We start from the raw sequence: 144,179 nt of genomic DNA, 5'->3' as shown, positions 1-144,179 counted from the left end.
CTACCAATCCTGCCTCCCCCCCTCCCATTCCTAAATATCCCCCCCTCCTCCCAATCCTGAATATCCCCCCTCCTCCCAATCCTGAATATCCCCCCTCCCCCGACTACAGTCCCCTCCTCCCAATCCTGCCTCCCCCCTCCCAATCCTGAATATCCCCCCCTCCTCCCAATCCTGAATGTCCCCCCCTCCTCCCAATCCTGCCTCTCCCTCCCTCCCAATCCTGCCTCTCCCCCCACTCCCAATCTGGAATATCCTGCCTCCTCCCAATCCTGAATATCCCCCCCTCCTCCCAATCCTGCCTCTTCCCCTCCTCCCAATCCTGAATATCCCCCCTCCTCCCAATCCTGCCTCCCCCCTCTCCCAATCCTGCCTCTCCCCCCCCTCCCAATCCTGTCACTCCCCCCTCCTCCCAATCCTGCCTCTCCCCCCTCCTCCCAATCCTGCCTCCCCCCTCTCCCAATCCTGCCTCTCCCCCCCCTCCCAATCCTGCCTCTCCCCCCTCCTCCCAATCCTGCCTCTCCCCCCTCCTCCCAATCCTGCCTCTCCCCCCTCCTCCCAATCCTGCCTCTCCCCCCTCCTCCCAATCCTGTCTCTCCCCCCACCTCCCATTCCTGAATATTCCCCCTCCTCCCAATCCTGAATATCCCCCCTCCACCCAATCCTGCCTCTCCCCCCTCCTCCCATTCCTGAATATACCCCCCAATCCTGAATATCCCCCCTCCCATTCCTGAATATCCCTCCCCCTCCCATTCCTGAATATCCCCCCTCCTCCCAATCCTGCCTCTCCCCCTCCCAATCCTGAATATCCCCCCTCCTCCCAATCCTGAATATCCCCCCCTCCGCCCAATCCTGAATATCCCCCCCCTCCTCCCAATCCTACCTCTCCCCCCCGCTCCTCACAATACTGCCCCCCTCCTCCCAATCCTGAATATCCCCCCTCCTCCCAATCCTGCCACCCCCCTCCTCCCAATCCTGAATATCCCGCCTCCTCCCAATCCTGAATATCCCCCTCTCCTCCCAATCCTGAATATCCCCCCTCCTCCCAAACATGTCTCTCCCCCTCCTCCCAATCCTGAATGTCCCCCCTCCCCCGACTACAGTCCCCTCCTCCCAATCCTGCCTCCCCCTCCCAATCCGGAATATCCCACCCTCCTCCCACTCCTGCCACCCCCCTCCTCCCAATCCTGAATATCCCGCCTCCTCCCAATCCTGAATATCCCCCCCTCCTCCCAATCCTGAATATCCCCCCTCCTCCCAAACATGTCTCTCCCCCTCCTCCCAATCGCGAATATCTCCCCTCCCCCGACTACAGTCCCCTCCTCCCAAACCTGCCTCCCCCCCCTCCCAATCCTGAATATCCCGCCCTCCTCCCAGTTCGGAATATGCCCACTCCTCCCAATCCTGAATATCCCCCCCCCGCTCCTCCCAATCCTGCCTCCCCCCCCTCCTCCCAATCCTGAATATCCCCCCTCCTCCCAATCCTGCCTCTCCCCCCTCTCATCCCATTCCTGAATGTCCCCCCCTCCACCCAATCCTGCCTCTCCCTCCCTCCCAATCCTGCCTCCCCCCCCCCTCCCAATCCTGAATATCCCGCCCTCCTCCCAGTCCTGAATATCCCCCCTCCTCCCAATGCTGAATATCCCCCCCACCTCCCAATCCTGAATATCCCCCCCCCCGCTCCTCCCAATCCTGCCTCCCCCCCTCCTCCCAATCCTGAATATCCCCCCTCCTCCCAATCCTGCCTCTCCCCCCCTCTCAACCCATTCCTGAATGTCCCCCCCTCCACCCAATCCTGCCTCTCCCTCCCTCCCAATCCTGCCTCTCCCCCCACTCCCAATCTGGAATATTCTGCCTCCTCCCAATCCTGAATATCCCCCCCTCCTCCCAATCCTGCCTCTTCCCCTCCTCTCAATGCTGGATATCCACCCCCCCCCCCCCGACTACAGTCCCCTCCTCCCAATCCTGCCTCCCCCACCTCCTACCAATCCTGCCTCCCCCTCCTCCCAATCCTGCCTCCCCCCTCCTCCCAATCCTGAATATCCCCCCCTCCTCCCAATCCTGCCTCCCCCACCTACCAATCCTGAATATCCCCCCTCCTCCCAATCCTGCGTCTCCCCCCTCCTCCCAATCCTGCGTCTCCCCCCTCCTCCCAATCCTGCCTCCCCCCTCCTCCCAATCCTGCCTCTCCTCCCCCCCAATCCTGCCTCTCCTCCCTCCTCCCAATCCTGTCTCTCCCCCCACCTCCCATTCCTGAATATTCCCCCCTCCTCCCAATCCTGAATATCCCCCCCTCCACCCAATCCTGAATATCCCCCCCTCCACCCAATCCTGCCTCTCCCCCCTCCTCCCATTCCTGAATATCCCCCCCAATCCTGAATATCCCCCCTCCCATTCCTGAATATCCGTCCCCCTCCCATTCTTGAATATCCCCCCTCCTCCCAATCCTGCCTCTCCCCCTCCCATTCCTGCCTCTCCCCCCCTCCCAATCCTGAATTTCCCCCCCTCCGCCCAATCCTGAATATCCCCCCCTCCTCCCAATCCTACCTCTCCCCCCCGCTCCTCCCAATACTGCCCCCTCCTCCCAATCCTGAATATCCCCCCTCCTCCCAGTCCTGCCACCCCCCTCCTCCCAATCCTGAATACCGCCCCCCCTCCTCCAAATCCTGAATATCCCCCCTCCTGCCAATCCTGCCTCTCCCCCCCTCCTCCGGTTCCTGACTCTCCCCCCCCCCTCCTCCCATTCCTGAATGTCCCCCCCTCCTCCCAATCCTGCCTCTCCCCCCCTCCCAATCCTGCCTCTCCCCCTCCCAATCCTGCCTCTCCCCCACTCCCAATCCTGAATATCCCCCCCTCCTCCCAATCCTGAATATCCCTCCTCCTCCTAATCCTGCCTCTCCCCCTCCTCCCAATCCTGAATATCCCCCCCTCCACCGACCACTGTCCCCTCCTCCCAATCCTGCCTCCCCTCCTCCCATTCCCGAATATCCCCCCTCCTCCCAATCCTGAATATCCCCCCTCCTCCCAATCCTGAATATCCCCCCTCCTCCCAATCCTGCCACCCCCCTCCTACCAATCCTGAATATCCCCCCCTCCTCCCAATCCTGAATATCCCCCCCTCCTCCCATTCCTGAATATCCCCCCCTCCCAATCCTGCCTCTCCCCCCTCCTCCCATTCCTGACTCTCCCCCCCCTCCCATTCCTGAATGTCCCCCCCTCCTCCCAATCCTGCCTCTCCCCCTCCCAATCCCCCACTCCCAATCCTGAATATCCCCCCCTCCTCCCAATCCTGAATATCCCTCGTCCTCCCAATCCTGCCTCCCCCCCTCCTCCCAATCCTGAATATCCCCCCCTCCCCCGACTACAGTCCCCTCCTCCCAATCCTGCCTCCCCTCCTCCCAATCCTGAATATCCCCCCTCCTCCCAATCCTGAATATCCCCCCTCCTCCCAATCCTGAATATCCCCCCACCTCCCAATCCTGCCTCCCCCCTCCCATTCCTAAATATCCCCCCCTCCTCCCAATCCTGAATATCCCCTCCTCCTCCCAATCCTGAATATCCCCCCATCTCCAAATCCTGAATATATGCCCCGCGCTCCTCCCAATCCTGCCTCCCCCCCTCCTCACAATCCTGAATATACCCCCTCCTCCCAATCCTGCCACCCCCCCTCCTCCCATTCCTGAATATACCCCCTCCTCCCAATCCTGCCTCTCACCCACCTCTCCTCCCATTCCTGAATGTCCCCCCCTGCTCCCAATCCTGCCTCTTCCCCCCCTCCCAATCCTGCCTCTCCCCCACTCCCAATCCTGAATATCCCCCCCTCCTCCCAATCCTGAATATCCCTCCTCCTCCTATTCCTGCCTCTCCCCCTCCTCCCAATCCTGAATATCCCCCCCTCCCCCGACTACAGTCCCCTCCTCCCAATCCTGCCTCCCCTCCTCCCATTCCCGAATATCCCCCCTCCTCCCAATCCTGAATATCCCCCCGCCGCCCAATCCTGAATATCCCCCCTCCTCCCAATCCTACCTCTCCCCCCCGCTCCTCCCAATCCTGCCTCTCACGCACCTCTCCTCCCATTCCTGAATGTCCCCCCTGCTCCCAATCCTGCCTCTTCCCCCCCTCCCAATCCTGCCTCTCCCCCACTCCCAATCCTGAATATCCCCCCCTCCTCCCAATCCTGAATATCCCTCCTCCTCCTAATCCTGCCTCTCCCCCTCCTCCCAATCCTAAATATCCCCCCCTCCCCCGACTACAGTCCCCTCCTCCCAATCCTGCCTCCCCTCCTCCCATTCCCGAATATCCCCCCTCCTCCCAATCCTGAATATCCCCCCGCCGCCCAATCCTGAATATCCCCCACTCCTCCCAATCCTACCTCTCCCCCCCGCTCCTCCCAATCCTGCCTCCCCCCCTCCTCCCAGTCCTGAATATCCCCCCTCTTCCCAATCCTGAATATCCCCCCCTCCTCCCAATCCTGAATATCCCCCCCTCCTCCCAATCCTGAATATCCCCCCCTCCTCCCAATCCTGCCTCTCCCCCCTCCTCCTCCCATTCCTGAATGTCCCCCCCTCCTCCCAATCCTGCCTCTCCCCCCTCCCAATCCTGCCTCTCCCCCCCCCTCCCAATCCTGCCTCTCCCCCCCCTCCCAATCCTGCCTCTCCCCCCCCTCCCAATCCGGAATATCCCCCCCCCCCTCCTCCCAATCCGGAATATCCCCCCCCCTCCTCCCAATCCTGCCTCTCCCCCTCCTCCCAATCCTGAATATCCCCCCTCCCACGACTACAGTCCCCTCCTCCCAATCCTGCCTCCCCTCCTCCCAATCCTGAATATCCCCCCCTCCTCCCAATCCTGAATATCCCCCCCTCCTCCCAATCCTGAATATCCCCCCCTCCTCCCAATCCTGCCTCTCCCCCTCCTCCCAATGCTGAATAACCCCCCACTCCTCAATCTCCCCCCTCACTCCTCAATCTCCCCCCTCACTCCTCAATCTCCCCCTCACTCCTCAATCTCCCCCCTCACTCCTCAATCTCCCCCCTCACTCCTCACTCTCCCCCCTCACTCCTCACTCTCCCCCCTCACTCCTCACTCTCCCCCCTCACTCCTCACTCTCCCCCCTCACTCCTCACTCTCCCCCCTCACTCCTCACTCTCCCCCCTCACTCCTCACTCTCCCCCCTCACTCCTCACTCTCCCCCCTCACTCCTCACTCTCCCCCTCACTCCTCACTCTCCCCCCTCACTCCTCACTCTCCCCCCTCACTCCTCACTCTCCCCCCTCACTCCTCACTCTCCCCCCTCACTCCTCACTCTCCCCCTCCCACACCCCCCTCACTCTACCCTAACCCCTCACCGTGACTCCTCACTCTCCCCCTCACTCTTTACCCTCACACCTCACTCTTCCCCCCTCTCCTCACTCTCCCCCTCTCTCCTCACTCTCCCCCTCTCTCCCCCCCCTCACTCTTCACTCTCCCCCTTCACTCCTCTCTCCCCCCTCACTCCTCACTCTCCCCCCTCACTCCTCACTCTCCCCCCTCACTCCTCACTCTCCCCCCTCACTCCTCACTCTCCCCCCTCACTCCTCACTCTCCCCCCTCACTCCTCACTCTCCCCCCTCACTCCTCACTCTCCCCCCTCACTCCTCACTCTCCCCCCTCACTCCTCACTCTCCCCCCTCACTCCTCACTCCTCACTGTCCCCCTCACTCCTCACTCCTCACTCTCCCCCTCTCTCCTCACTCTCCCCCTCTCTCCTCACTCTCCCCCTCACTCTCCCCCCTCACTCTCCCCCCTCACTCTCCCCCCTCACTCTCCCCCCTCACTCTCCCCCCTCACTCTCCCCCCTCACTCTCCCCCCTCACTCTCCCCCCTCACTCTCCCCCCTCACTCTCCCCCCTCACTCTCCCCCCTCACTCTCCCCCCTCACTCTTCACTCTCTCCCCCTCACTCTTCACTCTCCCCCCCTCACTCTCCTCCCCCCTCGCTCTCCTCCCTCACACACCCCCACACTCCTCACTCTCCCCCTCACTCTTCACTCTCCCCCTCACTCTTCACTCTCTCCCCCTCACTCTTCACTCTCCCCCCTCACTCTCCTCCCCCCTCGCTCTCCTCCCTCACACCCCCCCACACTCTTCACTCTCCCCCCTCACTCTCCTCCCCCTCACTCTTCACTCTCCCCCTCACTCTTCACTCTCCCCCTCCCCCCTCACTCTCCCCCCTCACTCTCCCCCCTCACTCTCCCCCCTCACTCTCCCCCCTCACTCTTCATTCTCCCCCCACTCTTCATTCTCCCCCCACTCCTCACTCTCCCCCCTCACTCCTCTCTCCCCCTCACTCCTCACTCTCCCCCTCACTCCTCACTCTCCCCCCCTACTCTTCACTCTCCCCCTCACTCTCCTCCCCCACACTCCTCACTCTCCCCCTCACTCCTCACTCTCCCCCCCCTACTCTTCACTCTCCCCCTCACTCTCCTCCCCCACACACACCCCCTCCCCCCCACCTCACTCTCCCCCCCCACTCCTCACTCTCCCCCCCCACTCCTCACTCTCCCCCCCCACTCCTCACTCTCCCCCCCCACTCCTCACTCTCCCCCCCCACTCCTCACTCTCCCCCCCCACTCCTCACTCTCCCCCCCCACTCCTCACTCTCCCCCCACTCCTCACTCTCCCCCCCCACTCCTCACTCTCCCCCCCCACTCCTCACTCTCCCCCCCCACTCCTCACTCTCCCCCCCCACTCCTCACTCTCCCCCCCCACTCCTCACTCTCCCCCCCCCCACTCCTCACTCTCCCCCCCCCACTCCTCACTCTCCCCCCCCCACTCCTCACTCTCCCCCCCCACTCCTCACTCTCTCCCCCCCCCACTCCTCACTCTCTCCCCCCCCCACTCCTCACTCTCTCCCCCCCCACTCCTCACTCTCTCCCCCCCCACTCCTCACTCTCTCCCCCCCCACTCCTCACTCTCTCCCCCCCCACTCCTCACTCTCTCCCCCCCCACTCCTCACTCTCTCCCCCCCCACTCCTCACTCTCTCCCCCCCCACTCCTCACTCTCTCCCCCCCCACTCCTCACTCTCTCCCCCCCCACTCCTCACTCTCTCCCCCCCACTCCCCACTCTCTCCCCCCCACTCCCCACTCTCTCCCCCCCACTCCCCACTCTCTCCCCCCCACTCCTCACTCTCTCCCCCACTCCTCACTCTCTCCCCCTTCCCCCTCACCCCTCCCCCTTCCCCCTCACCCTCACTCTTCCCCCTCACCCTCACTCTTCCCCCTCCCCCTCCCCCTCACTCTTCCCCCTCCCCCTCCCCTTCCCCCTCACCCTCACTCTTCCCCCTCCCCCTTCCCCCTCACTCTTCACTCTCTCCCCCTCACTCTTCACTCTCCCCCCTCACTCTTCACTCTCCCCCCTCACTCTTCACTCTCCCCCCTCACTCTTCACTCTCCCCCTCACTCTTCACTCTCCCCCCTCACTCTTCACTCTCCCCCCTCACTCTTCACTCTCCCCCCTCACTCTTCACTCTCCCCCCTCACTCTTCACTCTCCCCCCTCACTCTCCCCCCTCACTCTCCCCCCTCACTCTTCACTCTCCCCCCTCACTCTTCACTCTCCCCCCTCACTCTTCACTCTCCCCCTCACTCTTCACTCTCCCCCTCACTCTTCACTCTCCCCCCTCACTCTTCACTCTCCCCCCTCACTCTTCACTCTCCCCCCTCACTCTTCACTCTCCCCCCTCACTCTTCACTCTCCCCCCTCACTCTTCACTCTCCCCCCTCACTCTCCCCCCTCACTCTTCACTCTCCCCCCTCACTCCTCACTCTCCCCCCTCACTCCTCACTCTCCCCCCTCACTCCTCACTCCTCACTCTCCCCCTGGCGATGTCAGTGTGGAGCGGGGCTGCAGACGGTCCGTTTCCTTACCGTAGGCGTGCGGGCTGCAGCTTCCCTGTGCCAGCAGCAGCAGCAGGAGGAGATGGAGAGGCAGCGGGGACCGGGGCTGAGTGACCGGCTTCATCCTGGGAGGGAGCCCGGGAGAGAGGGTGGGAGCTGGGTCACCTTGAGCCGCTTACATTGCCAGCCCTGGGCGGCACCGGGCACAGCTGCGCCGCTCACTGCGCCAGCACCTCGCCGGCTCTCAGCTGATCCATCAAAAGGAATTGATACATCGGCGCGCGTGCCCGCCTGGGGCTGACGTCAAGCGGGAGCGCGCATTACATCAAGTCCAACCTGAAGCCTCCCTTGCAAAGATGTCCTCAAACTCATTCATTGCAAACACACACTGGTCCCCAGACACTCCATCTCCTAGTGAATTTCCTATTGAACTGGTATGCTTAGAGATGTTTATATATGTTTAGAAATATTTATATATGTTTAGAAATGTCCATTATTCCCATCCCAGACCAGACCCTAACAGTGGCCAGGAGACTGGACCAAAATCCCAATATTTTAGTTTGTTTGAAAGACTGTGCGGAAAGAATGATTCGCCCCAGGAGCGATTGCGTGAAGAAATGAGGGCTTTGGTACTTGCATAGAATTGATAGAATTTACAGTGCAGAAGGAGGCCATTCGGCCCATCGAGTCTGCACCGGCTCTTGGAATGAGCACCCTACCCAAGCCCACGCCTCTCCGCTATCCCCATAACCCAGTAACCCCACCCAACACTAAGGGCAATTTTGGACACTAAGGGCAATTTAGCATGGCCAGTGTGCCTAACTGGCACATCTTTGGACTGTGGGAGGAAACCGGAGCACCCGGAGGAAACCCACGCAGACACGGGGAGAACATGCAGACTCCGCACAGACAGTGTCCCAAGCTGGGGAATCGAACCTGGGATCTTGGAGCTGTGAAGCAATTGTGCTAACCACTGTGCTTCCGTGCTGCACAAAACAAACTTTATTATGAATACAATATTAAACATTTTTAATTTCACACCCGAGATTTCTTTGTTCCCCATTATAAATTCACCTGTTTCCAATTGTAAGGGACCTACATTTGTTTTCACCAATCTTCTTCCCTTCACAAAAGCTTTTACAGTCAGTCTTTATGGTCCCTGCAAGCTTACTCTCGTACTCTAATTTCCCTTTCTTGATCAATCCCTTTGTCCTCCTTTGCTGAATTGTAAACTGGCCCCAATCGTCAGAGCTGCCGTTTTTCTGGCCAATTTGTATGCCTCTTTCTTGCATCTAGTATTATCTCTAATTTCCCTGTAAGCCATGGTTTGGCCACCTTATTTTTGTGCCAGACAGGAATGAACAATTTTTCACCCATGCCCTCTTTGAGTGTTTGCCATTGACTCTCCACTGTCGTCCCTTTAAGTAACATTCCCCAATCCATCATAGCCAATTCATGCCTCATATCGTCGTAGTTTCCTTTATTAAGATGCAGGTCCCTAGTCTCAGAATCAACTACATCATTCTCCATATGATGAAGAATTCTAACATATATGTCTGTTCATTCCCAAGGGGCCTCACACAACTAAATTTCCAATTATTTATTTCTCATTACACAATACCCAGTCTACGATGGCCTGTTCTCTAGTTGTATTGATTCCGAAAACATAGAACATAGAACATAGAACAATACAGCGCAGTACAGGCCCTTCGGCCCACGATGTTGCACCGAAACAAAAGCCATCTAACCTACACTATGCCATTATCATCCATATGTTTATCCAATAAACTTTTAAATGCCCTCAATGTTGGCGAGTTCACTACTGTAGCAGGTAGGGCATTCCACGGCCTCACTACTCTTTGCGTAAAGAACCTACCTCTGACCTCTGTCCTATATCTATTACCCCTCAGTTTAAAGTTATGTCCCCTCGTGCCAGCCATATCCATCCGCGGGAGAAGGCTCTCACTGTCCACCCTATCCAACCCCCTGATCATTTTGTATGCCTCTATTAAGTCTCCTCTTAACCTTCTTCTCTCCAACGAAAACAACCTCAAGTCCGTCAGCCTTTCCTCATAAGATTTTCCCTCCATACCAGGCAACATCCTGGTAAATCTCCTCTGCACCCGCTCCAAAGCCTCCACGTCCTTCCTATAATGCGGTGACCAGAACTGTACGCAATACTCCAAATGCGGCCGGACCAGAGTTCTGTACAGCTGCAACATGACCTCCCGACTCCGGAACTCAATCCCTCTACCAATAAAGGCCAACACTCCATAGGCCTTCTTCACAACCCTATCAACCTGGGTGGCAACTTTCAGGGATCTATGTACATGGACACCTAGATCCCTCTGCTCAGCCACACTTTCAAGAACTTTACCATTAGCCAAATATTCCGCATTCCTGTTATTCCTTCCAAAGTGAATCACCTCACACTTCTCTACATTAAACTCCATTTGCCACCTCTCAGCCCAGCTCTGCAGCTTATCTATATCCCTCTGTAACCTGCTACATCCTTCCACACTATCGACAACACCACCGACTTTAGTATCGTCTGCAAATTTACTCACCCACCCTTCTGCGCCTTCCTCTAGGTCATTGATAAAAATGACAAACAGCAACGGCCCCAGAACAGATCCTTGTGGTATTCCACTTGTGACTGTACTCCATTCTGAACATTTCCCATCAACCACCACCCTCTGTCTTCTTTCAGCTAGCCAATTTCTGATCCACATCTCTAAATCACCCTCAATCCCCAGCCTCCGTATTTTTTGCAATAGCCTACCGTGGGGAACCTTATCAAACGCTTTGCTGAAATCCATATACACCACATCAACTGCTCTACCCTCGTCTACCTGTTCAGTCACCTTCTCAAAGAACTCAATAAGGTTTGTGAGGCATGACCTACCCTTCACAAAGCCATGCTGACTATCCCTGATCATATTATTCCTATCTAGATGATTATAAACCTTGTCCCTTATAATCCCCTCCAAGACTTTACCCACTACAGACGTGAGGCTCACCGGTCTATAGTTGCCGGGGTTGTCTCTGCTCCCCTTTTTGAACAAAGGGACCACATTTGCTGTCCTCCAGTCCTCTGGCACTATTCCTGTAGCCAATGATGACATAAAAATCAAAGCCAAAGGTCCAGCAATCTCTTCCCTGGCCTCCCATAGAATCCTAGGATAAATCCCATCAGGTCCCGGGGACTTATCTATTTTCAGCCTGTCCAGAATTGCCAACACCTCTTCCCTACGTACCTCAATGCCATCTATTCTATTAGCCTGGGGCTCAGCATACTCCTCCACAACATTATCTTTTTCCTGAGTGAATACTGACGAAAAATATTCATTTAGTATCTCGCCTATCTCTTCAGACTCCACACACAATTTCCCATCCCTGTCCTTGACTGGTCCTACTCTTTCCCTAGTCATTCGCTTATTCCTGACATACCTATAGAAAGCTTTTGGGTTTTCCTTGATCCTTCCTGCCAAATACTTCTCATGTCCCCTCCTTGCTCGTCTTAGCTCTCTCTTTAGATCCTTCCTCGCTACCTTGTAACTATCCATCGCCCCAACCGAAACTTCACACTTCATCTTCACATAGGCCTTCTTCTTCCTCTTAACAAGAGATTCCACTTCCTTGGTAAACCACGGTTCCCTCGCTCGACGCCTTCCTCCCTGTCTGACCGGTACATACTTATCAAGAACACGCAGTAGCTGATCCTTGAACAAGCCCCACTTATCCAGTGTGCCCAACACTTGCAGCCTACTTCTCCACCTTATCCCCCCCAAGTCACGTCTAATGGCATCATAATTGCCCTTCCCCCAGCTATAACTCTTGCCCTGCGGTGTATACTTATCCCTTTCCATCATTAACGTAAACGTCACCGAATTGTGGTCACTGTCCCCAAAGTGCTCTCCTACCTCCAAATCCAACACCTGGCCTGGTTCATTACCCAAAACCAAATCCAACGTGGCCTCGCCTCTTGTTGGCCTGTCAACATATTGTTTCAGGAAACCCTCCTGCACACACTGTACAAAAAACGACCCATCTATTGTACTCGAACTATATATTTTCCAGTCAATATTTGGAAAGTTAAAGTCTCCCATAATAACTACCGTTACTTTCGCTCATATCCAGAATCATCTTCGCCATCCTTTCCTCTACATCCCTAGAACTATTAGGAGGCCTATAAAAAACTCCCAACAGGGTGACCTCTCCTTTCCTGTTTCTAACTTCAGCCAATACTACCTCGGAAGAAGAGTCCCCATCTAGCATCCTCTCCGCCACCGTAATACTGCTCTTGACTAGCAGCGCCACACCTCCCCCTCTTTTGCCTCCTTCTCTGAGCTTACTAAAACACCTAAACCCCGGAACCTGCAACATCCATTCCTGTCCCTGCTCTATCCATGTCTCCGAAATGGCCACAACATCGAAGTCCCAGGTACCAACCCACGCTGCCAGTTCCCCTACCTTGTTTCGTATACTCCTGGCATTGAAGTAGACACACTTCAAACCACCTACCTGAACGCTGGCCCCCTCCTGCGACGTCAAATCTGTGCTCCTGACCTCTATACTCTCATTCTCCCTTACCCTAAAACTACAATCCAGGTTCCCATGCCCCTGCTGCATTAGTTTAAACCCCCCCAAAGAGCACTAACAAATCTCCCCCCCAGGATATTTGTGCCCCTCAGGTTCAGATGTAGACCATCCTGTCTGTAGAGGTCCCACCTTCCCCAGAAAGAGCCCCAGTTATCCAAAAATCTGAAACCCTCCCGCCTGCACCATCCCTGTAGCCACGTATTTAAATGCTCTCTCTCCCTATTCCTCATCTCACTATCACGTGGCACGGGCAACAACCCAGAGATAACAACTCTGTTTGTTCTAGTTCTGAGCTTCCATCCTAGCTCCCTGAAAGCCTGCCTGACATCCTTGTCCCCTTTCCTACCTATGTCGTTGGTGCCAATGTGGACCACGACTTGGGGCTGCTCCCCCTCCCCCCTAAGGACCCGGAAAACACGATCCGAGACATCACGTACCCTTGCACCTGGGAGGCAACATACCAAACGTGAGTCTCTCACGCTCCCACAAAATCTCCTATCTGTGCCCCTGACTATAGAGTCCCCAATTACTAATGCTCTGCTCCTCTCCCCCCTTCCCTTCTGAGCAACAGGGACAGACTCCGTGCCAGAGGCCCGTACCCCATGGCTTACCCCTGGTAAGTCGTCCCCCCCACAAGTATCCAAAGCGGTATACTTGTTTCTCAGGGGAACGACCGCAGGGGATCCCTGCACTGACTGTTTTTTCCCAGTCCCTCTTACAGTTACCCACCTATCTCCAATCTTTGGTGTAACTAATTCCCTGAAGCTGCTATCTATGACCCCTTCTGCCTCCCGAATGATCCGAAGTTCTTCCAACTCCAGCTCCAGTTCCCTAACTCGGTCTTGGAGGAGCTGGAGATGGCAGCACTTCCTGCAGGTAAAATCAGCAGGGACACTAACTGCATCCCTCACCTCAAACATCCTGCAGGAGGAACATTGCACTCCCTTCCCTGCCATTCCTCTAACTTTCTACCAAGATCTGGCTAACAACTAAATTAAATTTTTATAAAAAATAATAATAATATAATAAAAATATGGTACTTACCTCAGACCAATGGGTTTCCTCTCCACCAGAATTTATTGGTGAGGGTCTTCCCAGACGTCCGCGGGTCGACTTCCTGATCCCGCCTAAAAAACTAATTAAAAAAAAAAAAAAAAAAAATTCTCAGCTCCTGCTGAAATTGACTAACCAGCTGCTCTCACGCCGCCGAAATCGACTGGCCTGCCCCTGCAAAGAGAAGTGCTTTTAAGGGTTGACTTACCTCCCAGCAACCTCCTTCCGCAATGCTCCCGCTGAAACTGACTAACCAGCTGCTCTCACGCCGCCGAAATCGACTGGCCTGCCCCTGCAAAGAGAAGTGCTTTTAAAGGTTGACTTACCTCCCAGCAACCTCCTTCCGCAATGCTCCCGCTGAAATTGACTAACCAGCTGCTCTCACGCCACCGAAATCGACTGGCCTGCCCCTGCAAAGAGAAGTGCTTTTAAAGGTTGACTTACCTCCCAGCAACCTCCTTCCGCAATGCTCCCGCTGAAACTGACTAACCAGCTGCTCTCACGCCGCCGAAATCGAAAACCATCCCGCATATACTCCAGGAATTGATGCATAATTACAGATGTTCCTTTATCTTGTGCATCTCTAATTTCCTGTTTAGTGCGATTCCCAAAATTACTACTGCAGTTTGAAGGTCTATATACAACCATAAGACATAGGAGCAGAATTAGGCCACTCGGCCCATCGAGTCTGCTCCGCCATTCAATCATAGCTGATATTTTCTCATCCCCATTCTCCTGCCTTCTCCCCATAACCCCTGATCCCCTTATTAATCAAGAACCTATCTATCTCTGTCTTAAAGACACTCAGTGATTTGGCCTCCACAGCCTTCTGCGGCAAAGAGTTCCACAGATTCACCACCCTCTGGCTGAAGAAATTCCTCCTCATCTCTGTTTTAACGGATCGTCCCTTTAGTCTGAGATGGTGTCCGCTGCTTCTAGTTTTTCCGACAAGTGGAAACATCCTCTCCATGTCCACTCAATCCAACTCCCACTCACGTTTTCCCCCCTGCCGTACCCATACAGATACCACTTTGTCAGAGCTAATATCTTTCCTCACTATTGTGCTAATTTCCTCTTTATCCAGCAATGCAACTCCACCATCTTTTCCTTTTTGTCTGTCCTTCCTAAATACTGAATACCTCTGGACATTCAGTTCCCATCCTTGGTCACCCTGCAGCCATGTTTCTGTAATGCCGATTATATCATACCCATTTACATTTATCTTCGCAATTCATTCATCCGCTTTATTGAGAATGCTCCGCTGGTTAAGGCACAAAGCATTTAAGCTTGTCTTTTTAACAGTCCTTGTCCCATTCCATTATTGCTCACTGTGGCCCTGTTTGATTCTGGCCCTTGATTTCTCTGCCTATCACTTTTCTTATTCCCCTTTCTGTCCTTTGTTCCTGTCTGTGTTTCCCCCTCTGCTGACTCCTCGCATAGGTTCCCAACACCTGCCATTTTAGTTTAAACCCTCCCCAGCTACTCGAGAAATTACTACCACTTGGACATTCAGTCTTGGTCCTGCCCAGCTGTACCCCATCCAGTTTGGACTGGTCCCACCTTCCCCAGAACCAGTTCCAATGACCCAGGAAACCCTCCACCTCACACCATCTCTTCAGCCACATATTCATCTGATATATCCTGCTATTTATGCTCTGACTCTGATAGTAATCCTGACATTACTACCTTGAAAGTCCTACTTTTCAACTTACTTCCTAACACCCTACATTCTTGTAGGCTTGTAGGACCTCAGACTATTTGTTACCTATGTCATGTGTACCAATGTGTAGCACGGCCACTGTCTCTTCACCTTCCCCCTCCAGAATATCCTGTCACCACTCTGAGACATCCTTTACCCTAGCACCAGGGAGGTAGCATACCATCCTGGAGTCTTGTTTGTGGCCACAGTATTGGATTGGATTGGATTTGTTTATTGTCATAGGTACCGAGGTACAGTGAAATGTATTGTCCTGCGTACAGTTCAGACAGATCATTTCATACATGAAAAGAAAATACATAATAGGGCAAACATAAAATGCACAATGTAAATACAGAGACACAGGCATCGGGTGAAGCATGCAAGAGTGTAGTACTACTCAATAGGGAAGATGGGTGATGAGATCAGATCAGTCCATAAGAGGGTCATTTAGAAGTCTGGTAACAGCGGGAAAGAAGCTATTTTTGAATCTGTAGTAACGCCTATCTATTCCTCTTACAATTAAATTCCCTGTCACTTTTGCATTCCCACACTTTGTATTCCTCCGCTGTGCAGCAGAACCAACCACAGTATCCAAAGCGGTATTGCTGTTTTGCAGGGAAATGACCACAGGTGATTCCTGCACTGGCTGCCTTGCTCTCTTGATCTGCCTGGTGGTCACCCAATCCCTTAGCGTGCGGTGTGACCAAGTTTCAATACGTGCCATCTACAACACTCTTCCCCTCGTAGATGCTCCACAATGTCCCCAATCACTGCTCCAGCTCTGAAACTCAGACTTCCAGGAGCTTCAACTGATGACACTTCCTGCATACATGTTGCACCGGGCACTGGACATTTTCCTGGATTCCCACATAGAGCAGGAGAAGCACACTGCGACTTTGAGCTCTCCTGCCATGTCTTATCCATTAAAAATATACCTTCAGGAAGATATTTAAAATAAAATAATAATATCGATAACTCTTGGGCCCATCTTCCCTGGTCCTCATTATTACAGAAAATAGCACTAACAAACAAGAGACAACAACATATTGACCGCACAAACTATAATCAATAAAAGTAGCAAATAATTACCCAACCGTACTCAACCAATCAGCTTCTTCCACTTGCCCTGCATCACTTTTGAATCTTGCATCACCTCAGGAGCTCCAAAGTCCAAGCTAGCACTCCGCCCTCGGTCTCGTCCTTTCTTGCGCTCCTTTATTCTCCTACTCAGCCTCAGTCTCCCTCACACAAGGATCTGTTTTGGGGCCACTGCTGTTTGTCATTTTTGTAAATGACCTGGACGAGGGCGTAGAAGGATGGGTGAGTAAATTTGCAGATGACACGAAAGTCGGTGGAGTTGTGGACAGTGCGGACGGATGTTACAAGTCACAGAGGGACATAGGTAAGCTGCAGCGCTGGGCTGAGAGGTGGCAAATGGAGTTTAATGCAGAAAAGTGTGAGGTGATTCATTTTGGAAGGAACAACAGGAAGACAGAGTACTGGGCTAATGGTAAGATTCTTGGCAGAGTGGATGAGCAGAGAGATCTCGGTGTCCATGTACATAGATCCCTGAAAGTTGCCACTCAGGTTGAGAGGGTTGTTAAGAAGGCGTACGGTGTGTTAGCTTTTATTGGTAGAGGGATTGAGTTTCGGAGCCATGAGGTCATGTTGCAGCTGTACAAAACTCTGGTGCGGCCGCATTTGGAGTATTGCGTGCAATTCTGGTCGCCGCATTACAGGAAGGATGTGGAAGCATTGGAAAGGGTGCAGAGGAGATTTACCAGGATGTTGCCTGGTATGGAGGGAAGATCTTATGAGGAAAGGCTGAGGGACTTGAGGCTGTTTTCGTTAGAGAGAAGAAGGTTAAGAGGTGATTTAATTGAGGCATACAAGGTGATCAGAGGATTGGATAGGGTGGACAGTGAGAGCCTTTTTCCTCGGATGGTGATGTCTCGCACGAGGGGACATAGCTTTAAATTGAGGGGAGATAGATATAAGACAGATATCAGAGGTAGGTTCTTTACTCGGAGAGTAGTAAGGGCGTGGAATGCCCTGCCTGCAGCAGTAGTGGACTCGCCAACACTAAGGGCATTCAAATGGTCATTGGATAGACATATGGACGATAAGGGAATAGTGTAGATGGGCTTTAGAGTGGTTTCGCAGGTCGGCGCAACATCGAGGGCCAAAGGGCCTGTACTACGCTGTAATGTTCTATGTTCTCGCTTTTCTATCTCCTTGGCTCCGCTCTCAGTCTCCCTCTTTCATGCGCTCCTTTGTCCTCTCGACTACGCTCTCAATATCACTGTTCCTCGCTCTTTTCTATCCTCCTGGCTCCACTCTCAGTCTCGCTCTTTCTCGATCTTTTAACCTCTCAGCCTCGCTCTTTCTTGTGCTCTTTTATCCTCATGGCTCTAGTCTCAGTCTCACGCTCTTTTGTTATGACCCCTGGGCCATTGCACGGTCAATTCCAGCCCCACTTCATCCAAAGTTGCAACACAATTGAAATAAATAAATAATTCTCAGAAAAACACTCAGAGTCTTTGGCCCTTAGTTACCGAATAACTCCAGCTTCCAGGTTTGTAAATTTAAACACAATTAAGTTTATTAATAACAGCAACTATAATTAAATATTCAGCAACAAGTACAGGTTAACTCTTATTTAATTCCTACCCCCCCTACTTAAACTCATCCCATTCTCGACACAAATGCACAAGACAGATTTGTTTCTACAAACATATAAAACCACAAAGAGTGGCTACAGTAAATATTGGTCCTTTAGAGGATGAGAAGGGAGATTTAATAATCGGAGATGAGGAAATGGCTTAGGAACTGAAAGGGTTTTTTGGGTCGGTCTTCACAGTGGAAGGCACAAATAACATGCCAGTGACTGATGGAAAGGAGGCTATGACAGGTGAGGATCTTGAGACGATTGTTATCACTGAGGAGGTAGTGATGGGCAAGCTAATGGGGCTAAAGGTAGACAAGTCTCCTGGCCCTGATGGAATGCATCCCAGGGTAATGAGGGCTAGGGGCTGTTTAGCACAGGGCTAAATCGCTGGCTTTGAAAGCAGACCAAGGCAGGCCAGCAGCACGGTTCAATTCCTGTAACAGCCTACCCGAACAGGTGCCGGAATGTGGCGAATAGGGGCTTTTCACAGTAACTTCATTGATGCCTACTCATGACAATAAGCAATTTTCATTTTTCATTTTAAAAGAGATGGCTAGGGAAATTGCAAATGCACTAGTGATAATTTACCAAAATTCACTAGACTCTGGGGTGGTCCCAGCGGATTGGAAATTGGCAAACGTGACACCACTATTTTAAAAAGGAGGTCGGCAGAAAGCGGATATGGTATATCTGGATGTCCATAAAGCTTTTGACAAGGTGCCACACAAAAGGTTGCTGCATAAGATAAAGATGCATGGCGTTAAGGGTAAAGTAGTAGCATGGACAGAGGATTGGTTAATTAATAGGAAGCAAAGAGTGGTGATTAATGGGTGTTTCTCTGGTTGGCAATCAGTAGCTAGTGGTGTCCCTCAGGGATCAGTGTTGGGCCCACAATCGTTACATAGATGATTTGGAGTTGGGGACCAAGTGCAATGTGTCCAAGTTTGCAGACGACACTAAGATGAGTGGTAAAGCAAAAAGTGCAGAGGATACTGGAAGTCTGCAGAGGGATTTGGATAGTTAAAGTGAATGGGCTAGGGACTGGCAGATGGAATACAATGTTGACAAATGTATGGTTATCCATTTTGGTATGAATAACAGCAAAAGGGATTATTATTTAAATGATAAAATATTAAAACATGCTGCTGTGCAGAGACCTGGGTGTGCTAGTGCACGAGTTGCAAAAAGTTGGTTTACAGGTGCAACTGATGATTAAGAAGGCAAATGGAATTTTGTCCTTCATTGCTAGAGGGATGGAGTTTAAGACTAGGGAGGTTATGCTGCAATTGTATAAGGTGTTAGTGAGGCCACACCTGGAGTATTGTGTTCAGTTTTGGTCTCCTTACTTGAGAAAGGACGTACTGGCGCTGGAGGGTGTGCAGAGGAGATTCACTTGGTTAATCGCAGAGTTGAGGGGGTTGGATTACGAGGAGAGGTTGAGTAGACTGGGACTGTACCCATTGGAATTTAGAAGGATATGGGAGGATCTTATAGAAACATATAAAATTATGAAGGGAATAAATAGGATAGATGCGGGCTGTATAGCACAGGGCTATATCGCTGGCTTTGAAAGCAGACCAAGGCAGGCCAGCAGCACGGTTCAATTCCCGGAACAGTCTCCCCGAACAGGTGCCGGAATGTGACGACTAGGGGCTTTTCACAGTAACTTCATTGAAGCCTACTTGTGACAATAAGCGATTTTCATTTCCTTTTTCATTTCATTTCAGGTTGTTTCCACTGGCGGGTGAAAGCAGAACTATGGGGCATAGCCTCAAAATAAGGGGAAGTAGATTTAGGACTGAGTTTAGGAGGAACTTCTTCACCCAAAGGGTTGTGAATCTATGGAATTCCTTGCCCAGTGAAGCAGTAGAGGCTCCTTCATTAAATGTTTTTAAGATAAAGATAGATAGTTTTTTGAAGAATAAAGGGATTAAGGGTCATGGTGTTTGGGCCGGAAAGTGGAGCTGAGTCCACAAAAGATCAGCCATGATCTCATTGAATGGCGGAGCAGGCTCGAAGGGCCAGATGGCCTACTCCTGCTTCTAGTTATTATGTTCTTACGGTTATGTAAACACAGAGGTGTAAAGAGGGGTGTAAAATAATAAGTAACAGAGATAAAAAATCTTTGTTTCAGATGGTTTTTCTGACACACATTCCTTCAAGTTAACCTGTCAGTTCAATATTTCTGATTTCAATCGGTAATTATTTTGACTGGATTCATTCAGGTCTCTGTACAGCTATGCAGGTCTTCTGGAGAGAGGGTCCTTCCCTCTGAGTGTCCAGGACTTCACCTCTCCTTCCTTGGTTCTCTGAACAAAATCACCCCACTTGGGCAGGATCCAATCACCGCCTGTTACTGGGCAGAATACAGCCTTTTGGCCAATTCATTGGCCGCCAGCCAACCAATCAATTCGAGTCCCACCGACCTCTTGCGTGCCACAAATTCTGAGTTCTGCTGTCCGAAGGTTGGCCCAGTTCTCTTTTGTAACTTTTGAAGTCCTTGCTTCCTCTGCTCAACTTAAAGGAATGTCAAAGAACAAAGAACAAAGAAATGTTCAGCACAGGAACAGGCCCTTCGGCCCTCCAAGCCCGTGCCGACCATGCTGCCCGTCTAAACTACAATCTTCTACCCTTCCTGGGTCCGTATCCCTCTATTCCCATCCTATTCATATATATGTCAAGATGCCCCTTAAACGTCACTATCGTCCCTGCTTCCACCACCCCCTCCGGCAGCGGGTTCCAGGCACCCACTACCCTCTGTGTAAAAAACTTGCCTCTTAGATCTCCTCTAAACCTTGCCCCTCGCACCTTTAACCTATGCCCCCGAGTAACTTACCCCTCTGCCCTGGGAAAAAGCCTCTGACTATCCACCCTGTCTATGCCCCTCATAATTTTGTAGACCTCTATCAGGTCGCCCCTCAACCTCCGGCGTTCCAGTGAGAACAAACCACGTTTATTCAACCGCTCCTCATAGCTAATGCCCTCCATACCAGACAACATTCTGGTAAATCTCTTCTGCACCCTCTCTAAAGCCTCCACATCCTTCTGGTAGTGTGGCGACCAGAATTGAACACTATACTCCAAGTGTGGCCTAACTAAGGTTCTATACAGCTGCAACATGACTGGCCAATTCTTATACTCAATGCCCCGGCCAATGAAGGCAAGCATGCCGTATGCCTTCTTGACTATCTTCTCCACCTGCGTTGCCCCTTTCAGTGACCTGTGGACCTGTACACGTAGATCTCTCTGACTGTCAATACCCTTGAGGGTTCTACCATTCACTTTGGTTTTCGAACTCCGATATCTTCAAACGGTGCCTGGCTTTCATTCTCTTCTTCAAAATCAAAGACTTTCCTTTGTCAGGTTTCTGACGACCCAAATTGGACTGGGCCCCCTGAATGAGCTTCTTTCTGAATTTCTGTCTCTTTCTGTCCCTCATGTAATGCAAACAGTAATTTCTGTTTGTCCAATTAATATTTATTCAAATTTCGAGGATCTTCTGCAGCCAAACTCCAAGCAGTACAGTCACTGCTGAGGAAAATATTTGGTTCATTTTTTTTTAATAAACATTTTATTGAGGTATTTTTTTGTATTATAACAACAACACAATGTACATGAAACTATAAACATAGTGCAAAATCCGATATATGGATATCGGGCAGGGGGGTGGGGGGGGGGGAGGCTCACCCTGCCTGCTCTGACGAGGTCGTTCACCTTCTTGTGGCACTGGGTGCCTGTCCGTGGTGTCAGGGCCGCAACGGTGACGGCCTCTGCCACCTCCCTCGACAGACGCCGGCTGTGGCGTGGGGAAACTCTGCGGCCGTGCCCGGGATACAGGGCCTCCCTCCTCTGCTCCACTGCGTCCAGGAGCGCCTCCACATCCCGTGACTCGAACCTCGGGGCTGAGCGGCGGCCGGCCATCCAGTCGGGTGTTGCGGTCGGGTGTTCCGGTCGGGTGTTCCGGTCGGGTGGGGGGGAGCAGCGCGTCGTTATGAGCCGTCACGCCGTGCGGCGTGTATGACGCTGCACGGCGTGAACCACGTGAGCAAGCGCGGATCCCGTCACGTCGCTGCTGGCCCATTTCGGGCCGGAGACTTCGCGACGATTTTTGCGGCGTGACGCAAGTCGGATTTGCGCCGATCGGCGGACTTTGCGCCGATAACGGAGAATTTCGCCCCAGGTGTTCCAGGAAGATACAGACGGGTCAAATGGGTGGATAAGTAGCAGATGGAATTTAGCCCTGAATGTGAGGTATTGCACTTTGGAAGGCGAAATTTGACAAGGAACTGTTCAATGAATGGCACCAAACTGGGTAGTCCTGAGGAACAAAGATACCTTGGGTGTATTTGTAAACAGTTCTTTGAAGGCGGGAGGGCAGGTTAATAGGTTGGTGAAAAAGGCATATGGGACACTTGTCTTTATCGATCGTGGCATAGATTACAAAAGCAGGGAGGTCATGTTGGAGTTGTATAGAACTTTGGTGAGGGCACAGCTGGAGTACGGTGTGCAATTCTGGTCACCACATTGTAGGAAGGATGTGACTGCACTGGAGGGGGTGCAGAGGCGATTCACCAGGATGGTGCCTGAGATGGAACGTTTCAGTTGGATAGGCTTGGGTTGTTTTCGTTGTTGAAGAGAAGACTGAGGGGGCGACCTGCTTGCGGTGTACAAGATTATGAGGGGCATGGACAGGGTGGATAGCTGTTCCCCTTAGTTGCAGGGTCAGTCACGAGGGGGACACAAGTTCAAGGTGTGGGGGAGGGTGTGAAGAAAAACCTTTTTACCCAGAGGGTGGTGACGAGCTGGGACGCACTGCCTGGGAGGGTGGTAGAGGCGGGTTGCCTCACATCCTTCAACGCGTACCTGAATGAGCACTTGGCACGCCTTAACATTCAAGATTCTGGGCCAAGTGCTGACAATGGGATTAGGTGGGCAGGTCAGGGGTCTTTCATGTGTCGGTGCAGACTCGGTGCTGAAGGGTCTCTTCTGTGCTGTAATATTCTGCTGCAGTTCAGGTCTAAAATATGCAAAGTCATTGTTAAGGTCAGATGCCCAAGCTTTTTGATCTCTTACTGTTGGGACAACACTTTGCGCTTATATATCAACTTTTAATTCAATAATACACCTGCCAAGGAGTTTGACAGGAGGATTGTGAAACAAAATGTATCACTGAGCCACACAGATATGTTAGAACAGGTGACCACACACTTGTTCTCAGAGGTGTGGTTTAAGGAGGTTCTCGAAGGAAGTAAGAGGGGCAGAGAGGTGGAAAGGTTTCGGGAGGGAATTCGAGTTTAAGGTTCCGGTAATTGAGGGTGCGGCCATCAATGGTGGAGCGACTGAAATCGAGAATGCACAACAACAGTCAGGATTAGAGGAGAGGAGAGCCGAGATCTGAGGATTGAACGGCGGGGGGAGGTTATAGAGATGAGAGGGCGAGAGGCAGGATTTAAAAACAAGGACCCGAGTTTTAAAACCAAGCTGTTGGTTAACTGGGAGCCAGGGAGTGAGGCGTGGATGAGGCCTGATGTACGTTAGTGTTATGGGCCAGGGTTTAGAAACTCCAAAGTGTATAATGGAGTTCACCTGCCTTGTAACTTTTTATGTTGAATTTGTCTCGGGTGAGCACAAGAGCATACCCTTCAGGTGTTATTCAAGTCTTCCCAGACACTTTAAACAAACAAGCTTTATTCTAAGAACTTAGTTAACATTTCGATAAACACACAGCAAGAATTTCTATCCATTACAAACATAAAGACACCCCACACAGCTACAGTAATCTATGTATAACCCTTAATGAATTCCCCCTTAACTGTTCCAATTCAAAAACAAAATCTCATAACCAAAACCCCTTTTCAAGGGGGTGGCCCGGCACTCTGTATTCTCAATTGAATAAGACTGGCTTTTCCTGAGATTCTGACCCCGTCTCACCAGCAGGTTTAAACCCTTCCGGAAAGCAAACTACATCTAAAGCCACCACCAAGGTGATGTTTATTGGAACAGGTATTTAAAATGAAAATAGAGAGAGAGACAGGCCAAAACACTTCTGGTTCTCTGTCCCGGGTCCACAGCAGCCACATGTGAAAGCGAAACCAAAAACAGCTCACGGCGCCACAGCCCAGCTCCACCCACACAATGACATCACTGAAGCCATGTGATAAGACAAACACCTTTCCCAAAGGGACAATCCCATCGCCAGCCCCACGTCTTCGGTGACCTTGAGTTTTCTAGAGAGTAGAACATGGAAAGCCGACTTGGAGATTGTAGTCACCCAGGCCACCACCCCCCCAAAGTTCTATGCAGTAGGTCAATAGACGCTGAGCCCACCTGCAGCTGCAGGGTCATCTTTTTTTCTACATTAGTCCTCACTGCATTGTCCTCTTCGCAAGGTCCAATACAGGTGGGAAATATGCAGTAAATGGCAGATCCCTTAAGGGTATTGACAGAGGGATCTGGGTGTACAGGTCACTGAAAGTGGCAACACAGGTGGCGAAGGTAGTCAAGAAGGCATTCAGCATGCTTGCCTTCATTGGCCGGGGCATTGAGTATAAAAATTGGCAAGTCATGTTGCAGCTGTATAGAACCTTAGTTAGGCTGCACTTGGAATATAGTGTTCAATTCTGGTCGCCACACTACCAGGATGTGGAGGCTTTGAAGAGGGTGCAGAAGAGATTTACCAGGATGTTGCCTGGTATGGAGGGCATTAGCTATGAGGAGAGGTTGGATAAATTTGGTTTGTTCTCACTGGAACGGCAGAGGTTGAGGGGCGACCTGATAGAGGTCTGCAAAATTATGAGGGGCATAGACAGAGTGGATAGTCAGATGCTTTTCCCCAGGGTAGAGGGGTCAATTACTAGAGGGCATCGGTTTAAGCTGCGATGGGCAAGGTTTAGAGGAGATGTGCGAGGGAAGTTTTTTTTACACAGAGGGTAGTGGGTGTCTGGAACTCGCTGCCGGAGGAGGTGGTGGAAGCAGGGACGATAGTGACGTTTAAGGGGCATCTTGACAAATACATGAATAGGATGGGAATAGAGGGACCCCAGAAGTATAGAAAGTTTTAGATAAGACAGGCAGCATGGTCGGCACAGGCTTGGAGGGCCGAAGGGCCTTTTACTGTGCTGTACATTTCTTTGTTCTTTGTTCAAAGTTAACGAAGCTCATTTGCAGGGTCCTGGGGAAAATGCTAGGTTTTGAGACTAAATTCAATAACTTTTAGTCAGTCAGTACAGGAACAATGGTCCAAATGGCATCTTTCCACATTGTAAAGTTCAATATGACCCGAAATAAAATAGAAGGGGTGGCACAATGGTTAGCACTGTGGCTTCACAACTCCAGGGTCCCAGGTTCGATTCCCGGCTTGGGTCACGGTCTGTGCGGAGTCTGCACGTTCTCCGTGTGTCTGCGTGGGTTTCCTCCAGTTTCCTCCCACAAGTTCTGAAAGACGTGGTGTTAGGTGAATTGGACATTCTGAATTCTCCCTCAGTGTACCCGAACAGGCTCCGGAGTGTGGCGACTAGGGAATTTTTACAGTAACGTCATTGCAGTGTTAATGTAAGCCTACTTGTGACACCAATAAAAATTATTATTCAGTATATACTGTTACTGTATAATTTATAATGGCTGTTACATAATTAGATTATAGCGTATCTAATAGTTATTTTAATGTGCGCAATATGTAGATCATGATATTTGTAGAACATGATATGTAGAACATGATATTTCATGTTCTAAAGAAAACGGTAGGATCTGGGTTTGGCTGAGAGATTAAATCCCAACACAGCAGCTGAATTCTGGATGATGGTGATCACAAAATGACCAGATTGCCATTAAAACCCATCTGGTTCTCTAATGACCTTCAGGGAAGGAAATCTGCTGTCCACACCCGATCTGGCCTACATGTGGGGGGGATCGGAACAATGTAAGATAATCCACCATGTTCAGGTACCATGCCTTAAGAGGACGCTGAGGATTGTGGACCTCCACTGGATTACGCTTGGCAGAGCACTGCTGTGGCCTGCCGTTGCCTTCTGCGGTGTAGCTGACCAGGAAATCCCCCCCCCCCCCCCCCCCCCTCCTACCACCTGTAAATAACGCGCCTCGGTGCTGGTTTAGCGCAGTGGGCTACACAGCCAGTTTGTGATGCAGAACAAGGCCAGCAGCGCGGGTTCAATTCCCGTACAAGTGCCGGAATGTGGCGACCAGGGGCTTTTCACAGTAACTTCATACTTGTGAAATAAAAAGTTATTTATTATTATATTAGGATTTACAGACGGAAGTCCCGAAAGACGTGCCTGTTAGGTGAATTGGGCATTCTGAATTCTCCCTCCGTGCACCCGAACAGGCGGCGGAATGTGGCGACTAGGGGATTGTCACAGTAAATTGTGACACTTAAAAGATTATATGATCAACCCTTTGGGCCACGTTATGAATGTACCTCCCGTGGCCACCAGGTGGGGCTTGACCATGGGAGCTTCTGGCCCAGGGGTAGGAACACAACCCACCGCGCCACAAGACCTCCCTCGTTGGATGACAGTCACTAATAAATCCAATCGGGAATTCAGCAGATACTTCTTTACCCGGAGAGTAGCGAGTTAACAGCACACACTGGAAAGGCCAAAGCAGCACCAGGCTCTGGGGAGTACGGGGATGAGGCAGAGGAGCTGATCCGTGTCACTGGAGGGATGGTTTACTCAACGTGAAAATTGAAGTGCTGCATTGAAGGGGAGGAAATGTTTTTGGCTCTTTGCTTTCTAACCTCCTCTCATCCCCAACGCCATCACTCCCCACCCCGCGCCCCCCTGCACAAGAACCACCTGCTGAATAGCTTCAGTCAGAACGGTTCCAGAACAATCCGTAGTCAGGCCGCTGGACGTAGCTCCAAGGTATCCCATCCCTCTGAATCCAACTCCCATCAGTCGCTGATAACGGGAACCAGTTCCCCAAAGGGCCTTGGCCCCAACAACAACAACCTGCATTTATATGGTGCCTTCAACTCAGTAAAACATCCCATAGTGCTTTAAGAAGGTGCATCACTGCAGGAATAAGGAAGATTGCATGTCCACAGGCAACTATCAATTGCAATGTTTATTGCTGATTTAGACAGTGATCTGTTTTAAGTGACATGCATGAGGTTTCACAATTAGTAAAAGTGATTAGTCTCCCTCCTTCTGTTCCTGGGTTTGTCTCTGCATTTGAACAGAAACAATGAGCAGGGGAGCGGGGAAAAGGCAGGGGAATGGGGAAAAGGCAGGGGAACGGGGAAAAGGCAGGGGTACGGGGAAAAGGCAGGGGAACAGGGAAAAGGCAGGGGAATGGGGAAAAGGCAGGGGAACAGGGAAAAGGCAGGGGAACGGGGAAAAGGCAGGGGAACGGGGAAAAGGCAGGGGAACGGGGAAAGGCGAAAAGGCAGGGGAACGGGGAAAAGGCAGGGGTACGGGGAAAAGGCAGGGGTACAGGGAAAAGGCAGGGGAATGTCACTAAGTCACGATGCTCATTTGGAGAGCCAGTGCAGTCACGATGGGCCGAATGGGCTGGTTTAGCACAGGGCTAAATAGCTGGCTTTGAAAGCAGACCAAGGCAGGCCAGCAGCGCGGTTCAATTCCCGTACCAGCCTCCCCGAACAGGTGCCGGAATGTGGCAACTAGGGGCTTTTTACAGTAACTTCATTTGAAGCCTATTTGTGACAATAAGCGATTTTCATTTCATTTCATGGCCTCCTTCTGCACTGTAACAAGTTGTCATTTGCACTCTCCCATGCCAATTGAGCAACGTGTAGGTGTTTGTTCCTGAGATTGAAGCCAGTGTGGGAGAAAGCCATTCGGCCCATCACTCCTGTACCAGAGATAGTTCTTCATGGGCAGCTAGTAGCCCATCCCCCCACATCCTGCAGAAAGCCCCTTGCCTTGCTCAGGATCAGAGTAACTTATTGATACGATCCTGTGCCCCTAACGGCGTCAGGATCCTGGAAATAGGACATCACAGTGGTTGGCACTGCTGCCACACAGCTCCAGGGTCCTGGGTTCAATTCCGGCTCGGGTCACTATCTGTGCGGAGTTTACACTTTCGCACCGTGTCTGCGTGGGTTTCCTCCGGGTGCTCCGGTTTCCCCTCAGTCCAAAAATGTGGTCAGGTGGATTGGTGACGCTAAATTGACCCTCAGTGTTCAAAGGTTAGGTGGGGTTGCGGGAATGGGGGCGGGGAATTGGGCCTAGGTGGGGTGCTCTTGTGGAGGTTCGGTGCAGACTCGATGGGCCGAATGGCCTCCTTCTGCACCGTAGGGATTCTATGTACCATCGCTATGCGAGATTAATGGGGTAATTTTAACCCCATTGTTTGGCCAGGAGTCCTGTGAGGATCTGGAGGAATGCGGAATATGCTCTCTGTTGACTTCACTGGAAAGAGGTACTGGTGGGTAAAAGTCCATGAACAAATGTGAGGCAACAAATTAAAAGATTATGGAGCTACAAGTATATTGCACGTTAATGACGTGACAGCTCCGACAGTGGCTGCTACCAATCGAGGAGACAACACAGGACACGTACAAAACTCGGATAAGGCTGGAACATGATTGCACTTTCCAGAATCCCAAGAACACAAATCGTCCAAATATTCCAGAATAGATGTAGAACTAGAGCCTTAAAACATCATTTATTTATTTTTGTACAGAAATACTAAGCAGCAATTTGTAAACATTTTCCAGATTTTGGTTAATCAAAAGTTGCATAATTATAAATTGTCATCCTTCAGAGGTGCCTGTGGGGATTATGCCCAGTTGAGTTGTTCAATTCAGTGGCATTGTCTGCTGCTGGGCCAGCCTCCAAACTGCTCCGAGCCCAGAGGCTGGTGGCCTCAGTCCACGGTCACATTGCTGTTCACAGACGGGAAGAGGTTGAAGAATCCCTGGGAGAAAACAAGAGATTAAACGGATCACTCGGGGAAGACAACCCACCACCACCATGAACCTGTCGCAAAGTGTTCATGGGTTGAACATTGCTGCGACGAGAGGCATGTTGCCAAAGTTTTTCATCAGGACAAACACAAGAATGCAAAATTTCAAACAAACATTTTCTACTACATGAGAAAAGGATGCTGACTGGTTGGCAAGTCGACTCTGATTGGCCAAGGCATTGCCATGGTGAAAGCAACAGGGAACTATAGACTCCTTAACCTCTTGGGTAATTCAAACAAGGCTTGAACATATTCCTTTTGTTTGCAGAGAATGGGTATGTGCCAGCCTTATTAAAATGTTTGAGATGCTTTGCCTTTCTAGGTTAACTTGCTGACCAATCAACGCCTTTTTGACCTTTAGTATAAATTGTTGCAACCATCTGAATTTTTTTTCAAGTTCCGTGTTACCAAATGACTTCACACATGGGAGGGTCCTGTTGAAATCCGAGGTGACTTATCAGATAGGCGGGGTGCAGTACTGTGGCTCATCGTTAATCTGGGGTTAGCAGTTGTTCAGTGATACCATTCGCACCGCATGGTTAGGTCAAGGGTCGAGTCCCACTCCAGGGACCCGAGCACAAAATCTAGGCCGGCACTCCCAATACAGCACTGAAGAAGCATTGCACGAGATGCTAAGCCAAGTCTCCAACTGCATTAACTGCAATGTGGTTGACTCTTAATTGCCACCCACTGAAATGGCCCAGCAAACCACTCAGTTCAAGAGCAATTAGGGATGGACAACAAATGCCGGTTCAGCCAGCGACACCCACATCCCAAGAGCGATGGGCAGGGGAGCTCTCTCCAATGTCCTGGTTAATATTTATCCTTCAGCCAACACCAGGAAAATTACAGGCGATCTGGATATTATCCCATTGCTCTTTGTGGCATCTTGCTGTGCACAAACTGGCTACCGCGTTTCCTACAATACAACAGCGACCACACTTCAATGAAGTACTTCATCGCCTGTAGATCGCTCTGCGTTGTCCTCAAGATATAAACGGAAGGTTTATGTGCCCAGTTTGTTGATTCCCCCCCTCACCAGAGGAACTATTTTCTCCATCGAACCCTCTAGTCATCAGATCGTTCCTCAGCCTCCACGGAAATGGGACGGGGCGTGAGGGACGGGGCGTGAGGGACGGGGCGTGAGGGACGGAGCGTGAGGGACGGAGTGTGAGGGACGGAGTGTGAGGGACGGAGTGTGAGGGACGTGGGAGAGGGGGATAGAGTTGCCAACTCGGATTAAATCCTGGAGGTTTCATCATATGACACGCCCCCACGCTCCACCCATTAGAATCATAGAATCATAGAAGTTTACAGCATGGAAACAGGCCCTTCGGCCCAACCAGTCCATGCCGCCCAGTTTTTACCATTAAGCTAGTCCCAGTTGCCCGCACTTGGCCCATAACCCTCTATACCCATCTTACCCATGTAACCATCTAAATGCTTTTTGAAAGACACAATTGTACCCGCCTCTACTACTACCTCTGGCAGCCCATTCCAGACACTCACTACCCTCTGAGTGAAGAAATTGCCCCTCTGGGCCCTTCTGAATTTCTCCCCTCTCACCTTAAACCTATGCCCTCTAGTTTTAGACTCCCCTACCTTTGGGAAAAGATGTTGACTATCTACCTTATCTATGCCCCTCATTATTTTATAGACCTCTATAAGATCACCCCTAAGCCTCCTACGCGCCAGGGAAAAAAGTCCCAGTCTATCCAGCCTCTCCTTATAACTCAAACCATCAAGTCCCGGCAACATCCTAGTAAATCTTTTCTGCACTCTTTCTAGTTTAATAATATCCTTTCTATAATAGGGTGACCAGAACTGCACACAGTATTCCAAGTGTGGCCGTACCAATGTCTTGTACAACTTCAACAAGACGTCCCGACTCCTATATTCAATGTTCTGACCAATGAAACCAAGCATGCCGAATGCCTTCTTCACCACCCTGTCCACCTGCGACTCCACCTTCAAGGAGCTATGAACCTGTACTCCTAGATCTCTTTGTTCTATAACTCTCCCCAACGCCATACCATTAACTGAGTAGGTCCTGGCCTGATTCGATCTGCCAAAATGCATCACCTCACATTTATCTAAATTAAACTCCATCTGCCATTCGTCGGCCCACTGGCCTAATTGATCAAGATCCCGTTGCAATCCTAGATAACCTTCTTCACTATCCACTGTGCCACCAATCTTGGTGTCATCTGCAAACTTACTAACCATGCCTCCTAAATTCTCATCCAAATCATTAATATAAATCACAAACAGTGGACCCAGCACCGATCCCTGAGGCACACCACTGGTCACAGGCCTCCAGTTTGAAAAACAACCCTCTACAACCACCCTCTGCCTTCTGTCGTCCAGCCAATTTTGAATCCAATTGGCAACCTCACCCTGGATCCCGTGAGCTTTAACCTTCTGCAACAACCTACCATGCGGTACCTTGTTAAAGGCTTTGCTAAAGTCCATGTAGACAACGTCTACTGCACTGCCCTCATCTACCTTCTTGGTCACTCCCTCAAAAAACTCAATCAAATTTGTGAGACATGATTTTCCACGCACAGGTTCGATGTGGACTGCACTCGATGCATGGAAGTTAGAAACAGAAGTCTAACACAGGAGAAGATCCAACACTGTTTTATTCAACGATACAACTGATATACATATTCAGCTATGGGTCGGCACTGTACTGATCTGACTGGAGACCTTGCAGTAGCCTGACCAGACTTACTAGCGAGCTAATTTGTGCTTGCTAGCTCGTGGACCCTGACTGTCTCACTGGCTGGGTCCCGAGAGAGCGGGAAACCTAGTGCCCTCTGTCTTTATAGTGGTAGTGTCCTGTCTGGTGATTGGCTGTGCTGTGTTGTATGCTGACTGGTCATCCTATGTGTCAATCACTGCCTGTCTGCATCTCATTATATACATGAGTGGATATTATGACAGAGTCTGCTCCACCATTCAATCATGGCTGATATTTTTCTCATCCCCATTCTCTAGCCTTCTCCCCATAACCCCTGATCCCCTTATTAATCAGGAACCTATCTACCTCTGTCTGAAAGACACTCAGTGATTTGGCCTCCACAGCCTTCTGCGGCAAAGAGTTCCACAGATTCACCACCCTCTGGCTGAAGAAATTCCTCCTCATCTCTGTTTTAAAGGATCGTCCCTTTAGTCTGAGATTGTGTCCTCTGGTTCTGGAAATGGAAATTGCTTATTGTCACAAGTAGGCTTCAAATTAAGTTACTGTGAAAAGCCCCTAGTCGCCACATTCCGGCACCTGTTCGGGGAGGCTGGTACGGGAATTGAACCATGCTGCTGGCCTGCCTTCGTCTGCTTTCAAAGCCAGCGATTTAGCCCTGTGCTAAACCAGCCCCTGGTTTTTCCTACAAGTGGAAACATCCTCTCCACGTCCACTCAATCCAGGCCTCGCAGTAACCTGTAAGTTTCAATAAGGTCCCCCCTCATCCTTCTAAACTCCAACGAGTACAGACCCAGGGTCCTCAAACGTTCCTCATACGACAAGTTCTTCATTCCAGGGATCATTCTTGTGACCGTCCTCTGGACCCTTTCCAAGGCCAGCATATCCTTCCTTGGATACGGAGCCCAGAACTGCTCACAATACTCCAAATGGGGTCTGACCAGAGCCTTATACAGCCTCAGAAAAACATCCCTGGTCTTGTATTCTAGCCCTCTTGACATGAATGCCACCATCTTCGCCCCCACCCCCAACACGTTGCCATTCAATGATATCATGGCTAATCTTTGGCCACCACTTTGGTGATAGTGACCATAATTCGATTACGTTTACTTTAGTGATGGAAAGGGATAGGTATATACCGCAGGGCAAGAGTTATATCTGGGGGAAAGGCAATTATGATGCGATGAGGCAAGGCTTAGGATGCATCGGATGGAGAGGAAAACTGCAGGGAATGGGCACAATGGAAATGTGGAGCTTGTTCAAGGAACAGCTACTGCATGTCCTTGATAAGTATGCACCTGTCAGGCAGGAAGGAAGTGGTCGAGCGAGGGAACCGTGGTTTACTAAAGCAGTCGAAACACTTGTCAAGAGGAAGAAGGAGGCTTATGTAAAGATGAGACATGAAGGTTCAGTTTGGACGCTCAAGAGTTACAAGTTAGCTAGGAAGAACCTAAAGAGAGAGCTAGGAGGGGACATGAGAAGTCTTTGGCAGGTAGGATCAAGGATAACCCTCAAGCTTTCTATAGATATGTCAGGAATAAAAGAATGACTAGGGTAAGAGTAGGGCCAGTCAAGGACAGTAGTGGGACGTTGTGCGTGGAGTCCGAGGAGATAGGAGAGGTGCTAAATGAATATTTTTTGTCAGTATTCACACAGGAAAAAGACAATGTTGTCGAGGAGAATACTGAGATTCAGGCTACTAGACTAGAAGGGCTTGAGGTTCATAAGGAGGAGCTGTTAGCAATTCTAGAAAGTGTGAAAATAGATAAGACTCCTGGGCCGGATGGGATTTATCCTAGGATTCTCTGGGAAACTACGGAGGAGATTGCTGAGCCTTTGGCTTTGATCTTTAAGTCATCTTTGTCTACAGGAATAGTGCCAGAAGACTAGAGGATAGCAAATGTTGTCCCCTTGTTCAAGAAAAGGAGTAGAGACAACCCCGGTAACTATAGACCAGTGAGCCTTACTTCTGTTGTGGGCAAAGTCTTGGAAAGGTTTATAAGAGATAGGATGTATAATCATCTGGAAAGGAATAATTTGATTAGAGATAGTCAACACAGTTTTGTGAAGGGTAGGTCGTGCCTCACAAACCTTATTGAGTTTTTTGAGAAGGTGACCAAGCAGATGGATGAGGGTAAAGCAGTTGATGTGGTGTATATGGATTTCAGTAAAGCGATGGATAAGGCTCCCCACGGTAAGCTACTGCAGAAAATACGGAGGCATGGGATTCAGGGTGATTTAGCAGTTTGGATCAGAAATTGGCTAGCTGGAAGAAGACAAAGGATGGTGGTTGATGGGAAATGTACAGACTGGAGTCCATTTACTAGTGGTGTACCACAAGGATCTGTTTTGGGACCACTGCTGTTTGTCATTTTTATAAATGACCTGGAGGAGGGCGTAGAAGGATGGGTGAGTAAATTTGCAGATGACACTAAAGTCGGTGGAGTTGTGGACAGTGCGGAAGGTTGTTACAAGTTACAGAGGGACATAGATAAGCTGCAGCGCTGGGCTGAGAGGTGGCAAATGGAGTTTAATGCAGAAAAGTGTGAGGTGATTTATTTTGGAGGGAATAACAGGAATACAGAATGCTGGGCTAATGGTAAGGTTCTTGGCAGTGTGGATGAGCAGAGAGATCTCGGTGTCCATGTACATAGATCTCTGAAAGTTGCCACCCAGGTTGAGAGGGTTGTTAAGAAGGCGTACGGTGTGTTAGCTTTTATGGGTAGAGGGATTGAGTTTCGGAGCCATGAGGTCATGTTGCAGCTGTACAAAACTCTGGTGCGGCCGCATTTGGAGTATTGCGTGCAATTCTGGTCGCCGCATTATCGGAAGGATGTGGAAGCATTGGAAAGGGTGCAGAGGAGATTTACCAGAATGTTGCCTGGTATGGAGGGAATATCTTATGAGGAAAGGCTGAGGGACTTGAGGCTGTTTTCATTAGAGAGAAGAAGGTTAAGAGGTAACTTAATTGAGGCATACAAGATGATCAGAGGATTGGATAGGGTGGACAGTGAGAGCCTTTTTCCTTGGATGGTGATGTCTAGCATGAGGGGACATAGCTTTAAATTGAGGGGAGGACAGATGTCAGAGGTAGGTTCCTTACTCAGAGAGTAGTAAGGACGTGGAATGCCCTGCCTGCAACAGTAGTGGACTCGCCAACACTTAGGGAATTCAAATGGTCATTGGATAGACATATGGACAATAAGGGAATAGTGTAGATGGGCTTTAGAGTGGTTTCACAGGTCGGCGCAACATCGAGGGCCGAAGGGCCTGTACTGCGCTGTAATGTTCTATGTTCTATGTTCTAAAGCCATGCTGACTGCCCCGAATCAGTCCTTGCCTCTCTAAATGCTTGTAGATCCTGTCTCTCAGAATACCTTCTAGCAACTTACCTACTACAGACGTTAGGCTCACCGGTCTGTAGTTCCCAGGCTTTTCCCTGCTGCCCTTCTTAAACAAGGGCACAACATTCGCCACTCTTCAATCTTCAGGCACCTCACCTGTGGCTGCCGATGATTCAAATATCTCGGTTAGGGGACCCGCAATTTCCTCCCTAGCCTCCCACAACATCCTGGGATACATTTCATCAGGTCCCGGGGATTTATCTACCTTGATGCGCTTTAAGACTTCCAGCACCTCCTCCTCTGTAATATGCACACTTCTCAAGACATCACTATTTATTTCCCTTAGTTTCCTAACATCCATGCCTTTCTCCACCGTGAATACCGATGAGAAATATTCATTCAGGATCTCACCCAACTCTTGTGGCTCTGCACATAGATGCCCTTGTTGATCCTTAAGAGGCCCTACTCTGTCCCTAGTTACTCTTTTCCCCTTTATGTATCTGTAGAATCTCTTTGGATTCTCCCTTGCATTATTTGCCAAAGCAATTTCATGTCCCCTTTTTGCCCTCCTGATTTCCCTCTTAACTCTATTTCGACAATCTCTATACTCTTCAAGGGATCTACTTGATCCCAGTTGCTTATGTACGTCATATGCCTCCTTCTTCTTTGACACATCCATCCTTTGACATACGGCCTTCCTACACCAATCAGAATGCAAAACACACTCATTACCTACCCGGCTTGACTAACAACCTATTCTCCCCCATTTTCAATATTTTTATACCTGGTGACGAAAAATGGTCAAAGCGAATGGCAAGAAGCGAACCTCGTCATCGGCCCGATGGTTTTTCTTCAGGGTCGCAGTGTCCTGGAGATTGATCGTCGACTCCTGGAGACTCCAGGCCAATCCTGGAGGGTTGGCAACGGAGGTGTGCGACCTGGAGCAAATACTTCTCAAACGCAGTGCAGCCGTCTCCGCTGGTGATCCAGAAACGGACACCATGCTTTAGTCCGGGGGGAGGGGTGGGGGGGGGGGGACGTTTGGGAGGTTCTCCCTCCCAGTTTAAGGCCGAGCTTTCCACCAGCAACAGAATAAAACAATCTTTCCCACGCTGAGCAATACCGCCACCGTCTGGTGGGTAGCATGTTAACACCTTTGAATAAAATAGAATCGAAATGCAGCACCATTGGCCCAGGCAGCTCACTCAGGCCTGAGCAGAGTTAACCGAGTTAAGGCCCTCACACTCTGAAAATCATTGCATGTGGGGTACAGAAGGAATAACTCCCCTGGGTTCTTCTTCAAAATAGTGCCTTGATCCAGCCGAGAAGGCCGGTGGGATCTCGCCCTACTGCTTCATCGGCAAGCTGCACCTCTGGCAATGCAGCACTCTCCCGGCACTCCGATGCAGGCATCAGCCTGCAAGTTTTGCTCAGGTCTCTGGGGTGGGAACTTAGATTCTGTCACAGAGGCAAGAGTGCTGCCCACGAAGACATGGCTTCAAGAGGCTCTGTAATCATAGACAACCCCGGATCTAAATTAGTACAAGAATCCCATGTACCAGATACAACAAATACCGGAGTTGTAATGGCGCAGACACCTCATGTATGATATTGGGACATGACTGTTAACAGAGGATTGGAAGGGTAAGAAATTTCCCCTCCGTGTCCAAAGATTTGGGCAGAACGATAGCGCAAGTGGATAGATAGCACTGTGGCTTCCAGCGCCAGGGTCCCAGGTTCGATTCCCCGCTGGGTCACTGTCTGTGCGGAGTCTGCACATTCTCCCCGTGACTGCGTGGGTTTCCTCCGGTTTCCTCCTACAGTCCAAAGACGTGCAGGTTAGGGGATTGGCCGTGATAAATTGCCCTTAGTGACCAAAAAGGTTAGGAGGGGTTTTGGGGATAGGGTGGAAGTGAGGGCTTAAGTGGGTCAGTGCAGACTCGATGGGCCGAATGGCCTCCTTCTGCACTGTATGTTCTATCTGCAGGTTAGGTGGGTTTGCGGGGATGGAGCAAGGTGCTCTTACGGAGGGCTGGTGCAGACCCGATGGGCCGAATGGCCTCCTGTTTACACTACGCAACAACAAACAGAAGCTCATTGAAAGCCGGCCGGGCCATATGTTGTAGGACCATCGGAACAGGAGATGACCCCTCAGTCTCTCGAGCCCATTCCGCCATTCAATGTCATTGTGGCTAACTCCCATCCACCTGCCCTCGTTCCATAGACATTCCCCAAATAAAATTTATCTCTCAGCTTTGACTGTTTCAACTGACTCCCAGTCTCAACAGCTTTTGAGGAGAGTGTCCCAGATTTCCATTACTCTTTGTGAGAAACTTTCCTGAGGTCAACCTGGCACTGCGTTTTAACATTATGTCCCCTTGTTCACGGACTCCCCCTGGAGATGGAGGCTCTACATTGATCTTATCACTGGGCCAAATAGCATCACTGTGTCAGCCAATGGGGTGGAGGAAAGGGCGGGTCATACAGCAAAGGCGGACAGCAAACAGAGTCAACTTTAACAGAAGCTCGACAAACTACAGCAAACCCAAAGTCCGCACTGCATGAATGAAAGTCCTCTGATAAAAACTCGTGATTTCTCAACCAAAATGCAGCGAGAGCAATGGTTAGGTCACAAATTGGCCAAAAAAATCAAATCAATACCTCCACAAACATCTCCACACTGACTGTGGCTTGTGTCATTATGCAGAACCTAATTGGGTGGCACGGTAGCACAGTGGTTAGCATTGTTGCTTCACAGCTCCAGGGTCCCAGGATCGATTCCCGGCTTGGGTCACGTGGGTTTCCTCCGGCTGCTCCGGTTTCTTCCCACAGTCCAAAGATGTGCAGGTTAGGTGGATTGGCCGTGCTAAATTGCCTGTAGTGTCCAAGAAAGGTTAGGTGGGGTTACTGGGATAGGGTGGAGGTGTGGACTTAAGTCGGGTGTTCTTTCCAAGTGCTGGTGTAGGCTCGACGGGCCGAATGGCCTCCTTCTGCACTGTAAATTCTACGTTCTATGATCTAATTCAACTCCCAATGCATGCCAGAGAGCAGGGTGTTACTTACCTTGAACAGTGTGACAGTCTGGAGTACACTTGAAGTACAACACATCTCACGGATAGAGTGCATGGCCAACTGGGGGGACCCAATGTCCAATACTTTAAGACCGAGGCCAGAGGCAAGGATGGGGCCGATGGTGGTACCACAGGGACTGTCGTTCCTCACCATGACATCCTGGAAGAATTTGGTTCAGAAGTGCATTAGAATTCATTGAGATCATAGCACATCGTTTTGTGCAGAAGATGGGATTGTTCCCCTTAAGATATGGAAGATTAAGGAGTAACTTAATAGAAATGTTCAAGATTACGAAGGGGTTACATGGTAGATTCAAAAGAAAAACACATTTATTTAGTCACAACCCATCCCTAATTCCCCCTTCTTTAACCGCTGCAGTCCAAGTAGTGTAGGTAGACCCACATTGCTGTTAGAAAGGGAGTTCCAGGATTTTGACCCAGTAACAGTGAAGGAACGGCGATATATTTCCTAGCCAGGATGGCAAATGGTTTGGAGGGGAACTTACAGCTTGGGGTGTTCCAATGCATGTGCTGCCCTTGACCTTCTTTGTGGTGAAGGCCAAAGATTTGGAAGGTGCTGTCAAAGGAGTCTTGGTGAGTTGCTGCAGTGCATCTTGTAGATGGTATACACTGCTGTCACTGTGTGTTGGTGGTGGAGGGGGGCGGATGTGGAAGTTGCTGGATGGGGTGCCAATAAAGCGGGGCTGCTTTGTCCTGGATGGTGTTGAGCTCCTTGAGTGTTGCTGGAGCTGCACTCCTCCAGGCAAGTGTGGAGTATTCCATCACACTCCTGACTTGTCTCTTGTCGGTGGTGGACAGGCTTTGTGGGGTCAGGAGGGGAGATAATCGCTGCAGGATTCTCAGCCTTTGACCTGCTCGTATAGCCACAGTATTCAATTGGCTGGTCCAGTCATGTTTCTGGTCAATGGCGATGCTCAGGGTGTTTGATTTGCTCCATCTCCCTTGATGTTCTTTACTGTGTGAAAAATCCACTGTTCTCAATCTGAACATTTCAATTGCACCCCAGCATCCATAGCATTTCGGAGGGCAGAGGTCCAAATTTCCACTACCCATTCGCCATCTCCAATCCGTTTGCAACACCTCGCGTTGAAAATGGCAAGCCACAATCTTACCTGGAGGGGGACGTCCACACGATTAGCAATCTCGCGGACTATGGCAGCAGTGACAGCATTTGAGGCGTATCGTTGATTACTGTTAAATTTAATCACTGGCCCCTGGATGGAAATCAGAAAGAACACAGTGAGCAAATCTTGCAGAAGCATAAGGATGCAAGATCAACCAACGCTGACCCCGAGACGCAGAAAAACGGCACGGAGTCACTCGACCACTTTCATTTAAGCGTGGTTCATGGATTTGCTTCCATTACTCGTGTCCTAACTTGTACCGAGTTCGTTCACACATTATCCTCAGTGCTCGGTGACCAACATTGACTCCCAGTCTGGCAGCACCTCCACCTGGAAATCCACATCCAGGCTCTTAAATCTCCCCATGGCCTATTGGCGGCAATGTTTTCAGCTGTCAGCAGCCTCAGCTCTGAAGGTCCCTCCCTAAACCCCAGCGGAGCTGGCGTTCTCTCGCCCTCTCTTTCAAGCGGCTCTTTCACACAGTTTTTTCTCATCTTCCCTAATATCTCTTTGTTTGACTCAGTCATATTTCTATTGATAAAACATTGCTGTGAAGCACCTAGAGAACATTTTACTTTGTTAAAGATATCACATAAATGAAAATCGTCGTTCTAGTAATGCACTGTGGAAACATTGCTGGCCGTATTTCAGCTTACATTTACCAAAGTTCTTATGTTTAATAGGCCAGGGGACAGAGTGGGGTGGGGGGGTGAATGGTTGGGCGACGGACTCTGACCCTGGGCACCTTTTCTGTTTTGGCCCGGAAGAGCTCTTCAATGCAGCTCGGAATGGAATATAGAATTCTATTCACGTTAAGCCCACGCAGACATAACAAAGCAACTGTTTAAAAACAAAACATAATTGAATTTACAGTGCAGGAGGCCATTCGGCCCATCGAGTCTGCACCAGCTCTTGGAAAGAGCACCCTACCCAAGGTCAACACCTCCACCCTATCCCTATAACCCAGTAACCCCACCCAACACGAAGGGCAATTTTGGACACTAAGGGCAATTTATCATGGCCAATCCACCTAACCTGCACATCTTTGGACTGTGGGAGGAAACCAGAGCACCCGGAGGAAACCCATGCACACACGGGGAGGATGTGCAGATTCCGCACAGACAGTGACCCAAGCCGGAATCGAACCTGGGACCCATGAGCTGTGAAGCAATTGTGCTAACCACAATGCTACTGTGCTGCCCACAACATCTTCACCCAGTTTGTAATGTGAAGCCCGGGACCGAGGTCCCATCTGTTCGGCACCACTCGGAGCAATGCAGGGAGTTCCCATGGTGTCCTGTCCAATACGGCTTCCTCGAGGGTGGTTGCAGCAGCCATGTTACTGGACTGATAACCCAGAGAAAGCCTGTTCAGATCCCACTGCGGCTGCCTGTTCGTTTCAACTGGCTTCTAAAAGGTCCAGAAGCAATAGAAAAATAAGTGGGACCCAACTCCACAAACACTGAGCCACTAAGTCCAATTCCAGGGGCTTTGGAGTAACGTTTCAGTAATGTAGGATCCGGAGAAGGGGAGTTTAAATCCCCGTCGCTGTGAATTCAATTTAAAAAGACGAATAAATGGACCTTGAAACAGCAAACTGCAGTCAGGGTGACGATGAAGTGCCGTAAAGATCCAACTGGTTCACAGTCAGTGCTGGGACTTGAGGCTGATCAGGAGAAAGCTGTAATACTGCCCCTGAAGCTACGCTTCGTCTTGAGGAACATTGAACTACCAGATCGTATGAAAGAACAAGGAGGTGATAGAAGGGAAGATAATACTACACAGTGCATTATGATCTGGAAGGGATTGTTTAAAAGGGTGACGGCCATTCCTCAGAGACATGGAGGTCTACAACACTGATAAGGCCCTTCGGCCCATTGTGGCTGCGCCGGCCAAAAGCAACCACCGAACTATTCTAATCCCATTTCCCAGCACTTGGCCCATTGCCTTCTGTGCCTTGGCATAGCAAGCGCACATCTAAATATTTCTTAAATGTTATGAGGGTCTCTGCCTCCACCACCCTTTCAGGGAGCGAGTTCCAGGCCCCCATCCCCCGCTGGATGAAAAGATTTCCTCACATTCCCTCTAAACTTCCCCCACCCCCCGTTACCGTAAATCTATACCCACTGGTCATTGATCCCTGCACCAGGGGGAAACGTTTCTTCCTGTCTACTCTTTCTACGCCCCTTAATTTTATACATCTCAATCGTGTGTCCCCCTCAGCCTCCTCTGCTCCAAGGAAAATAATCCCAGTCTATCCACTCTCTCTTCATAACTAAAACTCTGCCGCCCAGGCAACATCCCGGTAAGTCTCCTCTGCACCCTTTCCAGTGCTGTCACATCCCTCCTACAATGTGGATTCCAGAACTGCACACAATACTCTAGCTGTGGCCTAACCAACGTTTTATACAGTTCCAACATAACCTCCTTGCTCTTAAACTCTGCTCTTTAACAATCCACAATCATTTTCTGAAAGGAATTGGATAGATTTTCGCAGTGCGAGAAGGGGCCATGATTCTCAAAGGGCCGACATAGGCGCAATGGGCAGAATGGCCTCCTCATGCACTGTATCATTCTATGACTCGACACATCTGTTTTCTCGCAGCGTTGTTCGGCAGGGATAAATATTGGTCAGGGCATGGGCAGAAAGCCCTGGGTTCCAAGACTACTGGAACAGCAGAACAGGGAGGGGGGAGTCTTGTCTAACAGAATGGGAACATGCAAGTCCATCAGGCAACAAAAGTAATACATTTTATTATTTCTTTCAAATGCTCGGTTCTCCAAAACGAATTGCAGCCTCACTCTTAAAGCTTTGGAGAGAATTTAATGGATGAACCTCACCTTATGCAAAGCCGGCCTGTGATTTTCTTCATGTTTCTCTCTAAAGTAATGAAAACAGAAAGTAAATGTCACTGAGCTTTAGGCTTACGTTTCTCACGTAAAGCAGGGGGTTCAACCGTTTCTGCCCCTCAGCCTCCCACCCCTCCCTTGTTACAGACATTCCACAAATCCCGTGCGACGCAACATAATCTGCAAGAGTGGCTTCTGTCGCACGGTTAAAAACCAGCAGTACATTCACGCACCGCAATGTCCCACATCCACATGGATCACCGTAAACAACTTTCCGAAGCTCCAGTTCATTTCCCAACATAGCAATGGCCACTCTTCACCACGCCGGTTTGCACCTCGGGTGAGCGACGCCTCTGGGGAGTTGGCAAGCTCCTGGCGGCAGCGAGGGTGGAGCAGGAAGACAAGTCACTGTTACACTCCCCAGAGAATTGGCTTGTGAAACAAATTATTGGAGGAAGGAGGCCGAAGCAGGCAGAGCAAGTGGAATCAGGGGCTGATGAGATGTGTTTCGGTAGAGGGGGGGGGGGGGGGGGGGGGGCTGCGGGATTCGGTGAAATGGTGGGTATTTATTTTAATTCTTACATGGGACTTGAGGGTCACTGGCTAGTCCAGCATTTATTGTTGTTGTTAGTTCTCTTCCCCTAATGGTGCACAAGGCAGACTTTCATCTGTTCCTACTGTGAAGATTTTTGCTGGAATCAGTTGTTAGTCTGTCGCCAGAGGTTTATAGCTTGAGAGGCGCCACCCCATATCAAACATGGCTGAGCAGGAGTCTCTCCCGCTCTTACCGCCAGCCATTGGTGTTTTGGGCGGATTTTGCGGGTTGACACTCGGCTTGTTTGACCGTGTTATGAACGCACCTTCCTTGGCCATCGAGTCCTGGGGTGGGACTCGAACCCAAAGCTTCGGACTCAGGGGGAGGGACGCTGCCCACTGCGCCACAAGCATTTACTGCCCATCCCCAATTGCCCCGGGAAGGTGGTGGTGAGCTGCCTTCTTGAACCACGTCAGAACATGTGGGGTAGGTACGTCCACAGTGCTGTTAGGGAAGGAATTCCAGGGTTTTGACCCAGCGACAGTGAAGGAACGGAGATTCATTTCCAAGGCAGGGTGATGAGTGACCTGGAAGGGAGCTTCTAGGTGTTGACGTCCCCATTCATTTCCTGCCCTTGTCTTTCAAGGTGGTAGGGGGTCACACATTTGGAAGGCAAGTTCCTGCAGTGCATCTTGTGGATCATGGTTTTTCAAAGTGCGGGTCGCGACCCAGGCGGGTGACGTGAAGGTCGTGAGCGATGAGTCGCGGGGTCCCCGAGGTGGTCCCGATCGCGGGAGAAGCGCCCAACGGCCACTACTGGCATTTGGTTTGCGAATGGCAGCCGCTGCCATCTATTAAATGAGAAGGAAAGGAGGCTTTGTGCAGACCTCAGGCCATAAGCGGCAGCAGTGAGCACATCATGAGCCCTGCATGTACATTTGACGTCTAACGCCCTCTCTATACATGGTTTTGGATCCAAATCATGGAGAGCCTCTTCCATTTTCTAGCTGCTGGCAAGCAAGGCAAGGCATGTGTGTTATATACAGGGAAGTACTGGAAAATGAGGAAAAGATTTTCAGATTTTGAAAAAGAAGTGGTGGGTGGAAAGTTCCTTTTGAGGTTGAGACCCCACAGTCAGTTATTAACTTCCAGCTGACTCTAAAGGACTACACTGCTGTACCTGACCTGCGCCAGCACATTAGAAATACGGCAAAAGCCCATGAGGCTTTCAGCATTCTGGAGTAGCATCTCCGAGAAGTATGCAGTGCTGAGTAAATCAAGCTTTTTGTTGCTATTGCCCTTCACAATGACCTACATGTGCGAGGTTGGATACTCTGTTCTCACAACCATGAAGACGGCACAAAGGAACTGGCTGAAGTCTGCAGCTGATATGCTCTTCACCCTCTCCTCCTGTGAACCTGATTGGAGTGAGTGAGATAGTGAGGACCTTTCGCATTAAACGAATGTGGCATGTCGCGAAGGTCAGCGGTTGACGAAAGTGCGTCCCAGGAAAAAAAGTTTGAAAAACGTTATTGTAGATAGTACAATATAGTGGTGGAGGGAGTGAATGCTTAAGGTGGTGGATGGGGTGCCAATCAAGCAGGGCTGCTTTGCCCAGGATGGTGTCCAGCGTCTCGAGTGCCATTGGTTCTGCACTGATCCAGGCAAGTGGAGAATATTCCATCACATTCCTGACTTGTGCCTTGTAGATGGTGGACAGGCTTTGGGGAGTCAGGTAGCAAGTTACTCACCACAGAATCCTGAGTCTCCAACCTGCTCTTGCAGTCATGGTATTTATATGTCTGGTCCAGTTCAGTTTCTGGTCAATTGTAACCTCCAGGGTATTGATTGTGGGGGATTCAGCGATGGTAATGCCATTGAATATCAAGAGCGTTGGTTAGATCCTCTCCTGCAGGGGACGGTCATTATCTGACACTTGTGTTGGGCAAATGTTGCTTGCCGTTTATCAACCCAAGCCTGAATGATGGTCAGTTCTTGCTGCCCATACAATCATCAGCAAACACCTCCATTTCTGACCTTACAATGGAAGGAAGCTCATTGATGAAGCAGCTGAAGATGGTTGGGGCCTAGGACACTACCCTGAGGAACTCCTGCAGTGATGTCCTGGAACTGAGATGATTGGCCTCCAACCACCACGACCATCTTCCTTTGTGCCGGGTATGACTTCAACCAGCAGAGAGTTCTCCCCCTGATTCCCACTGACTCCAGTTTAACTAGGGCTCCTTGATGCCACACTCGGTCAAATGCTGCCTTGATGTCAAGGGCAGTCACTCTCACCTCACCCTCTGGCATTCTTTTGTTCATTGTCAATGTTGATGCATGTAAAGAAGGTTCAGCCTTTTTCGTTTTTCACAAGGTGCTTTGTACCTTTTGAATTGTTATTGGTTCTTTGATGAGGGGTTGCTGGTAAGGCCAACATTTATGGCCAATCCCTAATTGCCTTTGAGAAGGTGGTGGTGAGCTGCCTTCTTGAACTGCTGTAGTCTCTGTTGTGAAGATACTCTCACATTGCTGTTGGGAAGGTAATTCAGGTTTTTAATCCAGGGTGAGGGTAGCACAGTGATAATATTCCCAGAGTAATAATCCAGAGGCCGAGATTAATGATCTGAAGACACGGATTCAAACCTCACCACGGCAGCTGAGGAATTTAAATTTAATTAACAAAACTGAAATAAGATGCTATTCTCATTCACAAGAAACTGACGGATTGTCACAAAAGATGATCTGATCACCAATGTCCTTCAGGGAAGGAAATCTGCCATTCTTACCCAGTTTGGCCAAAGTTTATTCTTACATAGAACATACAGTGCAGGAGGAGGCCATTCGGCCCATCGAGTCTGCACCAACCCACTTAAGCCCTCACTTCCACGCTAACCCAATAACCCCTCCTAACCTTTTTAGTCACGAAGGGCAATTTATCATGGCCCATCCACCTAACCTGCAAGTCTTTGGACTGTGGGAGGAAACCGGAGCACCCGGAGGAAACCCACGCAGACGCGGGGAGAACGTGCAGACTCCGCACAGACAGTGACCCAGTGGGGAATCGAACCTGGGACCCTGGCGCTGTGAAGCCACAGTGCTATCGTGCTGATCAATTCATAAAAAATCAGAAAGTCCTGCTAAAACTATACAAGGCACTAGTTAGACCGCACCTGGAATGCTGTGAACAGTTTTGGTCCCCTTTTCTAAGGACAGAGCTACTGACAGTGGAGGCAGTACAGAGAAGGTTCACTAGGTTGATCTCGGCGATGGAGGGATTTTATTGCAGCGGTTTAAAAAAATTTTTAGAGTACACAATTCATTTTTTCCAATTAAGGGGCAATTTAGCGTGGCCAATCCACCTAACCTGCACGTCTTTGGGTTATGGAGGCAAATCCCACGCAAACACGGGGAGAATGAGCAAACTCCACACGCACAGTGACCCAGAGCCGGGATCGAACCTGGGACCACGGCGCCGTGAGGTAGCAATGCTAACCATTGTGCACCGTGCTGACCTTGGTATGGAGGGATTTTGAGTAAATTGGGTTGAGTAAATTGGGCCTGGACTCATTGGGGTTGAGAAGAATGAGAGGCGGTGTCATTGAGACACAAAGGATTCTCAAGGGGCTTGGCAGGGTCGATGCGGAGAGGATGTTTCTCCTTGTGGGAGAGTCTAGGACCAGAGGGCATAATCGCAGAGTAAGAGATCGGCCATTTAAGGCAGAGATGAGGAGGAATTTCTTCTCTTAGAGGGGAGTGAATCTGTAGAATTCTTTACCGCAGAGAGCTGCAGAAGCTGGGTCGTTAAGTATGTTCAAGGCTGAGATAGACAGATTTTTAATCAGTGAGGGAATCAAGGGCTATGGGGATAAGGTGGGAAAGTAGAGCTGAGGATTATACCATAATAAAATAATAATCTTTATTATTGTCACAAGTAGGCTTAACACTGCAATGAAGTTACTGTGAAAATCCCCTAGTCGCCACATTCCGGCACCTGTTCGGGTACACGGAGGGAGAATTTAGAATGTCCAATTCACCTAACAGCACGATTGTCGGACTTGTGCGAGGAAACTGAAGCACCCGGAGGAAACCCACGATCAGATCATTGAATGGAGTGTTATGGGCGAGGCGTTTTCAGAACCCCAAAATGTATCAAGGAGTTCAACCAACCTCTCCCTTTAACGTATTTGTTGCTTTTCTGAGCACACGGCTTTTCCCTAGGTGTGGGTTTACAATTATGGACACGTGGGTTTTTAAACACAAAACACTGTTTATTCCATGAACTCAACTTAACATCTTAAATAAACATTGGATCTCTTAACACCCCTTACTTCAAAGGTAAGTCAGAAAATATTGCAACAGTAAATAATTCCTTAAAATGTTCCTGCAAACTTCCAAGAGACTTAACACCTTTAAACAGTATTGCATCAGGTTAAAGGATATATATATTTTCTGTAGAATGGCAGAGATATATTAGCTTGGGTGACTTCAGCTCCAGCATCTTGCTTTCTTCCTGCAAACTCTCTGGACACACACAGAAACACCCAAGCTGCCGTCTCAAACTGGCTCTCTCCTTTTAATCAGATCACAGCAAACCAGCCAGACACTTGTAAACTGCTCTCAGCAAAACCAGCCAGGCACTTTTCAAAACTGCAAAATCAAACTGCAAAAATGGCTGAACTGAGCTGAGCCCCACCCACTCTCTGACATCACTGTTTTCTTAAAGGTACATTGCTTAAACATCCAGTTCTTAAAGGCACTCTCGCATGACAGGAGGAGCAGACTCAATGGGCCAAGTGGCCTAGTTCTGCTCCTACATCTTACGGTTTTATAAAGATTAATCCTCAGTAATTAATCCTCAGTGATTCAAGTCACGCAGATATGGATGCAGAACGTGAAGCATTCCAGCACACCTATCACATCATTACCTTGATCTTATGTTTTGGTGCTCCATCGCAGATCCACAGCAGTGTGGGTGACACTAAAACCCCCTTTGAAATGACCTAACAAACCACTCGATATTTTAAACTGCTATAGAAGAGTTATACTTGCTAGATAACACATTACGTTAGTTTAATTTTAAAGAGAGTAGTAACAGAGCCTAGCTAACCACTGCCATGCAATTCAGCACTGTTTTTAATTGTCAACAACATTACTATTCTAGACGACAGGCAGGAATAATCTGGGCAGCAATGATATGTCATTCTGCAAAAGTGGCATTTGGGTGACTTACGTGTAATTGGGGTGGACAGCGTGGGCCATGTCTGCGCTGATCATGAAGGATTTGGGCATGGCTTCCTCAAATGCAGTCAGGTTTTGGCTACTGGAAGACAGGCGACGTAAAATTAACTCTGTCAGGGAGGACCCTGCTCCTTGGGCACTCTCACTGCCAACCTTAACAGCGGGGGAGCAAGGAAGAGGGGAAAAGAACAAGATTAGAACTCAGGTTCAAAAAAGTACAATTGAACTGGAAGGATTCTGGCTTCTTACGAATATTGGGGCTGGGACAGGCCAGTCAGAGGCTTGAGCTCGTCCTGGGGTTCAACGAAACCCTGGCTTCAGATGCATTTCAAACGCCCCAAGGACTAGAATCCATAGAATCCCTACAGTGTAGAAGGAGGCCATTCAGCCCATCGAGTCTGCATTGACCCTCCGAAAGAGCACCCTACCGAGACCCACTGACCCACCCTATCCCCGCAACCCCCGTTAACCTGTACATCCATGGGCACCAAGGGGCAATTTAGCATGGTCAATCCACCTAACCTGCACATTTTTGAACTGTGGGAGGAAACCGGAGCACCTGGAGGAAACCTACGCAGACACGGGGAGAACGTGCAAACTCCGCACAGACAGTCACCCAAGGTCAGGAAGCGAACCAGTGTCCTTGGCGCTGTGAGGCAGCAGTGCTAACCACTGTGCCGCCTTGCCGCCCTGTTTGTTCCTGGGAAGAGCAGAGAGATTTGGGACCGACAGGACTCTGACGAAGGAAGATTTCTAATCGACCTTAAGCTCTGCCAGTCTGTAAGCTCCAGCTGGGTGGTGCAAGAGACCTGCAAATCCCGCCAGCAGTGAGAATCCCAGGATTGTCCGAAACAGCAGCGACAAGATCCTCTGAAGTGTCGGTCATGGTTCGGGTGTAGTGGCAGTGATAGCAGTCGTGGGTTCAAGCCCTAATCCAGAGACCCGAACACAAAATCTCAGTTGACACTTCACTGCAATATTGAGGGTGTGCTCAGATGAGGTGTTGAACTGCTGCCCTTCCTTCCCTCTTAGGAGGACTTAGAGGTTGACTTTTCCTGGTGTCCTGACTTAATCTTTATTCCTCAACAAACGTCACACGAAGGCACATTCTCTGGGCGTTTATTTTGTTGCTGGTTTTGGAATCCTGTTGTGTGCTGGTTGGCTGTCGCATTTGAGAAAGGCACGAGATAAATGCAAGTTGATCCTCCTGCATCAGGGCAGGCAAAGCAATAATGGCTAGATGATCGGGTGTTGGTTGAGAAAAAAATATTGGTCGGAACATCAATATTGGTCGGGCAGCACGGTAGCAGTTGCTTCACAGCTCCAGGGTCCCAGGTTCGATTCCCGGCTTGGGTCACTGTCTGTGCGGAGTCTGCACGTTCTCCCCGTGTGTGCGTGGGTTTCCTCCGGGCGCTCCGGTTTTCTCCCACAGTCCAAAGATGTGCAGGTTAGCTGGATTGGCCGTGCCAAATTGCCCTTAGTGTCCTAAAAAGGTTAGGTAGGGTTACTGGGTTAGGGTGGAGGTGTGGGCTTAAGTAGGGTGCTCTTTCCAAGGGCCGGTGCAGCCTCGATGGGCCGAATGGCCTCCTTCTGCACTGTAAATTCTATGATCTATGAACATCGGGGAGAGCTCCACTGTTTCTCTTCAAAAATAGTGCCATGGGGACCTTTAAATCCACCTTCGGCACACCTCCCCATAAAGTTTCATCCTAAAGAAGGCACCTCAGGCCGTGCAGCGCTCTCCAGGTTCTGCACAGCTAAACTGAACCTGGGTTGTATCCCCAGGTCTCGAGTGGGATTTGAATTTGCAACCTTCTAACTCAGAGGCGAGAATATTATCCACTGGGCTACACCACTCCGGATCCATTAACAACACACACACAGGTTTACAGCACAGAAAAGGCCCGTCGTGTCTGCGCTGGTCAAAATCAACCACCAAAGTATTGCCGAATCCCATTTTCCATCACTTGACCCATAGCCTTTTGTGCCTCAGCATCGCTCGTACACATCCCATTGAAAATAGGAACAAGAATATATTCAATGACCCAGACTCCATTGCTCGCTGGGGGAGAGAATTCCAAACACCCACAGCTCTCGGACAGAAGAAATCCCTCCTCATCTAAACGGCAGACCCCTTATTTTTAAACCATAACCCCTAAATTTTAGACTTCCCCTTAAGGGGAAATAGCCTCTCCGCATCCAATGAGGAAGTTGGCCCATTAAACGGAGGCTTTAACCCGATGGCGGATTCAGATCCAAACTTACATAGAAACAACTGATGGAGGGGCAAAGGGGGGTACTGGGTTTCAGTAATGTACAATGCCCCCGTTTGTCATGCTGTACTGTGGGCAGCTCGAGTGGCGATCGCTGACACTGAAGGTCTGCAAGAACAATGCGGAAATCTCCGTGGACAGGAGGGAAAGGGGAGTGTGGCATTCACTGAGTCAGGTGTGACTTAGTACGCTGGAGAGAGAAGGAGCAAGAGAGAAACTGCAATGACCTCTGAATTGCCTGTCAGCCTGAGGTCGCAGTTGTTTATTTCACCGAGTTACGTGCGAGCTTAAGGGACACACACAACACCACAAATTACAAACTGAGATGACACTCTTGCAGACCAACAACTGAAGCACCATTTGCTATGCAGGACGCGTAGCTGGATGGCTAGAGTGTGGCACAGCCATCAGCAGGGGTCCAATCCCGGTACCGGCTGCAGTAGTTCAGAGGCCTTGCCCACATACGTGATGTGGAGTGGTGCGCCTCAAGCTATATACCCCATTGTCTCTCTCTAATGGAGAGAAACAGTGTGCTGTTTGGCTAATTACCTGAGCACAACTGACCTCTGTGGTTCGTTTATTCATTTTACATGGCAGTTACACACAGAAACAGGATGTTCAGTCCAAATGCTCCCCGCTGCTGTTCATGCTCCATGCAAACCTTCTCCCGCCCCCTCTTCATCTCATCCTGTCAGTATATCCTTCTATTCCTTTCTGCCTCAAGTGTTTTTCAAGCTCCCCTTCACTGTATCCCTGCAATTCTCTTCACCCACTTCCTGTGGCAACAAATTCCACATTCTCACCGCTCTCTGGTTAAAGATTTTTCTCCTGAATTCTCGATTGGATTGAGCAGCGATTATCTCGTAACGAAGGCCACCAGTTCCAGTCTTACCTGCAATATCTACTGTTATGGGCCAGGGTTTAAGAGAACCCCAAAGTGTATCATGGAGTTCACCTGACCCACAACTTTTACTAGATTGTGGTATGGGGAGCACACGGCCCACTCTACAGGTGTGGTACAGCAGGAATGGAAAAGTATTTTTTAAAGCAAAACAATGTTTATTCTATGAACTCAAGTTAACCTTTTTGAAACATACAGTGAACATCTTAGCAACCATCAATTCAAATACAACCCACAAAGAATACAACACTAAGTAATCCTTAATAACTTCCCAAACAACATCCAGAAGACAAAAGAAACACCTTTTAACAGAAGCACATTAGGTTTACATTCACTACTGAGAACATTTATAATTCTGAATTCACCAAATGATCAAGAGATAGTCTTTTCATGGCAGAGAGATCAATAGTACACCTGCTCTGTCTGGCTTCAGCTCCAACACTGAAAACGAAACTAAAACACACCCAGCAGCAAAACAGCCTAAAACAAAAGTAAAAAGCTGACAGCTCCACCCACTCTCTGACATCACTGCAGTAGTAAACACCCATTTCTTAAAGGTACTCTCACAACAGATATTTATATACATACCCATTTATAAACACCCATTTCTTAAAGATACTCTCACAGGACACTACCCTATAGAATTGTCTTACCTCTTCATTGTCAAACAGCGAAACCACTCGGATATTGATGTCTTCTGCCAGCGTCCCTCCCTCCTTGGATGATTCTATCAGAGCCTGTGGAGGGTAGAGAAAGGGGGCTTACTGCTGAGGCATTGAAACACAAAAGTGGCAATGTCCTGCACCACTTTCCTCCAGTGAGTAGCACTTGCTCGACTCTTTTCAGAAGATTGTGGGTCAGTTTTCCAGTCCTTTCACTCATGTTTCTGTCATATCAGCGGTGGTCCAGTAGTAGCGCTTGAACCCACGACCTACTGATTGAGAGGCGAGGGAGCTGCCCACTCAGCCGTGGCTGAGACAGAGTCAGTCTAACGTCAGTGATGGGAAAACTACTGGAGACCAATTAGCGCCTTTAATATAGTAAATTCCCAGGTGCACTCTGAAACACAATTGGGTGCCAAACCACACAGCAGATATGAAGACAGATGACCAAAAGCTTGGCCAAACAGGTAGGTTTTAAAGAGCAACTTGAATAAGGAGAGAGGGGGGGGCGGTGAAGTATAGGGAGGGAATTGAGGAGGGGGGGGCGGTGAAGTTTAGGGAGTGAATTAAGGGAGGGGCGGTGAAGTTTAGTGAGTGAATTGAGAGAGGGGGCGGTGAAGTGTAGCGAGTGAATTAAGGGAGGGGCGGTGAAGTTTAGCGAGTGAATTGAGAGAGGGGGGAGGTGAAGTTTAGGGAGTGACTTGAGGAGGGGGGCGGTGAAGTTCAGGGAGTGAATTGGGGGGGGGGGGTGATGTTTAGGGAGTGAATTGAGGGGGGGCCGGTGAAGTTTAGGGAGTGAATTGAGGGGGGGGGGCGGTGAAGTTTAGGGAGCGAATTGAGAGAGGGGGCGGTGAAGTTTAGGGAGTGAATTGAGAGAGGGGGCGGTGAAGTTTAGGGAGTGAATTGAGGGGGGGGGGGCGGTGAAGTTTAGGGAGTGAATTGAGGGGGGGGCGGTGAGGTTTAGGGAGCGAATTGAGAGAGGGGGCGGTGAAGTTTAGGGAGTGAATTGAGGGGGGGGGCGGTGAAGTTTAGGGAGCGAATTGAGAGAGGGGGCGGTGAGGTTTAGGGAGTGAATTGAGGAGGCTGTTTAGCACTGGGCTAAATCGCTGGCTTTGAAAGCAGACCAAGGCAGGGCAGCAGCACGGTTTGATTCCTGTAACAGCCGCCCCGAACAGGCGCCGGAATGTGGCGACTAGTGGCTTTTCACAGTAACTTCATTTGAAGCCTACTTCGTGACAATAAGCAATTTTCATTTTAATTTCAGAAGGGGGGCGGTGAAGTTTAGGGAGTGAATTGAGGGGGGGGGCGGCGGTGAAGTTTAGGGAGTGAATTGAGAGATGGGGGCGGTGAAGTTTAGGGAGTGAATTGAGAGAGGGGGCGGTGAAGTGTAGCGAGTGAATTGAGGGGGGGGCGGTGAGGTTTAGGGAGTGAATTGAGGGGGGCGGTGAACTTTAGGGAGTGAATTGAGGGGGGGGTGGTGAAGTTTAGGGAGTGAATTGAGGGGGTGCGGTGAAGTTTAGGGAGTGAATTGAGGGGGGGCGGTGAAGTTTAGGGAATTAATTGAGAGAGGGGGACGGTGAAGTTTAGGGAGTGAATTGAGGGGGGGCGGTGAAGTTCAGGGAGTGAATTGAGAGAGGGGAACGGTGAAGTTTAGGGAGTGAATTGAGAGAGGGGGACGGTGAAGTTTAGGGAGTGAATTGAGGGGGGGGGCGGTGAAGTTTAGGGAGTGAATTGAGGGGGGGGGGGGCAGTGAAGTTTCGGGAGTGAATTGAGGAGCTGTTTAGCACTGGGCTAAATCGCTGGCTTTGAAAGCAGACCAAGGCAGGCCAGCAGCACGGTTCGATTCCTGTAGCAGCCTCCCCGAACAGGCGCCGGAATGTGGCGACTAGGGGCCTTTCACAGTAACTTCATTTGAAGCCTACTTGTGACAATAAGCGATTTTCATTTTCATTTCAGAAGGGGGGCGGTGAAGTTTAGGGAGTGAATTGAGGGGGGGGGCGGTGAAGTTTAGGGAGTGAATTGAGGGGGGGGGGGCAGTGAAGTTTAGGGAGTGAATTGAGAGATGGGGGCGGTGAAGTTTAGGGAGTGAATTGAGAGAGGGGGCGGTGAAGCTTAGGGAGTGAATTGAGAGAGGGGGCGGTGAAGTTTAGGAAGTGAATTGAGAGAGGGGGGCGGTGACGTTTAGGGAGTGAATTGAGGTGGGGGCGGTGAAGTTTAGGGAGTGAATTGCGGGGGGGCGGTGAAGTTTAGGGAGTGAATTGGGAGAGGGGGGCGCTGAAGTTTAGGGAGTGAATTGAGAGAGGGGGGCGGTGAAGTTTAGGGAGTGAATTGGGAGGGGGCGGTGACGTTTAGGGAGTGAATTGAGGGGGGGCGGTGAAGTTTAGGGAGTGAATTGGGAGGGGACGGTGAAGTTTAGGGAGTGAATTGAGAGGGGGGGCGGTGAAGTTTAGGGAGTGAATTGGGAGGGGGCGGTGACGTTTAGGGAGTGAATTGAGGGGGGGCGGCGAAGTTTAGGGAGTGAATTGAGGCGGGGGCGGTGAAGTTTAGGGAGTGAATTGCGGGGGGGCGGTGAAGTTTAGGGAGTGAATTGGGAGGGGGCGGTGAAGTTTAGGGAGTGAATTGAGGGGGGGCGGTGAAGTTTAGGGAGTGAATTGGAAGGGGACGGTGAAGTTTAGGGAGTGAATTGAGAGGGGGGGGCGGTGAAGTTTAGGGAGTGAATTGAGGGGGGGCGGTGAAGTTTAGGGAGTGAATTGAGAGAGGGGGCGGTGAAGTTTAGGGAGTGAATTGAGGGGGGGCGGTGAAGTTTAGGGAGTGAATTGAGGAGGGGGTGGTGAAGTTTAGGGAGTGAATTGAGAGGGAGGGGCGGTGACGTTTAGGGAGTGAATTGAGGGGGGGCGGTGAAGTTTAGGGAGTGAATTGAGGGGGGGCGGTGAAGTTTAGGGAGTGAATTGAGGGAGGGAGCGGTGAAGTTTAGGGAGTGAATTGAGAGAGGGGGTGGTGAGGTTTAGGGAGTGAATTGAGGGGGGGGGCGGTGAAGTTTAGGGAGTGAATTGAGAGAGGGGGCGGTGAGATTTAGGGAGTGAATTGAGGGGGGGGCGGTGAAGTTTAGGGAGTGAATTGAGGGGGGGCGGTGAAGTTTAGGGAATGAATTGATGGGGGGGCGGTGAAGTTTAGGGAGTGAATTGGGGGGAGGCGGTGATGTTTAAGGAGTGAATTGAGGGGGGGCCGGTGAAGTTTAGGGAGTGAATTGAGGGGGGGCGGTGAAGTTTAGGGAGTGAATTGAGGGGGGGGCGGTGGTGAAGTTTACGGAGTGAATTGAGAGGGAGGGGCGGTGAAGTTTAGGGAGTGAATTGAGGGAGGGAGCGGTGGTGAAGTTTACGGAGTGAATTGAGAGGGAGGGGCGGTGAAGTTTAGGGAGTGAATTGAGGGGGGGCGGTGAAGTTTAGGGAGTGAATTGAGGGGGGGCGGCGAAGTTTAGGGAGTGAATTGGGAGGGGGCGGTGAGGTTTAGGGAGTGAATTGAGGGAGGGAGCGGTGAACTTTAGGGAGTGAATTGAGGAGGGGGCGGTGACGTTTAGGGAGTGAATTGAGGGGGGGCGGCGAAGTTTAGGGAGTGAATTGGGAGGGGGGGGCGGTGAAGTTTAGGGAGTGAATGGAGGGAGGGAGCGGTGAGGTTTAGGGAGTGAATTGAGGAGGGGGCGGTGAAATTTACGGAGTGAATTGAGAGGGAGGGGCGGTGACGTTTAGGGAGTGAATTGAGGGGGGGCGGTGATGTTTAGAGAGTGAATTGGGGGGAGGCGATGATGTTTAATGAGTGAATTGAGGGGGGGGGGGCGGTGAAGTTTAGGGAGTGAATTGAGGGGGGGGCGGTGAAGTTTAGGGAGTGAATTGAGAGAGGGGGCGGTGAAGTTTAGGGAGTGAATTGAGAGAGGGGGGGCGGTGAAGTTTAGGGAGTGAATCGAGGGGGGGGCGGTGAGGTTTAGGGAGTGAATTGAAGGGGGGGCGGTGAACTTTAGGGAGTGAATTGGGAGGGGGCGGTGAAGTTTAGGGAGTGAATTGAGGGGGGGCGGTGAAGTTTAGTTAGTGAATTTTGGGGGGAGGTGCGGTGAAGTTTAGGGAGTGAATTGAGGGGGGGGGTGAAGTTTAGGGAGTGAATTTCAGAACTTGGGATCCAGACAACTGAAGGCCGCCAATGGGGAGGTGAAGGAAGTGGATGATGCGCAAGAGGCCAGAGTTGGAGAAATGCAAAGATTTCAGTGGGTTGGAGGAGATTATAATCATAGCGGCGAGATCACAGAGGGATTCAAAAACAAGGATGAGAACTTTAAAAATCGGGCCGTTGTGGACTGGGAGCCAGTGTCGGTCAACAAAGAACAAAGAACAAACAATGAAAAGTACAGCACAGGAACAGGCCCTTCGGCCCTCCAAGCCTGTGCCGACCATGCTGCCCGTCATAACTAAAATCTTATACACTTCCTGGGTCCGTATCCCTCTCTTCCCATCCTATTCATGTATTTGTCAAGACGCCCCTTAAATGTCACTATCGCAAACAAGCACAAGGTTGATTGGTGAACCGCTCATGGAGCGAGTCTGGTTATAGAGATTGCAGAAAGTAACAGAGGGGCAGTGCACAAGCAGCCTAAAAGGCCGCTGAAAAGAAGAACATTGAATCAACAGGAACACCACATGTGGCCGTACATTACTAACGGCTAATATTGGTTATTTGCAGCAATTGCAACGCATGTGTCATTGCTCGAGTGGTTAGCAACAACAACTTACAAAACATGGCGAAATATCTTTAGCATTACTGAACAAAACATTTCACCAAACTATATGAGGAGATATTAGGATAGGTGACCAAAAGCTGGTACAAAGGAATTTATTTTAACAAGTGTCTTAAAGGGGGGGGGGGGGGGAGAATTGGCAGGGAGGTTTGGGGGCGAGTTCCAGGACCGTGTCCCTGTTTCCTCGCTGCTTGGAATCAGCATCACACGGAGCCACGTTGAGCTGAAGGTGGTTAAGGCACGTTACCTGCAGGGCACAGTAACAGCTGTGTAGATTATCCAATCGTGGTGCAAATATAAATTCCTTGAAAACGCCGCCCAGAGCCTACAAAGGAGAACAGGGAGCCTGATGAAGCACAGTGAAAGCAGCAGCAACAACAACACATCCCCAACACCTGAAACTGCAAAGAGCCTGTCCTTGCTTCACTCTGGCGTGCGCGCACGCACACCACCGACCCACACTACCGACCCCCAGTGAAAACCTGGGGACCCAGGTTCGAACCCCACCATGGTGGAGGGTAAATTAGAATTCAAGAAAAATCTGGAATATAAAAAGTCTTAAACGATCACCATGAAACCGTTGTCGGTTGTCGTAAAAAGAAATCCCACCGTTCCCGGCCCCGGATCGCTGTCCGTGTGGAATTTGAACATTCTCCCCGTGTCTGCGTGGGTCTCACCTCCACAACCCAAAGCTGTGCAGGGTAGGTGGATTGGCCACGCTAAATTGCCCCTTAAGGAGATGGTGAATAAATCTGAGGCTATTTCCGAGAGCAGTTAAGAATTGATGTGGGTCTGAATGGAGCTAGGATAGCAGTTCCCCCCCCCCCCAAGGATGTAAGTGAAGCAGATTTTTAATGGCTTTTCAGCAGTTTAGTTGTCACCATTAGGAGACAAGCTTTTTATTTCCAGATTTATTTAATTAATGGAATTTAAATTGTCCAGCTGCTGCGGTGAGATTTGAACTCATGTCTCTGCGTACTTGGTCCGGGCCTCTGGGAAACTGGTCCAGTAACATAAACACTCCTCGAAATGCTGCATGGCCTGCTCGGTGTTATTCATTCATATTTCTCGCATCTGCACAATTTTGCCCTCGTCTCCTTCTCTGACCCTGTCCAATGCACACACGAACCATTGCCCAAACCACAGCCCACATTCCCTAAACCGATCAAAGCATCAAAAGGTGGTAGAAGTTTGGAATCTCTTCTACAAATGGCGATCTTTAGTTGTTATTAAATGTGAGATGAAGGATTTTTGTCACCCATTGGACAATGGCAGCCATGCGGAGGCAGCTCACAAATGAGAGCAGTGATTTCACTCAACGGAGGAGCAGACTCGATGGGCAGAATGGCCTAATCCGGCTCCGATATCTTATGGAAAGAGGTAAGAGGGAGAGGGGAAGAGAGAGGGAAAGAGAGACAGACTCACCCCAGGCTGCGTATCGGCCAGACACAGCTCAAAGTCTAAGATGTGGTCCACATTCATACCTAACTGTGTGCAAAGCAGGTTCAACAGGACAGTGTGATGTTTCTCGGACTGTGGGTGAGAGCAAATCGATAAAAACTCATTAAGAGCAAGAGGAAGTTCCTTCCATTAACATAAAAAGGTAATAAAAACATACTTTCTGGGTTTGGAGGAACGCCTGCAAGGGAGTGATGGTGGCAAAGGAAAAAAAGTGTTTAATCCCAACACTCTGGTCGAGACCTCAATCCACCTCACCAGAGTAGAGCAGGTAACATTCAACTAGGTCCTTGTCCAAATACTGTCATCACAGAAGGCCATTCTGTCCTTCGGATCTATGCTGGCTCCCTGTGGAGCAATCCGGTCAGTCCCATTCTTCCACTCTACCTACACAGCCCCGTAAGTTTATTTCCCTGAAGTGCATATTCGATTTCCTGTTGAAATCGTTCATCATCTCCGCTTCCACCCCCCTTGTTGGCAGGAGTTCCAGGCCATTAACTTTCACTGTGTAAAAAAGGTTTTCCCTCACATTGTCCTTGCATCTTTTACCAGAAATCTTAAATCTGAATCGCCTGGTTCATGTACCATCAGCTAATGTAAACGTTTTTTGCCTGCCTTATCCAAACTGATCATAATCTTGTACAGCTGACTTACCAGATCTGTCCTCAATCGCCTCAGTCCCAAGAAGAACAACCCCTCGCTTCTCCAACCTAATCTTGCAGCGAAAAGCTCTCAAACATGGAACCATTCTGGTAAACCTCCACTGCACCATCTCAAGGGCCCTCGCGTCCTTCCTAAACCGTGTGGCGACCAGAACTGGACGCAACACTCTAGTTGTGGCCTTTAACAAACAGGAAAAGGGATCTCTGTGCTAAATCAACCTGCCACCTTTGGAGCACGGTCTTAAAACAAAGACAGAAAGGCTTAAAGTGGTCCTCTAGATACACAAATAAAATGTAGTACATAGACACCTATATTTCCATGTACTCTTAAAAATAAAATCTTTGAATTTATAAACTTTAAATTTTTAAAAATCAAATCAAATTATTTTTACATTTCCAGACAGAAAAATTGTGAAAAGTTATTCACCGCCCCCTCTCAATTCATGTAAGGTAGACAAATAAAAGCAGTTCCCATTAGCTGATGGTACAAGGGCTGGGGACACGCAGATTTAATGGCTTTGGGCAAGAGATACAGGGGCAACATGAGGAAAAACATTTTTACTCAGTGAGTGATAAATGACATGGAGTTTCCTGCTTACGAGGGTGGGATAAGTGAAGGTGATGAATGGTTTCATAAGGAAATTGGATGGGCACTTGAGGGACATAAACTGGCAGAACTACGGGGATGAAAGCGGAGGGATGGGATTGAGTGGATTGTTCTGCAGACAGTTGTGCATTTCAAGAATGTTCTATTTCAAACTTCCCACGCGCATTTCTTTTTCCTCCTCTAACCACGGTTTATTGGCTACATGTTGTTCTGCATGATTGTCATAGCCTTTCATCTGAATCTCTCAATGATAAGCTTATCTATTTCCCCAATAGGCGTGTAATATTGTTACACTGGTCTGCGAGGGATGAATTGGCTTTTGAAATAATAACAAACAGGTCGATTTACCATTTGACCAGCATCGCAGGCATTTCCAGTAGATTTCACTCCCAGTTCTAGCTCTTCCTGCACAGCTGTAGCTATGATCGGCACCCTTGAGAGATACATACGTACAGTTAACGTTCAGCATAGCCACCAGTGGGATTTCAGAAATATTCCAAAACACAAACTCACAGACTGCGGGTGTAACTGGCAAACAAATTTTGATATGTGTATCTGCTGGATAACTGATTTTCGGAGTAAGTGTCCAAGTGGGGCAGAGGAAGAGAGGAATTGGGTGGGGTGAGCAATGGTACAGTTACACAAATTACAGGTCACGCTGCAGGTTAATAATGTCATTTAAAAAACAAAGCACTGGGATCCATGTCCACAGGTATAGAATTGAAATGTCCAGAAGTTATGTTAAACTCATGTCCAAACTTGGTAAAACCACACTTGGATTAGTGTGAACAGTTCGGGTCCTCGTACTATAAAAAAAGATAGAAAGGCACGTGATAAAAGGTGCAAATAAAACTCGCAGGAATGACAGCAGAACCGAGAGGATTTACCTCGGCATGCTGGCCTTCATTGGCCGGGGCATTGAGTATAAGAATTGGCAAGTCATGTTGCAGCTGTATAGAACCTTAGTTAGGCCATACTTGGGAGTATAGTGTTCAATTCTGGTCGCCACACTACCAGAAGGATGTGGAGGCTTTAGAGAGGGTGCAGAAGAGATTTACCAGGATGTTGCCTGGTATGGAGGACATTAGCTATGAGGAGAGGTTGAATAAACTTGGTTTGTCCTCACTGGAATAACGGAGGTTGAGGGGCGACCTGATAGAGGTCTACAAAATTATGAGGGGCATAGACAGAGTGGATAGTCAGAAACTTTTTCCCAGGGTAGAGGGGTCAATTACTAGGGGGCATAGGTTTAAAATGCGAGGGGCAAGGTTTAGAGGAGATGTACGAGGCAGGTTTTTTTATACAGAGGGTAGTGGGTGCCTGGAATTCGCTACCGAAGGAGATGGTGGAAGCAGGGACGATAATGACATTTTAGGGGCATCTTGACAAATAAATGAATAGGATGGGAATAGAGGGATACGGACCCAGGAAGTGTAGAAGTTTTTACTTTAGACGGGCAGCATGGTTGGCGCAGGCTTGGAGGGCCGAATGGCCTGCTCCTGTGCTGTACCTTTCTTTGTACCTATCGGGAAAGGTTGAACAGGTTAGCGCTCACTTTCTAGAAAGGATAGAGGTCTTTAAAATTAGGAAAGAATATTAGTTTCACTTGCGAGGAAGTTCAAAATTCGGGAACATAAATATTAATTCAAGACGCAATTCAGGAGAAACTTCTTTACCCAGAAAGTGGATCTCGTTGCCACCGGGACTAATTGAGGCGAATAAAACATATTTCTTAAAATTCATTTTTACAGGATGTGGCCTTTGCTGGCTAGACCAGCATTTGTTGCCCACCCTAATTGCCCCTGTGAAGGTGACAGTGAGCTGCCTTCTTGAACCGCTGACGTCCATGTGCTGTAGGGACACCCACAGTATTGTTAGGCAGGGAGCTCCAGGATTTTGACCCTGCAACAGTGAAGGAATATAGATACATTTAAGGTAGGAGGGAGAAAGGAATAGGATGTGTCGATCGGAGGGATTAAGAGAGGCGGCTCATGTAGAATGGACCTGCACAGACCAGTTGAGTTGAGTTCCCGGTTTCTGTGATGTTATAACTTTTAAACAACTTTATCCAGCTTGGTGTACAAAATGTTGACTTTGGGCAAAATTCTGCTCAGGAAAGGTGAAGTGCCCTGGTGGATGTGTGAGTTTATCTAGTGAATTCACCAGTTGAAGCTGAACCCGCTTGTCTTCGTGGGGTCCGAGGTAGGTGGGGAGGTGGAAGTAGTAAATGGGATGGAGTTGTCTGGGCTTTTAAAGGCAGATTAGCACAGTTTGGCAGCCACGGTTTGTAGGCTGCAGAACTCAAACTCTTTGTTTTCGAAGTGGAATATCTGTCATAATGTAAAAAAACGCAGCAACAAACCTGCGCACAGCAAGATCCCGCCAACCGCAACGACCAGATAGAAACAGAAATGCTGAAACACTCAGCAGGTCAGGCAACATCGGCGATGAGGGAATCAGAGCCACCATTACAGTTCGATGACAATTCAATCGATGAAAGTTCTGATGAAAGGACATCAACTCCTCTGTTTTTCTCTCCACAGAGCTGCCTGACTTGTTGAGTGTTTCTATCAGTGTTTCTCTTCTGTTTTAGTGATGCTGGTTGAGAGATAAACATTGTCCAGGACAACGGGAGAACCCCACCTTGCTCTTTTTTGAAATAGCCGGAAGAGCATCACAGAAGTAGGACTAGGACATTCAGCCCCTCAAGTCTGCTCCGCCATTCAACAATATGATGGCTGATCTGACTGCGGCCCTCACTCCACTTTACAGCCTGCCTCCCTCCTCAATCAAAAATCTGTCCGACTCAGAAGTTCAACACCCAGCCTCTACAAGAGGATTTCAAGCACTTCACGACCCTCTGAGAGTCTGCAGCGAGGCCGGAGCGCTGCAGTGAGGCCTCAGGCTATAATGCGCGCTCAAGTCTCCAAAGTGGAACTTGGACCCGTGGCCGGAGCCGAGGAGAACGAGAGTCCCTCAGCGCATTACAAAGGCTGCCAACCACGCCAGCTTACAGGTGAGTCTCCTTGTTGGGTCCAAAGTTGTCGTTAATCTCTCTCTGCAAGTGGATAGCCAGGTGAGGGATACGAAGGACCGGGTCAGCCACGTTGATCAGGTGGTGCTCCACTTTGTCTCCATTCTGGAAGAAGACAAGCAGAGATCTGAAGCAAGTGAAAATCGCCACGTCAAATTGTACGCACCAGAATGCCATGGCACCGGAAATAATGATGATAGAGGGGCTGGAGCAACAATCAAACTGCATTCACATTATGCCTCTAAGGTACTAAAATGACATAAGGTGCTTCACCAATGTGAAGTGTTATTGGGTCAGGTGACCAAAAGCTTGGTCATAGAGGCAGGTTTTAAGTCAAGAGAGAGGTGGAGAGGGGATCCCAGAGTTGAGCCTTGGCAGTAGAAGACACATCCATCAGTGATGGAGCAATGGAAACTGGGAATGTGCAAGAGGTCAGACATGGAGGAGTGCCAAGATCTTGCAGGGTTGCAGGGCTGGAGGGGGATATAGAGAGGGGGAAGAGGTTATGGATGTTTTAGAAAACAAAGATGAGGGGCGGCATGCGGTGCAGTGGTTAGCACTGGGACTGCGGCACAGAGGACACGGGTTTGAATCCTGGCCCTGGGTCACTGTCCGTGTGGAGTTTGCACATTCTCCCCGTGTCTGCATGGGTTTCACCCCCACAACCCAAAGATGTGCAGGTTAGGTGGATTGGCCACGCTAAATTGCCCCTTAATTGGAAAAAAATAATAATTGGGTACTCTAAAAAAATTTTTTAAAAGGAAAAAAAAAAGAAAACAAAGATGCAAATTTAAAAGTTGAGATGGTGCCGGAACTAGGAGCCAGTGTGGCCAACGAACCTAACTTACCTTCACCAGAACCCTCCCGGCCATCGTGAGGTCACGGTCGAACCAGGTACTCCAGATTCCACCGCCGTAACACTCCACTCCAACCTGCTGGTAACCCACCTGCGACTTCTTTGACCGGAGCTTCACCTGGGAACGGAAACAAATTCAATATCTGTCATCTAATAGCACAAAGAATGGAGTGCTCCCAAACCCACCCAGGGCAGTTCATGAACGCAGCTCACCACCACCTTCTCAGGCTCAATTAGGGATGGGCAACAATTGTTGGCCTTGCCAGCAGTCCCCACACCTCACGAACAAACATAAAAATAAATACACACAAACGTACACCTGGCTGGAACTAGAATCAAATGTGACACCGAGGTTGCAATCGGATTGGTTTAAGAGTCATATGGATTTGAAACGTTAACTCTGTTTCACACTCCAAAGATGCTGCCAGACCTGCTGAGTTTATCCAGCATTTTCTGTTTTTTATTTCAGATTTCCAGCATCCGCAGTATTTTGCTTTTATTAAACTGGTTACGATCAGATTAGCCAGGGTCTTATTAAATGGCAGAAAATGCTCGAGGGGCCGAATGGCCGACAACTTCTTTGTTTGTACGTCTGCACTGTGACAAATGCAGGAAAAAAATATATAGTATTATATAACTGTTACTGAAATATTATTAAAAATCCTGGTTTAACATACAGGCAGGCAACATGTCTGTTAGGGCTGTAATTAAAGTGTCATAAAAGTGAGGTAATCATTCATTCCAACCACCCACTTGTTCACCTATATGGGGTTACTGGAACATTATGTAGTTTGGAAGGTTCCCTGGGGTGTCGATATTGAAGGTTTGTGTTGAGCCTTATAGTTAAAACGATCATGAGAACGTTAGTGGAATAAGATGATTTAATTAACAGGAGCAGCCAGGTCTGTAGCAAGCGGTTTTGCTGTAGGATTGGCTGACAAAGACAGAAGGATTTCCAGGTTGTGCCTGAAAGGGGGGTCTTTCGTCTTTTCTGAAAGATAATCTGCACACAATAGTACAGCAAGTATCCCTGTGTTTGCTAACTTTTTTATAAATGGTTTTTGATCTGTGATGGGCTTTGCTTGATTGGAGATAAAGGAGGTAGAAGTTAGCAGTAAAAAGGGTTTCCTTTTATTTTAGGAATTGGCCAACTGTAAATTGAAAAGCTATTTTCTGTGATGTTTGTGTGTTTAATTATGTGTTAATAATAAAGATGGTTTTAATATAAAAGATCCTTATTTTATAATATAATAATCTTTATTATTGTCACAAGTAGGCTTACATTAACACTGCAATGAAGTTACTGCGAAAAGCCCCTAGTCTCCACATTCCGGCGCCTGTTCGGGTACACTGAGGGAGAATTCAGAATGTCCAATTCACCTAACAGCACGTCTTTCGGGACTTGTGGGAGGAAACCGGAGCACCCGGAGGAAACACACGCAGACACAGTGACCCGATATTTGTCAGTGGAATCACTCCTGGGGGTGAAGTATCTTTGCTCAGTTTTACAAATTGAGAATTGTAGGGGCTGCTCGTCCGGTCTCCGGATATAAATTGGGGTCCAGTCCGCTACCATAACAGCATGGCTGTTGCCAGGGAGAGGAACAGATTTGGGAGTTCGGGAATGGAATTTGGAGCAGGGACTGGAAACAACGGCTTCAGTCTTTCCTTAAATTCTATTGGAGGAAACTTCTGCTCATCCAGTACTGGTTTAGCGCCAGAGGAGTTGAAAAAAGGTGGTGGAGGGATCACTGGCGTGCATGTGAAAAGTAAGGCTGTGCCTTCGCTTTATGTTTCCAAAATTGGAAGGGACAAGGATAAATCCTTGGGAGAACACCAGAGGAAATGGAGTGAGAGCGGAGGAAAGCCATTGCAAGTGATTATCTGTGTATGATTAGATACACAAGAATGGAACCGATATGAGATGGTGTCAAGACCTGCTGGTTGAGTGGCGAGATCGGGTGCTCCGGCTTCCTCCCACTAGGGGATCAGGGATTAAGGGGAGAGGACAGGAGAATGGGGATGAGAAAATATCAGCCATGATTGAATGGCGGAGCAGACTCGATGGGCCGAGTGGCCTAATTCTTCTCCTATGTTTTATGGTCTAACCTAGGAGCAGTCAACAATAGCCCTGGTTGCAAACGGAACTGAAATTCAACACCTGACTGCTTCAGCCTCTGGCTCCTCCCTTAATTACATCATCTAAATACAATTAAACACAATGTCTCTAATTTCTACTCCCCAGGGAACCTTCTTTACATAAACAAAATTCCATTAGGAGCTGGAGGGGCTGGTTTAGCACACTGGGCTAAATCGCTGGCTTTTAAAGCAGACCAAGCAGGCCAGCAGCACGGTTCAATTCCCGTACCAGCCTCCCCGAACAGGCGCTGGAATGTGCCGACTGGAGGCTTTTCACAGTAACTTCATTGAAGCCTACTTGTGACAATAAGCAATTTTAATTTTTCATTAGCCCAACTTCAGGTTGACAACGGTTGAATGAATGATGATTTCATTTTACGTTGCTTTAATTGCATCTCTGTAGCCAAGTGTCTGCAATTCTTGCAAACCAGGATTTAAAAAAAAAACATTGCTGCAGCAGTCAGACACACACTAACCCAGGATTTTAACCTTTACAGCACGAAATATACATAACGTATAGACCTGAAATTCCTACATTCATTACACCTCTTACAGTGGAACATGCTCCATTTTCCAGCTGTGTCCTTTCTCCAAATTATCTGTCAGACATAAGAACTAGGAGCAGGAGTAGGCCATCAGGCCCCTCAAGCCTGCTCCCCCATTCAATGAGATCATGGCTGATCTTTTGTGGACTCAGCTCCACTTTCCGGCCCGAACACCATAACCCTTAATCCCTTTATTCTTCAAAAACTATCTATCTTTATCTTAAAAACATTTCATGAAGGAGCCTCAACTGCTTCACTGGGCAAGGAATTCCATAGATTCACAACCCTTTGGGTGAAGAAGTTCCTCCTAAGCTCAGTCCTAAATCTACTTCCCCTTATTTTAAGGTTATGCCCCCTAGTTCTGCTTTCACCCGCCAGTGGGAACAACCTGCCCCCATCTATCCTATCTATTCCCTTCATAATTTTATGTTTCTGTAAGATCCCCCCGCATCCTTCTAAATTCCAACGAGTACAGTTCCAGTCTACTCACCTCTCCTCGTAATCCAACCCCTTCAGCTCTAGGCGCCAGTATGTCCTTTCTCAGGTAAGGAGACCAAAACTGAACACAATACTCCAGGTGTGGCCTCACTAACACCGTATACAATTGCAGCATAACCTCCCTAGTCTTAAACTCCATCCCTCTAGTAATGAAGGACAAAACTCCATTTGCCTTCTTAACCACCCGTTGCACCTGTAAACCAACTTTCTGCGGCTCATGCACTAGCACACCCAGGTCTCTCTGCACAGCGGCATATTTTAATATTTTATCATTTCAATAATAATCCCTTTTGCTGTTATTCCTACCAAAATAGATAACCTCACATTTGTCAACATTGTTTTCCATCTGCCAGACCCTAGCCCATTCACTTAGCCTATCCAAGTCCCTCTGCAGACTTCCGGTATCCTCTGCACTTTTTGCTTTACCATCTTATAAGAAAATGTCTTGTATGAAATATTGCCATGTTACACTGCATTAATCTCTTCCTGTCTTAGAGCAACAGAGTTCACAGGGCCGGGGGAATTACATTTGCTCCATGATATTTGTATTGTGCACAACACGATTCCTGTTCCCAGGGTATTCACCTACCCTGCCGGCAGAACCAGAAGCACTGTGGGTGATATTTCAGACTCACCCTTAGGCAGGGGCTGTCTGTGTGCGCTCCAATCATGCTGAATCCATTCCCTGGTTTGTACTTGCCTCCCACCGCAAAGGCAATTATCGTAGAGTAGTTCCTCGTCATGTAATACTGTTGAAAGCAAAGGGAATTACACACGGCATCGTCAGAAAAGTGTGGATTGGGCTTGGCACACGTTTTGTGATTTAACTGCAATGCTGAGGCCTCAGCTGGACTATTGTGTCCGATTCTGGACACTGCACTTTCGGTGGGGTGTCAGGGCCTTGGTTAGGGCAAAGAGGGGGGGGGGGGATTTACTAGTTTGGAACAGGGATAAGGAAATTCAGTTATATGGAGGGATTGGAGAAGTCGAGATTATTCTCCTTAGAACAGAGACGTTTCTGGGTGAATTAAGAGGGTGGACAAAATCATGAACGTTCTCGATAAAACAAATAAGGAGAAACTGTTTCCAGAGGCAGAGTCGGCCGTCAAAGAATACGGATTTAAGGTGATTGGCCCAAAAAATCAGAAGCAACATGGAATCACGGGAATTGTTACAGCACAAGGCTCATTGAGTCTGTGCCGTCTCTCCACAGGAGCGATTCACTTCCGAGTCACTCCGCCGCCACGTCCCACCCACACCCCTCCACCAACCCGTAACCCTGCACACTCGCCCTTTTCAGGTAATACTCAAATTCCCTCTTGAATACCATGATCGAACCTTCCTCTCGGCTAGACATTGCAGTCCAGATCCTAGCCACTCAGGCGTGAAAATGTTCTTGCTCATGTCGCCTTTCCTTCTTTTGCCCAATTACCTTAATCCTTCCACCAATGCAAAAACTTTTCTTTTCTGTTCAGACTCTTCATGATTTTGAACATCTCCTCCTAAACGTCTATTTTATAATAATAATAATCTTCATTGTCACAAGTAGGCTTACATTACAATGAAGTTACTGTGAAAAGCCCCTAGTCGCCACATTCCGGTGCCTGTTCGGATACACTGAGGGAGAACTCAGAATGTCCAATTCACCTAACAAGCACGTCTTTAAGGACCATAAGACATAGGAGCAGAATTAGGCCACTCGGCCCATCGAGTCTGCAATCATGAGACCCATTCAATCATGGCTGATATTTTCTCATCCCCATTCTCCTGCCTTCTCCCCATAACCCCTGATCCCCTAGTGGGAGGAAGCCGGAGCACCCGGAGGAAACCCACGCAGACACAGGGAGAACGTGCAGACTCCGTACAAACAGTGACCCAAGCCGAGAATCGAATCTGGGACCCTGGCGCTGTGAAGCAACAGTGTTAGCCACTGTGCTACTGTGCCACCCCCTTGTTTTCCTAGAAGAACACTCCCAACTTCTTCAATCTTTCTCCTGCCATCTTCAATGATTTATGCCCACATATACTGGCTCTGTTCCTGCATCCCCTTTAGAATTGTACCCCTATTTATACTGTATTTCCTATCAAAACGAATCACATCGCATTTCGCGGCATTGAACTTCATCTGCCATTTCTCCACCCGTTCCACCAACTTTTCTTTTGAAGTTCTTCTACATTATCCTCCTCGCAGTTCATAATATCTCCAAGTTTTGTACCATCGCAAATTTTGAAATTGCGCCCTGTACACCAGAGTCTCGGTCATTAATATATATCAGGAAAAGCAGCAGTCCTGAAACTGACCCCTTTCAAACTCCTCTATAAATCTTCCTCCAGTCCAAAAGAACAATCCTCACCCACTACTCTGTTTCAGTCACTCAGTTAAGTTCATACCCACGGTCACCTTGCTGGCAGGTTTCAGGTCCCAGTGGTCGACCTCCTTTAGTTCCTGGAAGCCGGCAGAGCAAAGTCGTCGCTTGCACTCTTCAACAACTATAACAAGAAAGCCACAAACTGGTCATTCACCAACATCAGGCTGTTAATTTCATAAAAACATATAAACCAAGTGCGATATGTACTTAATCATTCATCGAATTATACAATGCAGAAGGAGGCCATTCGGCCCATCAAGTCTGCACCCATCCTGCAAAAGAGCTTCCTACCGAGGTACATGCACCATCCCCGTAACCCCACCTAACCTTTTGGACACTAAGGGCAATTTAGCACGGCCAATTCACCTAACCTGCACATCTTTAGACTGTGGGAGGAAACCGGAACACCCGGAAGAACCCCACACACACACACACACACACATGGGGAGAACGAGCAAACTCCACACAGTTAGTCACCCAAGACCGGAATCGAACTTGGGTCCCTAGCACGGTGAGGCAGCAGTGTTAACCACTGCGCCACCATGCCACCTCAGACCAACAGGATCTCAGATCTGGGAACTTTGGGACATTAGGAACAAGAGTAGGCCGCCTGATTCAAGAAAGCTCGCTCATTCGGATAGATTATGGTTAATCTGCATCTCAGCCCCATGTAGTCCCCATTCCACCATATCACTTGATACCCTTCAATCTCTCTCTCTCTAAGTGGTGTCCTTATTGTCCAAGGGTTGCTAATCATGGTTCATACCAGATTATCACCCTGTGGCAAAGTGAGGAGGTAGGTCCCAAAAACTACCTAAGCCCGCATGTGGACTGAACTGGCAATGTTAATGTTATTCTATGCTAAACTCTAACCATTTAGCCAGCTGATGTAACAAACCCTCCTGTGGTAGCCTTACTCAACAAAAATCGATCAATCTTGGACCTTAAAGCTCCAATTATCCCCCAGCACCCACGGCTTTTTTGGAGGGAGAGTGTGCTAGATTTCCACTCCCCTTTGCCTGAAGTGCTTCCTCTCCTCACCACTGACCAGTCTGCTCCAATTTTACAATTACGGCGCTTTTTCTTACATCCCCCAGCCAGAGGAAATAGTTTCCGCGTCTACTTTATCAAACCCATTCAACATATGAAACACCTCGATTAGACGACTCATCAATCTTCTCCACTGAAGGAAATACAAACCCATGTTGTTGTATTTTAACCTTTTTAAGCCCTGGTATCATTCTGCTGCATCTGAGCTGTACCGACACCAAGGCCAATATGTCTTGCCTGAGATCTTGTCCCAAGAATGCAATAATGGGGTTTGGCGTTAATTTCTCTCTGGATGTTCAAGTCCAGGAAAGGGGGGTCAAACACACAATTTTCCAACATGCAGAATAGGGGAACTGCAAATCAAACTGAACGAATCCTTGGAAAAACAGAATAATAATAATCACAAGGAGGCTTACATTAACACTGCAATGAAGTTACTGTGAAAATCCTCTAATCGCCACATTCCGGCGCCTGTTCGGGTACACAGAGGGAGAATTCAGAATGTCCAAATTACCTAACAGCACGTCTTTCGGGGCTTGTGGGAGAAACCAGAGCGCGCGGAAGAAACTCACGCAGACACAGGGAGAACGTGCAGACTCCGCACAGACAGTGAACCCAGCCGGGAATCGAACCTGGGGCCCTTCTTCAGACCAAGCAGGCGCAGAATAGAAATTCAAAACAATTAGCCAGAGCTCAGTTGGTAGCACCCTGGCCCGAGCCACAAGTGGGGCTCAAGGCCCCCTCTAGAGACATGGGGACAAAAATATAGGCCTGGTACAGTCCTGGTGGGAATGCTGCCCTGTCGGAGGGGCTGTCTTTCTGATGGGACATTAAACCAGGGTCCTGTCTGTCCCCTCAATTAGATTCAAAGATTCCCCGGCACTATTTCAACATGGAGCAGGCAAGGCCATTTGACCTATCATGTTACTAAAACAATAGGTTATCTGGCCATCCTCACGTTGGTGTTTGCCGGGCACAGATTGGTTTCCACTTTGTCTACGTTATAACAGTGACTCCGCGTTAAAGAAAAGTACTTCGGGACATCCCAAAGTCACGAAACACAAGATACAAATGCAAGTCTTTCTTCTTTATATTTCAGTTTGATAGAAAGGTTTTGCTGTCCTTCACAGACCATTCATTGTACACATGGAACCACATTTGCTTCTGGCCCAGCGACACCTCGGTCCTAAAATTCTCACCCTCTGCTCGGGATCCATTTCATGAGCCGTGGGCAGCATTGGAACGGCAGTACTCATTGTCCATGCCTATGGGAGCTCAGGGCAACAAGAGCCAGCCCTGCAGTCACAGATTTGGAGGCACATGCGAACGTCAGATTCATCAAGGCAGGAGTGGCTAGGCAGCAGCTGTTCCCCTTAGTTGAAGAATCAGTTACGAGGGGACACAAGTTCAAGGTGAGGGGCGGGAGGTTCAGGGGGATTTGAGAAAAAACATTTTTATCCAGAGGGTGGCGACGGTCTGGAATGCACTATGCAGGAGGGTGGTAGAGGCGGGATGCCTCACATCCTTTAAAAAGTACCTGGATGAGCGCTTGGCAACGTCATAACATTCAAGGCCAAGTGCTGGCAAATGGGATTAAGTCGACAGGTCAGGTGTTTTTCATGCGTCAGTGCAGACTCGAAGGCCCAAAGGGCCTCTTCTGCACTGTATTATTCTGTGATTCTGTGATGTGGTGTGGTGTAGCTACACCCATAGTGCTGTCAGGAAGGGAGTTCTAGCAATAGTGAAGGAACGGCGATACAGTTCCAAGTCAGGATGGTGAGTAGTTTGGAGGGGACCCTACATAAGCGGCGCTTCTATGTATCTGATGACCTTGTTGTTCTTGGTGGTTGAGGACGCAGGTTTGAACAGTCTGTCTCAGGAGCCTTGGTGAGTTTCTGCATGGCTTGTAGATGGTACACATGGTTACTACTTTGCGTCGGCGGGAGTGAATGTTGAAGGTGGTGGATGGGGCGCCAATCAAGCGGCTGCTTTGTCCTGGATGGTGTCAAGTTTTGTGAATGTTGTTGGAGCTGTATCCATCCAGGCAAGTGGCAAATATTCCACCACAGTCCTATGGCTAGTCCAGTTCAGTTTCTGGTCAACGGTAAGCCCCGGGATGTTCATAGTGGGGGATTCAGCAATGATAGTGCCACTGAATATTGAGGGCCATTGATTAGATTCTCTTTGGTCACTGCCTGGCATTCGTGTGGCATCAATGTTGCTTGCCACTTGTTAGCATAAGCCTGGATATTGTCCAGGTCTTGGTACATCTGGACATGGACTGGTTACTGTCCCCTAATCAAATCCTTCAACATGCCTCTCTAGAAACACATTGAATTGTCTCTTGCTCCATACCTAGAACAAAGAACAAAGAAAAGTTACAGCACAGGAACAGGCCCTTCGGCCCTCCAAGCCTGTGCCGATCCAGATCCTCTATCTAAAACTGTCGCCTATTTTCTAAGGATCTGTATCCCTCTGCTCCCTGCCCATTCATGTATCTATCTAGATACATCTTAAATGACGCTATCGTGCCCGCCTCTACCACCTCCGCCGACACTGCGTTCCAGGCATCCACCACCCTCTGCGTAAAGAACTTTCTACGCATATCGCCCTTAAACTTTTCCCCTCTCACCTTGAGCTCGTGACCTCTAATAATTGAGTCCCCCACTCTTGGAAAAAGCTTCTTGCTGTCCACCCTGTCTATACCTTTCATGATTTTGTAGACCTCAGTGAGGTCCCTCCTCAACCTCCGTCTTTCTAATGAAAATAATCCTAATCTACTCAACCTCTCTTCTTAGCTAGCGCCCTCCATACCAGGCAACATCCTGGTGAACCTCCTCTGCACCTTCTCCAAAGCATCCACATCCTTTTGATAATGTGGCGACCAGAACTGTACGCAGTATTCCAAATGTGGCCGAACCAAAGTTTTATACAACTGGAACATGACCTGCCAACTCTTGTACTCAATACCCCTTCCGACGAAGGAAAGCATGCCGTATGCCTTTTTGAACAATCTATCGACCTGCGCAGCCCCTTCAGGGTACAATGAAAATGAAATGAAATGAAAATCGCTTATTGTCACAAGTAGGTTTCAACTAAGTTACTGTGAAAAGCCCCTAGTCGCCACATTCCGGCGCCTGTTCGGGGAGGCTGGTACGGGAATTGAACCGTGCTGCTGGCCTGCTTGGTCTGCTTTAAAAGCCAGCGATTTAGCCCAGTGTGCTAAACCTGATGGATCTGAACACCCAGATCTCTCTGTACATCAATTTTCCCCAGGGCTTTTTCATTTACCGTATAGTTCGCTCTTGAATTGCATCTTCCAAAATGCATCACCTCGCATTTGCCCGGATTGAACTCCATCTGCCATTTCTCCGCCCAACTCTCCATCTATCTATATTCTGCTGTATTCTCTGACAGTCCCCCCCCTTCACTATCTGCTACTCCACCAATCTTAGTGTCATCTGCAAACTTGCTAATCAGACCACCTATACCTTCCTCCAGATCATTTATGTATATCACAAACAACAGTGGTCCCAGCACGGAGCTCTGTGAAACACCACTGGTCACAGTTCTCCATTTTGAGAAACTCCCTTCCACCACTACTCCCTGTCTCTTGTTGCCCAGCCAGTTCTTTATCCATCTAGCTAGTACACCCTGGACCCCATGAGACTTCACTTTCTCCATCAGCCTACCATCAACCTTATCAAATGCCTTACTGAATTCCATGTATATGACATCTACAACCCTTCCCTCATCAATCAACTTTGTCACTTCCTCAAAGAATTCTACTTTGTTTCCATGGCCTTCCCCAGAAACTTAGTCCACAGCTCTATCAACTTTTTGTGTTCTTTCCCTCCTTACTCCCAACTTCCTACTGACACTACAAAGAATGGAAACCCTCGCCTCTATTTGCACAAGCTTGAGTGAACTTGGCTAGAGTAGAATTTTGACTAAGTTTTTGTTCCAATCGTCTGGGTTAATTTCCAGGCAAGTTCAGCAGGTTGCTGGGAAGGGAACTGGAATGTCGGCCTTTATTTCAAAGGGAATGGAGTATAAAGAAACAGAACTCCTGCTAATATTATACAAAGCACTGGTTAAACCCACCTTGGATACTCTGAACAGTTTTGGTCATCTTATCGAAGAAAATATATAATGGCATTGGAGACAGTATAGAGAAGGGTGATCCTGGGTATGGAGAAATTTTCCTATGAGGAGAGGTTGAGTAGGTTGGGCCTGTACTCATTGGAGTTTAGAAGAATGAGAGGTGACCTTATTCAGACATAGAGGATTCTCAGGGGGCTTGACAGGGTAGATGCTGAGAGGTTGTTACCCCTTGTGGAAACGTCTAGGACCACAGGGCATAATCAAAGAGATTTACAACAGATGAGGAGGAATTTCTTCACAGAAGGAAGTGTACCTGTGGAATGTTTAACGGCAGAGGGCTGCAGAGGCTGGGGCGTTAAGTATGTCCAAGGCTGAGAGGCAGATTTTTAATCTGTAAGGGAATCAAGGGTTATGGGGATAAGGCGGGAAATTGGGAGTTGTGGATTACATCAGATCAGCCATGGTGTCATTGAATGGAGGAGCAGACTCAAAGAGCCGAGAGACTTACTTCTACTCCTACGTTAATGGTCCTAACATGAGATTGTAGTCAACACGTCAGAATGTTGTGCTGAGCATTGTATAAATCAAGTGTTATCACAGAATTCAACCTTGTAAGTGTACTTCAGACCTCTCATTTTATGGTTATAGCCATAAATGAGGTGCCAGCCGTGCTTCAGACGTTAGCGCTGTGTCAGACGGCAAGCCGACGTTCCCAGTGACAGTATTGGGGGGGGGGGGGGGGGGGGGGGTGCTGCACAGTCTGGGCAGCAGGCCGTAGAATCTTTCCTGTGCAGGAGGCCATTCAGCCCATTCTCTGGACTGGCTCTCCCAAACAGCATTCTACCTAGCCCCACTCCCCTGCCTTTTCTCTGGAACTTTGCAAATTATTTTCCAGGTAGCAATCCAATTCCCTTTTGAATACCTCAATCGGATCTGTCTCCACTACCCGCTCAGGAAGTTCATCCCAGATTCCAAACCGCCCTCTGGGTGAAAACATTTTTCCTTACATCACCTTTACTCCTTTTGCCCATTGCATTGTTTTTGATGCTCTGTTGAGTGGGAACAGCTTCTCCCAGTCCATACTGTTATGGGCGAGGCGTTTTCAGAACCCCAAAATGTATCATGGAGTTCAACCAACCTCCCCCTTTAATATATTTGTTGCTTTTCCGAGCGCACGGCTTGTTCCCTAGGGGTGGGATTACAATTATGGACACGTGGGTTTTTAAACACAAAACACTGTTTATTCCATGAACTCAACTTAACATCTTAAATAAACATTGGATCTCTCAACACCCCTTACCTCAAAGAGAACTCCAAAAATATTACAACAGTAAATAATTCCTCAAAATGTTCCTTCAAACTTCCAAGAGACTTAACACCTTTAAACAGAATCACATCAGGTTAAAGGCTTTACTGTTATGAGTTTAAATCACCCAAATGTTCCAGAGATAGATAGTCTTTCATGGCAGACATCACAGCAAATCCAGCTCACTGCAAACACAGACACTCCCCAAGCTCTTTTCCTCCAAACTGCAGCTCTCTGGAAACACACTGACACACACAAGCTGCTTTTTCAAACTGAAACTTCAAAATGGCTGATCTAAAGCCCAGCTCCACCCACTCTCTGACATCACTGTTTTCTTAAAGGTGCATTGCTTAAACATCCATGTCTTAAAGGTACTCTCATATGACAATATCCATGAATACCTCTATCAAGTCTCCTCTCAGCTTTCGTTCTTCAAGGAAGAGTCCCAACCTCTCCAATCTATCCCCATAGCTACAGTTCTTTATCCCAGGAATCGATCTTCTGAATCTCCTCTGTACTATCCCAATGCCTTCATATCCTTCCTCGAGTAAGGTAATACTTCAGTTGAGACGAGACGCATGGTAACACCACAAGCAATAAGATCCCCCTAGCCACACACCAACATGACTTCAAACTATATCGCTCTTCTTCCATTGTCTCTCAGTCAAAATCCTGGAACTCGCTTCCGAGCAGAACTCGTAATCCAGAGGTCCAGGCTCGTGCTCTGGAGCCAGAGGTTCAAATCCCAGGCTGGCAGTTTCTGGAATTTAAATTAATTTAATAAAATCTGGAACATAAAGCAAGTTTCATGGTCATCATGAAACTTTGGGGCAGCACGGTAGCATTGTGGGTAGCACATTTGCTTCACAGCTCCAGGGCCCCAGGTTCGATTCCGGCTTGGGTCACTGTTAGTGCGGTGTCTGCACGTTCTCCCCGTGTCTGCGCGGGTTTCCTCCGGGTGCTCCGGTTTCCTCCCACAGTCCAAAGATGTGGTTAGGTGGATTGGCCATGATAAATTGCCGTTCGTGTCCAAAATTGCCCTTAGTGTTGGGTGGGGTTACTGGGTTATGGGGATCGGGTGGAGGTGTTGACCTTGGGTAGGGTGCTCTTTCCAAGAGCCGGTGCAGTCTCGATGGGCCGAATGGCCTCCTTCTGCACTGTAAATTCTATGTATCTTTGTTATTACTGAGACCATCAGCGATATTTGTAAAACCCCACCTGGTTCACTCATGTGCTTTAAGGAAGGAAATCTGCCATCCTTACCCGGTCTGGCCTACATGTGACTCCAGACCCACAGCAATGTGGTTGACTCTTAACTGCCCTCTGGATTGGCCGAGCAAGACACTCAGTTCAAGGACAATTAGGGATGGGCAATAAATGCTGGCCTAGCCAGAGACACCCACATCTAGCGAACGAATAAAGAAAAAAAAATCATTCTCTGATGAGATGGAGGTCCTATCTACCCGCTCGGGTGGATATTAAAATTCCATGCAAGCATGGCTTCACAGCGCCAGGGTCCCGGGTTCGATTCCCCGCTGGATCACTGTCTGTGCGGAGTCTGCACGTTCTCCCCGTGTCTGTGTGGGTTTCCGCCGGATACTCCGGTTTCCTCCCACAGTCCAAAGACGTTCAGGTTAAGTGGATTGGCCATGATAAATTGCCCTTAGTGACCAAAAAAGATTAGGAGGGATTATTGGGTTATGGGGATAGGTGGAAGTGAGGGCTTAAGTGGGTCGGTGCAGACTCGATGGGCCGAATGGCCTCCGTCTGCACTGCATGTTCTATTCAAATTAGAAATGGGGAATTTTCCAGGTGCCCTGGCCAACATTTATCTCTCCAACATTTATCTCTCGACCAAGAGAGATGACCTGCTCGTTGTCCCAATATTGTTTTGGGGGCCGTGCTGTGCAAACATTAGGTTGCCATTTCCTACTTTACACTTCAAAAGTACTTCATTGGCTGTACTGCAGTTTCAAACACCCTGTGATCATGAAAAGGGTCTATATACACAAAAGTTAATTCTGAGATAAAGTTAATGGAACAAGGCTTGGTATCTGCAGTTAGAATGTCTGAGGCAGGGAGGTAGCCGGGAGCATGACAAATGGAGCACAAACCTGATTCGGCCAGTGTTCCCACATCTGAAAAGAGGAACTTCAGCTACATACAAAGATTGGTGAAGTTGGGTCTGTTTGCCATTGCAAAGGGAAGGTTGAGAGGAGATTTACATAGAAAACAGGAGCAGGAGGAGGCCATTCGGCCCTTCGAGCCTGTTCCGTCATTCATTATGATCATGGCTGATCATCTAACTCAGTAACCTGTTCCCGCTTTCCCCCCCCATACCCTGAGATCCCTTTAGCTCCAAGAGCTATATCCAACTCCTTCTTGAAAACATGAAATATTTTGGCCTCAACTACTTTCTGTGATAGCGAATTCCACAGGCTCACCACTCTTATGGGTGAAAACATTTCTCCTCATCTCAGTCCCAAGCAATTTACTCCGTATCCTCAGACTGTGCCCCCTGGTTCAGGACATCCCACCATCGGGAACATCCTTCCTACATCTAACCTGTCTAGTCCTGTTCGAATTTTATAGGTTTCTACGAGATCCCCTCTCATTCTTCTAAACTTCAGTATGTATAATCCTAACTGACTTAATCTCTCCTCGTACATCAGTCCTGCCATCCCAGGAATCGGTCTGGTAAACCTTCGCTGCACTCCCTCGAGAGCAAGATCATCCTTCCTCAGATAAGGACACCAAAACTGCACACAATATTCCAGGTGTGGCCTCACCAAGGCCCTGTATAATTGCAGCAAGACGTCCCTGCTCCTGTACTCAAATCCTCTCACGATGAAGGCCAACATACCATTTGCCTTCTTCATCACCTGCTGTACCTGCATGCTTACTTTCAGCGACTGGTGTACGAGGACACCCAGGCCTAACCCAGTTACACATTCCCCTTCTCAATCTATAGCTATTCAATAATAACCTACCTTCCTATTTTTGCTACTAAAGGGATAACCTCACATTTCTCCAAATTATACTGCATCTGCCATGCATTTGCCCACTCATTCAACTTGCCCAAACCACACTTGAAGCATCTCTGCATCCTCCGCACAGTTCACTCTCCCACCTAGCTTTGTGTCATCAGCAATAATATACATTGTAAATAGCTGGGATCCCTGTGGTACCCCATTAGTCACTACCTGTACTTTGTTTCCCATCTGCCACTCGGTTTTCCATGCACCTCAATACACTAACCTCAATCCCATGTGCTTTAATTTTACACGCTAATCTCTCCTCGTGTGCACCTTGTCGAAAGCCTTCTGAAAGTCCAAATAAATCACATCCACTCACTCCCCGTCAACTCTACCACTTACATCCTTGAACAATTCCAGTAGATTTGTCAGGCAAGATTTCCCTTTTGTAAATCCATGCTGATTCTGTCCAATCCTGCCACTATTTCCCAAGTGCTCTGCTATTAACTCTTTTATATTAGACTCTCACATTTTCCCACTACCAACATCAGGTTGACTGGTCTATAATTAAGCGTTTTCTCTGTACCGCCCTTTATAACAGTTCTTCTTGGGCAGTCCCCGAGGGCCGAGGATGACTTGCTTCCACTCCGGGGAGATGGGTTCTGTGGTGGGTGAATAGTCCGATCCTGGATCCCCAGACTCTGCCACAGGTTTGGCAGGTGGTGTTTGATGCAGTGGGTGGGTGGGACGCTCTGGATTCTGCGCTGTCTTTCCGCTGTTTACACTTGGCCCCCGCGTGTCCCGCCCTGTATTTTCCGAGGTGATTGGTACCTTCACGGATGCTTTATCTCCAGTTTCTGCATCCTAAGGCAGCGATTCCTACCTGTCGGTGGGGATGTTGCATTTATTTAGGGAGCCTTTCAGAGTGCCCTTGTAGTGTTTCCTCTGCTCTCCTAGTAATCGCTTGCCATTGCGGAGCTCGCAGTAGAGCACTTGTTTTGGGAGTCTTATGTCGGTCATGGGGGCAATGTGGCCCGCCCATCGCAGCTGGTCGACCGTGACCTGTGCCTCGATACTGGGGATATTGGCCTGGGAGATGCGCTCATGTTGGTATGCGTATCCTGCCAGTGGATTTGCAGGATTTTGCGGAGGCAGCGTTGGTGATATCGCTCCAGTGATTTGAGGTGCCTGCTGTACATTGCCCATGTTTCTGATGCATACAGGAAGGCGGGGACCATGGCTGTCCTGTAGACCATGAGCTTGGTGCTGGGTTTGATGTCTCGGTCTTTGAACACTCTGTTCTTCAGGCGTCCGCAGGTTGCATTGGCGCCAATGCTGGATTTCATCGTCAATGTCTGCTCACGCCAAGTGGAGGATCCCGAATGATCCACATTGTTCAAGGGTTCACCGTGGATCTTGATGGTTGGGGGGCAGTTTTTGTGTGGCAAGAGCGGGCTAGTAGAGAACCTTTGTTTCCCAGATGTTTAGTCTTCGAGGCCCATTCTCCCATGTGCATCGGTGAATGTGACGACAATGGTTTGTAGCACAGCCCCAGTGTGTGCACACACACAGGTGTCTTCTGCGTACTGCAGCCCGATGACAGAGGTTGGGGTGGTCCTGGTTCTGGCCTGGAGGTTTCGGAGGTTGAACAGTTTTCCCTTTGTCCGGGAGGTTACATCCACTCCAGCGGGAGCTTCAAGGTATTGCTGCGAGAAAGGTGGAGAATCCGGACAGCATGGTAGCAGAAGTGGATAGCACTGAAGCTTCACAGCGCCAGGGTTCCAGGTTCGATTCCCCACTGGGTTACTCTGTCTGTGCAAAGTCTGCACGTTCTCCCCGTGTCTCCTCCGGGTGCTCTGGTTTCCTCCCATAGTCCAAAGACGTGCAGGTTAGGTGGACTGGCTGTGATAAATTGCTCTTAATGACCAAAAAGTATAGGAGGGGTTATTGGGTTACGGGGATAGGGTGGAAGTGAGGGCTTAAGTGGGTCGGTGCAGACTCGATGGGCCGAATGGCCAACTTCACTGTATATTCTATGTTCTAAGAGCGTTGATGCGATGACGCAGCCCTGTTTAACCCACATATTGGGTTTGTGCTGGTTCCATTGGTGAGGATCATGGCTTGCATTTCATCATGGAGCAGGCGGAAAATGGTGACGAATTTCTGCCACAACCTCTCACGGTTGACAGAGTCAAAGGTCTTTGCGAGATCGAAGTTGGCCATGTACAGAGGTTGATGCTGCTCCCTGCACTTTTCCTGGATTTGTCGCGCGCTGAAGATTATGTCCATTGTGCCTCTTGATGGGCGGAAGCCACACTGCGACTCAGGGAGGAACTCTTCAACCACTGGGAGGAGGATTCACTTGATGGCCCTTCCCGTGACGGAGAGAAGGGAAATCCCTCTGTCATTTCCTCAGTCTGACCGGTCTCCTTTCTTGAAGATGGTCACAATTAAGGCGTCTCGGAGATCGTCCGGCATGCTCCCTTCCTTCCTGACAAGGATGGTGGGGTGGTGGATTATTGTCACGAGTGCCACGCCGCCACATTTTAGTACTTCAGCGGGGATTCCATCTGTGCCAGAGGCTTTGTTGTTTTTCAGCTGTTGAATGGCTTTTTTGACCTCACGGCGTGTTGGTGTTGTGCTGAGATGGTGGCGGGTAGCGCATAGAGTCTGCACCGGCCCTTGGAAAGAACAGCCTACTTAAGCCCACACCGCCACCCTATCCCCATAACCCAACCTAACCTTTTGGACATGAAGGGTCAATTTAGCATGGCCAATCCACCTAACCTGCACGTCTTTGGACTGTGGGGGGAAACCGGAGCACCCAGAGGAAACCCACGCACACACGGGGAAACGTGCAGACTCCGCACAGACAGTGAACCAAGCCGCGAATCGAACCCAGGTCCCTGGCGCTGTGAAGCAACAGTGCTAACCACTGTGCTACCGTGCCGCCCACATTTGCGGTCAAGTAGATCCTGGATCTTCTGATCGTTCTCGTCCAACCAGTCTTGGTGTTTCCTGGTCGAGAGCCCGAGCGTCTCCTCGCAGGTGCTGACTGTGGTGGCTTTCAGGCGGAACAGGCGCTGTGGGCGTTCTGCATCTCTGGCTCGTTGGTCGTCACGAGGTTAGCTGTGAGGCGCCAGCTGAGTAGCTCTTTCTTCTCGGGGTCTTTGAGTCCAGCGACATGGAGTCTCCTGCGGCAGAGTTTTTTCTACCTGTGTCAGTTTGGGGTCAAAGTGATGGAGATGGTGGAGTGGATTAGTCCGTGGTCAGTCCAGCAGCCCTCGGCTCTAATCATGGCGGGTGATGCGGACATCTTTGCAGTCCCTTGCTCGGATGATGATATTGTCTATTAGGTGCCAGTGCTTGGAGTAGGGCTGTTGCCATGAGATCTTCTGCTTGTCCCTCTGGCGGAACAAGGCATTTGTGATGACCAGGTCATATTCTGAACAATTTGTCATGAGGAGGAATCCGTTTGTTTTGTCCATGCCTTCCCTGTCTAACACTCCTTTCCAAAGGTTTGTGTCCAAAGGTTATAAACAGTGGGGTTAAATTAACTACCCTCCAATCCATAGGAACTGTTCCAGAGTCGATACAATCTTGGAAGATGACCACCAATAAAGCCCCTATTTCTAGGGCCGACTTTGTTAAGTACTCTGGGTTATATCTCATCAGACTCTGGAATTTATTGACCTTCAATCCCAACAATTTCCCAACACCATTTCCGACTAATACTGATCTCCTTCAGTTCCTTCCTCTCACTAAACCCGGTGTTCCCCAATCTTCCTGGTGTGTTATTTGGTTCTGTCTTCACAAAGGAAGACACAAAGTTTGTATTAAGTTGCTCAGCCATTTCTTTGTTCCCCATTATACATTCCCCTATTTCTGACTGTAAGGGACCTACATTTGCCTTGACCATCTTTTTCTCTTCACATACCTACAGATACTTTTACAGTCAGTTCTTATGTCCCCCGCAAGCTTACTCTTGTACTCTTATTTTCCCCATCTTCATCGATCCCTTTGCTGAATTCTAATCTGCTCCCAATCCTCAGGTCTGTTTTTCTGACAGATTTGTATGCCTCTTCCTTGGAGCTAATATCTCTAATTTCCCTTGTAAGCCATGGTTTGGTCACCTTTCTAGTTTTATTTTTGCGCAGACAGGAATAAACAATTGTTGCAGTTCACCCATGCGCTCTTTGAGTGTTTGCCATTGACTATCCCCCATCACCCCTTTAAGTAACGTTCCCCCAATCCGTCACAGCCAACTCGCGCCTCATAACATTGTAGTTTCCTTTAATTAGATTCAGGACCCTAGTCTTAGAATCAAGGACGTCATTCTCCATCTTGACGAAAAGTTCTATCATAATATGGTTGTTTATCCCCAATGGGTGTTGCACAACTAGATTGCCAATGATTCCGTTCTCATTACACAGTAACCACTCTGGGACGGCCTGTTCTCTAGTCGGTCCCTCAACGCATTGGTGCAAAAAAACACCCCATACACACGCCAGGAGTTCCTCCTCTACAGTATTGTTACTATTTGATGAAGGTATTCAAAATCAGGAGGGGCTTTAGAAAGGGAAAAACTGTTTCCACTAGTGGAAGGGTCGAGAACGAGGAGGCCCAGATTTAAGGTCATTTGAAAAGGTAGCAATGGAAGCCGGAGCTGAATGTTTGTCACACAACAATTCTGGATCTGAAACGGGCCGTCGCAGAGGCAGGTTAAATCAAGAGGGAATTAGATTGTCAGGAACGGAAAAAACATGCAGATTTACTGGGAGAAGGCAGGAGAGTGGCACTCGATACACTGCTCACACAGAGAGCCAAAGCAGACTCAATGGGCCGAATGGTCTGCTGTGCTGTAAGAATTCAGTGGTTGGGGCTTCAAAATGTACATGTGTGGATGCTGGTGAAGAACCTGATCTTCCCTCTATAGGTGAATCACCTCCTGATACTCACAGTACAGCTTCTCAGACAGTAGGTAGACATTTGGGTGAAGGTCACCGTGAAGTTGCCAAGTGCCTTCAGAGGGGTGAAAACTGGAGGGCAGACTAAAACTCAAATCTGAATGGTCCATAAACTCATCCTAATGCCTACGCAGCTTTCACTCAGCTTCAGCAAGGTCCGGAAGGACTGCAACCGAGCTTGGAAAGGATTGCTGCAAAATCAGGACTCAGCAAAAGACAGCTTCAAAATACTCTGCAATGATCAGCGATTTGATTTGTACAGGCTTCTAAAGGGGGGATCGGTCATAAAAGGAGCTCAATTAAATAATTTGTGAAGTAGCCTCTCAGCTTTAATGGGATCTCTGATGCCTTGAAGAGACTCTCGACATGTTGCATTTCCCACCAGCTGGATACAATTTTAAGGGACCAGCAGTCAACACGAAAAGCAATGTTTGGCTACAGTTTCTTCAGGGAATGGGGAAGAGGTGCACACCACTGCTGTCATAACTCTCTGAACAAACAGGGCAATGACATGCACTGGCGTGCTTGGAGTCACTGAGCCGATCACTCTTCCAATTTCTTCCATGGGGCAGGAGACGCAAAGGTCTGAGAACACACACAAACAGACTCAAAAACAGTTTCTTCGCCGCTGTTACCAGACTCTTAAATAACCCTCTTATGGACTGACCTGATTAATACTACACTCCTGTATGCTTCAGCCGATGCCGGTGTCTATGTATTTACATTGTGGACCTTGCGTTGCCCCATTATGTATTTTCTTCTTATTTTATTTTCATGTACGAAATAATCTGTTTGAGCTGCTTGCAGAAAAATACTTTTCACTGTACCTCGGTACATGTGACAATAAACAAATCCCTCCAAGTATTCTCTCCATTTTCTCCCATTCTCTCGCTGGGTGGTGCTAACACTCTGCCGGTTGTACAATTCCACGGGTACTGCTCACCATCATTTTGCCAAGTCAAGTGTGTGAGATTGGAAGGCGTCAACAACTAGTGGACAGGTGCAAAAGATAAATTATTAAGGACTTATGGAACATTGGCCATTACCTCAAGGAGTTGGAATGCAGGAGCGTGCAAGTTATATAAAGCTCTGGTACGGAGTCTGCACGTTCTCCCGGTGTCTGTGTGGGTTTCCTCCGGGTGCTCCGGTTTCCTCCCAAAAGACGTGCTGTTGGGTGAATTGGACGTTCTGAATTCTGCCTCGGTGTACCCGAACAGGCGCCGGAGTGTGGCGACTAGGGGCTTTTCACAGCAACTTCATTGCAGTGTTAAGCAGTATTAATGTAAGCCGACTTGCGACAATAAAGATTATTACTGTCGCTGGGTCAAAAACCTGGAACTCCCTCCCCAACAGCACAGTGGGTGTACCTACACCACTTGGCTCAAGAAGGCAGCTCATCACCACCTTCTCGAGGGTAATTAGCGATGGGCACTAAGTGCTGGCCTTGCCAGCGATGCTCACTTTACACAAATGAATTAAATAAATTACAGGCCACGTCCCAGGAAGGGTATTGATCTTTCGAGGGGGCTGCAATGTGGACACACCGAATGGTTCTGGCACTAAAAGGATTAGATTATCAGCACAGGTTAGATAAGATGAGGAGAATTAGGAGTAGGCCATTCGGCCCCTCGAGCCTGCTCTGCCATGCAGGCTGACCTGATTGTGGCCTCAACATGACTTTCCTGCCTGTGCCCCATAACCCTCGACGCCCTTGTCAATCAAAAATCTGTCCAACTCTCAGCCTTAAATATAAGGCTGAGAATTGCAAACAATAACTACCCTCTGAGGGAAGAAACTCCTCATCTCGGTCTTAAATGGGCGACCCCATAATTTAAAACTGTGATCCCTAGTTCTAGATAGATAAGGCTTGCACTGCTTGACTAAGGAGTGATTTAGTCGAAATATTTAAGATGGTTTAAATGAGTCAATTGGAAATAGCTTCGCTATATCCATCCTATGGTCGGAAGTGTCTGGAACAAGGAAGGAAGTTCAGGGGTGATGTCAGGAAATAAGTCTTCACGGAAAGGGAGTGGAAATCTGGATCTTTCCCTTTCCTCCCCAACCCCTCAAACAAACCGTTGAAGCTGGAGGTCAGGTGAAAACTTCAACACTGAGATTGAAAGGTTTTTCTCTGAGCAAGGTGGGCAGACGGAATTGAGATGCATTCAGCCATGATCTAATCGAATGGTGGCAGAACTGGCTCAAAGGGCTGACTGGCCTACGCCTGTTCCTGCCTTTCTGTTCAAGTACGGAGGGGAAGCACTGCTGAGTCAGATGTTCTCACCCCTGCCTTAGCCGGAAGGGTGAGTGGAGAGCCTTGATTCAATTCGCTCCACCTGACGGAGACAGTGGCCAGATGAGTCCTCCAATGGGCCTGGTCGCTATCTCCCAAACTACATTGAACACAAACTAGCAATCGAACACAGGATCTTCTGGGTCTGTATGGTTCAGTCCAATACTCAGCGGGAGAAGCAGAGACAAACTTATCCATTAACTTGGCCACATTGAGGACGGCACAGTGGTGCGGCGGTTAGCACTGCTGCCTCACGGCGCCGAGGACCCGGCCCCGGGTCACTGTCCGTGTGGAGTTTGCACATTCTGCCCGTCGGGCAGCACGGTAGCATTGTGGTTAGCACAATTGCTTCACAGCTCCAGGGTCCCAGGTTCGATTCCGGCTTGGGTCACTGTCTGTGCGGAGTCTGCACGTCCTCCCCGTGTGTGCGTGGGTTTCCTCCGGGTGCTCCGGTTTCCTCCCACAGTCCAAAGATGTGCAGGTTAGGTGGATTGGCCATGATAAATTGTCCTTAGTGTCCAAAATTGCCCTTAGTCTTAGGTGGGGTTACTGGGTAATGGGGAGAGGGTGGAGGTGTTGACCTTGGGTAGGGTGCTCTTTCCAAGAGCCGGTGCAGACTCGATGGGCCTAATGGCCTCCTTCTGCACTGTAAATTCTATGAAACGTGTTTGCGTGGGTTTCACCCCCACAACCCAAAGATGTGCAGGGTAGGGTGGATTGGCCACGCTAAATTGGTCCTTAATTGAAAAAAAGAGAATTGGGTACTCTAAAAACAAAACTTGGCCACATTTATAATGGGAGCCACTGCTGTAATATTATCAGCCTGTAATTACACCCTCCCAACAGTGGATACTCTGCTCCACCCTGCTCAAGACAGCAGAATCTAGATATTAAGCAGTTTTTGGCTGTCTATGGGTGTCAGTGGGTTTATTTGGACAGCGGTGTCTGGGTGCATTCAGTACACAAATGTTACAGTAAATTTTTGAATCATTCTTTCACAGGCTGAGCCCAGCCATTGTTGCCAATCCCTAATTGCCCTCGGTGTAATGGGAAGTGGCGGCAGAGGGAAAAACAGCAGGTCGAGAGTGGGAGAATTATTCTTTTTGTTTGTTTATGGGATGTGGGCGTCGCTGGGCCAGCATTTGTTGCCCATCCCTGAGGGCATTTAAGAGTCAACCACATTGCTGTGGATCTGTTGTCGCATGTAGACCAGACCGGGTAAGGACGACAGATTCCCTTCCCGAAAGGGCGTTAGTGACCAGATGGGTTTTTACAACAGTTGACAATGGTTTCATGGCCACCTTTGCGACTTTTAATTCCAGATTTTTATTAAGTTCAAATTCCTCCATCTGCCATGGCAGAATTCGAACCTGGGTCCCCAGAACAGGACTCTGGGTCGCTGCATTACTAGTCCAGCAATAATACCGCTACGTCACTGCACGGGAGGTGGTGTGGTATGCATGGGAGGAATGGAATGGCATAAGGGGTGGGATAGGGGATGGGAATGACAAGAGAGGAATGGGAATTTAAAGAAATACTGTTTCAATAAAGTTACTAATTACACCTTACACCAACAATATCCACAAATTAAAACTTGATTTTGAAAGAGAATTTACCAAATGAAAGGTAAAAGGGACCGTCAGTAAAATCAAACTGAAAGAAGGTCAGATGTGGGGAATGTTAATCGCGCTTAGAAGAAAAGATTAATGTTTTGAGTATAACCTGTCGTCAGAAAGAGAAAGCTTTGTTTGAAAGGTTCTTTCACACCACAGTGACCTTTGGGAACAAATTAGGGTGGAATGTTGGTCGAGACCCAGAGGGAACACCCTGTATTTACTCAACAACTGCTAAGGGACCTTTCATTTTCACACAATCAGGCAGATGGGCGCGGGGGTTAACGCCTCACCCCAAAGGCACATTCAGAACAACAGCCTAAACTATGCACCTAGTGTTCAAAGTCATGACCTCCTGAATCAGAGGGTGGGGGGGCTACCTACGGAGCCCTTTTCTGCACTCATAAGCAGAATGCAATTGGCAGTGGTTTCTGTGCAATTGGACCCTTAAAATTCAGACTGAGGGATAATGTAATAACATTCTTTATTGTCGCAAGTAGGCTTACATTTACATTGAAATGAATTTACTGTGAAAGCCCCTAGTCGCCACATTCCGGCGCCTGTTCGGGTACACAGAGGGAGAATTCAGAATGTCCAATTCACCTAACGGCACGTCTTTTGGGACTTGTGGGAGGAAACCGGGGCACCAGGAGGAAACCCACTCAGACACGGGGAGAACGTGCAGACTCCGCACAGACAGTGACCCAAGCCAGGAGTCGAACCTGGAACCCTGGAGCTGTGAAGCAACAGTGCTAACCACTGAGGTAATGTGCCGCCCACCCCATATGGATGGGATACAAGGATCAAAGAAATGGGTCATTACAACTGTATTGGGCAGGACTGCTGGTTTTAGTTGCTATCCAGTCAGCTTTGAAGTCATCGACTTGCACTAGCCCAGTAGCCTAGTCAAGGCAGCATTCAGTGAACGACTACAGCACAGAAGGAAGCGATTCGGCCCATTCGGGGGTTGGTTTAGCACAGGGCTAAATCGCTGGCTTTGAAAGTAGACCAAGGCAGGCCAGCAGCACGGTTCAATTCCTGTACCAGCCTCCCCAAACAGGCGCCGGAATGTGGCGACTAGGGGCTTTTCACAGGAACTTCATTGAAGCCTACTTGTGACAATAAGCGATTTTCATTTCATTTTCATTTTTTCATTTCATCCTCTCTGTGCCAGCTCTCTGCAAGAACAAATCAGCGCGGTCCAGACCCCAGCCTTCGCCCCGCCACCCCAGCTCTGGAAATATTGTCTCTTCAGATGTTTAGCTGGCTCCCTCTCGAAAGCTGCCCTGCGTGAACCGGTATATTGGCAGTTCAACTGCAGACTGCATCACAATCAAGCGTGAGCCAATCTCCACACATTGGGTCGTTCCAGGAGCCACTGCTGGGTGGGTATGGGTGAATCAAACTGGAGCTTTCACGCTGCAAATCGGAAGCAGGAACCAAAATCTCCCCCAATTTTTACCTATTCTACAAACGACAGAATGAAATGGTCAGCTTACCGTGATAGGGGGACACCCCCTTATCCACAAACGACAGGAACTCCTTGGCAGCATTCTGCACTGCGTCCTTCAAGCCTTTCGTGCTCATGGCCTGAGTGGTAAAGAAGTAAATTTAAAAAGTCAGATGAGCAAACAAGCGGCAGTCTTAACATCTACCTCAGGTGATGACCCAGGATTGATTCCAGGAACAAGGGAAAGATAAAAGCCCATGGTAACCTTGCCCTTTCAGATTCATGACTTCTACATCTTTGTATTCCAATCCTTTAGGTATAAAGAGAGACAAAAATGCTGCCACCTATTTAGTTAATAAGTACATCTTAGTTTTATGATCCTTGTTAATTTATTTTGCACCTTCTCCAGTGCCTCATTATTCTTTTTATATTGCACAGTGCACTTAAGTGTGGCCCAATAAAATTCTCCACAGCCTTTAACAATATCTCTGCTTTATGAAGCCCTTTAGTTGGTTGGCTTTGATAAAACCGTTTTGCTACTTTCTGATTTGTCTTCCGTATTACTGGGTCTCTGTGCTCCGCTACCCCATTCAGGAGTACTGTACTGTCCTATGAAGAGACTGGGACTGCATTCTGTACAATTTAGAAGAATGAGAGGTGATCTCATCGAAACATACAAAATTCTTACAAGGTGGATACAGGAAAGGTGTTTCCCCTGGCTGTGTGGGGAGGGGTGCGTGGGCGCTTAGAATCAAGGGGGACACAGTCTCAGAATAAGGGGTAGGCCATAAGGAGGAATTTCTTCACTCAGAGGGTGGTGAATCCTTGGAATTCTTTACCCCAGAGGGCTGTGGAAGCTCAGTCAATGAGTATGTTTAAGGACAGAAATCGATAATTTCTAGATATGAAACATTTTACGGGAATCGGAGGTAGTGGGAATACATACCGTTCAGTAGATGTGCCGTGATCTACTTGGAGCAGGCTCCAGGGGCTGATGGCCCCCTCCTGCTACTATTTCCCACGTACGTGACCCCTTTCTTTTTCCTACAAAACGCACCACCTCTCGCTTTCTTATATTCATTGCCCAACTACACACCCATTCTGCAAGTTTATTATTAAGGGATCTGGGAATGAGAAGGAAAGTGGAATTGATACCAATTGTCCTTTGTAGACTGTGGCTAATTACAAGAATGTAAGAAACAGGAGTAGACCATTCGGCCCATCGAGCCAGCTCTGCCATTCAATACCATCGTGGCTGATCTGGGTCTTCAACTCCTTTTCACCGTCCGCTCCCCATATTCCTTAACGCCTCAAGACGAAAACTCTCACCTGTCCAAGCATTAAATGTGTTCAATGATGGGGTATCCACAACCCTCTGCGGTAAAGAATTCCAAAGATTCATCAGGTTTTGAGTGAAGGAATTTCTCCTCATTGCCATCCGAAATCGGCCCCTTATACTGAGGTTGCACCTCTTGTGTTTTCCCCAACCAATGGAAACAAGCCCCCTCAGGATTGTTTAAGTTTCAATGAGATAGTCTTCCATTATTCTAATCTGCAGAGAATATATTCTAGGCCCAATTTACACAACCTCTCAAAGCAAGACAACCTCTTCAAGACCCCGCAAGACATCCTATCTGGCTGCATCACAGCCTGGTATGGCAACTGCTCGGCCCAAGACCGTAAGAAACTTCAGAGAGTCGTGAACACAGCCCAGTCCATCACACAAAACCTGCCTCCCATCCACTGACTCCATCTACACCTCCCGCTGCCTGGGGAAAGCGGGCAGCATAATCAAAGACCCCTCCCACCCAGCTTACTCACTCTTCCAACTTCTTCCATCGGACAGGAGATGCAGAAGTCTGAGAACACGCACAAAGAGAGTCAAAAACGGCTTCTTCCCCGCTGTTACCAGACCAGTAGTGGGAGCAGGTACGAAAGCGGCATTTAAGGGCCATCTAGACAAATATATGAATCGGATGGGAATGGAAGGGTATGGACTCCGTAAGTGCATACGGTTTTAGTTTAGGCAGGTACCATAGTCGGCGCAGGCTTGGAGGGCCAAAGGGCCTGTTCCTGTGCTGTATTGTTCTTTGTTCTGAATGACCCTCTTATGGACTGACCTCATTAACACTACACCCTGTATGCTTCATCCGATGCCAGTGCTTATGTAGTTACACTGTATACGTTGTGTTGCCCTATTATGTATTTTCTTTTATTTCCTTTTCTTTTCATGTACTTAATCTGTTGAGCTGCTCGCAGAAAAATACTTTTCACTGTACCTCTGTACATTTGACAATAACCAAAATCCAAATCGGGCAGTATAATCAAAGACCCCTCCCACCTGGCTTACTCACTCTTCCAACTTCTTCCATCGGACAGGAGGTACAAAAGTCTGAGAACACGCACGAGCAATTCAAAACAGCTTCTTCTCCGCTGTTACCAGACTCCTAAATGATCCTCTTATGGACTGACCTCATCAAAACTACACCCCTGTATGATTCACCCGATGCCGGTGTCTCTGTATTTACATTGTGTACCTTGTGTTGCCCTATTACGTATTTTCTTTTATTTCCTTTCTTTTCATGTACTTAATGATCTGTTTGAGCTGCTCACAGAAAAATACTTTTCACTGTACCTCGGTACACCTGACAATAAACAAATCTAATCCAGTCTATCCCAGGGTCGAATCTAGTGAACCTTCACTGTACCGTCTCCAATGTAACAATCAACAATGGTTTCATGATCATCATTAGACTCTTTTTATTGAATTCAGATTTCACCATCTGCAGTGGTGGGATTCGAACCCAGGTCCCCAGAGTTTTACTCTGGGTCTCTGGATTAACAGCTCGGTGAAACTTCATTGCAGTGTTAATGTAAGCCTACTTGTGTGTGACACTAATAAAGATTATTATAAAATACCAATACGCCTCCATCTACCCTACTAGATATTTGGGAAATGCTGGCCACATTGTTTGTCATGAAACATAGTGGCACCTACGTGGAGGTACGGGCTGTATTTGAGGTTGACGAAAATTAAGAGATCCAGAAGGTCAATAAAAGCATTAAAAAGTAGCTAAAGGCAAGAAATGGTAATTATTTGCAACCCTCGAGCGATGTGAAGAAAAATTAAGGCTTTTGATTCCCCTCGTTGTTGTCTCTCGATTCGATGTCTACACAGGGTCTCGAGTTTCTGCCACGGCCCTTCGTGTGACTGAACGGACCGATTTTCAGCCTGTTTTCATAGCTTGATGGACAAGTTGTTGCCATTTTGAATGATTGGTAGCAAGCTTCTCCTGTAATGAATCAAATGTTGCCTTGCTTCAAGGAGAGCTTAAGGGTGTCTTTGGAAAGTTTTCTTTGTCCTACCCTTTTCCCTATTGAAAGGCATGAAGGAAGTTGAGATAACATCTTACTCCAGCCCTCTGTTCCTATAATGTGACTGACCATTGCATGCCAAACTCTGCTGCATCAATCATTCTCTGATCCGAAGATGATGTTAGAGGGGACAGAGATCCAGGAAACTGCTGAAATAATCAGACATCACAGCAGAGTTGAAGCCTGTCCTTACACAAAGTCTCCCCCCCCCCCCCAGGTGTCCTTTGCCAACAAGAGTCACTCGCAAACAATCAAATGTGCGCACAGTTGAGATATTTTTGTTCGCCATGGCACAGCTGGTAACATTTTCACACAAGCCAGAAGACTGTAGATTCCAATTTCCGAGGCTCAAGCACAAAATCGAGACTGACACTCCAGTGTGGCACCAAGGGAGCGCCACACTGTTGGGAATGCCACCTTTTGGATGAGATATTAAACCAAGGTCCTATCTGCCCTCTCAAATGGACGTAAAAATATTCCCCTGGAATATTTTGAAGAGCAGGGGGAATCTCCCCAGTGTTTTGGCCAATATTTTCCCCTTGACCAACATTACAAATATAGTTAATCTTGTCTGTGTGGCACTGCTGCTTGTGGGAGCTTATAATAGAATAACCTTTTATTGTCACAAGTATGAAGTTACTGTGAAAAGCCCCTAGTCGCCACATTCCGGCACCTGTTCGGGTAAGCTGGTACAGGAATCGAACCCACGCTGCTGGCCTTGTTCTGCATCACAAACCAGCTGTGCGGAAATTAGCCACATTGCAATGATGACTATACTTCAAAAATGTTTAATTGACTGTGAAGCTTCCAGTGCTCATGAAAGGCGCTATATAAATGCAAGCCTTTCTTTTTTTTTTCTTTCCCATGATTAAGCTCTGTCCTGTTCCTACCTCAGCTGAGGGGTACAGCACAGATTATCCACCCTGACTGCACCCAAACGCTTTGCTTACAATTTGCCACTGGCACAGCCCTGAAATGAAAATAAACACCAAATAGTTTAGCGACTCGAAAAAACAGCTTGTGTTATTTTGGCATGAAATCTTTCATCTCCACCTCACTCCGAACAGTTTACTGCTTCAGTTTCACTTGTGGCTTTTAATTTTCTACTGCGACATCATTGGAATGGAGAACGGAAAGAAAAACTTAGATTTCTGCAGGGTCTTTCACCAGCTCAGGATGTCACCAAGTGCTTCCCGTACGGTGAAGTATTTTTGAAGGTGTTGCCACTGCTGTTACAGAGGAAACACAGACAGCGATGGGATAGTGACTGGGTGACGGAATCACAGACCGGTTATGGTGCAGAACGACTTCCTTTCTGAGATTGGAGGAACTGGGATTGTTCTTCTCAAAGCAGAGAAGGTTCAGGAGAGATTTAATAGGGGGTGCTCAAAATTGAGACGTTTTAGAGGAAGTAGGGAGAAACTGACTGCTGGGGGAAGTGCGTCAGTAACCAGTGGCCCTGGATTTAAAAATTACAGTATTGTTTTGGCGCAGGAGGCGGCCATTTGGCCCATCGTGTCTGCACCAGCCCTCCAAACAAGCATCATGCCCCTGCAGTTTCTATTGAATGTCTCGATTGAGCCTGCCTCCACCACACTTCCAGGCCGCGCATTCGAGACCACGACTGGGTGAAAAAGGTTTTTTCTCACATCACATTTGCTTCTTTTGCAAATAACGTTAAATCTGTGCCCTCTCATTCTTGATCCTTTTACGAGCGGGAACAGTTGCTCTCTGTCTGTCCTCCTCATGATTTTGAACATCTCTATCAAATCTCCTCTCAGCCTTCTTCGCTCCCAAGGAGACCAGTCCCAACCTCTCCAATCTATCCTCATAATTGAAGTTTCTCATCCCTGGAACCAATCTTGTGAACCTCTTCCGCACTCTCTCCAATGTGTTCACATCCTTCTTACAGTGACCAAGGAGCAGGAATAGAGCATACAGGCCCTAGAGCTTGCTCCCAAGATGCTGGCTGAGGACTAAATATTGACCCGAGACAATCTCTTCTCCTCTTCCTTGAAATAGTGCTGTGGGATCTTTTACCCTCTCCTAATTAGGGCAGAAGAGGACTTGTTTTAAACTCTCAATTAGCTTTAACATGCCCAAAGTTAGGTCACTGGGAGAAGTGAATGTGGGAGAAGTGAATGCGGGAAAAGTGCTCTCCTGATTGCTTCTTCTAACTTCCGTGGACAATCACACAACCGGTAGCCAACTGCCCCTCACAGCCCAATAGCCCGCCATTCACAACCTGAAGCTACACACGCAGGATGCTCATGCTACATGTAAAACCCTGTACAATCTTGCGGAAAGAAGTTGCAAAAGGGGAGAAATTTGGTCAGGGAAGGGAGGGGGAAAATGGTAAAGGATCCTCACAGTTTGGTTTCCCCACATACCAACTTAATTTTATTTCCAATGAACACTCCTATCATTCCTTTAAAGCAGTGGGCAAATCGCTGGCTTTTAAACCAGACCAAGGCTGGCCAGCAGCGCGGTTCAATTCCCGTACCGGCCTTCCTGAACAGGCGCCGGAACGTGGCGACTAGGGGCTTTTCACAGTAACTTCATTGAAGCCTGCTCGTGACTATAAGCGATTTTCATTTAATTTTTCATTCATTAAATGCAGACAAGAGTCTGCATTAAATGCAATCACATCGATTTCTGGCTGGATCATACTGAAGCACAGGAGAGGGGTGGGAGCCTGCCATTCACCTGGCACCTTGGAAGGTGAAAATACACCACACTGCGAGAAGACAGAATACTGGCTAAAACCAGTGAGGTTTTTTTTAAGAACATACAGTTCTCGCCCGGCTCTCTCACCTCGGCCGATGCCTTTGCCACCTCCACCCTCATCGGGCCGAATGCCTCCTCCACCAATGACCTCAACACGACTGCCATCTCTTTCCTCAAGGCCTCCATGTGCCTCACAAACAGTTTCTCCAGCTCCACCACCATCACCTCGGTTATCTTCTCCACCGTACGTAGCGCGGCCCCGCCTTGCAGTTCGGCTTCCGCCATCCTGTCAACACTTTTGCTCGTCTTCTCCTTCGGCGGCGAACCCGCGTTTCCTCCTTTCTTCGACGCTGCTCTTCGCATCCTTTAGCGGCTTATTGTTTTTTATCTTCTTTCTTTTCTCCTCTCCATTCACCCTCCTGTCCTTCATCAATCTGACTTATTCTTTTTTTGAAAAAAAAACTTTTACCAAACTTCCTTAAACCTTCTTTCTTTCTCCTCTGCATTCACCCAGAGCTCCCCTGGGACCAGGCTTCAACCTTATTTCTTCCTCCTAGGTGGGAGCCATCCGACGTGGAGCACCCTCCCTACAGACCCTCCCTCGGGCCTGCCGCCTCGGCCTCTTCGTAGCTCCGCCCCGCTGCTCTAACCAGCCGCGCCGGGCCTAGCGCCTCAGCCCCTGCCGCCCGACACCTGCGCGGGGTTCTTCGCCGGTTTTTAAACCGGCCCCGCTGGCTGCTCGTGACGGCCCCAAAGGCCGACGATAGTCGGGGGGTGCGTGAAGACTCGGGGATTTCCCCAAAATCGCCGCGAATCGCGGCCACCGGCGGGAGCTCTTGTTGCTCTGGCCGCCCTGCTCGCCCACGCCACCGGAAGTCCTCGAATGCCCAGCTCTTCTGAAGTCCAAATACATTCCTTGAAAGAATTTTGTCCCCTTATCTTGGAAACGATAAAGATAGTTTTGAATCTCTTTTCAGCAAGTCTGCACTGTATTGTAACATTTAGGATTTTCAACCAACTAAAGTTGCACAACAGATCTTAAATCAGTTTGCAATTAATATTTTTTAAATAATCTTTATTGTCACAAGTAGGCTTCTATTAACACTGCAATGGACTTCCGGTTGCGGCTATGTGGAGCTAAGTCGCACGTTCGGCAGCTCCCGCTTGGAACGGACTTTTGGGCTCTTTTCAGGGCCCCCAACGGTATTTTTTCGACATTTCCCGAAGTGGGAAGAAGATTGTAATATTCCGACAGTGTATGGCTTGGACCAGGAGCGGGGCGACTAAAAAAGTGGTGGTGAACCCAAAGAAAGTGCGAGGGAAGAAGAGCAAGATGGCGGCGGGCGGGGACCAGGCAGTGTGGATGCAGTGGACGCAGGAGCAGCAGGTGGTTATCCAGCGCTGCTCCAGGGAGCTCAAAGCAGACCTGCTGGAGCCGATGAAGGCTTCTATCGACAAGCTGCTGGAGACCCAGACGGCCCAGGGGGTGGCGTAAAGGTGGAGGCGCACGAGGCGCTCCACAAGAAATGGCAGGAACGGTTCGAGATGGAGAATCGGTCGAGGCGGAAGAATTTGCAGATCCTGGGCCTCCCAGAGGGGCTGGAGGGGTCGGACGTGGGGGCCTATGTGGTCACCATGTTAAACTCGCTGATGGGAGCGGGGTCCTTCCAGGGGCCCCTGGAGCTGGAAGGGGCCCATAGAGTGCTGGTGAGGAGGCCCAAGGCTAACGAGCCGCCGCAGGCAGTGCTGGTGCGGTTTCATCGGTTCGCTGATCGGGAGTGCGTGCTCAGGTGGGCCAAGAAAGAGAGGAGCAGCAGGTGGGAGAACGCGGAGGTTCGAATATATCAGGACTGGAGTACGGAGGTGGCGAAGAAGAGGGCCAGGTACAACTGGGCGAAGGCGGTGCTGCACAGGAAGGGGTTGAAGTTAGGCATGCTGCAGCCGGCGCGACTGTGGGTCACCTACAAGGACCGGCACCATTATTTTGAGTCCCCGGAGGAGGCGTGGGCCTTTGTTCAGGCCGAGAAGCGGGACACAGACTGAGGGTCGGGGTGGGTGGTCGGGGATTGCTGTTGATGTGTTACATTTTGAGGGGGGGTTCTTTGCTCTTGTTTCTTTTTGGTTCAGTGTGGGTGGTTAGGGCACTGTTTTGGTTGGGTCTGTTGGGTGGGCTCTTGGAGGGGGGTTAGTTAATGGAGTAGGGGTGGATGACCGGTAGGGGGGACGGGGCCCTGTGGGGGAGGGGGAGGCCCGAGTCGGGGACTGGGCCTGTAAAAGGAGCTGTGTCAGAGGTGGCGGGGCCGAGCAGGTGGAAAGTGTGGGCGTTTTCCCGCGCTGAAGGCTGGAGGGGGCGGGGCGGGGTAGCGAGGGTTGTTTCCCGCGCTTGGGATGGAAGGGGGAGGCGGAGAGCCTGCTGATGGGTAATGGAGGAGGAGGGGATGTCCCACAATGGGAGGAGTCGAAGGAGAGGCGGGAGTGGCTGGGGTCAGCAGGAGTCAGCTGACTTGCGGGAGCGCAATGGGGGGAGCAAAGCAGCTAGGAAGGGTCCTAGCTGGTGGTGGGTGGGGGGAACCGGGTTGCTGTTGGTATGGTCAAGGGGGAGCTGGAGCGAGTAGAGAGGGCTGTGACGGGGGTCTGCCGCTGTGGGAAGCGGGCCGGGCGTGGGGTGTGGGTGCGTGGATGGCCGAGGAGGGGTTATGGCTAGTTGGCGGGGGAGGGGGGGGCGGGTAGCCCCCTGATCCGGCTGATAACCTGGAATGTAAGGGGACTGAACGGGCCGGTCAAGTGGGCCCGAGTGTTCGCGCACCTGAAGGGGTTGAAGGCGGATGTGGTCATGTTCCAGGAGACACACCTGAAGGTGGCCGACCAGGTAAGATTGAGGAAGGGGTGGGTAGGTCAGGTGTTTCATTCGGGGCTGGATGCCAAAACTCGGGGGGGTGGCGATCTTGGTGGAAAAGAGGGTGTCGTTGGAGGCATCGAGCATTGTGACACAGACAATGGCGGCAGGTATGTAGTGGTAAGCTGCAAGGGGAGAGGGTGGTGCTGGTCAACGTGTGCGCCCCGAACTGGGACGATGCGGGTTTTATGCAGCGCATGTTGGGTCGGATCCCGGACTTGGAAGTGGGGGGCCTGATAATGGGGGGGGGACTTTAACACGGTGTTGGATCCGGCACTGGATCGCTCCAGGTCTAGGACGAGTAGGAAGCCGGCGGCGGCTAAAGTGCTGAGGGGGTTTATGGACCAGATGGGAAGGGTGGACCCTTGGAGATTCGCAAGGCCGGGGGCGAGGGAATTTTCATTCTTCTCGTATGTTCATAAGGCTTATTCCCGGATCGACTTTTTTATTATGAGTAGGGCGCTGATAGCGAGAGTAGAGGATACAGAGTACTCGGCGATAGCCATTTCGGATCACGCCCCGCATTGGGTAGACCTAGAGCTGGGGGAGGAGAGGGACCAGCGCCCGTTGTGGCACTTGAAGGTGGGGCTGTTGGTGGACGAGGGGGTGAGTGAGCGGGTCCGAGGAAGCATAGAGAGATACCTGGAGGCCAACGATAATGGGGCGGTCCGAGTGGGGAGGGTCTGGGAGGCGCTGAAGGCGGTGGTTAGGGGAGAGCTGATCTCCATTAGGGCCCACAAGGAGAGGAGAGAGCAGAGGGAGAGGGAGAGGCTGGTGGGAGAGATGGTGATGGTAGATAGGAGGTATGCGGAGGTGCCCGAGGAGGGACTGTTGAGGGAGAGGCGTAGCCTCCAGGCCGAATTAGACCTGTTGACCACCAGGAAGGCGGAGGCGCAGTGAAGGAAGGCCCAGTGGGTGATTTATGAGTATGGGGAAAAGGCAAGTCGGATGCTGGCGCATCAACTTCGGAAGCGGGACGCAGCTAGGGAGATCGGGGGAGTTAAGGATAGGGAAGGGAGTGTGGTGCGGAGTGGGGTTGGCATCAATGGGGTCTTCAGGGACTTTTAAGAGGAACTGTATCGGTCCGAGCCCCCCCGGAGGAGGGAGGGATGGGCCGCCTTCTGGACCAATTGAGGTTTCCGAAGGTGGAAGAGGGACTGATGGCAGGATTAGGGGCCCCGATTGGGCTGGAGGAGCTGGCCAAAGGGATAGGGAGCATGAAGGCGGGGAAGGCACCGGGGCCGGACGGTTTCCCGGTCGAATTCTACAAAAAATATGTGGACCTGTTGGGCCGGTTGCTAGTTAGGACCTTCAATGAGGCAAGGGAGGGGGGGTGCTTTGCCCCCGACGATGTCCCGGGCACTGATCTCCTTGATCCTGAAGCGGGACAAGGATCCCCTGCAGCGTGGGTCTTACAGGCCGATTTCGTTGTTGAACGTAGATGCCAAGGTGCTGTCGAAGGTCTTAGCCACGGGAATTGAGGATTGTGTGCCGCAGGTGATACACGAAGACCAGACGGGGTTCCTGAAGGGGAGGCAGTTGAACGCGAATGTGCGGAGGCTCCTGAACGTTATTATGATGCCGGCGAGGGAGGGGGAGGCGGAGATATTGGTGGCGATGGACGCTGAGAAGGCCTTCGATAGGGTAAAGTAGGGGTACTTGTGGGAGGTGCTGAAGAGGTTCGGGTTTGGGGAGGGGTTTGTCAGGCGGGTTAGGCTGTTGTACGAGGCCTCGATGGCGAGTGTGGCCACGAACAAGAGGTCTGAGTACTTTCGGTTGCATCGAGGAACGAAGCAGGGGTGTCCCCTATCCCCCCTGCTCTTCGCACAGGCGATCGAACCCCTGGCTATGGCACTGAGGGAGTCGAGGAACTGGAGGGGTTGGTGCGGGGCGGGGAGGAGCATAGGGTGTCGCTCTATGCGGACGATTTGCTGCTATATGTGGCGGACCCGGTGGGGGGGATGCCGAAGGTAATGAGGATCCTCAGGGAGTTCGGGGATTTCTCAGGGTACAAGCTCAACATGGGGAAGAGCGAGTTGTTCGTGGTTCACCCAGGGGACCAGGAGAGGGGGGTTGGCGAGCTCTCACTAAAAAGGGCGGAGAGGAGCTTCAGGTATTTGGGGGTCCAGGTGGCCAGGAGCTGGGGGGCCCTGCATAGACTTAATTTCACGAGGCTAGTGGAGCAAATGGAGGAGTTTAAGAGGTGGGATGCGTTGCCGCTGTCCCTGGCGGGTAGGGTGCAGTCAGTTAAGATGACGGTGCTCCCAGATTTTTGTTCCTGTTCCAGTGCGCCCCCATTCTTATCCCGAAGGCCTTCTTTAGGCGGGTCAACAGGGGCATAACGGGGTTTGTGTGGGCGCGAGGGACTCTGAGGGTGAGAAGGGTGTTCCTGGAGCGGAGTAGAGATGGGGGGGGGGCTGGCACTGCCCAACCTCTGTGGGTACTACTGGGCTGCCAATGTGGCGATGGTGCGCAAGTGGGTGATGGAGCGGGCTGCATGGAAGAGGCTGGAGACAGCGTCTTGTGAGGGCACAAGTCTGGAGGCGCTGGCAACGGCGCCGCTCCCTCCAATGAGGAATACCACGAGCCTGGTGGTGGCGGTTACCCTCAAAATCTGGGGGCAGTGGAGGCGGCACAGGGGGAAGTGGGGGCCTCGGTGTGGACCCCAGTACGGGGAACCACCGGTTTGTCCCAGGGGAGAATAGATGGAGGGTTTTCGGGGTGGCACAGGGCAGGGATAAGAAGGTTGGGGGACCTGTTTGTGGATGGGAAGTTCGCGAGCCTGGGTGAGCTGGAGGAGAAGTATGGGCTCCCCCCGGGGAACACCTTTAGGTATTTACAGGTAAGGGGGTTTGCCAGGCGGCAAGTGGTGGAATTCCCGCGGCTGCTGCCACGCACAGTACAGGACAGGATGCTCTCGGGGGGGGTTTGGAGAGGGGACGATCTCGGAAACTTACCAGGTGATGCAGGAGGCCTCGGTGGTGGAGTTTAAAGGTAAGTGGGAGGAGGAGTTGCGGGAGGAGATCAAGGAGGGGACGTGGGCAGATGCCCTTGGGAGGGTGAACGCTTCCTTTTCGTGCACGAGGCTCAACCTCATACAGTTTAAGGTGCTGCACAGAGCACACATGACCGGGACAAGGATCAGCCAGTTCTTTGGGGGTAAGGACAGGTGTGTTAGGTGCTCAGGGAGCCAAGCAAACCACACCCATATGTTCTGGGCATGCCCAACGCTGGAGGAATTTTGGAAGGGCGTAGCGTGGACGGTGTCGAGGGTGGTAGGATCCAGGGTCAAACTGGGCTGGGGGCTCGCAATATTTGGGATTGCAGGGGAGCAGGGAGTGCAGGAGGCGAAAGAGGCCGGTATTCTGGCCTTTGCGTCCCTGGTAGCCCGGCGAAGGATTCTTCTTCAGTGGAAGGATGCGAGGGTCCCAAGCGTGGACTCCTGGATCAACGTTATGGCGGGGTTTATTAAATTGGAGAGGGTGAAATTTGCCTTAAGGAGATCGGTGCAAGGGTTTTTCAGGCGGTGGCAACCGTTCTTGGACTTCCTGGCAGAACGGTAGACAATGGTCAGCAGCAGCAACCCGGGTTCTATTTTATTTCTGTTTGTTTACACTGGGGGATCTGAGGGGGTGTATATATTTGCTATGTGTTAATTCGGGGTGTTAATTTATTATTTATGTATCGGGGGGAGGGGGCACAGGGGTTGTTTTATTTTGTTCTGTATTTAAATCTATTGGATTCCTTTTTCATTTTGTTGTTGATATTTTGTGAAAACCTCAATAAAAATTATTTAAAACAAATAAATAATTGACACTGCAATGAAGTTACTGTGAAAATCCCCTAGTCGCCACACTCCGGCGCCTGTTCGGGTACACAGAGGGAGAATTCAGATTGTCCAATTCACCTAACAAACACGTCTTTCGGGACTTGTGGGAGGAAACCGGAGCACCCGGAGGAAGCCCACGCACACACGGGGGGAACGTGCAGACTCCGCACAGACAGTGACCCAAGCCGGGATTCGAACCTGGGACCCTGGCGCTGTGAAGCGACAGTGCTAACCACCGGACGCAGGGGGGAAGAGACACCCGTGTGAGGGGCCGGGGGGGGGGGGGGAAAGAGACCCCCGTGTGGGGGGGGGGAAAGAGACCCCCGTGTGAGGGGGGGGGGGGGAAGAGACCCCCGTGTGGGGGGGGGGGGGGGGGGAGAGACCCCCGTGTGGGGGGGGGGGAAGAGAACCCCGTGCGAGGGGGGGGAAGAGACCCCCGTGCGAGGGGGGGGGGGGGGGGGGGGGAAGAGACCCCCGTGCGAGGGGGGGGGGGGAAGAGACCCCCGTGCGAGGGGCAGGTTGAGACCCCCGTGTGAGGGGCGGGGGAGAGACCCCCGTGTGAGGGGCGGGGGGGAAGAGACCCCCGTGTGAGGGGCATTCACACCACAGCCCGGCCCGCGCACCGGGGTTCTGGAGCACGTCCGCCCCGGCGCCCAGCCAGAGCCCGCCGCGCCGCGCCGCTCCTACCTGCATGGCTCCGTCCCCCCGACTCCGCCCGCTGCAGCGCCACCCGCAGCCCGGGAGGAGGAACTGCAACCGCCGTCAGCCCCGCCCATCCCGCCTGCCAATCACTCACTGGGGGCGGCCCTCCCTCACTCCCTCCCTCACTGGGAGGAGGGGCCTTCACTCCCTCCCTCACTGGGAGGACGGACCCTCTCCCTCACTGGGAGAAGAGGTTGTCACTCCCTCACTCAGGGGGGTTGGTCACTCACTCACTGAGGGAGGGACCCTCACTCACTCCCTCGGGGAGATCCATCAATCTCCCACTCACAGGATGGTCACTCAGACTCTCAGAGTGAGTGATGCTCACTCACTTTGAGTGAGAATATAAGAACATAAGGACTAGGACCAGGAATAAGGCATATAAATGTTCCTCTCTCTGCCTCTCTGATTTTTAGTTCAAAGCTCTCTCTACTGTCCTAATGAAAATTTTTTCAACAGGACATCAGTCGCAGCCCAGATTAAGTGAAGCCTTTCCAATCTGAACAGCTCTCTTTCCTCCCCAGTACTGGTGCCAGTGCTTTGCATCAAAATCCCTGTCTCCTTTGCCACTCTTCGAGTCAACTCTCTGATCTGTCTGACCCCATGTCAATTTACACACTGCAATCCACAGTTTATTATCTTGGATGTTCTGCTTATTAACTTGGACTCTAGCTCCTAAAACATGCTCAGCAAAAATCCACCATTGGTCCCTACGTGGACCCACGCCCCTCCTCCAGCCAGGAGGGCCCTGGCACCTGGCAGGGAGCACAACTTTCAAAAATCCTGGCTACGGCTGCAGAAGCCAAGTGCCGATTCCCCGTCATGTCACTGACGCATTTCATGTCACCATCCAGCACTTGAATGGCTTCCTATACCCTGCTGCTGGGTTTGTTTACTGATCCAATACAGGCAGCAGTAACCTTGAACCTGGTGGATAAAAAAGCTGCACTTGAGATCTCCTTATCTCAAACACAATCTGACCACTAACAGTCCTGTACCACCTCCGAACCCAAGGGGCGTTAATGTCTACTGGATCAAAGTGTCCAGTAACTTGCTCTCCCTGATGCCTCGCAATGCCAGACCCTCGGACACCAGCTCAACAATCCTGAGCTGCAATTTATCGAGACGCAAACACTGCAGCGATGGTTGTCTGGGTCCACACATAATAACAATAATCTTTATTGTCACAAGTAGGCTTACATTAACACTGCAATGAAGTTACTGTGAAAAGCCCCTAGTCGCCACATTCCGGCGCCTGTTGAGGTACACTGAGGGAGAATTCAGAATGTCCAATCCACCTAACAGCACGTCTTTCGGGACTTATGGGAGGAAACCGGAGCACCCGGAGGAAACCCGCGCAGACACGGGGAGAACGTGCAGACTCCACACATTGACCCAAGCCGGGAATCGAACCTGGAACCCTGGCGCTGTGAAGCAACAGTGCTAATCACTGTTATAACCGTGCCGCCCCAGCACATGCTGCCAGGGGTGGCAGACTGCCTGTCCGACCATCCCTACATAACCTTATTTCATGCATTTAATTAATTAAAGTCTGAATACTCAACACATTTTATAGTTTATAGCCTTTTAACTAATTGCTCAGTATTAGTTTGAGTTATAGGTAGACTAATTTACCTGCAAGACAAACTACTCCAAATATTGAAGGCAAAAAAACAGCACCCCCGTCCTCTGTACCAAATTTCCAACTCCTTCACTCTGTCACTCTGTGTTTTTGAAGACTGTGCATCAGTAGGTACTGTTTACTTTTATTATACCCTGATGAACCACACCCAGTTAAAGTGCTCACTCCGCCTTTGGCTCACAGTAATTCAGGCAACCACCTTTAGCTGATTGATTATCATTTACAGACAGTTTACCTACAGTTTCGTTTCCCGTTTTTGAACATCCACATTAAACCCAAAAAGTTAAACAAAATTTCAATTGGAGACAGTTCAACTATTTCTAATTCACTGAGAGTTACACATTTATCAAATTCTCAACTTTCATTGATCCTGTTTACGCCCACTCTGTACGAGCACAAGGATGAACTTCGAGCTGGAGAGAGTGAGCGTAAGGCTATTACAGACTGGTCCATCGACTTGGAACTTAGCCGGGGCTGGAGATCTGCAGGTGGACAATGGAAAGGCTTTACGGACATCCTCCAAGCATCCCCGGCAGAAGTCACGCATCTCCGCTGACTCTTGGGAGACCCTGGCTTGCGAATGACCAAAATGGATGAAAGCTCACGCAGGAGGGGAAGGAACACATTGGTGGACTTTGTCGGGAATGTGCAGAGGCAAAATCAAGGTGTCGGAGGGAGCGCAGGAACAACCTGTCTACCCAACCCTTCGAGCGCCACCTACCCCACATGATCACACATTGGCCTTGGCAACCATCTCAGAACCCATCAAACCAGAATGGAAGAAAGTCATTGCCATTTGTCAACACGGTAGCACAGTTATTAGCACTGTTGCTTCACAGCGTCTGGGACCTGGGTTCGATTCCCAGCTTGGGTCACTGTCTGTGCGGAGTCTGCACATTCTCCCCGTGTCTGCGTGGGTTTCCTCCGGGTGCTCTGGTTTCCTCCCACAAGTCCAAAGATGTGCGAGTTAGGTGGATTGGCCATTCTAAATTGCCCTTTGTGTCCAAAAAGGTTAGGTGGGGTTACTGGGTTACGGGAATAGGCTGGACATGAGGGCTTAAGTAGGGTGCTCTTTCCAAGGGTCGGTGCAGACTCGATGGGCCAAATGGCCTCCTTCTGCACCGTCAATTCTATGATTCTATAATTCTCGAACCCGAGGGACGACCTAAAAAGAAGGAGGTTTCTTGTGTGGCTTCGCTTTAATCATTTTGTTCAGTATTTGTTCTCTTCTGGGAACGCTAGCTTGTTGATAATGCTGTGTCTGACATTACAAACGGCATGCACCTCCAAGCAAGATACGAGGTTAATACACAGGGTAAGGTCACATGGGGTTAGGGGTAATTTACTAACTTGAATAGAAGACTGATTGACCGACAGAAGGCAGAGAGTCGGGATAAATGGGTCTTTTCTGATTGGCAAGATGTAACTAGTGGGGTGCCACAGAGTTTGGTCTTTGGGCCCTAACTACTTACAATATATTACCGATTTAGATACAAATTTGCAGCTGACACGAAAATAGGTGGGTCATAAGTTGCAATGAGGAAATAAGAAATTTCCAAATGGAGATAGATAGGTTTGGTGAGTTGGCCAAAATTTGGCAGATGCAGTTTAAAGTGGAAAAATGGAAATGCAATTCATGATCTAAGGGTGTTTCGGTGCAGAGGGATCAGGGTGTCCTCGTGCATGAATCGCAGAAAATTAACATGCAGGTACAGCAGGTAATAAGGAAGGACAATTTAATTTTAGCATTTATGGCTAAAGGAATAGAGTATAAAAGTAGGGAAGAGTTGCTGCATCTGTACAAGGCATTGGTGAGACCGCCCTGGTGTACTGAGTACAGTTTTGATCCCCTTATTTGGGGAGCATGGAGTTCCATTGAGGCAGTTCAGAGGAGGTTCGCTTTGCGCATGGTGAAGTCGAGACATCCTGAGTGAGAGACGGCCTGAGTGGGAATTGAAACTTGGTAATTTGAAGCAGTGTGGTAATTCGGTGTAGAGTGGGAGGAGGTGCTTTTTCCCTTTTTGTTTTGTTTTATCTTCTGGCTTTGTAACTGTTAATCTGCAGGGAGAGATCCAGAGAGCATCCCGGGAAGGTAAGTGATACAAATACCTTTTCAAATTGTGGGGGGGGGAAACTGAAGTGAAATCACAGTAAAGCTGTGACCTGATTGGCTGGTAGAAAAAAATAACATTGAAAAAAAAACTAATTAATACTTATCACTAAATGAGGGAGAGGAGTAACTATACTTGAGGGCAGAGATTAGTATATAGCATTTAATTTTACAGTAAAAATCTACCGTCAGGGCCACATAGTTAATTGTAACTCAATCTAACAATAATTCAAGTATTTATTTTAAATTAATTAACTAGTGCTCCAATGTCACTCAGCGGGGTGCAGTGCTCCAGCTGTGAGATGTGGCAGATCTGTGACGCTTCCAGCGTTCAGGTCGACTACATCTGCAGCAAGTGTAACCAATGGCAGCTCCTCACGGACGACACAAAGGTTGGTGGAATTGCAGATAGCGATGAGGACTGTCAGAGGATACAGCAGGATTTAGATCGTTTGGAGACTTGGGCGGAGAGATGGCAGATGGGGTTTAATCTGGACAAATGTGAGGTAATGCATTTTGGAAGATCTAATACAGGTAGGGAATATACAGTGAACGGTAGAATCCTCAAGAGTATTGAAAGTCAAAGAGATCTAGGAGTACAGGTCCACAGGTCACTGAAAAGGGCAATACAGGTGGAGAAGGTAGTCAAGAAGGCATACGACATGCTGGCCTTCATTGGCCGGGGCATTGAGTATAAAAATTGGCAAGTCATGTTGCAGCTGTATAGAACCTTAGTTAGGCCACACTTGGAGTATAGTGTTCAATTCTGGTCGCCACACTACCAGAAGGATGTGGAGGCTTTAGAGAGGGTGCAGAAGAGATTTACCAGGATGTTGCCGAGTATGGAGGGGATTAGCTATGAGGAGAGGTTGAATAAACTTGGTTTGTTCTCACTGGAACGAAGGAGGTTGAGGGACGACCTGATCGAGGTCTACAAAATTATGAGGGGCATAGACAGAATGGATAGTCATAGGTTTAAGGTGCAAGGGGCAAGGTTTAGAGGAGATGTACGAGGCAAGTTTTTTACGCAGAGGGCAGTGGGTGCCTGGAACTCGCTGCCGGAGGAGGTGGTGGAAGCAGGGACAATAGTGACGTTTAAGCGGCATCTTGACAAATACAAGAATAGAATGGGAATAGAGGGATATGGACCCCGGAAGCGGAGAAGGTATTAGTTTAGAGGGGCAGCATGGTCGGCGCAGGCTTGGAGGGCCGAAGGGCCTGTTCCTGTGCTGTACTTTTCTTTGTTCTTTTTTCTTTGTTCTCACAGACAGCGTAGTTTGGTTGGAGCAGCAGTTGGATGCACTTAGGAGCTTGCAAGTAGCGGAAAGCGTCATAGATAGGAGTTATAGAGACGTGGTCGCACCCAAGGTACAGGCAGACAGATGGGTGACCGCTAGAAAGGGTAGGCAGTCAGTGCAGGAATCCTCTGTGGCTGTCCCCCTCTCTAACGGATATACCATTTTGGATACTGTTGAGGGGGATAGCTTATCAGGGGAAAACAACAGCAACCAGAACAGTGGCACCACAACTGGCTCTGTTGCTCAGCAGGAGAGGGCAAAGTGCAGGAGAGCGATGGGCAGCATGGTCGGCGAAGGCTTGGAGGGCCGAAGGGCCTGCGCCTGTGCTGTACTTTTCTTTGTTCTTTGTTCTTATAGGGGACTCTATAGTAAAGGGCAAAGATAGGCGCTTCTGTGAACGTGAAGGATGGTGTGTTGCCTCCCTGGTGCCAGGGTCAAGGATGTCTCTGAACGAACACAGGACATCCTGAAGGGGGAGGGTGAACAGCCAGAGGCCGTGGTACACATGGCTACTAACGACATAGGCAGGAAGAGTGATGAGGTCCTGCAGAAGGAGTTCACGGAGTTAGGCAGGAAGCTAAAAAGCAGGACTTCTAGGGTTGTAATCTCAGGATTACTCAGGATTAGTAAGTTTGCAGACGACACAAAGGTTGGCAGAATTGCGGATAGCGATGAGGACTTTCGGAGGATACAGCAGGATTTAGATTGTTTGGAGACTTGGGCGGAGAGATGGCAGATGGAGTTTAATCCGGACAAATGTGAGGTAATGCATTTTGGAAGGTCTAATGCAGGTAGGGAATATACAGTGAATGGTAGAACCCTCAAGAGTATTGAAAGTCAAAGAGATCTAGGAGTACAGGTCCACACGTCATTGAAAGGGGCAACACAGGTGGAGAAGGTAGTCAAGAAGGCATACGGCATGCTTGCCTTCATTGGCCGGGGCATTGAGTATAAGAATTGGCAAGTCATGTTGCAGCTGTATAGAACCTTAGTTAGGCCACACTTGGAGTATAGTGTTCAATTCTGGTCGCCACACTACCAGAAGGATGTGGAGGCTTTAGAGAGGGTGCAGAAGAGATTTACCAGAATGTTGCCTGGTATGGAGGGCATTAGCTATGAGGAGCGGTTGAATAAACTCGGTTTGTTCTCACTGGAACGAAGGAGGTTGAGGGGAGACCTGATAGAGGTATACAAAATTATGAGGGGCATAGACAGAATGGATAGTCAGAGGCTTTTCCCCAGGGTAGAGGGGTCAATTACTAGGGGGCATAGGTTTAAGGTGAGAGGGGCAAGGTTTAGAGTAGATGTACGAGGCAAGGTTTTTACGCAGAGGGTAGTGGGTGCCTGGAACTCGCTACCGGAGGAGGTGGTGGAAGCAGGGACGATAGTGACATTTAAGGGGCATCTTGACAAATACATGAATAGGATGGGAATAGAGGGATACGGACCCAGGAAGTGTAGAAGACTGTAGTTTAGTCGGGCAGCATGGTCGGCACTGGATTGGAGGGCCGAAGGGCCTGTTCCTGTGCTGTACTTTTCTTTGTTCTTTGTTTGTTCTTAAGTTGCCCAGCATCTCGGCCACGTATGCCATGGGGTTTCTACCCTCGATCCCCTCTGATAGGCCCACTATCCTGACATTTTGCCTCCTCGAGCGGTTTTCCTGGCCATCCACTCTGCCCTTCAGGCTCCCCTGTGTTGTGCCCAGTCTCACCACCTCCCTCTCCAGGGCCGTGATCCGGTCACTCACGTCAGTCGCTGCTTTCTCCGGCTCCTTAATGGTCGCCTCTTGGGCTTCCAGTTTCTCCCCTTGGGCGTCCAATTTCTCCTCTGCTCTGCCCAGGGCCTGCTGCACCTCGGTCAGGGCCTTGGCCATTGCTGCCTGCACTGCGGCCTCTATGTCTGCCCTCGCCTCTGCCTTGTTTACCTGCTGATGTTCCCTCAGCGCATCGGCAAAGGCTGCCAGTTCCAGCTCCCCCCCTGGCCCCGGGGGAGACGGCACCTGTCTGCCCAGCTCTTTTTGATGCGGCGATACTTCCGTTCTGCCGCTTCATATGCTGATTAGCTCGTCTGAACTGGCTTGCCCATTGCCCCGTCTGCCTTTGGTGCCCCTTCTCCCTCTGCTTTGGCTCCCTTCTGGCATTTTTTTTTCCTTTTTGTTTCTCCCCCCCCTTTTTTTTGTTTCTTCCCTTTTTCTTCTCCCCTCCCTTCTCTCCTTTACCACTTTATTTTTCCTCTTTTATAAAATTCTTCGCAGGTGAACTTGTTTTGGGTGAGGAAAAAAAAAAGTGCAAAAAGAATTTTTTAAAGTTTGAAAAGTTTAAAAGTTTTCTTTTCAGAGTTTTTGTTTTTGCAAAAGTCCTTTTTTCCTTCCTTTTCCCTCACTCACCCAGGTCGCGAGAGAGAGAGAGTGGCTTCTGGTCGGGAGTCCCTCTTTGTTCCTGCCTCGTGGTGGGAGGGGGGGTGTTGGTCGGTCGGTCCCCGCTTTGGTCCCCGCTGCTTGGTCCAGGCTGCCGCTCGTTTCACCCTGCGCTCTCCTGCTGGGGGGGGGGGGTTGGGGGGGGGGCGGTCGTCGGTTGTCCTGCTCTTGTCCTGCTGTGCTGCCGTGCGTGGGGGGAGGGCTGCCGCCGGATTGCTCCGCTCCCGAGGGCCCAGTTCCCCTGCTCCCGATTTAGCGGGACTTTAATTTTTGTTTAACCCGGAGACCCCCTGAAAAAGCCCCGACTTCGTGGACCTGCGGGAGCCTTTCTGCTGCGACCGCTCTGCTCACGAACGCCACTGGAAGTCAAATCTGATTGATATTCTTAATGTACTGCAGTAAGAATCAGATTAATTGTTGTTTCAACACACGCCAGTTGCTGTCCACATTACCATGAAATCTGAGACTGACAGGTATCTTCAAGGACTCCATACAGTTAATTGCAAAATCTTCAAATCTCTGTGGACCTCGTTGCAGGCTGATAGTTTTTGTCCCTCAGTGTTTAATACAATCCAGCCCTGGTACCATGTAATGTTCTTGTCAGATGGCCTGATTTATATTACAAGGACATTTGTAGCTAAAACTATAAACAATTTATTAATATTAACTGTGGGTAAACTACATACAAAAGAGCAAATGAATATCAATAAGATCAAGCTCAAGCAACCTCTCTCCAGCTTCCTCCAGCCAGTCTGACTTTAACATTTACTAAGATTCTAATGAGACTCCTAGTGGTCAGTCGGTGAATTGCAACATAACCATGATATCACTGCAATACAGGTCCCGGAAGTGTAGAAGGTTAGGCGGGCAGCATGGTCAGCGCAGGCTTGGAGGGACGACGGGCTTGTTACTGTACTTTTCTTTGCTCTTTGTTTTTGTTTAGTCCCACCATCCGGAGAATTAGTGTGGTAAACCTTCGCTACACTCCCTCTGGAGAAAGAACATCCTTCCTCAGATAAGGACGCCAAAACTGCGCACACTATTCCAGGCGTGGTCTCAGCAAGGTCCTGTATAATCGCAGCAAGATGTACGCAGCAAGCTCCTGTACTCGAATCCTCGCACTATGAAAACCAACGTGCTATTTCCCTCATTGCCTGCTGCACCTGCATGTTCCCATTCAGTGACTGGTGTACAAGGATACCCAGGTCTTGTTGCACATTCCTCTCTCCCAATTTACAACCATTCAATTAATAATCTGCCTCCCTAGTTTTGCTACCAAAATGGATAACTTCACATTTATCCCGTTATTCTGCATCAGCCATGCACTTGGCCACTCACTCAACTTGTCCAGATCACACGGAAACATCTGTGCATCCTCCTCACAGCTCACCCTCCCACCCAGTTTTGTGTCAGCTGCAAATGTGGAGACATTACATTTAGTTCCCTCGTCTAAATCATCAATATTTATTGTGAATAGATGGGGTCTCAAAGAGTTAAGGAGTCATCCAGCAGGTGTAAAGTTTAAACCAGGAAGAGAGATTTAGGGAGGGAATTAGAAACATAGAATCTCTGCAGTGCACAAGGCTATTCAGCCTCGACCCACTCCCCGCAGTATCCCTTACCCCACCTAATCAATTTTGACATGGCCAATCCACCCTAACCGGCACATCTTTGGACTTGTGGGAGGAAACCGGAGCACCCGGAGGAAACCCACGCAGACGCGGGGAGAAAGTGCAAACTCCGCACAGACAGTCACCCGAGGCCAGAATTGAACCCGGGTCCCTGGCGCTGTGAGGCAGCAGTGCTAACCACTGTGCCACCGTGCTACAAAGGAAGATGGTTGGAGGTCAGTCATCTCGTTCCAGTACGTCACTCACTGCAGGAGCTCCTCAGGGATGTGCCCTCGGTCCAATCATCTTCAGCTGCTTCATCAATGACGTTTCTACCACTATAAGGTCAGAAGTGGGGATGCTCACTGATGACTGCACAATGTTCAGCACCATTCACAACGACTCAGATACTGAGGCAGTCCATGTCCAAATGCAGCAAGACCTGGACAATATACAGGTTAGGGTTGACAAGTGACAAGTAACATTTGTTCTGCACAAGCGCCAGGCAATGACCATTGATGTGTTGGGTAGGCTGTGACGAGGTGAACTGCACTTGCTGCAGTGTAGCGAGAGACAGACCTCCAACACTTCATAAAATGCAACACGATTTTATTCAACATCCAAACTATGATACATGTTCAACTGTGGGTCGACACTATACTGACTTGACTGGAGACCTGACACTAGCCTGACCAGACTAACTTAGCTACCACATGGTGTAGGCACTGGCTAGCTCACGAGCTCTGACTGTCTGAAAATGAAATGAAATGAAAATGAAATGAAAATCGCTTATTGTCACAAGTAGGCTTCAAATGAAGTTACTGTGAAAAGCCCCTAGTCGCCACGTTCCGGCGCCTGTTCGGGGAGGCTGATACGGGAATTGAACCGTGATGCTGGCCTGCCTTGGTCTGCTTTCAAAGCCAGCGATTTAGCCCTGTGCTAAACAGCCCCATCTCAGAGGCTGGGTCCCGAGAGAGCGGGAAAACTGGTGCCCTCTGGCCTTATAGTGGTCGTGAACTCTCTGGTGATTGGCTGCTCTGTTCTGTGTGCTTACTGGTCACCCTGTGTGTCAATCACTGCCTGTCTGCACTCCATTGTATACATAGATGTATATTATGACATCTCCCCCCCTTTTTTTCTATATTGTGTGTGTTGAGATAATAAATATTAAGGTGCATGTGCGTGTGGATGTGTATATGTGCGTGACTATATACAGAATGTGCTAAAATGACCTTATGTACACAGGAAGGTGTCGCTAGTGCAGATATAGGGCAGATGAAACGGTAACAACAATATTTACAGAGGTCAAAACGATAAGGTAACACAGTTGTGCAAAGGTTCAGTCTATAAGTTTAGTCTCTGCGGCGGGTGGCGAATTCTGGTTGACTGCCTCAAGGGTGGATCAGGGGCCGCCTGCACTTGGATAGGTGGGACCGCCGCCAATGCGGTGGTCGCAGAGGTCGGCAGGATTGCTGGTAGATCGGTTGTTAGACGTTTTAGTTGCTGTGATATGAAGAGTCTAAAGTTCTGTTCCTTTTTCACAAACTCACATTTATTTCATTCCAACAGCCTTTGCACAAAACTTTAACTGTCCATCACCTGACCGAGGCCACCTGATGCCCCTTTACATATCAGTGTCAATTAATGGACACTTAACATAAATGAGACAACTAATTGCAATGTCTCTTAACTCATTACTTAACAGTCTCCCCTTCCTTGGAGAAAAAAAAATAATTAGGTGAAACCAAAATTTCACGAAACTCAAAAACACACACATGATTTCCCCCCTTTTTTTTGTTTGGACGAGAAAAAAAAAACAGTCACAGAAACAAGCACCCTTCATTAACAATATGCAAAAGTTTCTGTGAACTCACCCCTCTTTTCGTAAAACAGTCTGACAGTTGATAGCTCCTGTCGACCCATTTAATTTTTATTATTTCCCCTCTGTCCAGCATCTGCTTCAAACATGCGATGTCTATCCGTAACCTCTTTGCATTGACACTTTTTGTACAGTGCACATTTTCCCACAGGGATTTATTGTCAATGTGACAGTCAATAGGTATATTACCCAAATCCCCTAATCCCAAAATTTCTGTCAATATCATACTTATATAAAAGGCCATATCCACCGCCTCTACAAGGCTTAACGTCTCAGCAGCCAAAGTGCTTTTTACCACTCTCCTTATTTTCTTTGTTTCCCACACAAGCGGGCAACATTTACCATTGTTCCCCAAAAGGAAAATTATAAAACCTCCTGCACTTGAAACCCCATCACATAAATTTGCGTAGGACGCATCACGATAAACTATGAGTTTCAAGTGCCTAAGGTCACCTAAAACTGGGAAATTCAAAACACACTCCTGCATTTTTAGTTTGGCCAACGCTTTATTTGCTCTTATTATGTCTTCCACTTTGGGATCATTCATTTTTGTACTCAACTCTAAGACATCAAAACTCACGTCCGGTCTAGTCTGTCTACCTAACTAGATCAGTTGCCCAATTAAACTTCACAGTTGCTCTTTTTCTATCTTTGAAACCATTGCGTCTTTTTGTGAAACTGGACTAATTCCAATGGGCTGATGCTTTCCAAATAAGATTGCTGACGTAAAGTTGCCCCTAACTTAGTCTGTCCAATTTCCAGTCCAATATATTTAAATGCACCGGAAGCCTGACTTCCAACCCTGAATTCTTTCCTCAAACCAGAGATTACAATAGCTTCAAAATCACTAGTCCAACCCCACAAAAAATCATCGACATGCATCATAAAAATGCCAGAAAGATTTCCTTTATAGTGCCAATAAAACATTGCGGGATCTGCTATCAACTGGCAACAGCCTAACTTTAACAAAACTGACCTTACCGAAAAATACCAGACTCTAGATGCATCATTTAATCCATATACACATTTGTTCAACTTCCAGAGTACCCCTTCTGTGTTAGCTGCTTCTTTAGGAGGACGGAGAAAAATGTCTCTCTGGAGCTGATGCCTCTGCAAAAACGCAGCTTTTATATCTATAGATTTGCATTCCCATGCCTTTGTGGCTAATAGAGCCAAGAAGATCTTTAAAATAACCTTTCCTGCTGTAGGTGAATCTAGCCTTAAATCCTGATCTTCTAAGTTTTCTTCAAATCCCCTTGCCACAAGCCTGGCCTTTGCCTTATAAGTTCCATCCGGAAGAACCTTTTCCGTGCAAATCCATCTGTGGGATAGAGCTCTTTGTCCCCTATCCGGTACTTCTGTGTATACCCCAAATTCACTCCAACTATGCAATTCTTGCTGTTTAGCTTCTTTGATAACTTTTTCATCTAATTTATTTGAAGCCACCAAAATCTCACGTGCATGTGGGCTTCTACTCCTATTAGTATTCGTAGTCTTACTCATGTTCCGAGATCCTGATACGTCCCCTCTCCCGCCTGGTATCTCGTTCTGTACTGCTACTGCTTGATCTTTCCCTTCTGCTGTGGGATGTCCTTTCAATAGTTCTTGACCTTTTCCTGCGGACCTGTTCATTATCCGATGTACTATCTGAACTGCCACGAATTTGGATGACCCTCTCATCAGTGGCCAGAAGGTTGGAGGCACACAATTGCACCTGCGCATCGATTTAGCAGACAAAGTCAGTTTGTTCACACGGTGTGGTGATAGACCTGGAAAGGGCATCTGCAACAATGAGTTCTTTTCCTAGCGTGTAGACAAGTTCAAAGTCATAGCGGCGTAGCTTGAGAAGGATTTGTTGTAACCGAGGCGTCATGTCATTCAAATCCTTCTAGATTATGTGGACTAGTGGCCTGTGGTCCGTCTCAACCGTGAATTTTGGGAGGCCATACACATAGTCGTGAAATTTGTCGATTCCCGTTAGGAGGCCCAGGCATTCGTTCTCGATCTGAGCGTACCGTTGCTCAGTGGGCGTCATGGCTCTGGAGGCACACGCAACTGGGGCCCATGAGGAGGAGTCATCCCGTTGGAGGAGCACCGCCCCAATACCGTCCTGGCTCGCGTCAGTGGATATTTTGGTCTTTTTGGTAGGGTCGAAGAATGCCAGAACTAGGGCTGTGGTGAGTTCTGCCCTCAGCTCACGCCATTCGTTCTCATGAGCGGGCAGCCACTGGAATTCCGTCGACTTTTTGACGAGATGGCGGAGGGCTGTGGTGTGTGCCGCCATGTTGGGAATGAACTTCCCGAGGAAGTTGACCATCCCTAGAAAGCGGAGGACCGCCTTCTTGTCCTCTGGGGTCTTCATGGCGTTGATCGCCGAGACCTTGTCAGCATCTGGCCGCACGCCTTGCTGCGAGATGTGGTCACCAAGGAATTTGATTTCTGATTGACCGAACGAGCACTTGGCTCTGTTGAGTCGGAGGCCATGCTCATGGATTCTGTGGAATACCTGCTTGAGGCGATCAATGTGTTCTTGAGGAGTTGTGGACCAGATTATGACATCTGAGGCATCCCCTCGATACCCTCCATCATCTGTTCCATGATGCGGTGAAATACCTCTGAGGCAGAGATGATGCCAAAAGGCTTACGGTTGTAGCAGTAGCGACCGAGCGGGGTATTGAATGTGCACAGCTTGCGACTGGATGCATCCAGCTGTATTTGCCAGAACCCCTTGGAGGCGTCCAGCTTCGTACAGAGTTTGGCATGAGCCATCTCGCTGGTCAACTCCTCTCGTTTTGGTATCGGGTAATGTTGCCTCATGATGTCGCGGTTTAAATCCTTGGGGTCGATGCAGATTCGAAGCTCCCGTGATGGCTTCTTGACGCAGACCACGGAGCTGGCCCAGTCCGTGGGTTCTGTGACCTTTGATATGATGCCCTGGTCCTGAAGGTCCTGTAACTGCTGCTTGAGGCGGTCCTTGAGGGTGCCGGCACCCGACGTGGTGCGTGGATCACAGGGGTGGCGTTTGGTTTGAGCAGGGTTTTGTATCGGTATGGGAGTGTGCCCATTCCACCAAACACGCTGTGGTACTGCGTGATGATGTCATCAATTTCAGCCTGGAAGTTCTCATCAGGTGAGGCCGTCGCCTGTGAGGTGTGGACTTGCTGAACCAAGTTCAGGGGTTTCCAGGCCCGAGCACCGAGCAGGGATGCTCTGTCAGGTCCCACGATCTCAAATCGCAGTGTCGCTTTAAATGACTTATTGGAAACTTCGAGTTGGCATGAGCCACTGGCAACTATGGCATTGCCATTGTTGACTGTGAGGACAGCACACCACTCGTCGTCGGGACCCACGCTGAGGATCGGGAGGTGCGTCGCTGTCTTGGAGAAAGGCAGCGCATGCTTCGTAATGATGCCCACCCGGTATGGAGATTTGAGGCACGCAGCATCAGGATCTGTTGGGCTGTCGGGGTCGGAGTCTGGCATGGCCTGCTCTATTGAACGGACTCTTCTGCGCCACGGCTGGGATCGATCGCTGGATGCTGGGCAGTGGAGCAGATCTTCAAAGGGCTGCGTAGTGGCCAAGCTTGCCACACTGTAGACACCATCGTGATTTTGCCGGACGTTGCCACTTTAAATGGGCGGAGCCACAATTCGGACATGTTTGACGCCAACGTCAGCGCGATGCGTGCGCCATCGTGCATGCGCAGTGCAGTCGAACGACGTACGCACCTGCGCAGTCAGGTCGTCGGTCTCGTCGTCCCCTCGGTCATGGCGCGCATGCACAGGGGCCCAGGAAAAGCGCGCGGAATGGCCACTCTCGTCGATATTTAGGCCCTGCATTTATGCGATGGTCTGCACCCGTTCCGCCTCGTGGGAGGTTAGCTTTTCCGTTTCTGCCGCCCTGATATGGGGGTACCGATTGTTAGCATGTTCGTGGAGAACGCACGTTTCGATGGCGATGGTGAGGGTGAGCTGCTTGACTTTCAGGAGCTGCTGGCGAAGGGAATCGGAGTGGACCCCGAAAAGGATCTGATCCCGGATCATGGAATCAGTGGTCGAGTCATAGTTACATGACTGCACGAGGATGCAGAGATGGGTCAGAAAGGATTGAAAAGGCTCATCCTTACCCTGAAGCCTCTGCTGGAAAACATACCGTTCAAAGCTCTCATTCACCTCAATGTCGCAGTGGCTGTCGAACTTCAGTAGGACGGTTTTAAATTTCATCTTGTCTTCGCCTTCAGCGAACATAAGGGAGTTGTAGATGTGGATGGCGTGGTCCCCGGCTGTGGAGAGGAATAGTGCGATTTTCCTGGTGTCCGATGCGGCCTCAAGATCGGTGGCTTCGAGATAGAGTTGGAACTTTTGTTTGAAGATCTTCCAATTTGCACCGAGGTTGCCGGCGATGCGGAGCTGCGGAGGAGGGCGGACGTTTTCCATGTTACCGGATGGCTGTTTGCTGGTCAGCGCTGATTCACTCAAGGTAGGTCCGTCAAATTTTCAGCATCACTCAGCTGGTACCATGACGTGTTGGGTAGGCTGGGTCGAGGCGAACTGCACTTGATGCAGTGTAGCGAGAGACAGACCTCCAACACTTGATAAAATGCAACACGATTTTATTCTACATCCAAACTATGATACATGTTCAACTGTGGGTCGACACTATACTGACTTGACTGGAGACCTGACACTAGCCTGACCAGACTAACTTAGCTACCGCATAGTGTAGGCACTGGCTAGCTCACGAGCTCTGACTGTCTCAGAGGCTGGGTCCCGAGAGAGCGGGAAAACTGGTGCCCTCTGGCTTTATGGTGGTCGTGTCCTGTCTGGTGATTGGCTGCTCTGTTCTGTGTGCTTACTGGTCACCCTGTGTGTCAATCGCTGCTTGTCTGCACTCCATTGTATACACAGATGTATATTGTGACAACCATCTCCAACAAGAGAGAATCTAATCATCATCCCTTGACCACCACTGACAAGGCACAAGTCAGGAATGTGATTGAATACTTGCCTGGATGAGCGCCGGAATGTGGCGACAAGGGGCTTTTCACAGTAACTTTGTTGCAGTGTTAATGGCAGCCTACTTGTGACACAAATAAAGATTATTATTATTGCATCCACCTGCCCTCCCTCAGTGCTGCAGTGGGAGTGTCAGTTTCAATTCTGTCTCCTGTAGTTGGGAGCCCACATCCCTGTGTGCAAAGATGACAATTGCCCACTCTGAGACGGTTTATACAATCTGAATATCAAAATGGTTGCTATGACACAGACTGCTGCCCTCAGCCAACAAGCTTTATCTGGCGGGTCATGTGTCGGAGCTGCAGTGTCAGAAACGTCTATTCTTGGCTGTCTGGACTCAGCCGCAGACGTTCCACTCGATTTGGCAACAAAACCCCTTTAAATAGGAAAGTAAAAACAGAAGGAATGTCTTTCACAGATGGTCTTTCGATACAAGCAAACCCTTCGCATCAGCAGCAGTTATTGAGCACGGCTGTATCCCCGAGTGTAGGTCAAATACACACCCTGCCCTGTCAGCCACGGGTCCATGGATGGTGCCTTCCCTCGTCTCTGAATCAACAGTTTGTACCTTTAAATCCAATCCCAGGAACCTGTACACAAATCCCAGGCTGACACTGCTGTGCAGTACCGAGGGAGCGCTGCACTGTCAGAGGGTCAGTACTGAGGGAGTGCTGCACTGTCAGAGGGTCAGTACTGAGGGAGTGCTGCACTGTCAGTGGGTCAGTACTGTGGGAGTGCTGCACTGTCAGAGGGTCAGTACTGAGGGAGTGCTGCACTGTCAGTGGGTCAGTACTGTGGGAGTGCTGCACTGTCAGAGGGTCAGTACTGAGGGAGTGCCGCACTGTCAGAGGGTCAGTACTGAGGGAGTGCTGCACTGTCAGAGGGTCAGTACTGAGGGAGTGCCGCACTGTCAGAGGGTCAGTACTGAGGGAGTGCTGCACTGTCAGAGGGTCAGTACTGAGGGAGTGCCGCACTGTCAGAGGGTCAGTACTGAGGGAGTGCTGCACTGTCAGAGGGTCAGTACTGAGGGAGTGCTGCACTGTCAGAGGGTCAGTACTGAGGGAGTGCTGCACTATCAGAGGGTCAGTACTGAGGGAGTGCTGCACTGTCAGAGGGTCAGTACTGAGGGAGTACTGCACTGTCAGAGGGTCAGTACTGAGGGAGTGCTGCACTGTCAGAGGGTCAGTACTGAGGGAGTGCTGCACTGTCAGAGGGTCTGTACTGAGGGAGTGCTGCACTGTCAGAGGGCCAGTGCTAAAAGAGTGCTGAACTATCAGAGGGTCAGTACTGAGGGAGTGCTGCACTGTCAGAGGATCAGTACTGAGGGAGTGCTGCACTGTCAGAGGGTCAGTACTGAGGGAGTGCTGCACTGTCGTAGGGTCAGTACTGAGAGAGTGCTGCACTGTCAGAGGGTCAGTACTTAGGGAATGCTGCACTGTCAGAGGGTCAGTACCGAGGGAATGCCGCACTGTCAGAGGGTCAGTACTGAGGGAGTGCTGCACTGTCAGAGGGTCAGTACTGAGGGAGTGCTGCACTATCAGAGGGTCAGTACTGAGGGAGTGCTGCACTGTCAGAGGGTCAGTACTGAGGGAGTACTGCACTGTCAGAGGGTCAGTACTGAGGGAGTGCTGCACTGTCAGAGGGTCAGTACTGAGGGAGTGCTGCACTGTCAGAGGGTCTGTACTGAGGGAGTGCTGCACTGTCAGAGGGCCAGTGCTAAAAGAGTGCTGAACTATCAGAGGGTCAGTACTGAGGGAGTGCTGCACTGTCAGAGGATCAGTACTGAGGGAGTGCTGCACTGTCAGAGGGTCAGTACTGAGGGAGTGCTGCACTGTCGTAGGGTCAGTACTGAGAGAGTGCTGCACTGTCAGAGGGTCAGTACTTAGGGAATGCTGCACTGTCAGAGGGTCAGTACCGAGGGAATGCCGCACTGTCAGAGGGTCAGTACTGAGAGAGTGCTGCACTGTCAGAGGGTCAGTACTGAGGGAATGCTGCACTGTCAGAGGGTCAGTACTGAGGAAGTGCCGCACTGTCAGAGGGTCAGTACTGAGGGAGTGCTGCACTGTCAGAGGGTCAGTACCGAGGGAATGCCGCACTGTCAGAGGGTCAGTACTGAGCGAGTGCTGCACTGTCAGAGGGTCAGTACTGAGGGAGTGCTGCACTGTCAGAGGGTCAGTACTGAGGGAATGCTGCACTGTCAGAGGGTCAGTACTGAGGGAATGCTGCACTGTCAGAGGGTCAGTACTGAGGAAGTGCCGCACTGTCAGAGGGCCAATCCCAAGCCTGCGCCCCGAGGCAGCGTGCCAACCCCGGGGGACCCAAGTGCTACTTCTGCGGACAGACAAAGCACCCCCGGCAACGCTGCCCGGCGCGGAGCGCAGTCTGCAAGGCCTTCGGGATGAAAGGATATTTTGCTGCTGTGTGCCAGGCCCGCTCGATCACCGTGGTAACCAGGGAATGCCGCACTGTCAGAGGGTCAGTACCGAGGGAATGTGGCACTGTCAGAGGGTCAGTACTGAGGGAGTGCTGCACTGTCAGAGGGTCAGTACTGAGGGAGTGCTGCACTGTCAGAGGGTCAGTACTGAGGGAGTGCTGCACTGTCAGAGTGTCAGTACTGCGGGAGTGCTGCACTGTCAGAGGGTCAGTACTGAGGGAGTGCTGCACTGTCAGAGGGTCAGTACTGAGGGAGTGCTGCACTGTCAGAGGGTCAGTACTGAGGGAGTGCTGCACTGTCAGAGGGTCAGTACTGAGGGAATGCTGCACTGTGGGGGCTGGTTTAGCTCACTGGGCTAAATCGCTGGCTTTTAAAGCAGACCAAGGCAGGCTAGCAGCACGGTTCAATTCCCGAACAGGCGCCGGAATGTGGCGACTAGGGGCTTTGCACAGTAACTTCATTGAAGCCTACTCGTGACAATAAGCGATTTTCATTTCATTTCATGTGTATTTATTCTTGGGTGTCGTAAAAAATATTAAGGTAGATAAGTCCCCAGGGCCTGATGGGATCTACCCCAGAATACTGAAGGAGGCTGGAGAGGAAATTGCTGAGGCCTTGACAGAAATCTTTGGATCCTCGCTGTCTTCAGGGGATGTCCCGGAGGACTGGAGAATAGCCAATGTTGTTCCTCTGTTTAAGAAGGGTAGCAAGGATAATCCCGGGAACTACAGGCCGGTGAGCCTTACTTCAGTGGTAGGGAAATTACTGGAGAGAATTCTTCGAGACAGGATCTACTCCCATTTGGAAGCAAATGGACGTATTAGTGAGAGGCAGCACGGTTTTGTGAAGGGGAGGTCGTGTCTCACTAACTTGATAGAGTTTTTCGAGGAGGTCACTAAGATGATTGATGCAGGTAGAGCAGTAGATGTTGTCTATATGGACTTCAGTAAGGCCTTTGACAAGGTCCCTCATGGTAGACTAGTACAAAAGGTGAAGTCACACGGGATCAGGGGTGAACTGGCAAGGTGGATACAGAACTGGCTAGGCCATAGAATGCAGAGGGTAGCAATGGAGGGATGCTTTTCTAATTGGAGGGCTGTGACCAGTGGTGTTCCACAGGGATCAGTGCTGGGACCTTTGCTCTTTGTAGTATATATAAATGATTTGGAGGAAAATGTAACTGGTCTGATTAGTCAGTTTGCAGACGACACAAAGGTTGGTGGAATTGCGGATAGCGATGAGGACTGTCTGAGGATACAGCAGGATTTAGATTGTCTGGAGACTTGGGCGGAGAGATGGCAGATGGAGTTTAATCCGGACAAATGTGAGGTAATGCATTTTGGAAGGGCTAATGCAGGTAGGGAATATACAGTGAATGGTAGAACCCTCAAGAGTATTGAAAGTCAAAGAGATCTAGGAGTACAGGTCCACAGGTCATTGAAAGGGGCAACACAGGTGGAGAAGGTAGTCAAGAAGGCATACGGCATGCTTGCCTTCATTGGCCGGGGCATTGAGTATAAGAATTGGCAAGTCATGTTGCAGCTGTATAGAACCTTAGTTAGGCCACACTTGGAGTATAGTGTTCAATTCTGGTCGCCTCACTACCAGAAGGATGTGGAGGCTTTAGAGAGGGTGCAGAAGAGATTTACCAGAATGTTGCCTGGTATGGAGGGCATAAGCTATGAGGAGCGATTGAATAAACTCGGTTTGTTCTCACTGGAACGAAGGAGGTTGAGGGGCGACCTGATAGAGGTATACAAAATTATGAGGGGCATAGACAGAGTGGATAGTCAGAGGCTTTTCCCCAGGGTAGAGGGGTCAATTACTAGGGGGCATAGGTTTAAGGTGAGAGGGGCAAGGTTTAGAATAGATGTACGAGGCAAGTTTTTTACGCAGAGGGTAGTGGGTGCCTGGAACTCACTACCGGAGGAGGTAGTGGAAGCAGGGACGATAGGGACATTTAAGGGGCATCTTGACAAATATATGAATAGGATGGGAATAGAAGGATATGGACCCAGGAAGTGTAGAAGATTGTAGTTTAGTCGGGCAGTATGGTCGGCACGGGCTTGGAGGGCCGAAGGGCCTGTTCCTGTTCTGTACATTTCTTTGTTCTTTGTTCTTTGTTCTTTGTCAGAGGATCAGTACCGAGGGAATGTGGCACTGTCAGAGGGTCAGTACTGAGGGAGTGCTGCACTGTCAGAGGGCCAGTGCTAAAAGAGTGCTGCACTATCAGAGAGAGGGTCAGTACTGAGGGAGTGCTGCACTGTCAGAGGATCAGTACTGAGGGAGTGCTGCACTGTCAGAGGGTCAGTACTGAGGGAGTGCTGCACTGTCAGAGGGTCAGTACTGAGAGAGTGCTGCACTGTCAGAGGGTAAGTACTGAGGGAGTGCTGCACTGTCAGAGGGTCAGTACCGAGGGAGTGCAGCACTGTCAGAAGATCAGTACTGAGGGAGTGCAGCACTGTCAGAGGATCAGTACTGAGGGAGTGCCGCACTGTCAGAGGGTCAGTACTGAGGGAGTGCCGCACTGTCAGAGGGTCAGTACTGAGGGAGTGTGGCACTGCCAGAGGGTCAGTACTGAGGAAGTGCTGCACTGTCAGAGGGCCAGTGCTAAAAGAATGCCGGACTGTCAGAGGGACAGCACTGAGGGAGTGCTGCAATGTCAGAGGGTCAGTACTGAGGGAGTGCTGCACTGTCAGAGGGTCAGTACTGAGGGAGTGCTGCACTGTCAGAGGGTCAGTACTGAGGGAGTGTGTACTGTCAGAGGGTCAGTACTGAGGGAGTGTGGCACTGCCAGAGGGTCAGTACTGAGGAAGTGCTGCACTGTCAGAGGGCCAGTGCTAAAAGAATGCCGGACTGTCAGAGGGACAGCACTGAGGGAGTGCTGCAATGTCAGAGGGTCAGTACTGAGGGAGTGCTGCACTGTCAGAGGGTCAGTACTGAGGGAGTGCTGCACTGTCAGAGGGTCAGTACTGAGGGAGTGTGTACTGTCAGAGGGTCAGTACTGAGGGAGTGTGGCACTGCCAGAGGGTCAGTACTGAGGAAGTGCTGCACTGTCAGAGGGCCAGTGCTAAAAGAATGCCGGACTGTCAGAGGGACAGCACTGAGGGAGTGCTGCAATGTCAGAGGGTCAGTACTGAGGGAGTGCTGCACTGTCAGAGGGTCAGTACTGAGGGAGTGCCGTACTGTCAGAGGGTCAGTACTGAGGGAGTGCCGCACTGTCAGAGGGTCAGTACTGAGGGAGTGCTGCACTGTCAGAGGGTCAGTACTGAGGAAGTGCCGCACTGTCAGAGGGCCAATCCCAAGCCTGCGCCCCGAGGCAGCCAGCCAACCCCGGGGGACCCAAGTGCTACTTCTGCGGACAGACAAAGCACCCCCGGCAACGCTGCCCGGCGCGGAGCGCAGTCTGCAAGGCCTTCGGGATGAAAGGATATTTTGCTGCTGTGTGCCAGGCCCGCTCGATCACCGTGGTAACCAGGGCCATTGTTCTTGCAACCCCCACGTGCGGCCCATGGGCGCCGCCACCTTCCCCGCCTCAGGACACGTGCGGCCCGTGGGCGCCGCCATCTTCCCCACCTCAGGACACGTGCGGCCCGTGGGCGCCGCCATCTTCCCCGCCTCAGGACCCCTGCTCATCGGGCACCTCATCGGGTCGCTCATGGCCTGCACTGCCTTTCAACACCAGCTACCGCTCGCCTCCATCACGATCGACCTGCCTGGGCCGCACAACCGCGCAACCACGTCGACGACGGTAAAGGTCGATGGGTACAAGATATCCTGCCTTCTTGACTCCGGGAGCACAGAGAGATTCATCCACCCCGATACGGTAAGGCGCTGCTCCCTCGCGGTACACCCCATTAACCAGAGAATCTCCCTGGTCTCCGGATCCCACTCTGTGGTGATCCGGGAGTACTGCACTCACCATCCAGGGCGTAGAGTTCAGCGGCTTCCGGCTCTACGTCCTCCCCAACCTCTGCGCTGCCTTGCTACTCGGCCTGGACTTCCAGTGCAACCTCCAAAGTCTCACCCTGAAATTCGGCGGGCCCCTACCACCCCTTACAGTCTGCGGTCTCACGGCCCTTAAGGTCGACCCACCTTCCCTGTTTGCAAACCTCACCCCGGATTGCAAACCCGTTGCCACCAGGAGCAGACGGTACAGCACCCAGGACAGGACCTTCATCAGGTCTGAGGTCCAGCGGCTGCTGCGGGAAGGTATCATCGAGGCCAGCAACAGCCCCTGGAGAGCCCAAGTGGTCGTGGTGAAAACCGGGGAGAAAAACAGGATGGTTGTTGACTACAGTCAGACCATCAATCAGTACACACAGCTCGACGCGTACCCCCTCCCACGCATATCTGATATGGTCAATTAGATTGCACAGTACCGGGTCTTCTCGACAGTGGACCTGAAATCTGCCTACCACCGGCACCCCATTCGCAAGGCGGACCGCCCGTACACCGCGTTCGTAGCGGACGGCCACCTTTACCACTTCCTTAGGGTTCCCTTCGGCGTCACTAACGGAGTCTCGGTCTTCCAACGGGAGATGGACCGAATGGTTGACCTGTACGGACTGCGGGCCACCTTCCCGTACCTGGATAACGTCACCATCTGCGGCCACGACCAGCAGGACCACGACGCAAACCTTTCCAAATTCCTCCACACCACCAAACTCCTGAACCTAACGTACAACAAGGAGAAGTGTGTTCAGCACGAACCGATTAGCCATCCTCGGCTATGTGGTGCAAAATGGAGTTCTAGCGCCCGACCGCAAGCGCCCCCTCATGGAACTCCCCCTCCCCCACTGCCCCAAGGTCCTGAAACGATGCCTGGGGTTCCTCTCATACTACGCCCAGTGGGTCCCTAACTATGCGGACAAGGCCCGCCCACTCATCCACTCCACCGGTTTCCCACTGACGGCCGAGGCTCACCAGGCCTTCAACCGTATCAAGGCCGACATCGCCAAGGCAGCGATGCACGCGGTCGACGAGACGCTCCCCTTCCAAGTCGAGAGCGATGCATCAGACGTCGCTCTGGCCGCTACCCTCAACCAGGCGGACCTGTGGCATTCTTTTCACGCACCCTCCATGCCTCCAAAATTCGGCACTCCTCCGTCGAGAAGGAGGCCCAAGCCATCGTAGAAGCTGTGCGGCATTGGAGGCATTACCTGGCTGGCAGGAGATTCACTCTCCTCACTGACCATCGGTTGCCTTCATGTTCAATAACACACAGCGGGGCAAGATCAAAAATGATAAAATCTTGAGGTGGAGGATCGAGCTCTCCACCTACAATTACGAGATTTTGTATCGCCCCGGTAAGCCCAACGAGCCCCCCGCTGCCCTATCCCGAGGTACATGTGCCAGCGCACAAGTGGACCGACTCCGGGCCCTACACGATGGTCTCTGTCACCCAGGGGTCACCCGGTTCTTTCGCTTCATAAAGGCCCGCAATCTGCCCTACTCCATTGAGGAGGTCAGGGCTATTACCAAAGACTGCCAAGTCTGCGCGGAGTGCAAACCGCACTTCTACCGGCCAGACCGAGCGCACCTGGTGAAGGACTCCCGCCCCTTTGAGCGCCTCAGCATGGATTTCAAAGGGCCCCTCCCCTCCACCGACCGAAACACATACTTCCTTAACGTGTCGACGAATACTCCAGATTCCCCTTCGCCATCCCATGCCCCGATATGACGTCTGCCACCGTCATCAAGGCCCTCAACACCATCTTCGCTCTGTTCGGTTTCCCCGCCGACATCCACAGCGACCGGGGACCCTCATTCATGAGCGATGAGCTGCGTCAGTACCTGCTCAGCAAGGGCATCGCCTCGAGCAGGACGACCAGCTACAACCCCCGGGGAAATGGGCAGGTGGAGCGGGAGAATGGGATGGTCTGAAAGGCCGTCCAGCTGGCCCTACGGTCCAAAAATCTCCCAGTCTCCCGCTGACAGGAGGTCCTCCCCAGCGCCCTTCACTCCATCCGATCGCTACTTTGCACTGTGACTAATGCAACCCCCCATGAACGTCTCCGTGCCTTCCCCAGGAAGTCCACCTCCGGGGCTTTGCTCCCAACGTGGCTGGCAGCTCCAGGACCCGTTCTCCTCCGCAAGCACGTGCGTCTCCACAAGGCGGACCCGTTGGTCGAGAGGGTACAGCTACTCCATGCAAATCCGCAGTACGCCTACGTGGCGTACCCCGATGGCCGCCAAGACACAGTCTCCCTCAGGGACCTGGCACCAGCTGGGTCCCCACCACGCCCCCACCCTCCCTTTCCCCAGCGCACCTCACCACAGCCCTCGCTCCAGGACGATCCGTCCTAACCTTGGTCCCACCCGGGGATGAAGATGAGGTCTACACGCTTCCGGAGTTACCGTCGACCGAGCCAACGCCTGCATCACCACCGGGACTGCGGCGCTCACAACGGAGGATCAAGACACCCGATTGGCTGAATTTGTGAACTTTCCCCAAAATGTTTCCCTTAAAATGCATGTAAATAGTTTTCCACCACCCCCACTGGACTCCTTTTTAACAGGGGGTGAATGTGGTAGTCACCACTGTTGTATATATCACACACAAGATGTAATACGGTAAGGCTCCTGTACTACAGGTACGGGGGTAGATCCCTGCCTGCTGGTTACGCCCAGTAGGCGGAGTATAAATGTGTGTGCTCACCGAGCTGCAGCTATTTCGGCAGCAGCTGCAGGAGGCTACACATCTCTGCTTAATAAAGCCTCGATTACACTCTACTCTCGCCTCGTCGTAATTGATAGTGCATCAGTACAACCCCCTCGGGCTGTGTGACTCACATTGAATGTACGCAGTCAATATTGCATGAATCACAATTGTATTGAAGCACCTCAGAGTGCTTCAACTTAAATAACGTTGCACTCTCTGTGATGGACATTCTGAAATGTCTCTGTAGCACCGTCAATATGACGCGAGGCAGGTTGAGGTAATGTACAGGGGTTCATCCCAAAGAAAAGAAAGGTTATCAGAGGTGGAATTAGGCAGCCATGGCTGACAAAGGAAGTTAGGGAATGCATCAAAGCAAAAGGGAAAGCCTATAATGTGGCAAAGAGTAGTGGGAAGTCAGAAGATTGGGAAGGCTACAAAAACAAACAGAGGATAACAAAGAGGGAGATAAGGAAAGAGAGGATCAAATTTGAAGGTAGGCTAGCCAGTAACATTAGGAATGATAGTAAAAGTTTCTTTAAATACATTAAAAACAAACGGGAGGCAAAAGTTGACATTGGGCCGCTCCAAAATGACGCTGGTAATTTTGTGATGGGAGACAAGGAAATAGCTGAGGAACTGAATAAGTACTTTGCGTCAGTCTTCACAGTAGAAGACATGAGTAATATCCCAACAATTCCGGAGAGTCAGGGGGCAGAGTTGAATATGGTAGCCATCACAAAGGAGAAAGTGCTAGAGAAACTAAGAGGTCTAAAAATTGATAAATCTCCGGGCCCAGATGGGCTACATCCTAGAGTTCTAAAGGAGATAGCTGAAGAAATAGTGGAGGCGTTAGTTATGATCTTTCAAAAGTCACTGGAGTCAGGGAAAGTCCCAGAGGATTGGAAAATTGCTGTTGTAACCCCCCTGTTCAAGAAGGGAACAAGGAAAAAGATGGAAAATTATAGGCCAATTAGCCTAACCTCGGTTGTTGGCAAGATTCTAGAATCCATTGTTAAGGATGAGATTTCTAAATTCTTGGAAGTGCAGGGTCGGATTAGGACAAGTCAGCATGGATTTAGTAAGGGGAGGTCTTGCCTGACAAACCTGTTAGAGTTCTTTGAAGAGATAACAAATAGGTTAGACCAAGGAGAGCCAATGGATGTTATCTATCTTGACTTCCAAAAGGCCTTTGATAAGGTTCCTCACGGGAGACTGCTGAGTAAAATAAGGGCCCATGGTATTCGAGGAAGGTGCTAACATGGATTGACGATTGGCTGTCAGGCAGAAGGCAGAGAGTTGGGATAAAAGGTTCTTTTTCGGAATGGCAACCGGTGACGAGTGGTGTCCCGTAGGGTTCAGTGTTGGGGCCACAGCTGTTCTCTTTATATATTAACGATCTAGATGACGGGACTGGGGGCATTCTGGCTAAGTTTGCCGATGATACAAAGATAGGTGGAGGGGCAGGTAGTATGGAGGAGGTGGGGAGGCTGCTGAAAGATTTAGACAGTTTAGGAGAGTGGTCTAAGAAATGGCTGATGAAATTCAACGTGGGCAAGTGCGAGGTCTTGCACTTTGGAAAAAAGAATAGAGGCATGGACTATTTTCTAAACGGTGACAAAATTCATAATGCTGAAGTGCAAAGGGACTTGGGAGTCCTAGTCCAGGATTCTCTCAAGGTAAACTGGCAGGTTGAGTCCGTAATTAAGAAAACAAATGCAATGTTGTCATTTATCTCAAGTGGCTTGGAATATAAAAGCAGGGATGTACTTCTGAAGCTTTATAAAGCATTAGTTAGGCCCCATTTAGAATACTGTGAGCAATTTTGGGCCCCACACCTCAGGAAGGACATACTGGCACTGGAGCAGGTCCAGCGGAGATTCACACGGATGATCCCAGGAATGGTAGGCCTAACGTACGATGAACGTCTGAGGATCCTGGGATTATAGTCATTGGAGTTTAGGAGGTTGAGGGGAGATCTAATAGAAACTTACAAGATAATGAATGGCTTAGATAGGGTGGACGAAGGGAAGTTGTTTCCATTAGCAGGGGAGACTAGGACCCGGGGGCACAGCCTTAGAATAAAAGAGAGTCACTTTAGAACAGAGATGAGGAGAAATTTCTTCAGCCAGAGAGTGGTGGGTCTGTGGAATTCATTGCCACAGAGGGCGGCGGAGGCCGGGACGTTGAGTGTCTTTAAGACAGAAGTTGATAAATTCTTGATTTCTCGAGGAATTAAGGGCTATGGAGAGAGAGCGGGTAAATGGAGTTGAAATCAGCCATGATTGAATGGTGGAGTGGACTCGATGGGCCGAATGGCCTTACTTCCGCTCCTATGTCTTATGGTCTTAAGGCTTTATTAAGCAGAACTTTATCCCCAGCAGCGTGGTTACAGAATGCAGCTGCTGAGGGAAATGGAGGGAAAAGCTGGGTTCTTATACCGGCATTTCTGGGTGGAGTCCAGTAGGTGGCAGATTCTATCAGGACCTGGCATCCCTCCACCAATAGCCTGTCGACAAGTGGTGTACCGTATTACCCCTAATACATACCACCACAGTCTCCACATTTCTTTCAGATATTTTACAAATAAAATACATTTTTGCAAAGAGATAAGTGGATGAGACAGATCCTGTGGTGTTGTTTTGAAGAACAGCTGGTGAGTTTTCCGAGCCAATAATTATGCCTCAATCAGCATTACAGGAGACAGATCATCTGGTCTTTCTCACATTGCTGTGTGTGGAATCTTGCTGTGTATATATTGGATGTTGCATTTCCTACATTACAGCAGTAACTACACTTGAGAAGTACTTCAGTGGCTGTAAAGCATTTTGGAATATCCGATGGTCCATGACAGGCGCTATACAAAGGCGAGCCTTTCTTTCTTTAACATGGTAAATGCAAAGAGTACACATTTTCTTTTCACATTCCTTTGATAGTTTTTCTCCCAGGTCTGGCTCCCAACAGTGCGCTGGAGATGAATCGTCAATCCCCAGAGTCTCCAGGCTGACCCTCAGTTAGGCCACACTTGGGGTATAGTGTTCAATTCTGGTCGCCACACTACCAGAAGGATGTGGAGGCTTTAGAGAGGGTGCAGAAGAGATTTACCAGAATGTTGTCTGGTATGGAGGGCATTAGCTATGAGGAGCGGTTGAATAAACTCGGTTTGTTCTCACTGGAACGACGGAGGTTGAGGGGCGACCTGATAGAGGTCTACAAAATTATGAGGGGCATAGACAGAGTGGATAGTCAGAGGCTTTTCCCCAGGGTAGAGGGGTCAATTACTAGGGGGCATAGGTTTAAGGTGAGAGGGGCAAGGTTTAGAGTAGATGTACGAGGCAAGTTTTTTACACAGAGGGTAGTGGGTGCCTGGAACTCGCTGCCGGAGGAGGTGGTGGAAGCAGGGACGATAGTGATATTTAAGGGGCATCTTGACAAATACATGAATAGGATGGGAATAGAAGGATACGGACCCAGGAAGTGTAGAAGGTTGTAGTTTAGTCGGGCAGCATGGTCGGCACGGGCTTGGAGGGCCGAAGGGCCTGTTCCTGTGCTGTACATTTCTTTGTTCTTTGTTCTTGGAGGCTCGATAACATCGCTTTCCTGTGTTCTGAGGAGATGACATTCGCTCGAAACCAAACAAGGATGAAAGCAGGACCTCAAACCCATCATACGTAAGGTCAACCAGCATTCTGGGAGCAGGGTTCCGTCAGCATGTGTGCCAAAGGCATTCATCAAGCCATGGAAGCCTTGTCAAAACAACCCATTTTACCAGGGCCCCAAGAAGGAAGAGGTGGCGGGAAAACGGGAGGAACATGAAAAGGGTTTCCTAAAATGGACCTGATCTGTGAAACATTGGCAGCTGTTAAGGGTTCATGAACACATTCCGACGCAGTGCTGTCTGCTATCAGCTGCGTGCAACGCATTAAACATCTCTGCAGCTACTATGGTGCTGGCAAGCACCTCAGTCACACACTTCCCCAGAAAACAGTGAAGTGATTTCTCTTTTACCTGTCACATCACTGTCCAGTTTTCTCCCCTCCTTCTCTGCTGCACTGTCCTGCTGGGGTAGAGTTCCTGAGAGGTCCCTCCACTCCTCTCACTCATCCTCCTACCTCAACCTAGGATAACACGGAATTTACAATTCCGAAACTGGCCACTCGGCCCAACATGTGAACAAAGGGACCACATTTGCTGGTTTAGCACAGGGCTAAATCACTGGCTTTGAAAGCAGACGAAGGCAGGCCAGCAGCACGGTTCAATTCCCGTACCAGCCTCCCCGAACAGGTGCTGGAATGTGGCGACTAGGGGCTTTTCACAGTAACTTAATTTGAAGCCTACTTGTGACAATAAGCAATTTCCATTTCCAGAATTAGAGGACACAATCTCAGACTAAAGGGACGATCCTTTAAAACAGAGATGAGGAGGAATTTCTTCAGCCAGAGGGTGGTGAATCTGTGGAACTCTTTGCCGCAGAAGGCTGTGGAGGCCAAATCACTGAGTGTCTTGGGCAATTATGATGCCATTAGACGTGACTTGGGGGGGATAAGGTGGAGAAGTAGGCTGCAAGTGTTGGGCACACTGGATAAGTGGAGCTTGTTCAAGGATCAGCTACTGCGTGTTCTTGATAAGTATGTACCGGTCAGGCAGGGAGGAAGGCGTCGAGCGAGGGAACCGTGGTTTACCAAAGAAGTGGAATCTCTTGTTAAGAGGAAGAAGAAGGCCTATGTGAAGATGAAGTGTGAAGTTTCGGTTGGGGCGATGGATAGTTACAAGGTAGCGAGGAAGGATCTAAAGAGAGAGCTAAGACGAGCAAGGAGGGGACATGAGAAGTATTTGGCAGGAAGGATCAAGGAAAACCCAAAAGCTTTCTATAGGTATGTCAGGAATAAGCGAATGACTAGGGAAAGAGTAGGACCAGTCAAGGACAGGGATGGGAAATTGTGTGTGGAGTCTGAAGAGATAGGCGAGATACTAAATGAATATTTTTCGTCAGTATTCACTCAGGAAAAAGATAATGTTGTGGAGGAGAATGCTGAGCCCCAGGCTAATAGAATAGATGGCATTGAGGTACGTAGGGAAGAGGTGTTGGCAATTCTGGACAGGCTGAAAATAGATAAGTCCCCGGGACCTGATGGGATTTATCCTAGGATTCTATGGGAGGCCAGGGAAGAGATTGCTGGACCTTTGGCTTTGATTTTTATGTCATCATTGGCTACAGGAATAGTGCCAGAGGACTGGAGGACAGCAAATGTGGTCCCTTTGTTCAAAAAGGGGAGCAGAGACAACCCCGGCAACTATAGACCGGTGAGCCTCACGTCTGTAGTGGGTAAAGTCTTGGAGGGGATTATAAGGGACAAGATTTATAATCATCTAGATAGGAATAATATGATCAGGGATAGTCAGCATGGCTTTGTGAAGGGTAGGTCATGCCTCACAAACCTTATTGAGTTCTTTGAGAAGGTGACTGAACAGGTAGACGAGGGTAGAGCAGTTGATGTGGTGTATATGGATTTCAGCAAAGCGTTTGATAAGGTTCCCCACGGTAGGCTATTGCAAAAAATACGGAGGCTGGGGATTGAGGGTGATTTAGAGATGTGGATCAGAAATTGGCTAGCTGAAAGAAGACAGAGGGTGGTGGTTGATGGGAAATGTTCAGAATGGAGTACAGTCACAAGTGGAGTACCACAAGGATCTGTTCTGGGGCCGTTGCTGTTTGTCATTTTTATCAATGACCTAGAGGAAGGCGCAGAAGGGTGGGTGAGTAAATTTGCAGACGATACTAAAGTCGGTGGTGTTGTCGATAGTGTGGAAGGATGTAGCAGGTTACAGAGGGATATAGATAAGCTGCAGAGCTGGGCTGAGAGGTGGCAAATGGAGTTTAATGTAGAGAAGTGTGAGGTGATTCACTTTGGAAGGAATAACAGGAATGCGGAATATTTGGCTAATGGTAAAGTTCTTGAAAGTGTGGCTGAGCAGAGGGATCTAGGTGTCCATGTACATAGATCCCTGAAAGTTGCCACCCAGGTTGATAGGGTTGTGAAGAAGGCCTATGGAGTGTTGGCCTTTATTGGTAGAGGGATTGAGTTCCGGAGTCGGGAGGTCATGTTGCAGCTGTACAGAACTCTGGTCCAGCCGCATTTGGAGTATTGCGTACAGTTCTGGTCACCGCATTATAGGAAGGACGTGGAGGCTTTGGAGCGGGTGCAGAGGAGATTTACCAGGATGTTGCCTGGAATGGAGGGAAAATCTTATGAGGAAAGGCTGACGGACTTGAGGTTGTTTTTGTTGGAGAGAAGAAGGTTAAGAGGAGACTTAATAGAGGCATACAAAATGATCAGGGGGTTGGATAGGGTGGACAGTGAGAGCCTTCTCCTGCGGATGGATATGGCTGGCACGAGGGGACATAACTTTAAACTGAGGGGTAATAGATATAGGACAGAGGTCAGAGGTAGGTTCTTTACGCAAAGAGTAGTGAGGCCGTGGAATGCCCTACCTGCTACAGTAGTGAACTCGCCAACATTGAGGGCATTTAAAAGTTTATTGGATAAACATATGGATGATAATGGCATAGTGTAGGTTAGATGGCTTTTGTTTCGGTGCAACATCGTGGGCCGAAGGGCCTGTACTGCGCTGTATTGTTCTATGTTCTATGTAGCATACTTGTAAAAAAATGTTTTCGCCGAATGCAGTCGTTGCTGGCTAGGCCAGCATTTATTCCCAATCCCTAATTGCCCTTGAGAAGGTTGTAATATGCCGGTGGCAGAGGGAGTGAATGTGGAAGGGGGGGGCAATAAAGCGTGATTGCTTTTCCTGGATGGTGTTGAGCTTCTTAAGCGTTGTTGGAGCTGCACTCGTCCAGGCAATGGAGAGAATTCCATTACATGATGTGGAGGGGGTGGCATTTGATTTGATTTGATTTATTGTCACATGTACTGAAGTACAGTGAGAAGTATTTTTCTGCGGCCGAGGGAATGTACACAGTATGTACAATAGTAGACAAAAGATTAATCGACAGAGAACATTGACCAATGGTACATCGACAAACAGTGATTGGTTACAGTGCGGAACAAGGGCCAAACAAAGCAAATACATGAGCAAGAGCAGCATAGGGCGTCGTGAATAGTGTTCTTACAGAGAACAGATCAGTCCGAGGGGGAGTCGTTGAGGAGTCTGGTAGCTGTGGGGAAGAAACTGTTCCTGTGTCTGGATGTGCGGGTCTTCAGACTTCTGTATCTTCTGCCTGATGGAAGGGTCTGGAAGAAGGCAAAGCCTGGGTGGGAGGGGTCTCTGATAATGCTGACTGCCTTCCTAAAGCAGCGGGAGGCATAGTGGTATTGTCACTAGACTAATAATCCAGAGACCCAGGGTACTGCTCTGGGGACCCAGGTTCGAATCCCACCACTGCAGATGGTGAAATCTGAATTCAATAAAAGAAATCTGGAATTAAAAGTCTAATGATGACCATGAAACCATTGTCGGTTGTCATATAGACCCATCTGGTTCGCTAATATCCTTTAGGGAAAGAAATCTGCCATCTTTACCCAGTCTGGCCGACATGTGACTCCAGACCCACCGCAACGTGATTGACTCTTAATTTCCCCCTAAAGGGCAATTAGCATTGGGCAATAAATGGCCCAGCCTGCGATGCCTCAGAATAAAAAAACCACTCCTGACTTGTGCCTTGTAGATGGTAGACAGGCTTTGGGGGGAGTCAGGAGGTGAGTTACTCACCGCAGAATCCCCAGCCACTGACCTGCTCTTGAGGCCACAGTATTTATTTGGCTAGTCCAGTAGTTCAGTTTCTGGTCAATGATAATCCCCAGGTTGTTGATCGTCGGGAGTTAGTGATCTTGACGCCATTGACTGTCAAGGTGATGATCCACATGGGTCTCCTCGCACCCTATTTATTCCCCCTAACTAACTCCCTGCCACATTCCCTCTCCTCTGTGACCATCTGCTGACTGATGGAGGTGCTGTCTATTGGATGAGATATTAAACAAAGATCCTGCCCCCCACCCAAGTGAACCTGGGGGGTGAGATTCTCTGGCCTCCCCCCGACGTGTTTCTTGCCGCTGGGAGCTGCCCCGCTGTTGGCCAGCGGCAGGACTTTCTGATCCTCTAAGGGGCTGGTTTAGCACAGGGCTAAATCGCTGGCTTTGAAAGCAGACCAAGGCAGGCCAGCAGCACTGTTCAATTCCCGTACCAGCCTCCCCGAGCAGGCGCCGGAATGTGGCAACTAGGGGGTTTAATAAGCTAAGAACTAGCCTGGTGCCGAGGCGGGTGCTTACTGGGTGCCGCCCACAAGGCGGCCCCTTATAGACGGCTCCCAGGTGGGCGGAGCCGGAGGCGGAGTCCCCCAGGGTTCCAAGCCCGGTCTTAAAGGGGACATCACCTTACATGATGATAAGGGTACAGTGTTACAGTAACCGTTCATCACAGCTCCGAAAGCTCGTGCTTTCAAATAAACCTGTTGGACTTTAACCTGGTGTTGTGAGATTTCTTATTGTGCTCACCCCAGTCCAACACCATTATCTCCACATCTTGATTAAAGAAGATAATGATGCAATATTGAGGAAAGATATTAGTACAGAATCTGTCTGGGTCGAGTTAAAAAACATCAAAGGGCAAAAAACATTCTTGGGGCGGTATACAGACCACTAAACTTAAGTGGTAATGTTGGGAATAGCATTAGACAGAAAATCAGAGATGCATGTGTTAAAGGAACATCTGTGATTATGGGTGACTTTAATCTGCATATAGAACGGGTGGGTCAAATTAATCACAGTACAATAGAGGAGGAATTTCTGGAGTGTGTAAGGGATGGCTTTCTGGACCAGTTTGTTGAGGAACCATCAAGGGAACAGGCCGTCTTGGACTGAGTGTTGTGCAATGAGAAAGCATTAGTTGGCAATCTAGTTGTGAGAGAACCCTTCGGAATGAGTGACCATATGATAGAATTCTTTATCAAGGTGGATAGTGAGGTAGTTTATTCTGAACTTCAATAAAGGTAATTATGATGGTGTGAGGCACGAGCTGGCAATGACGAACTGGGGAACATTACTGAAAGGGAGGACAGCGGACAGGCAATGGCAGGCATTCAAAGAATGAATAGGTGAACCCAAGGATAAAAGCGAATTACTGTGGATGCTGGAATCTGAAACAAAAGCAGAAAATACTGGACAATCTCAGCAGGTCTGACAACATCTGTGGAGGTGCCAGATCTCTGTGGAGCTCTCCACAGGTGCTGTTAGACCTGTGAGATTGTCCAGTATTTTCTGCTTTTGTTTGAGGTGAACTGCAAAGATTATTTATTCCTATTTGGCGCACGAGTATGGAGGGAAGTGTAGCCAAGCCTTGGCTAAGAGATATTACAGACAGTATCAGATTCAAAGAAGAGGCGTGCAAGGAAAAGCAATAGACCTGAGGATTGGGAATAGTGTAAAATTCAGCAAAGGCGGACCAAAGGATTGATTAAGAAGGGGAAAATACAATTTGAAAGTAAACTAGCGGGGAACATAAAAACTGTCTGTCGGTAGTAGGAAAGTTGCTAGAGTCCATTACCAAGAAATTCGTCGCAGTCAGACAAAGTCAGCATGGACGTACAAAAGGGAACTGTTGCTACATTTACTTGCTACAAATATGGCGGTTAATAAGGTCGCCTTTCTTAATCCTAATTATTAGTACGCTTTCAGAGTCGGCAGGTATCTCTCGATACCGCCACAAGGTTCAACCCGAATACCGATCAAAGAGCCAATACACCAGTTAGTTAGTTCAAAGTCAATACTACTTTATTTACACACAGTATGATTTACTCATGCACAATAACGCTACAGGCTAAACTACATCTATCACTAACACCTACACTCAACTTCGGGCGCCCGCTTAGGTCAGAGGAACAATGGCCGTTGTTCGGCTCTGAGGCTGTTGGGTTCGAAGAGGTAACAGGAGAACAGCTAAGGTCGGCCGTCTGGTAGCGAGCGTTGAACTTGAACTTACCTGCTTCTGGTGGTGCAGGTGGGAGGGGTCTCTCCGCTTGAGAGCCAAATCCAAGAGACTGAACCTTTGGCGGGGGTTCCTTCTTATACTCGGAAGGGCTTTGCGCGCTTTTAGGCGGGCCTTAAACTTGGTCCCAATTAATTGGGCAGCTTCTCGATCACCGCCATCGATCTGAGCCAATAAAGGGGCGGGTGCCTTGATGGCTGGCAGTGTCCTAAGTCGCCGTTGGCCTTGCTTTGTTTGTGTCTTCTGGTTGAGGTAGTGGCGCCGGGATGTCTGGGACAGTATCGGCTACCTGAGCACTCGTTCTTTGTTCCTCGGAGATGGGCCATCAATATGTAAATCGGCCCAGAGTTTCGGTTCCGTCTACAGTCTGTCTTCCAAATATACATTCAGGCTCTGTGCTTGTTGCTATGCATTGTCCATTTTTCCCTGTATGCTCTGCGAGCGTCCATTTTATATACTGAAAGTGGCCATCCCAGATGGCTACAAAACCCATGCTTATCAAATCTACTAGAATTCTTTGAAGATGCATCATGGAGACTTGACCAGGGAGTACCGGTGGATGTAGTTTATTTACACTTTCAGAAGACTTTCGACAAGGTCTCTCATAGGAGATTAATATGTAAAGTTAAAGCGAATGGGTTTACGGGTAATAATCTTTATTGTCACAAGTAGGCTTACATTAACACTGCAATGAAGTTACTGTGAAAAGCCCCTAGTCGCCACATTCCGACACCTGTTCGGGTACATGGAGGGAGAATTCAGAATGTCCAAATTACCTAACAGCACGTCTTTCGGAACTTGTGGGAGGAAACCGGAGCACCCGGAGGAAACCCACGCAGACACGGGGAGAACGTGCAGACTCCGCACAGACAGTGACCCAAGCCGGGAATCGAACCTGGAACCCTGGCGCTGTGAAGCAACAGTGCTAACCACTGTGCTACCGTGCCGTTGGGCAGCACAGTGGCATAGTGGCTAGCAGTGCTGCCTCACAGCGCCAGGGACCCGGGTTCAATTCTGACCTTGGGTGACTGTCTGTGTGGAGTTTGCACGATTTCCCCGTGTCTGCGTGGGTTTCCTCCGGGTGCTCCGGTTTCCTCCCACAGTCCAAAGACGTGGTTAGGTGGATTGGCCATGTTAACTTGTCCCATAGCGTCCAAAAATGTGGAGGTTAGATGGGGTTACAGGGATAAGGTGCAGGTGAGGGCCCTTTCAGAGGGGTGGTGCAGACTTTGTCATAATATACACCAGTACCCATCTATCTCCAATCTTTGGTGTAACTAATTCCCTGAAGCTGCTGTCTATGACCCCCTCTGCCTCCCGAATGATCCGAAGTGCTGCCATCTCCAGCTCCTCCAAGACCGAGTTAGGGAACTGGAGCTGGAGTTGGAAGAACTTCGGATCATTCGGGAGGCAGAGGGGGTCATAGATAGCAGCTTCAGGGAATTAGTTACACCAAAGATTGGAGATAGATAGGTAACTGTAAGAGGGACTGGGAAAAAGCAGTCAGTGCAGGGATCCCCTGCGGTTGTTCCCCTGAGAAACAAGTATACCGCTTTGGATACTTGTGTGGGGGGGGGACTTACCAGGGGTAAGCCATGGGGTACGGGCCTCTGGCACGGAGTCTGTCCCTGTTGCCCAGAAGGGAAGGGGGGAGAGGAGCAGAGCATTAGTAATTGGGGACTCGATAGTCAGGGGCACAGATGGGAGATTTTGTGGGAGCGTGAGAGACTCACGTTTGGTATGTTGCCTCCCAGGTGCAAGGGTACGTGATGTCTCGGATCGTGTTTTCCGGGTCCTTAGAGGGGAGGGGGAGCAGCCCCAAGTCGTGGTCCACATTGGCACTAACGACATAGGTAGGAAAGGGGACAAGGATGTCAGGCAGGCTTTCAGGGAGCTAGGATGGAAGCTCAGAACTAGAACAAACAGAGTTGTTATCTCTGGGTTGTTGCCCGTGCCACGTGATAGTGAGATGAGGAATAGGGAGAGAGAGCAATTAAACACGCGGCTACAGGGATGGTGCAGGCGGGAGGGATTCAGATTTCTGGATAACTGGGGCTCTTTCTGGGGAAGGTGGGACCTCTACAGACAGGATGGTCTACATCTGAACCTGAGGGGCACAAATATCCTGGGGGGGAGATTTGTTAGTGCTCTTTGGGGGGGTTTAAACTAATGCAGCAGGGGCATGGGAACCTGGATTATAGTTTTAGGGTAAGGGAGAATGAGAGTATAGAGGTCAGGAGCACAGATTTGACGTCGCAGGAGGGGGCCAGTGTTCAGGTAGGTGGTTTGAAGTGTGTCTACTTCAATGCCAGGAGTATACGAAATAAGGTAGGGGAACTGGCAGCATGGGTTGGTACCTGGGACTTCGATGTTGTGGCCATTTCGGAGACATGGATAGAGCAGGGACAGGAATGGATGTTGCAGGTTCCGGGGTTTAGGTGTTTTAGTAAGCTCAGAGAAGGAGGCAAAAGAGGGGGAGGTGTGGCGCTGCTAGTCAAGAGCAGTATTACGGTGGCGGAGAGGATGCTAGATGGGGACTCATCTTCCGAGGTAGTATGGGCTGAGGTTAGAAACATGAAAGGAGGGTCACACTGTCGGGAGTCTTCTATAGGCCTCCAAATAGTTCTAGGGATGTAGAGGAAAAGATGGCGAGGATGATCCTGGATAAGAGCGAAAGTAACAGGGTAGTTATTATGGGAGACTTTAACTTTCCAAATATTGACTGGAAAAGATATAGTTCGAGTACATTAGATGGGTCGTTTTTTGTACAGTGTGTGCAGGAGGGTTTCCTGACACAAAATGTTAACAGGCCAACAAGAGGCGAGGCCACGTTGGATTTGTTTTTGGGTAATGAACCAGGCCAGGTGTTGGATTTGGAGGTAGAAGAGCACTTTGGGGACAGTGACCACAATTCGGTGACGTTTACGTTAATGATGGAAAGGGATAAGTATACAACGCAGGGCAAGAGTTATAGCTGGGGGAAGGGCAATTATGATGCCATTAGACGTGACTTGGGGGGGATAAGGTGGAGAAGTAGGCTGCAAGTGTTGGGCACACTGGATAAGTGGAGCTTGTTCAAGGATCAGCTACTGCGTGTTCTTGATAAGTATGTACCGGTCAGGCAGGGAGAAAGGCGTCGAGCGAGGGAACCGTGGTTTACCAAAGAAGTGGAATCTCTTGTTAAGAGGAAGAAGGAGGCCTATGTGAAGATGAGGTGTGAAGTTTCAGTTGGGGCGATGGATAGTTACAAGGTAGCGAGGAAGGATCTAAAGAGAGAGCTAAGACGAGCAAGGAGGGGACATGAGAAGTATTTGGCAGGTAGGATCAAGGAAAACCCAAAAGCTTTCTATAGGTATGCCAGGAATAAGCGAATGACTAGGGAAAGAGTAGGACCAGTCAAGGACAGGGATGGGAAGTTGTGTGTGGAGTCTGAAGAGATAGGCGAGATACTAAATGAATATTTTTCGTCAGTATTCACTCAGGAAAAAGATAATGTTGTGGAGGAGAATGCTGAGACCCAGGCTAATAGAATAGATGGCATTGAGGTACGTAGGGAAGAGGTGTTGGCAATTCTGGACAGGCTGAAAATAGATAAGTCCCCGGGTCCTGATGGGATTTATCCTAGGATTCTCTGGGAGGCCAGGGAAGAGATTGCTGGACCTTTGGCTTTGATTTTTATGTCATCATTGGCTACAGGAATAGTGCCAGAGGACTGGAGGATAGCAAATGTGGTCCCTTTGTTCAAAAAGGGGAGCAGAGACAACCCCGGCAACTATAGACCGGTGAGCCTCACGTCTGTAGTGGGTAAAGTCTTGGAGGGGATTATAAGAGACAAGATTTATAATCATCTAGATAGGAATAATATGATCAGGGATAGTCAGCATGGCTTTGTGAAGGGTAGGTCATGCCTCACAAACCTTATCGAGTTCATTGAGAAGGTGACTGAACAGGTAGATGAGGGTAGAGCAGTTGATGTGGTGTGTATGGATTTCAGCAAAGCGTTTGATAAGGTTCCCCACGGTAGGCTATTGCAGAAAATACGGAGGCTGGGGATTGAGGGTGATTTAGAGATGTGGATCAGAAATTGGCTAGCTGAAAGAAGACAGAGGGTGGTGGTTGATGGGAAATGTTCAGAATGGAGTTCAGTTGCAAGTGGAGTACCACAAGGATCTGTTCTGGGGCCGTTGCTGTTTGTCATTTTTATCAATGACCTAGAAGAAGGCGCAGAATGGTGGGTGAGTAAATTTGCAGACGATACTAAAGTCGGTGGTGTTGTCGATAGTGTGGAAGGATGTAGCAGGTTACAGAGGGATATAGATAAGCTGCAGAGCTGGGCTGAGAGGTGGCAAATGGAGTTTAATGTAGAGAAGTGTGAGGTGATTCACTTTGGAAGGAATAACAGGAATGCGGAATATTTGGCTAATGGTAAAGTTCTTGGAAGTGTGGATGAGCAGAGGGATCTAGGTGTCCATGTACATAGACCCCTGAAAGTTGCCACCCAGGTTGATAGGGTTGTGAAGAAGGCCTATGGAGTGTTGGCCTTTATTGGTAGAGGGATTGAGTTCCGGAGTCAGGAGGTGATGTTGCAGCTGTACAGAACTCTGGTACGGCCGCATTTGGAGTATTGCGTACAGTTCTGGTCACCGCATTATAGGAAGGACGTGGAGGCTTTGGAGCGGGTGCAGAGGAGATTTACCAGGATGTTGCCTGGTATGAAGGGAAAATCTTATGAGGAAAGGCTGATGGACTTGAGGTTGTTTTCGTTGGAGAGAAGAAGGTTAAGAGGAGACTTAATAGAGGCATACAAAATAATCAGGGGGTTGGATAGGGTGGACAGTGAGAGCCTTCTCCCGCGGATGGAAATGGCTGGCACGAGGGGACATAGCTTTAAACTGAGGGGTAATAGATATAGGACAGAGGTCAGAGGTAGGTTCTTTACGCAAAGAGTAGTGAGGCCGTGGAATGCCCTACCTGCTACAGTAGTGAACTCGCCAACATTGAGGGCATTTAAAAGTTTATTGGATAAACATATGGATGATAATGGCATAGTGTAGGTTAGATGGCTTTTGTTTCGGTGCAACATCGTGGGCCGAAGGGCCTGTACTGCGCTGTATCGTTCTATGTTCTATGTTCTATATCATGGTGCAGACACACACTGATGGACACACAGTGGGACCAATCAACACACACAACACCGCAGCCAATCACCAGTGAGAGCACACACACTATGAAGATAGGGGGCATCAGAGTTTCCGCTCATTCGAGTTGTAGCTAGCTAGGAGGACAGAGCTCACAGCCTGTAACACAGCCATTCACCATGTGCTGAGTGCATCGACTGGTTAGGACAAGGCAAAGGTCTTTAGTTAAAGCTGGTATCGTATTAACCCACAGTCTGAGTATGTTTAAACAGTTAATGATTCAATAAAATAGTGTTGCACTATTTCAAGTGTTGGTGACCTGCATGTGATCCAGAACACCCAACACATCATGATACCAGGAGTTGAGGGATATTAACACTTCTTAGACCTACCTGCAAGTAATCTGCCTTCCGCCAGCATTCCGTCATCCTGCAACATGGACAACATCAGCCCGCCGCCGCCGCTCCGCATCGCCGGCAACCTCGGGGCCAACTGGAAGATTTTCAAACAGCGCTTCCAGCTCTTCCTCGAACCCACAGACAGGGAGGACGCTTCGGATACCAGGAAGATTACTCTCCTCCTATCCACGGCCGGGGACCATGCCATCCACATTTTCAACTCTCTCACCTTTGCGGATGATGAAGATAAAACAAAGTTCAAGACGGTCCTCCTCAAGTTTGACACTCACTGCAGCGTAGAGGTGAATGAAAGTTTCGAGCGCTACGTGTTCCAACAGCGTTTGCAGGGTAAGGATGAACCTTTCCAATCCTTTCTCACGCACCTCCGCATCCTTGCGCAGTCTTGCAGCTACGGGCCCACCTCCGACTCCATGATACGCGACCAGATCGTTTTCGGTGTTCAGTTGGACCCCCTACGTCAGCAACTCCTCAAAGTAAAGCAGCTCACCCTAGCGACCGCCATCGAGACCTGTGTCTTACATGAAAATGCTGAAATGGCACAGCAAGGTCCCCGTGAGGCGGAACGGGTCCAAGTGATTGAGCACCTCCAGGGCCTCAGCCTGGATGAGGGCGGCCATTTTGCGTGCTTTTTGCGGACTCCGCGCTTGTGCGCGCCAAATGAGGGGACGGCGACGTTGAGGAACGTAATGCGCAGGCGCGCACCATGCACAACCGCACCGCACATGCGCGGTGGTGCAGCGAACGTGCTGATGCTACGACGTGCGGCAACTGTGCTCCGCCCATTTAAAGCGGCAATGCCCTGCAAAATCTCGACAATGCCTACGATGTGGCAGACTTGGCCACTATGCTGCCTTATGCCGAGCAGCTCAGCCTGCCAATTCATATCGCTTCAGCCAGCCTCGCAGGAATGTCCGGGCAATTCAACCCACGGTCACCGAGTCCGATTCCGACCTCCCACACAGCAGTGACACCGAGGACCCGAAGGCGCCTTTCGAGTCGGTGTCGTAACGAAAAACAGGCTGTCCCCGAAGCAAAGACACCAGCCGCTGTCGGTATACAGCATCGATCCAGACGATGAGTGGTGTGCCACCCTGACGGTCAACCGGTCCCAAATACGATTCCGTCTGGACACTGGTGCCTCCGCCAATCTCATGGCGCGGTCTGAGTTCCAAAGCCTCCGTGTCAAACCAGCCATCCTTCCATCAGCCTGCCAGCTATTGGATTATAATGGCAATGTCATTCCTGCTAGCAGGTCGTGCCAACTTGAAGTGACGCACAGGTCACGCAAAGCCATCCTCCCGTTCGAGATCGTGGGCTCCTCGAAAGACTCCCTGCTTGGCGCACAGGCATGCAAGCTGTTGAATCTAGTTCAGAGAGTGCACTCTCTCCTGATGACACGTCTGCCTTCCAGGATGCTGACTTCAGGGCTCAACTCGACGCCATCATCGACCAGCACTGCGACGTCTTTGAAGGCATGGGCACGCTCCCATATACTTACAAGATCCTACTCAAACAGAACGCCACGCCTGTGGTGCATGCACCTCGCAGTATCTCAGCGCCCCTTGAGGACCGCCTCAAGCAGCAGCTGCAGGACCTTCAGGACCAAGGAGTGATCTCCAGAGTTACGGAACCAACCGACTGGGTCAGTTCCATGGTATGTGTAAAAAAGCCTTCCGGCGAGTTGAGAATTTGCATTGATCGCAAGGATCTGAATCACAATATCATGAGGGAGCATTATCCAATTCCAAAGCGAT

At 49.6% G+C, this 144,179-nt stretch overlaps 2 protein-coding genes across 6 annotated transcripts in view; both read right to left on the bottom strand.

Annotated features, from left to right (window-relative positions):
• The window catches only part of slco5a1b (solute carrier organic anion transporter family member 5A1b), a 91,945-nt gene extending 83,804 nt beyond the window's left edge, over positions 1-8,141 (bottom strand). Inside the window, exon 1 of the mRNA XM_072468167.1 lies at positions 7,902-8,141. Within this exon, the coding sequence (XP_072324268.1) occupies positions 7,902-7,995 (94 nt within the window). The 5' untranslated portion in view covers positions 7,996-8,141. The remainder of the gene's footprint in view (positions 1-7,901) is intronic.
• Positions 8,142-28,521: 20,380 nt separating this feature from the next.
• On the bottom strand, positions 28,522-103,546 carry dnpep (aspartyl aminopeptidase). Of its 5 annotated transcripts, none has more exons than XM_072469132.1 (15): positions 103,437-103,546; positions 88,322-88,412; positions 68,547-68,635; positions 66,781-66,894; positions 62,956-63,081; positions 62,088-62,212; positions 59,422-59,506; positions 57,772-57,879; positions 56,594-56,671; positions 51,555-51,638; positions 47,720-47,880; positions 41,943-41,982; positions 39,090-39,191; positions 37,949-38,116; positions 28,522-28,792 (listed from the first exon to the last, which is right to left on the bottom strand). In XM_072469132.1, the coding sequence occupies exons 2-15, from the start codon at positions 88,407-88,409 to the stop codon at positions 28,742-28,744; spliced, it is 1,419 nt and encodes a 472-aa protein (XP_072325233.1). In that variant the 5' UTR covers positions 88,410-88,412; positions 103,437-103,546; the 3' UTR covers positions 28,522-28,741. The 5 variants fall into 5 exon arrangements, with proteins under 5 accessions (XP_072325233.1, XP_072325224.1, XP_072325200.1 ...); XM_072469123.1 differs by lacking the exon at positions 103,437-103,546 and adding an exon at positions 101,787-101,857; XM_072469099.1 differs by lacking the exon at positions 103,437-103,546 and adding an exon at positions 94,462-94,752.
• Positions 103,547-144,179: the final 40,633 nt, after the last annotated feature.

This window comes from Scyliorhinus torazame, chromosome 2 (genome assembly GCF_047496885.1).
Source record: "Scyliorhinus torazame isolate Kashiwa2021f chromosome 2, sScyTor2.1, whole genome shotgun sequence".
Taxonomy (NCBI): domain Eukaryota; kingdom Metazoa; phylum Chordata; class Chondrichthyes; order Carcharhiniformes; family Scyliorhinidae; genus Scyliorhinus; species Scyliorhinus torazame.
This window is presented reverse-complemented; position numbering and strand designations above follow the sequence as displayed.

What these genes read in the sequence shown, in the direction of transcription:
- dnpep (XM_072469099.1), bottom strand. Translation starts at nt 94,737, where the DNA reads ATGCGAAGAGCAGCGTCGAAGAAAGGAGGAAACGCGGGTTCGCCGCCG. An exon ending in CAGACAGCCCCTGCCTAAGG is followed by an intron (nt 63,082 to 66,780) that starts GTGAGTCTGAAA and finishes TTCCGTTCCCAG; the next exon opens with GTGAAGCTCCGGTCAAAGAA. An exon ending in CGCTGTTTGACAATGAAGAG is followed by an intron (nt 47,881 to 51,554) that starts GTAAGACAATTC and finishes CCCGCTGTTAAG; the next exon opens with GTTGGCAGTGAGAGTGCCCA.